The sequence below is a fragment of the Podarcis bocagei genome (genome assembly GCF_964188305.1).
Source record: "Podarcis bocagei genome assembly, chromosome: 12".
In the NCBI taxonomy this organism is placed as follows: Eukaryota; Metazoa; Chordata; class Lepidosauria; order Squamata; family Lacertidae; genus Podarcis; species Podarcis bocagei.
In genome coordinates, this window is record NC_138137.1 from 49,023,282 (window position 1) to 49,167,460 (window position 144,179).

The window sequence follows — 144,179 nt, forward strand, 5'->3', positions numbered from 1 at the left end:
CCTCTTTCTTTCTCTCTCTCAAAACCATACACAGCACTTCTAACTCCAAACACACCTCACATCAAACTGTGCTAGCAATCCCTAGATAACAGAGTTGAGTGCTGCTCGTTAACCAATCAGAGTGAGTAGTTTCTAGGTCAAGCAGACCTGGGCTTTCTGCCAAGAGTAAATTGACACCAGCTTGAGTTAATTGGTGAAGCTAGAATCTGCAAGTTTCCCACGAGAACCAATTAACAGAAACTGAAACCGAAACTGAACAAAACAGGCACTCGGTAAGCGTTGGCATTTGCTAGCACATTTGTAGAGTAGTGGAACTACAAAAAATAATTCTGTAGTCGCTTCCCCTTTCATTCATTCATTCACCTTTAAAATACAGTGGTGCCTCGCAAGATGAAAATAATCCGTTCCGCGAGTCTCTTCGTCTAGCGGTTTTTTCGTCTTGCGAAGCAACCCGCTTAGCGGATTAGCGCTATTAGCAGTTTAGCGGCTATTAAAGGCTTAGCAGCTTAGCAGCTAAAAGGCTATTAGCGGTTTAGCAGCTTAGAAAAAGGGGGGGAAGTGAAAAAAATTGCAAGACTCGCAAGACGTTTTCGTCTTGCGAAGCAAGCCCATAAGGAAATTCGTCTTGCGAAGCGCATTGAAAAACAGAAAACCCTTTCGTCTAGCGGGTTTTTCGTCTTGCAAGGCATTCGTCTTGCAGGGCACCACTGTAGACAGTCACTGGCAAGCAAGTGTAGCCTGCTTTCTACATATCATGTTAACAAGGCTGCACATGCTCAGTGGTAGAATTGAGGCAGGGAGCAGCCACCATTATGGGCAACTGGCTTATTTTACCTCAGAACAGGTGATTCCTGTTGCCACCTTTCTGGACGGCCCCAAACCCTCAAGAACAGGTTAGTAGTAAAGTTTCCCTGGAGTATTAAAAAGCAATTCGAATTTCCTCAGTGCTGTTAAGTTCCTTGTTAGGAATTAAAAAAGGAACAAGCTCCTTATTCATGTACTGCTGTGTGGGGGTTTTTTTGGGGGTTTTTTGAGAGTGAGTTTTATGTTCTTCACCTCATAGAAGTCCTTTGCTGTTGGTCTCTGCAGGGACCCATAATGAAGAGTGTTGATAAACAAAGAAACATTAAGAACAATACAAAACAACAATACTCCCAAGTCAATGGGGTTATACATGCTATACATTTGTGTTCATGCCTTGACACCATATCTGTGTGTAACGCTCTCTGTGTGGAGCTTTCTTTGAGAAGGCGTCAGATTACTTTTTGTAACAGACCGTCCAATGAAAAATGGAGTCCGCGTGTTGTCTTTGTTTTTATGTTGCATTTATGGCATTACAGTGGTGCCTCGGGTTACATACGCTTCAGGTTACATACGTTTCAGGTTACAGAATCCGCTAACCCAGAAATAGTGCTTCAGGTTAAGAACTTTGCTTCAGGATGAGAACAGAAATTGCGTGGTGGCGGCGCGGTGGCAGGAGGAGGCCCCATTAACTAAAGTGGTGCTTCAGGTTAAGAACAGTTTCAGGTTAAGAACGGACCTCCAGAACGAATTAAGTACTTAACCCGAGGTACCACTGTACTATTTAAAGGTCTGGGCCCAGGTTATGATGGTTCAGTGCATGTGGGGCAAGGGCCCATTAGTGAGATGGGGAGAACCTTTAATATTGTGGCATGTGAGCGGCTAGCTGACGAGGATAATGTGTGAGGTACTAAATGCCGGCCATGAAATGGATGGTGAGAGTGAAGTTGGGTGAGCAGTTCTATGAATAGGTGGCTCTACGTTACGCTGCCTTGTAATGCTTTGTCTTTATTTTCATGGATATGGATACTGTTTATGGATTTGTAGCTGCTGCTGTTTAAATGTACATCATTTAACATTGCTTTTAATGTTGTGCTCCTGTGCTCAGATCCTGCTCATGGGCTTCCCATGGGCCACTGCGAGAACAGGATTCTCGACTAGATGGGCCACTGGCCTGATCCATCAGGCTCTTCTTAGGTTCTTGTTGTATTTTGGGCTTCTCTACACCTACCCTTTGCCCTTCTCTTTCCAGGCAGAGGCCTGCACTATCATGCTCCGTGTCTTAGCGGTGGCCTTTGCTGTTTTGCCTCAAGCTTCCCCCATGAAAACCCATCCTTTAAAACTGTTTATCTCATTTAATTTTCTTTTTTTAAAAAAGATTTTATTGGGTTTTACAATTTTATGTTCATTGCAATACATATTATCTCATAAGGAAGTTAGAGTATTAAGAAAAAGTAAGAAAAAAGAAAAAGAGAAACAATTCCCCAGCTCCCACCCCCCAACTTCCCTCATCTTCCCCTTCTAGTTTGTTACATTGATTGTTGTATTCTGTGTGTATGCATACTATTCCTTGTTGTTACATTGTCATTCTCCATTTTTTAAATCAATAAAATTGTGAAAGTGAATAAACCTTCTCTTGTTTAATTTTCATGATATTTGGTTTGTATTGGTATTGTAAATTTGATATAAGGTGACCTGCCTTAGCAATTATTATAGAAAGGCAGGCCAGACACATGTAAAAACCCTGATACCTTTTTCACATTGCTGGGCACCTTCCCCTCCAGATCAGGTTCATTCAAGTCTTGCTCAGTGGGCTCTCGGGCTAACTGAAATAGGACCATGGGCATAGCCAGAATTTTTGTTGGGGGGGTCAGGCCTTTGTTGAGGGGGGGGCAGAACCTCAGTTAGCTATGTATTTTTATTGTTTTTTATTGATTTAGGGGGGCAGCTGCCCCTCCCTGGCTATGCCCATGAATAGGACATAAAGTTTCAAGACCTTAGCAACCCAACATTATTATATCCTGCCCAGCAATGGAACGTAAGGAAAGTGTGTAGTACATCCCACAACAGGTTTCAGGTGCATAACAGAATAAAGGTATGATTTTGCTTCATATAATCTAACGCTCTGTCTTGTATTGGTTGTCCATGAAGAAAACTGAATTGCTGCCTTCTTTGGCTTTAACTTTCCTGTCAGTTCATTCTTGGGTCTCTGTGTGCATAACGTGCATTTGTCCACTCGCCTTTTCTCTCTTTGCTGGTATGACCTTTTCCAGTTGAAAAAGGATTTTGACTCAGGAGGCTCTGTTTCATTTACGTGACATACAGCACTCCAGTGCAGCAGGGACAAGTTGACATTCGTAAAATATCTAGTTGTTCCGGTGCCCACTGGAAATGTCACCCATTGCTAAAGCAGCCACATTTAGGCGGTCATCTTCCTTTACATTCCCCATCTACACACTGTACCCACTTTGTTTTTCAGTGGTTCACTGGGATTCTGTCTCCCCCTCTCTTTTCTTTTTTCTTTCTTCCTTTCTGAAAAGAGAACTTACCTAAGGATTTTTTTTGGGGGGGGGGCTGTGTGTGTGTTTTGCAAGTGTTGCATGCGCGCAGATATTTTTTTTTAAGCGAACTGCTGTCTCAGTTTATTGAGTATAAAACTGAAAGTCTCTCTAAATTAAATGAGTTTTTGTTAAGCAGTTGGCCACTTCCCAGCATCATGTTCCAAAGGAAACTGGCAGCTGGCTTGGGAAAAAAAGAACCAGGATTCTGGCATCAACCAACTGACGAAGGAGTTCCCCTGGCATTTGTGACTCATTGCCGTTCATATTTCTTTAGCTGGAGTAAGCCCCCCCCCCCCCAGCCCAGGCTCATTTTAGGGGATGATGAAAGCAGCAACACCTCTGGCATCAAAATGACATTTGATGTAAGCAACAGAGAATGTGCTATGAAATTTTAATAAAGTGATCTGTCTTTAGCATACGTAGGGTTGGGTTCACCATTCTGCTATCTTATGCATATTTATCCCTGAAGCTGCCTTATACTGAACCAGACCATTGGTTCACCTAGCGCAATACTGCCTCCTCTGACTTTCAGCAGCTCTCCACCATTTTGGGCAGGGAGGTGTCTCCCATTGCCAGCTGCCTGGAGATGCTCAGGACTGAGCTTGTTCATTCAAAACTTATGTGCTTAGTCACTGAGCTATGGTTCTTCCCCACGTTGCATGTTGCTCCACTAGCTCAAATAGCAGAAGTCAACCTTCTTACAGCCCATTGCAGTTCTTGTTACACTGAGGATGGGACGGGACAGGGCAGGGCAAGACAAGGTCAGAGGATGAACAAGTTTATGGAGATTCATAGCCAGCAGGAGCAGACACCTGTTTGCTCAGAGTCAGGCTAGTGAGCAAGCCTCACCTAGAAGCTTTTATTGGGCCTGTGGCATGTCTCCTGATCTTCTCTGCTCTATTGGGGAAATAGATTTCCTTGCTGAATGTGACTGGTCTCCCATTGGCCATTACTGGGGATGGAGCAGTGCGAAAGGCGAATACTTGCCTAATGTGACAAATACGCTGTTGTTCTTGCAGGGATAGGGAACCTTTATCTTTGAAGGGCTGTATTTCCTTGATTTATACTGGACAGTCCACCCATCATACATTTTTATTAGTTATTCTGTGATGGTTCCCCAACATTATTGCCAGTGCCTTTTGGAGGGGCACTCTTGCACTATAGTGTAAGGAACGCAGGACAACCCCCCCCCCCCGAACATTTGTAGTATAAAATAACTACTAATGGGGAGATGATTGAACTACCAAAATGGGGGCTCTTGAAGGGAAACTAAGTGACCAGAACCTCATTATCCTTGTCTAGTTGGAACTTCTGCTTTCCTAGATCTGACCAAATCCCAAATCTAGATCTTAAATCCAGATCTGGTACACAGCCTATTCCTGTTCCCCACCTCTAATCTGAAGTGGCATGGCATATCAGAGCATGCAGTTTCTGTCCACGTGTAGATCAGCCTACACTTATGCTCACAGCTCTGAAAGAAAGGTTTTCCCATTATACTTTGCTATATGCATGAAATCTCCCATGAACATTGGCAATGTTTCTAGCTACCAAAGGGTCCAAATTTAAAGGCTAGGTTTTAATTAATAGTGATGCAAGTGGGCTAACAAAGACTGCCATTATAGCAGTTTCTTTTATGGTGCCATTAAGTTGACAATACCAGTATTTTAATGTAATTTTTATGATTACAATTACATATTAACTTCATTTTATGGGATTGTACGCAATGTGGTTTTATGGAAGCCTAATGGTAAAGTTCAGCCATTTCTCTTGTGTTTTAAAGGGTGTATTTATGCTCGCATGAGATTAAGTGCTAAGTTTCTTCATTTGTGGAACTGTCCTTGGATCTTACCAGCAACAGAACAAACCTTTACTGGGAAGTGGACACCTAGAACCACATACTGATGGATGCAAGACCCACAGAAATGTAGTGGCAAATTTCCCATTATATCACTACAGCTGTATGAGTGAGCAGTGCTTTTAGATCAGCCTTCCCAAACCTAGTGCCCTCCAGTTGTTTTGGACTACAAGTCAGTTCAGCCCCAGAAACCGTTTTAGATGACGGATAAATCAATTAACTATTTGTTGTCACACTTATCCTTGTGAGCATGTTGTGTTCATTCAAATTCTTTCAGCCAGCTGGTTTCATTAAGCCATGGAGCTAATTTCAGCAGTGAGAGGTGTTTAATTGAAAGAGGCTATTAAGTGTCTCCTGTGCTAAATAGCACTTCTGTAGGTGCTTTGCTCAATGCTTTTTGAGCTTTGAGGTGTGTTCTTTCACCTGCACCTCTCCTACCTCCCAGCATGTTAATAACTGATAAACTGTGTTGTTTCTACTATCAACAAGTTGACTTTAGTTATTTTTAGATACTTTGTATTTTACTGTGTGTTTCTTCCTGCTGGGCTATCCTTAACTAGAATTCCAGCACAAGTTAACTTCATTTAAAGTGCTGCCAGTATTTTGTGAGAGTAATTTAAGTGCCTACTGGAAATGCACATTTGTGCAATGAAAGTAGTTTTAAATGATCTGTCACCCTAGCGCAACAAATCTACTTTAAAAAAGAATTAGACTGTTTGCAGTTAAGAAAGTGATGGGGAAATTCATTGAAAAGGCTGGAATGAACAAATGATTGCTGGGAAGATGTGTAAATATCCCACAAGCTAATCAGGATGAATGCTCATTGCTTGCAAACAAATTGGAATAAATGTTCAATAATGACCAGTTCTTTGCATAAACTTTGTGCAAGCAAATCAGGATGAATGCTCAATAAACAGGTTGTTCGGAGAAGCAGGTAGTTGTTAACTGGCCAACATCGTTATCTCTCAGCCCCTGTCAACAAGTGCAGGACAATATCAGAAGAATCCTGGGGTGGTATAATGAACTGTTCCACTTCAGACTGCAAGTGGCTAATCTCATTTTCCAGGGCTGGAACCTTTCTCCCTGAGGTGCTAGTTTTCTGTCTGAAAGGCCACAGCATGCCAGAAAATCCATTATGTTTTTAGACAGATCACTGGGTAAGCGAAAGCTTCCCTTGCTACAATTTGCTTGTAAAACACAGCACAGTGGCACTAATATCAAGTTACTCACCAACTCCAACTTTGCACCTTGAAGAGGAACATGTGAAAATCCAAAGGGTTTTTTTTAACAGGATGTTGGAATGTTACACAGTATTTGCACGAAAGCAATTAAGCTGTTTGTAAACATGCCTTCCCCAGCTTTTAATTTAAGGAGGACAAAGAAAGTGCTTTGTTGTTCTTAGCAGGAATTTGAGTTAATTCAAATGAGACAAACAAGCAAAACAGTGTTTCCTCTTTACCTAATGGGTGTTCAGATTAAATCTGAAAAGGTCAGGGTTTTTTGTTGTTGTTTTAAATCAAATTGCTTAAATTCTTCCACTCATTTTCTTTGGCTCAAGTACTTCTCCGTCTTTCTCCTCTCTATTTCTTTCCTCCCTCCTCCTCCTTCACGTCCTCATCCGGCTTTGAGGGAACTATTGTGTTCAAAGCACCTTTAGCCATAGAGACAACTCTTGGAACAAGAATTTCACTTTGCTGCCGGCTTGTCACTTGTGATGAATAAGCCTTTGCTGGTTAAGTGGCAGTGACACATCATTGTGGCAGCTTTTGCATCGCAACAGAAAGATAATTAATCTTGCTATCAACATTGCTAAACTGAGGAAAGCTCACTCATTACTTGATTCTGTAAAGTGGCTTTGTGTAAGGTGGGAGATCTCTTATTTAAAATGTGTGAGGCGTCTACTTCCTGTGACTTTAAAATAGAACAACTTGCTTTGTAAATCAGCGAAGGTAGGGAAATACATAACCTAGGATCCTGACAAGAGCCCTGCTATATCAGGCCAAAGGCCTATGTTGTCCAGCATACTGTTCTCAGATGTCTTTGGGAAGCTTGCATGCAACATCTTCCCTCCTTGTGATTTCCGGCAACTGGCATAAAGAGGCATGCTTTCTCTGACAGAGGAAGGCGAATATAACTATGATGACTTGTAGCAATTGATAGCCACAGCCTCCATGAATTTGTCTAATCCTCTTTTTAAACTGGCCAAGTGTACAGCCATCACTGCATCTTGTGGCCGCTAATACAGTGGTACCTCGGGTTACATACGCTTCAGGTTACATATGCTTCAGGTTACACACTCTGCTAACCTAGAAATAGTGCTTCAGGTTAAGAACTTTGCTTCAGGATAAGAACAGAAATCGGGCTCCGGCGGTGCGGTGGCAGCAGGAGGCCCCATTAGCTAAAGTGGTGCTTCAGGTTAAGAACAGTTTCAGGTTAAGTACGGACCTCCGGAACGAATTAAGTACTTAACCCGAGGTACCACTGTACCTTATTTGGTATGTGAAGAATACCGTATTTTTCGCTCTATAACACGCACCCGACCATAACACGCACGTAGTTTTTAGAGGAGGAAAATCCGTAGGCATGCCACCCATAGGCATTTCCTCAATAACACACACAGACATTTCCCCTTACTTTCTAGGAGGAAAAAAGTGAGTGTTATGGTGCAAAAAATACGGTACTTTCTTTTGCCTTGAATATTCTAATGTTGAGATTCATTGGATGGCTCTGGGTTCCAGTATTTTGTGAGGCAGAAAAACCTCTCTTCATCCACATCATGCAGAATCTCATACATCAGGAACTGTATTTTTTTCTTTGCACTGTAGGTTAGTTTCTACACATACTAACCCAATCTGTCCTCAATCCAGGCAAGCAAGAAATGTTATAGGAGTTGACAGACACATTTCAGCCAAGCAAAAATACTCAAGGAGAGGGTAAAGCGAGGATGGTGAGGGATGTGGTCCAGGGAGAGTCCTGAGGGCCATGTATTTACTTGCTTGCCCATCCCTGCCTAGAAGCAAGTCCCATTGAATTCAGTGGAGCTTACTTCTGAGTAAACATATAGATGATTGCTGTGTAAGACACATACGTCTTCTAGGCCTGCTGAACAAGGTGCACATTTATTTGGTCATTGTATTGCCAAAAATGTTATATCTATCTATCTATCTATCTATCTATCTATCTATCTATCTATCTATCATCTTTAAAGCCCTAAACGGCCTCGGTCCAGTATATCTGAAGGAGCGTCTCCACCCCCATCGTTTTACCCGGACACTGAGGTCCAGCACCGAGGGCCTTCTGGCGGTTCCCTCACTGCGAGAAGCCAAGTTACAGGGAACCAGGCAGAGGGCCTTCTTGGTAGTGGCACCCTCCCTGTGGAATGCCCTCCCACCAGATGTCAAAGAGAACAACAACTACCAGACTTTTAGAAGACATCTGAAGGCAGCCCTGTTTAGGGAAGCTTTTAATGTTTGATGTATTACAGTATTTTAATATTTTTTTGGAAGCCGCCCAGAGTGGCTGGGGAAGGTATAAATAAATAAATAAATAAATAAATAAATAATCATCATCATCATCATCATCATCATCATCTATCTCTTGGGGTTTTTCTTTTTTTTAGACTGTGAGCCACCATGAACCTTTGGCAGAGGGACAGATTTTTAAAATAAAAAAATCTAAATAAGAAAAATCTAATTTTATCCAATACTTGGAAACTTTACAACCATTTAAGTTCACTGTGTGCTGAGGAGATCCATTTGTTAGCATTTGAGCTTATTTTAGCTCCTCACAATTATCAGGAGCTGCCATAAAGGAATATTGTGTTTGCCAGGCTATGATGTTACAATTTATTACATTTTTTTAACTTCAAAGATTGCAAGTTAATCGATATTTCAGAATTTCTACATCCATATATAGTGATAAAGCAATGAAGAAAGAAGATAGAATCTTACCACCACCACTCCTCCTCAGCTGTCTTTTCATTCATTCCACAGATAGATTTTTTTTTTTTTTTAGAAAAAGAATCCTGTCCTTATATGAAAGGCCTGCTGATTGAAGATTAAAGGTGTTAACACTTGGTGACCTGGCTCTGTGCCAGCTGGATAATTACACTCTGCCACTCTCCATCGCACTGTAGTTTTCATTATTTAGATGAATTGTTCTTCACGTTTTGTCCCAAATGATGAGAATGGGCTTCCTGTCGGAAACCTTTTATTACCTTAGATATGTCTCTGACACCTGCTTTTGACTTGTTTCTAAAGGCATTAGAGCTGATTCAGACATTTGAGGCATGGGGGCAAAATATGTGGTATAGTCAACCACTTTCAGAAGGCAGATTCAAAATGTATCCAATGAAAAAGCACAGAAATACAAGTAATCCGTGACCAATAAAATCAAAATGGAAGGCTGGCATTGCTATTTTGAGGAAGTTTCCCTGAATAAAAATGACTTCAGCATGAGCCAAAAGCAAACAACAGTCAGTGCTTGTTTACTATTATATAGGAGCCCTAGCCACATAACGGGCACCACCATACTACATGCCCAGCTCTCAGTAACCCCTTAGTCGACGTAAAGGGTGGCCTCACCACGAGGGCCTCTTTAGCTGACCAGGAAGGTGTGTAAAGGAAGAGGCAGTCTTTCAAAGAGCCAGGTCCTCAAGCTGTTGAATGCTTTGTAAACTAAAAAAAAGCACCTCAGACTTGGCCTAGTAGCAGATTGGCAGACAGTGCAGATCCTTTAACAGGGCTGCTGAAGAGAAAAGCAGGCTATAAGACTTATTTATGGCATGCTCACTTTTAATGTAGAGGGCGTTATTAAGGAGCAATAGCACTTAGCATGACCCCTTCCCCAATGCTTACAAATAGTCTCTGAGTTTGAGCCTGTATATGCTTTCTAGAGAATGAATGAATGAATCACAGAATCATACAGTTGTGGAGTTGGAAGGAACTCTAATGGTCATCTCGTTCAACCTCCTGTGATGCAGAAATCACAGCTAAAGAATCCCTGACTGATGGCCATTCAACCTCTTTTTAAAAACATCCAACGAAGGAGAGTCATCCCCCACCTTCTGAGCTAGTACGTTCCACTGTCAAACAGCTCTAACTGTCAGAAAGTTCTTCCTAATGTTTAATCAATACTGCTAAAACAAGGTGCCAACCCGGTACCTACTCTAAGCATGTACAGCCTATTTGTGTGCATAGCTTTCCACAACTATGACAAATTGGTGGTAGGGGAGTACAGTATTCAGAACTGTGCACATGGTTGGAGGAGAGGAGAGTATGGTAGATTGTCCCATAAATCAATATGGCAAAAAATATATATGCATGGCAACAATGTTAAACAGAAAGACGTATTTTATGGCATGACCTGTGGTGTAGTTGTTAAGAGCAGTAGTCTCGTAATCTGGGGAACCAGGTTCGCGTCTCCGCTCCTCCACATGCAGCTGCTGGGTGACCTTGGGCCAGTCACACTTCTCTGAAGTCTCTCAGCCCCACTCACCTCACAGAGTGTTTGTTGTGGGGGAGGAAGGGAAAGGAGAATGTTAGCCGCTTTGAGACTCCTGAAGGGGAGTGAAAGGCAGGATATCAAATCCAAACTACTATTCTTCTTCTTCTTTCTTCTTCTTCTTCTCTTAATTTCGTTTGGAGTCATTGGGACTGAGCCCCTCTGTGAGGGAGGCCAGGGGCTAGCATGACCTGGGCCTGAGTCTCTGCATGGTCCCCCAGAATGTCTTCAACCCCACACTAGCAAAAGGATAACCAGCCCACCAGCTCTGTTCCATTTCCACAGAGGGCGACTCAGTTGCTCCTGGAACGCTCACAGATTCCTTTTTCTTCAGTGACGTGGTGCCATCAAGGAATAGCTTTTCAACTTGCTTATGCTTTGTAAATCTTATTTAGGAATTTTCTTCATAAGACTGCTTTGCATAGGCTGGCACTTACCGGTAGTTGCAGAGCTTAGCTAGCAGAAGGCCAATCTGAGTTTGTTTTTCTTTTATGTCTCAGCACCTCATTTTTTATTTATCTAATATTTTTAAAAACATGTTGACAAGAGTCTTTGTAACACGGGAGAATATAAATTGAAATAATTTAATAAATGAATAACTCTTTGCTGAAGGCAAATGCTAGCCTAATATTTATTAAGTGGCAGGCTCTTTCTTTCCATTTTCTAATTTGCTTCCTTCCCATTTATTTTGATGTCCTTTTTGTAACCTTGGCTTCACTGTGCATTGCAGTGAAACATGTCCCAAGAGTTGGAGTATGTGGCTACCTGCTTTCTATCCTCATTTTAAGGGGCAGGAGAATGTCCCAAAATATACTGCACTGCCATAGATACCCAAAATTAACAAAATAGATTTTAAGTAATTGCATCCTGTATACTGTAAGCCCCATACAGATGTGTCTGTGCAATTAAATAAATAATAGTTTGCTAACATAGTGCTGTTCCACACTTCTGTTTGTACTGTGCCTAGAAAGCATGGGTCTGTGCGATTTATTGTTTGCCCCATGACTTTCCCTGGAAAAAAACCCACTCTTTAGCACTGAATCTGAATAAACGGCAATTTGCAGAAAACCCGAGCCAAAGTGGCCACATTCAGATGCAATGGAAAACTGTTATTGCCTGCTATGTGAATGAGCTTGCATAGAATCATAGAATCATAGAATCATAGAGTTGGAAGAGACCACAAGGGCCATCGAGTCCAACCCCCTGCCAAGCAGGAAACACCATCAGAGCACTCCTGACATATGGTTGTCAAGCCTCTGCTTAAAGACCTCCAAAGGAGGAGACTCCACCACACTCCTTGGCAGCAAATTCCACTGTCAAACAGCTCTTACTGTCAGGAAGTTCTTCCTAATGTTTAGGTGGAATCTTCTTTCTTGTAGTTTGGATCCATTGCTCCGTGTCCGCTTCTCTGGAGCAGCAGAAAACAACCTTTCTCCCTCCTCTATGTGACATCCTTTTATATATTTGAACATGGCTATCATATCACCCCTTAACCTCCTCTTCTCCAGGCTAAACATGCCCAGCTCCCTTAGCCGTTCCTCATAAGGCATCGTTTCCAGGCCTTTGACCATTTTGGTTGCCCTCTTCTGGACACGTTCCAGTTTGTCAGTGTCCTTCTTGAATTGTGGTGCCCAGAACTGGACACAGTACTCCAGGTGAGGTCTGACCAGAGCAGAATACAGTGGCACTATTACTTCCCTTGATCTAGATGCTATACTCCTATTGATGAGGCCCAGAATTGCATTGGCTTTTTTAGCTGCCGCGTCACACTGTTGGCTCATGTCAAGTTTGTGGTCAACCAAGACTCCTAGATCCTTTTCATATGTACTGCTCTCAAGCCAGGTGTCACCCATATTGTATTTGTGCCTCTCATTTTTTTTGCCCAAGTGCAATACTTTACATTTCTCCCTGTTAAAATTCATCTTGTTTGTTTTGGCCCAGTTTTCTAATCTGTCAAGGTCGTTTTGAAGTGTGTTCCTGTCCTCTGGGGTGTTACCCACCCCTCCCAGTTTAGTGTCATCTGCAAATTTGATCAGGATGCCCTTGAGTCCATCATCCAAGTCGTTGATAAAGATGTTGAATAAGACCGGGCCCAAGACAGAACCCTGTGGCACCCCACTAGTCACTCTTCTCCAGGATGAAGAGGAACCATTGATGAGCACCCTTTGGGTTCGGTCAGTCAGCCAGTTACAAATCCACTGAGTGGTAGCATAGTCAAGAGGTGCATAAACTTCAAGTTTGCACCTCTCCCTTTCCTGCTCTTTGCATGCTAGAGGAGGAGATCAAAAACTTCTGATTTTAAACAAACCACAGTTTCCCATGATGTCCAAACCTGGAGAACTGCGGTTTCTTTAAACTGGTTTGTTAGGATGAGCTAGGCTCTGTTTGATCTTGTATTGTACTCATTAATTAGTATTTAAGCAAACCATAGACACCCCCCAACTCAGATGTCAGATGGGACTGTGATTAGTTTAAAGTCAGAAGTGGAAGTTTTCCATCTATATTGCTATACCACGGAAGACAATCGTTATCTTGAGGAGATTAGGGTGGTGCCAAGCAATTCTCCCTCTCATGCCCAGGTAATGCCTAGAAATCCTGTGAACCTGGGCTTTTAAGTTGTTAATTCTTTTTATTCTATAAAATAGTTGCTGAAGCAACTCTATATGGGAATTGTGATGACCTAGATTGACTTCCACAGGGATCTCACACTGACACCTGCTATAGGGAGTATCAGCTAGCTTTAGGAGCTATTTGTGATGACTTCCTGCCAAATATTAGTCAGTCTTTCGCTTTGGTGGGAGCAGACCAGCAGGGAAAAGGTATATAAGTCCCAATGGCACCCCTGCTTAGAGAGAAGCGGACACAGATGTTAGGCTGGCACAAGGGCTGCAACTTGGCTCTTAAGATTCTGTACCTATTCCCACACAGATGGACAATGGAAATTTCAGAACGCAAAATTTTCCTACAAAGGCAACACAAAGGGGTGTAAGATTATTTGCCTTTGCTTTTGTTCTTTGTATCTTCATCCTATGAATAAAAGCTGTTAAAGAGCAAATTTGGTGTTCTTTGTTGCCTACCTGAATCCAAAGGAACCACTGCCCATTTGGCAACACACCATGTCCTTCTCTAGTGCACAATAGCACCAGAATGTGCAACAATAGCAGGAAACCTCGATTTTCTTTTATTTCTGAACCTAGATATGATCTGTGCAATTTCCCACCTTGATTTTTCTTTGAAATAGCTGCATATTAAAACAGATATGGGGTTGCTATTGAAAATGGCAACCCTCCACTTTATTTTGTACAGCAGAGGCAGAAACCTCTGATCTAGGATCCAAATGCCTTTCTATCTGGCCCCCAGGACTCTCTGCAGGTCACAGCCCTCACCAGCCCTTCTTTACACCCTTCTTGGGCATTTTTGCCTGGTTGGAATATGCCCTTGAACTCTGATAACGCCTCTGCCTTGCCTGGGTGGAGGATTTTCCCTCCCCTGTTGTATAGTAAAGCATACTCCTCATCTATGTGATATTACATCATCATGAATTCCTTCCCCATTGGCAGCAGTCCGTGATGTGTAGCAAGGATGGGAAAATGCATGGTTTCATGACAGCACAACTTTGGGTGTTTTATCAAGGTGGGCAACATGGTATGGAAATGCTCTTTTTGGAGGCAGACCACAGGGAAAGTAATGGTTTTAGTTCAAGGACCACAACAGCGGGGGGCGGCGGCGGGGGGGGGGGAGTCCTGCTCATACCTTTTGTGCTCTGTGTTTGATCAGTAAGGGCACATGGGTGGGGAGGCGGGAGAGAGAGAGATTTTATTGATGGCTGCCCCAATGGGAGGTCTCATTGGGAATACCTTTGCAGGTATTCAGTGGTTTTTAATTGGCTTCTTTGTTTTTATTCTATGTATTTTGTTTTACTTTAACTGTTTTTTTTGGGGGGGGAGAATGGATGGGATAGAAATAAATGAATGAATACATATTGCTCTGAATGGCTGGAAAGTGAGACTTAATCTTGACAGTGAAGAAATGGCTCCCCTTGCAATTTAACGTTATAGAGATTAGTGAATGTTCCTATGCTGATTAAAATTTGTTCCTCCCTGCCCTCAAAAAATTTTCTGTAGGCCAATCGTTTGGTGAAACTATACAGAGACAGGTAAATGATGCAAGGCTGGGCAAAATTGGATCAAAGAGGCACTGTTCTTAAATTGGCATGCTTTAAGTGTTTCATGTCTGGATTGCAATCAAAGCCCAGTGATTTCAGCTAACATGGATGTCTCTATCAAACCCTTAGGATAATACTTTTGTTGTCACATATTATATTGTATGGGGTGGGGGGAAGCTGCAGATATTTAGTGCCTATTATATGCTTTTGGGATTGGCATATCAAGTACATTTTTAACATTGCTTTTTAATTGAAATAAGAATGAGCCAAAAATAGATTTTTTCAAGGTGCTGCATGTGGAATGAATTTCAAGTTGATGCTAAGAACTTCAGAAGTGTCTTGCTTCAGAATACCAAGGAGCCATCTAGTCTAGAATACCATTTCCAAGAGTGACCAGAAAGATATCTCTAGGAAACACCTAAGAATAGTTAAACAACAGCCCTCACTTGTTTGTCTCTAGCAGCTGGCATTTTGAGATTGGCTGGTTCTGAATATGGAGGTTCCATTTGCTTTCATTTCCTCTTTTTTTAATTCAAATCTTCACATGCTCACAAAATGTAGCCAAAACTGCATCTCTCACACACAAGCGCAGCAGCAGGGGAAGGGTAATTTTGTGGTTTACCCAGGTACAAACAAAATGTAGACAAAACTCCTCTGGGGGTACTCCCTCACTCCAGCAATAGCCCAGTGAGTGGGAAAATGACAACTGGATGGGAGGGGAATAAAATAGAGTACTGGGAAAAGCGGGCATAGGAAAAGACACATAGACATTAAAAGGATAGAGAGAACCATAATGTGTTCTGGACAGGTCATTTCTCAGTTCAGTGGGCCTCTTTCAGATGTTTCCTCCAGCCCTTTTGTCTATCCTCCTTGAAGTCCTACCAGAAATCACAGATGTGGACCATTGTGCATAAAAGCACATGCAGAAAACTCAGTTCAGAAACCCTTCTGTGTGCTTTAAAGGGGCAATGTGTACACAGCACAAGTCTCTTGCCTTCAGCCTGCTTTAGGGAGCAGAGCTCTGAATGTTCTGAATGGGTGTGCTCTGCTTCTGAATACCAGTTGCTGAAAACCCCAGGAGGCCAGAGTGCTGCTGTGCTCATCAGTCCTGCTTGTATTCTTTCCATAGGCATCTGTTTAGCCACTGTGAGTACAGAATGCTGGACTAGATGGACCATTGGATTGGCCCTTCTTATGTTTTTATGTTCTTAGTAAATGAGGGAAGAGGTCAAACCAAAGGATTAAAGAGAATTGATAAGAGAATCTTTGGCTGTTCCAACTCAAATTTCAGCAGCAGAAGTAAAGGTTGTGGGGCAGTCTCTGCATTGTAACCTGGCAACCTTAGACCCCAAACTTCCTTAGCTTAAGCTACCTAAAATACTGGTACCTGACAATAAATGCCATTGCTAATTTTTGAATTAAAGGTCAACTGTTGCTGCAACAGCATTCTACTAATTTATTTGAGTATGGTTGATTGGGCTTTCAGGTGGGTTAAGTTTGTCTAATCTAATTTAGCCTTTGGGGGATTTACAAGATCCCAGCCCTCACCCCTGGAAGGGAACAGAACCATTGACTTGCCCCCAGCCTTGGTGGATCATTGTCTGGTAAACTGCAATAAAAAGCAAATCTATTGTGCCTTTCTCTTGCAGTGTGAAAGCTGGGTGGCTCCGCTTTTAATAGGGCTTCTTCCTGAAACCTTGACTCATATGAATAGCTGGTTAAATGCAACAGGCTCAATGAAGTCGCTGAGTCTACTTGCATGAATAAAGATTCCAGAGCATCTTTCCTTGGGTGAAAAGTGTGTGAATGAAGTACCATTTCAGCTGTACTTCCAACCAGGGCACGTCCACAAACTTTCTGCTGAAATCCTAACCTTTTATACAAAAAGTTTTTTTGTCCCACTTTCATTGCGCCATAGTGCAAAAATGCCCCTCCAGATAGTAATAATGCAATGATTTGCTGTTGTTTAGTCGTTTAGTCGTGTCCGACTCTTCGTGACCCCATGGACCAGAGCACGCCAGGCACTCCTGTCTTCCACTGCCTCCTGCAGTTTGGTTAGACTCATGTCTGTGGTTTCGAGAACACTGTCCAACCATCTTGTCCTTTGTCGTCCCCTTCTCCTTGTGCCCTCCATCTTTCCCAACATCAGGGTCTTTTCCAGGGAGTCTTCTCTTCTCATGAGGTGGCCAAAGTATTGGAGTCTCAGCTTCAGGATCTGTCCTTCCAGTGAGCACTCAGGGCTGATTTTCTTAAGAATGGAGAGGTTTGATCTTCTTGCAGTCCATGGGACTCTCAAGAGTCTCCTCCAGCACCATAATTCAAAAGCATCAATTCTTTGGCGATCAGCCTTCTTTATGGTCCAGCTCTCACTTCCATACATCACTACTGGGAAAACCACGGCTTTAACTATACGGACCTTTGTTGGCAAGGTGATGTCTCTGCTTTTTAAGATGCTGTCTAGGTTTGCCATCGCATTTCTCCCAAGGAGCAGGCGTCTTTTAATTTTGTGGCTGCTGTCACCATCTGCAGTGATCACGGAGCCCAAGAAAGTAAAATCTCTCACTGCCTCCATTTCTTCCCCTTCTATTTGCCAGGAGGTGGTGGGCCCAGTGGCCATGATCTTCGTTTTTTTGATGTTGAGCTTCAGACCATATTTTGCGCTCTCCTCTTTCACCCTCATTAAAAGGTTCTTTAATTCCTCTTCACATTCTGCCTTCAAGGTTGTGTCATCTGCATATCTGAGGTTGTTGATGTTAATACAATGATATTGGCTGGTTAAGCATCTCAGAGCAATTTATAAAGCAGAATGATTTCCCCTGGGATAGCTCAGTTGCTAGAGCACGAGACTCTTAATCTCAGGGTTGTGGGTTTGGGCAAAAGATTCTTGCATTGAGGGAGCTAGGTGAGATTACTCTTGTGGTTCCTTCCAGCTCTACAGTTCTATGATTCTGTGTGTGGATGGTCCAATATAAATGAAGCACTAATGCACTATTACTGTGTCATTAACATGCTGCAGATTATACCTGCAGGAAACACCAGTTTGGAGGACCCTTGACAGGTTTATCTCTCGCCAGAAGGCCAGGCATGCTTAAGTGCTGGTGTGGTCTTTTGCTTCTCTAGTTGAAAGTAAGGTCAACTAAAGGACTCTGAAAGGTGAGGGTGAGGTGGTCCCCCCTTGTATTTTGGCTTCAAGAATAACAGGGCAAACATTTCTGAGTGCAGGTGGAGATCTTTCCTGGAATGCTGGAGAGATATGACTTAAGCAGGCCTGGTTTCGAGGACCTTTCTGCTGCTGAAATATGTGTCAAGACTTTCTAATTATTCTGATTGCTGCACACTGCCATGACCCTTTCTGGTGAAAGGGAAAGTGCTATATTATTTGTACACTTGCACAAACAAATAAATAAAAACCCCTCTACCAACACACCAGAATAAATCAAATTCACACATGGATCTACTGAAACCTTGCAAGTGGGTCTGCTTCTGCAATGACATTGGACCATAAGAACGCCTGAGGATTTAATCAATCAGCATTCTAAACATGCTGTATTAAAGCAGAATGTGGTTGTTCTGCTTTTCAAACATGAAAAGGATCGATACACTTTGGTTAAACGTAATGTATACATTTGTGAAATTGATTAATATTTAATTATAAAGAGGTAAATGAAAGTGCCTGGGACATTTAATGTAGTGTATGTTAAATCTGTCGTTATAAATCCTAGACTATGTATCCTATGCCCTGGAGAATCTAAGAAATGATGGCTTTTGTATATGTGGCAGCATTGCTTTAGAAAGCAGTATGTCTTGAATGACTTATTAGTGCTAGGGGATATTGGCGTGTGCTTTTGTGTGTGAATTCTCATGATTACGATTTCTGAAAAATTAACTCATGAATTTTCGTTCAGAAAAATTGAAATAAACAACACATGGATGAGTTGTGTCACAAAGTGTAAGGTGGGGGTGCTAACCAACCTGTCTGGGGAGCCTGATGTGGCCCTCCAAGCATTTTTTTCTGGCCCCCCAAACCTGACTTTTAGTGGTGGCAAACATATTTTTTTTTAAGTTAGACACCATGCCCAGCACTTTGATGGGGATGCAAATCACCCCCTCCCTTGTCACCAGATTGATTACTTAATAAGCAAAGAAAGGCTACATGCCTCCTCTTCAGCAGATTTACATGTGTGTTGTTGTAGTGGTGGTGTTGATGTGTTTGCTTGTGAGAGTTTGGGTGACTACACACACTGCTGGCATGTGGCCCCAGGAGAACTGATGAAAGGTGAATGTGGCCCTCAAACCAAAAATTGTTAGCCACTCCTTAAGTTGTAGAGGTTATATCAGCCTCACTTATTCAGGATCCTAGAGAGAAGGTGCTCAGAAAGGGTCATTAAGGGTATTGGTGGATACCTAGTGCCTGTGATTTCCCCCTTCCTGACAACCATCCTCCATTGTAATTATTTCAAAACCAAGGCCTTCAAGTAGGCACAGAATGTGGGAGCAAATTTGATTCAGTTCACAAATCTACCTAATTCATATTTTCTGAAACAAAACAGAAACACTGCAATCCTTTGAAATTCACAGGACACCAAATTTTGCAGCGCAGATCTCCAGTCAAGTAATGCGTACAAAAGTGCATATGTTAATGAAAATGGCAATGAAAAATGCATCATGTTAGGGAAAATTTCCTTTGCAAAAATGTATATATTAAGCAAATTCATAGTAGAATAAATTTTTATAAGGACTTTTAAAAAAAATGTGAATTGATGTGAATGATTTAATATAACATTTGAAAAACAAGAAACTGAAATAGACAGATACTTACCCCAGATGTGATTCATTGTACCACCTCCTTTGACAAGCAAGTTCTAATTTACAATGTTGATATTTTAGAAATATTGGTCATGATTCAAGAAGCCCAGTTAATTCATGGAAGAAACCTTCATTTTGGATCAGGTTATGCATGAATGGATTGCCCATGTTGGATCATGACAAATACTTATAGAAAATTAATACCAGTAAGTGTTACAGTATTACCCATAATTTATGTTTAAAGCCATCACAAGTATCCCAGGGTGTCCAATAGTGGCCCCACAGCATCCAAGTAAATGCTCTTGGAGAGCTGAGTCATTATACAGTGGTGCCTCGCAAGACGAAAAGAATCCGTTCTGTGATTCTCTTCGTCTAGCGGTTTTTTCGTCTTGCAAAGCAAGCCCATTGACGGATTAGCGGATTAGCGCTATTAGCGGCTTTTATCGGCTTATCGGATCAGCTGATAAGCGACTTAGAAAAAAGGGGGGGGAGGAAAAAACCCCGCAGGAACTCGCAAGACATTTTCGTCTTGCGAAGCAAGCCCATAGGAGATTCGTTTTGCGAAGCACCTCCAAAACGGAAAACTCTTTCGTCTAGCGAGTTTTCCGTCTTGCGAGGCATTCGTCTTGCGGGGCACCACTGTACACTCCTACAAGTAATGAAATGTGCTTGTGTGTGTTGGGCTATCCTTTCTTCTGGTATTTATGGAGCCACATTTTCTTTGCAGGACCAGGCTCCTGATGGCTCCTGAGGGAGAGGTCCAAGAGTGATTCAGGCTTCTGCCAGGCAGTCTGGGTTGAATAGTGGGGGGCTACACAGAAGACTATTTTGATAGGCCTGCATAGAGGTTGCAGCCTTCCCTCAGGTATGCCTTCTTGAAAGGTCTTGCTGCTTCAAAACTTCCCATGTGCATGGGATCATGGGCTGACTGCTCTTCAAGCAAACACAAGCTCCAGGCTTCCTTTGGTGTACAGATATAATTGTACAGTTGTTTGGATCCTGGCCAGAGAATGTTGTCAACTCCTGCCGCATAACACTTGATGGATTAAAATTGATTAAGGCCGCTGATGAATCAATTAAAACATGGAGCTGTAAAATAAATACATGTCCTAGACTTACTGTCATGCAGAAATACTTATTGCTGGCTGTCAGAACAAATACATGGGATCCATTCATGTAATTCTAGCAGCTTTCTTAAACACATGATTTGGTAGGTTTAGTTAATAATATGCAGTAGGATGTAGGGCCCCATAGGGTCCCTGTCAATGACCCTTTGGGTTGAGGCCTTTGTTTTATGGGCTATTAATAAGCCATTAAGCCCTTCATTGGACCGGCCTACAAATCTTTTAGAATGATGTGTAATAATAGGAACCTTTTTAATCCTAATAGATTTTATATTTTATCTTTCAGATTTGTTGAGTAAAAGTCAAACAACTGAATAACATTATAATAGGTTTTTGGCGTGTTTCTGTTTTGAGAAGGAGAAAAGCACAGTATTTCAGGGTTACTTTCCTTGAGAGATGGGTACCATTGACTTCTCGGCTGTTCTCACACAACTGCATGTCAAGACGTGGGACCACAGTACCTCAGTTTCCTCTCTTTAAAAAGGAAGAAATCAAAATGATTTTTGCAGATCTCTGGAATGTACAATATCAAGCATAAATTGTAATTGCACTTCATTTACTAAGTGGTCCATTACCTCATCCTTTAGTTTTAACAATGGATTTTCCATAAATCTTCATATGGTTAAACATGATAAAGTGCTCAACATATCATAGAACATGGCAGTGCTTATTAGCACTTGAGAAGTTATTGATTGCTTACCTTGATTAATCTTTTATAGGTCTCCGTAGTATTAATTCCACAGGAGAGGGGTGGGAGCGGTAGAGGTTTTGTAACATTAGTTTCCTCATTCATTCATAGTTTCAGCTTCAGTTACATGAAATTCTTTGACTGATGTCATTAGGATAATTATATTACTGTATCTTTTTTTCTGCAGCAGCAGTAGCCTGCTTTTAGTTTATCAGCTTGGGGATTTTCTACACACACACACACACACACACACACACACGCATTGTGACAGGAAGAAAAAATAGTGCCTGAGAGTTTGAGAAGGAAAATGGGTTTTTTGTTTTTGTTTTTGCATTTCTGGCACTAGAACGCAAGTAGAATTTTCTGTATATTTTCTGTGTAAGCCTCTCTCCTCTGAGTTTGCTTCCCCGCTACCATTAGTGCAACCCCTTTCTTCTCCAGAAGTAATTTCTGTGGGAAATGATTTTAAACCATAAAGACATTCTAATTTATTTATTTATTTAAGTCGTAGTATTTATTATTTCAATTTGTTAAATATATATTATGTTGTGACAATATATAGCAAAAAAACCCCAAACATATTATACACCAATCATGCTTGCTTCTCATGCAAAAAAAAGGAAAACAAGTGAAAAAAGGGGGGGGGGGGGTGAGCCAACCCCCTGAGGAAATAACATGTGAAGAGGGGAGAGGGACAACATAACAAAAACTCTCTAACACCATGAATAAACGTAAAACAAAACTATCGTCATTTACTTTGTCATTCCAGAAATGTAAAAACAAGGCCCACTTCTCAGTAAATTTGTTTTCTTGATTATTAAGTATTATGCTTCTCTCATATGTAAGTTTTATCATTAAGATAGTATGCAAAGTTTTCCCTACCCAATGGTAGGAAGGTTTTAATTTTCTCATTTTTGTTCAGTATATTGTATAGTGTTTTGCAGTTGTTAGTGCTGTAATCAGTTGTAAATCAATATTAATGACATCAGGATGAAGTATGAAAAGGAGAGTTATTTTAGAGTTTCTTGGAAGATTGTAGCTTGTTATTATTCATATAATATTCAATACTTCTGTCTAAAAAGGCATTTTTATTTTTTTACAATAACAAAAGATATCTATTAATACATCTTAATTCTGTTGTACCTAGAGCAATGCATGTTTTGGCCGAAATTTTTATTAATTCTGTGTGCAGTTAAATACCATTAGAATATTGTTTTAAGAGTTCTCTTTCAGATTCACACTAATAGGCATTTTTAGAATTTTTTTAGTGCCCATGTCCATTCTGCTTTGAGGCTCTACTCAAAAGTAGAGGCAGTGTGGTGTAATGGTTAGCGTGTCAGACTAGGACCTGGGAGACCAGGGTTCAAATCCCCACTTGGCCATGAAGCTCACAGCGTGACCTTGGGCCAGTCACTGGGTTAACTAGGGTTGCCAATGTACGGAATTTCCCAGACACAGCCAGAATACAACAGTAGGAAGTATTTCACAACCCCATAGTCGCCTTTGACTGGACTTAACCGTCCAGCGGTCCTTTACCTTTTACCTCTGCTTTGAAGATTGCTAACCCAATATTTGGGACGCGAGTGGCACTGTGGGTTAAACCACAGAGCCTAGGACTTGCCGATCAGAAGGTCGGCGGTTCAAATCCCCGCAACAGGGTGAGCTCCCGTTGCTCGGTCCCTGCTCCTGCCCACCTAGCAGTTCGAAAGCACATCAAAGTGCAAGTAGATAAATAGGTACAACTCTGGCGGGAAGGTAAATGGCATTTCTGTGCACTGCTCTGGTTCGCCAGAAGCGGCTTAGTCATGCTGGCCACATGACCCGGAAGCTGTATGCCGGCTCCCTCAGCCAATAAAGCGAGATGAGCGCCGCAACCCCAGAGTTGGTCGCGACTGGACCTAATGGTCAGGGGTCCCTTTACCTTTACCTTTAACCAAATATTTGCCTTCAGGAACTTTTCCATTTACCTCCACAGAGGAACATATTCATGCCTTGGACAAGATAAACATCTGGCTTTTAATCTATGACTGCCCTAAGTGCCCCTTGTCTCTTCCGTATCATGCCCAATCTTCTTCTTCTTCTTGGTCAAAGAACAACTCTAGCTTAATCTCTTCTGCCTCACCCCCTTTTAAAATATCCAGGTCAGAAATGAACATGTTAAATTAATTTTCACTTACAATCTCCTACTTAAAGACTAACCCATAATTCTCACAATACTCTGTTGATTTTAATGTTTTCCTGTCTTCTAATGGACAGTAATTGAGAAGGATCCATCATTTAAATTAGACCCTGGTGAAGAACATCACTTAGAGAAATGGCACTATAAACTGGAATTGTGAAGGTAAAAAATCAATTGGCTAGCTGGTTAGATTTAAAGAAAAAAATTCATTATGTGTGCTAATTCCAGCCTCTACATATAATTTACCTGTGTGATCTTCAGTTTAATCAATTTATGAATGGAATGTAACCACTCATTTTGTCATATTATGTTACAAAGCCCGGAGACATTTTTTCAAAAAAGAAAGGATAAGAGACAGCCCATTAGTGTTCTTTAGCTTACTAATGATATACTTGAATCATAAGTTGCATTGGTCCCTTTAAGGCATACCTATACACATGGGCTGATTTACATGTGTTTTCAGGTATTTCTAAAAGGCATAGGGTCATATGCTGTACTCAGCATAGATCTACTGAAGTTAATGAACATGATGAAGTTGGGTGCATTCATTTTCATAGGTCTACACTGAGTAGAATCAAGCCTATTGTTTTATCCAGAAGATCAGCTTATGAAGAGGTTTGAGCTGATTGCTTCAGCTGAACCTCATGGCTTTCACAAGCCCCTCTTGAGTACCTATACCAATAATCTAGGAGTTTTTACAACTTGCTTACTAAACTAAGTTTTACTGCCTGTGCAACTTTTCTGAAGCACATTAACATGATCTTTGTAAGTAAACCAGTTTTCAACTTACCAAATGCCTGGGTCTTTTTCCTATACTGGGAGAAGATGGAAACTTTGGAAAGAGAATTTTTAAGGGGACATTCTGGAACTGACTTGGAAGGGCATATTTCAAAGGTCCAGCAGCCTTTCTATGCTTTACTTTGCTGCATATTTTGTGACTTTAAATCTCTCCTGGGGTTCTCTCTCCAAAGAGGACTTGCCCCAAACTTGGATCTTGGCATCCAGGAATTATCCTTTCTATATATATATATTTGCACCAACATATTGTGCTGGTACATTTCTAAGAGAGCTATATCTCTTGACCTGAATGTGTAGTTCAGATCTTTGTTTACAGCAGTTGTGAATAGAATTACAACCGTGAAGTAAAAATACTGAGTTTGGATAAAACAACAACCGAGGACCAAGGTGTTGGATGAAACAAAATGTATTTATATGTAAGTTGTTTGTGAAGTTACAAATTTCAACTTTTAAAGAAGAAAGAAGGTGTGACACTGTCTAGTGCTTACTTGTTTCGCTGCCACTTTAGTATGTGTCCTCACAGACTATGATATCACAACTCATTAATCAGCAGCAGGCTGGCTTTGGATGAGATCAGAATGTGGGCTTCTGCCAATGTTTCTCTTATCTGATTCATCAGGTGATATTTATCAGCATGACAAAAAGAAAAAAAAGTGTAGTAGTTTATAAATAGAAACAGCACTTGATATTTCATCCTTCAAACCTAATGTAAACCTCTTGGGTTTAGGCATGATTTCAAAGCAGCTGGGGTTTAACTCTGCTAATCTGTAGAGAATTCAGGATGGGTGGGTTTGGGTTGGTGCTGCAACTCCAGTTTTGCAACTGGACTAAACAGAACAGGGATGAGGTGCTTGTGGTCATTCAGTAGTTGGGGGACTACAACTCCCATCATCCCTGGCCATTGGGCACACTGGCTGGCATTGACGGAAGTTGGAATCCAACTCCAAGAGCATCTTTAAAACCATTGGGTCCCTGCTTCTGGAGAGAATGAGATACAAGTCAGATGAATGAAAAGTTAAACTTTTACCACTCATTTCATCATCCTGATCTAGGTTGCTCCTCCCTTGCATTAACACTTTTTGTGTGGAACACACACATGCATACACATAGGATGCAGGTGGTGCTGTGGTCTAAACCACTGAGCCTCTTGGGCTTGCCGATCAGAAGATTGGTGGTTCGAATCCCTATGACGGGGTGAGCTCCTGTTGCCCTGTCCCAGCTACTGCCAACCTAGCAGTTCGAAAGCATGCCAGTGCAAGTAAATAGTGCTGTGGCGGGAAGGTAAACAGTGTTTCCGTGTGCTCTGCTTTCCGTCACGGTGTTCTGTTGCGCCAGAAGCGGTTTAGTCATGCTGGCCACATGACCCGGAAAGCCGTCTGTGGACAAACGCCGGCTCCCTCAGCCTCAAAGTGAGATGAGTGCCACAACCCCATAGTTGCCTTTGACTGGACTTATCCATCCAGGGGTCCTTTACCTTTACCTTTTACACATATACACACAGGACGCAAAGTATACATTTAGCTTGGGTATCACAGGTGCACTGCATTATACGTAGTACCCAGCGTACAGTGTAAATGTGAGCGAATTAAGAGTGAGGATTTAATCCTTAAAAATGTTGCTCTACTGGAAATGTCTATTGGTTTTTTTTATTTAAAGACTCCCCCCCCCCCTTTAGCCAAAATAGCCTTTCAGAATGGTTGATAAAGATCAATAGTAAGACAGCCAGTGGCCTCAAGCTTGCAGTATAAATACATGACACACAAGGAAGAAAGGATGGGGATGGAAGAGGGAATAAAGCGAGCTCACGTACAAGTTCTTAAAGCTACAGTTCTTATCCTGAGCAGCTGAGTTGGGAGTAGTTCAGGTAGTTTGATGGTATGGCTACTGCTAGGTGACAGTTGAGGTAGGACCAAAGAGAGCTGGTCTCTTAGCAGAGGCAATATAATATGCCTTCTAATTGGAGATGTGAAAGGGGAGAAAAAAATCAAAACAAACACTCAGTAGTTGAGAGACACTTTTTAAAAGTCAAAAGAAAAAAATACCAGACTCTGGAAAGCTATATGTGTAGAAGTGCGAGAAATATGCATGAAATGGGAGATGATTTTGAAGGTTTTTACTGATCATCTGGTTGAACAGGCAAGCTGATTTAAGATTTTTTTTGGGGGGGGGAGGAGGGAAAAGGAAGCAGGTTTCCTATTCTGCTGGTTGAGCTGCCAAAGGAAAGAAGCGTTCCCAACACCTCCAGCTGTGCGTTTAGGCACTTCTTCCCAAACTGCACATATGGCTGCCTAGGATTGCAGCCAAAAAGTTCACTGGGGGGGAAATTCCCACATGAAGAGGAGGACATCAGTGTATAGTTGTTTATATGCTAATGCTGCTGGAAGGCAGGAAGATGAGTGAGAAAGATTTGAGTTAGAAGAGGCATATCAGAAACCCAGGGAAAGAATGACAATCATTTATTTACATATTCAGCATGGTTGATATACCACTTAATTATATATTTAATGTAAAATTCCTGAAAAAAATCAGATGTTAAAAACAAGTTAACTTGAAAAAAAATTAAAAATATAAATGAAATAAATAAAAATATACATTATAAAATAAAATAACTTTAAGATACGTGTCAAATTTCTATATCTGGTGCTGAAAACAGCACAGTTAAGGCAACTGACAACAGTCAGTGGGCAGGAAATCCCAAAATATAGGTGCTGCCACACTGAAAGATCAGTTCCTTGCAAGTGTGGAATGAAGTTAACCCCTCACAAAGTGAAAATTCTCAGCCACCCTTAAGAAACTACAATGCCCAGAATTTTTGGGTGGAAAGAATGTGCTTTAACACTGTAGTGCAACCCCACAAAAAGTAAAACTAGCCTTGCTTGCACATGAGAAAATTCCACAATGTGCATTATGGCAGTTTCTAAAGTGGACTTTGGTGCTGGGAAGATACAGGTGGCATTTCCTACCCTCACCCTCAGACTTCTCTAGTGCTGCCCTTTGACATCCACCTACCAGGGAGCGTAACCCACTGTTGCTCTATGAGACTAGGGAGTGAGGCTGAAAAGATGGCTCTAACTTAGCCCACGATGAAGGCATGTCTTCCCTTCAATGGCCACAACAACTTCCCTTCGATCATGGCCAAAGTCTATGAAACATATCCAAGTCTGCTCTGATGAAAAAACAAGATTGCCACTCGTTCCTTGTATGTAGGCCTTTCCTAAAATATTGCAATTAAGTCAATACTCTCCATTGCTTCCTGCTGTGTCTCTATTTGCATGCTAATTGCAGATTAGGGCTCTCTGCATCCCATGAGAGTCCATGTGTGTTTTTATTGATTAGTTTGCCTTCATTTAAAATTTAAATGACTATTATTAAATTGGTACAAGATGATAACGTGTATGCTCAAGGCATTTAACTAACATATTCACAAGTTTTTCCAAGTCTCCCAGTTTGAGATGCTTGTGTGTAGAAGTAACAGAGTTGCAATTAGGTATAATTTATTTTAAAACAAAACAAAATAAAATCCTGGATTCAGTACAGAAATTTTAAAAAATCATCACAGGCATCTTACCCGTGACAGGGTGGTACAAGACCTACGTTAAAATATATTAAATAATTAGTCATGTATAAAAAGGGTTTATTTTTCCTTTACTATAAAATTTTAGGGCAGTGAACCAGTGGATGGATTTTTAGTTGACTAATTATCTTTTTTTATTGATACATTAATAAAACTTTAATACAGTTTTGAAGGATATTGATAGGTTTGGCAGAAACATAGCTTCCTTCCTTCCTTTTTACATTTGAGATGATCTACAATTTAATAAACAGCAGCTTCCATTTATTTTTATTTTTAAAATGTATGGTTAATATATTTAAAATCTGAGGAATCTGGATTGCAGTTACATACTACAGTCACAATGGTTTCAAAAAAATTCTAAATAAGTTCAAATTCCATCAGTAATGAAAAGAATTGTATTCCAGATTCAGAGATACTGTACATTGCCATATGGGAGCCTGAACATTTGCATGGTTCAAAAAATGTCTCAGAAAAACTATTGAGAAAACTTTACTTTTTAGACTTTTGAGATGTCTTCTGTTGAAACCTTTGTACAGTGGTACCTCTGGTTAAGTACTTAATTCGTTCCGGAGGTCAGTTCTTAACCTGAAACTGTTCTTAACCTGAAGCACTAATTTACCTAATGGGGCCTCCTGCTGCTGCTGCGCCGCCGGAGTATGATTTCTGTTCTCATCCTGAAGCAAAGTTCTTAACCTGAAGCACTATTTTTGGGTTAGCGGAGTCTGTAACCTGAAGTGTATGTAACCTGAAGCGTATGTAACCTGAGGAACCACTGTATAACAATTATGAGACTGACCTTTGACACCTATCTTGAACCCGTGGCTTGATGTTCTGTGCTAGTAGTCTGTTACATTGTATATATGAACTCTAATAGATTTATTTATGCTTTTTGAACGATATCATTATTCTATTATATATGCTCTAACAGTTATTAGCCTACGTGTTGTGTCTATATTTCTGTGATTCATTCTCATTGTAACACAGGGGTTTGTTTTTGTGATTAGCTGAAGTGGCAGATACTTTTGGGGTTTTCTTTGAAAGATAGGGGTCATTCACACTTAACTTGTACTGCTCCCTAAAAGCAGAGGTCCAAGCAGTTTATCCATCTGCTATGCTACTTTCCTCTAGAAGACCTGCTCTTTACTGCTGAATCAGAGCAAATGCCAATCCATGGAAAACTTGGTTGATGTTTTGCTTCGATTCAGCAGTAAATACTGGGTTTCCCCAGGGGAAAGTAGTGGGGGAAGCAGAGGTGTGGATGAGTACATACGGTAGTTTACTGGCCAAAGCAAAATTCATTTGCATGAATGACAACAGGCCCATCTTATTCATGAATTATTTTATGATTGCTACAATGCTGGGCTACAATGCCACTAGATCTGAGCAACTAATCAGCTCTGATTAGCTGATTACTTTGTGGAAGACACACGTGTAGAAAAGTTCATTAATATGCGTTTCTAATAATACTCTAATTGCATGCCTACCTGCATTCATTGCTCTTAGGACGCATGATTAAAATTAGAAATATGTGCAGATGGAATCCAATGGTTATTTATCCAATGGTTATTTCTCGGTTATCCCAGATTTACAAATGTGGAGCTGAGCAAGGATCTCAACCCATTGCACGGGGTTGGACTAGATCACCCTTGGGGTTCCTTCCAACGCTACAATTCTGTGATTCTATTCTATAATGCCTGGAACTTGAAAGGAGAAACTGCCCCATGCTGACGCAATTAGAGAAATGCTCACTATCTTCGGTTCTCAAAGTGTCTTAGGAGTCCTAGGAATGTACAAATTTGAAAAATCTGGTTTCTCTTGGTTTCTCATTTCTCCAATATTAAATTCAATTCTTCACATTTCCACATTGGTTAGTAATTCTTTTTTAAAAAAGTTTTAATGAAAAATCATCAGTCTTTCCTGGTAATTTCTCCTAATATGCATATATTTACATGAGATTCTGTCCACTGCACACATTTTTGCAAAACAGGTTTCCCCCTAATATAATGCTTTTTCGTATGCTGTTTTCACTAATATATACATTTGGATGCACACTTTAACCCAGTTTATGTATTTTTGTGTGCAATGTGGTTGGAGCACTGCATTTATTTTTATTTATTTATTTAACGAAATTTATAAATCACATGAACTTGAAGAGGTTTGCAAGAAATAACAACAAAACAATTAAAATTAATAGCAAAACAGATGAAAACGCATCAGCATCTACATGCCAGTAATAAGCGTGTCTAAACAAAACTGCTTTACTGAAAAATTTGGAGGGGGGGGGGAGGACTGTTTAAACGGGAATCATAATGCTTTAAATGTATGGTAGGAATGTGGCCATACTCAAAACGAGGTATGAACTTAAAATGTTGATGCAATGTTCAGGCAGATGCAAGGACTAACACCACCCAGTTTTTGTGAACACCTTTTGCAGTGCTAAACACCTTTTTTGGCAGTCTTTGGGGAAATGTTCAGTTAGCCAACTAAACTGTCCTCACTTTCAACAGTGCTCAGTGACATGGTCACAAAGCTGACTTGGATTTCTTGTGTCGGCTCCACCTGTTTTTATTTACTGGCTTTCGGAGAATATCATGGCAGATGCATTTATTGATTTTTAGAGCATTTCCCCCAGTTCTGCAAGAAGCTTCCAGACCATAGCTGTCAACTTTTCCCTTTTCTTGCGAGGAATCCTATTCGGAATAAGGGAATTTCCCTTAAAAAAAGGGAAACGTTGACAGCTATGTTCCAGACCGCCTTACTAAACCATAGATGACTCAAGACTTCTGGTTAGAATGTGTACTGATAGGCACAAGGTGTCACTATTACTACTTATGACAGGACTAATGTTCGTGTTGAAATGTTAAATGCTCTGGATTATTAGGGTACCATGTTGCAATTCAAGCAACTTGTTGTGGAGAATAAATCACTGCCAAAATTCTAACAACTCTCCGGTGAATAAATCACAGGTTTTAGTCATTCTACTCCTGGGTTCTGCAATGCTGAAAATGTTCTTGCGTGCGGCATGTGCCGTTTGAAAGTTAGAAAATGTTTTAACATGAAGGGGAGAGATTAGCAATGATGTTATGCTGTGGAGAACAGGAAAGGATGTTTTGCCTGAAGTATTAATATTTAAACTGCAATACAACTCATGAGTCATAAATCTGTAGTAAAAGTGGCAAGGCAGTTCAAGGTGGCTGGGGGGTTCAGCTTCAGATTATGGTGATTTGGTGCATGCAGATGAATTAATTAACCCGCCAGAAATATGATCTGAGTCTAGTGGTGGAAGACCTTTGCCAGGGGTATGGATTGTGTTTACAGAAAGTGTTAAAGTAGAAGAGAATAAGTTGTGATAGCCACCAGGGTTTAAAAACTCATTTGTTTGAGAATAAATTAGAAGAGTGTATTTTATTATTTGTCTATTTCATTCCCCCCCCCACCATTGAGTCTGTACCAGACTGCAGTGGTTAGCACCTGGGAGACCAGGGTTCAAATCTCCACTCAACCATGAAACTCACTGGGTAACCTTCTGCCAGACACTGCCCCACAGCCTAATCTACCTCACAGGGTTTTTATAAGGATAACATTGGGAGCAAAAGAATAATGAAATTTCCTTGATCTCCTTGGAGGAACAGTGAGATATAAATGTAAAAATAATCCTAATAATTGTAAATTCTTATACACACAATCTTATACAGGCTACTTCCCTTTTTTTGTGGGAGTTGCATTTTGGGTCATTGTTAGTGGGGCATATATAAGCTTGCCCTGTGCCCCATGCCCTGTTCTGTCCCCTTCTGGGGTTGAAAAAAGTGTATGCACCAGTGGTTTTGCATGCCTTGAACGTGCATAAAATGAGAGTTTCCTTTACAATTATACAATTATATAATTGTAAAGTCTAGGGCTAGGGTGTTGTTTGGAGGGTTGTTGACAGGGGTTTGTTGCTGTTGGTTTTTTGTATATTTTACATCTTCTTGTGATTTATGTGGAAATTGTTCTACTTGGTTGTGTATTTTTAAATATTTTATTGTTAATATCACTACTTTTGTTACATTGTAGTTATGTATTTTTTTCAAGTTGCAAGTCACTTTGAGCATGGTTTGAACGGCGCAAAGGTGGTATACAAAGAAAATTATATTATGTATGTAATAACAATGGTAATAGTAGCAGCAGTAAAGGGAAAGGTAAAGGGACCCCTAACCATTAGGTCCAGTCTCTGGGGTTGCGGCGCTCATCTCGCTTTATTGGCCAAGGGAGCCGGCATACAGCTGCCGGGTCATGAGGCCAGCATGACTAAGCCGCTTCTGGCGAACCAGAGCAGCGCACGGAAATGCCGTTTACCTTTCCGCTGGAGTGGTACCTATTTATCTACTTGCACTTTAATGTGTTTTCGAACTGCTAGGTTGGCAGGAGCAGGGACCGAGCAACGGGAGCTCACCCCGTCGCAGGGATTCGAACCACTGACCTTCTGATTGGCAAGTCCTAGGCTCTGTGGTTTAACCCACAGCACCACCCGCGTCCCTTAGTAGCAGCAGTAGTACGTAGTAATAATAAAAACAATAACAGTAATTATAACAATAATAAATAATACCTGAACCGGCAATCAAGAGGGACTTACACCATAAATACAACCAAGTATATAATTTGATGGCATTAAATACTTTCGTCTTGGACTTTGTGCAGGAGACCATTGGCGCAGTTGTGGGCTGAGGGTGCTTTATCAGGTACAGAAGTAAAGGAAGTCACCTGGAGAAGTAACTTGGAGAAGATAGTGAATCCCTTCCTATTTAATTCCTTCAATCCTTTGTGCTCCCCCTCCCCTGTTGCTGCTTACGTTTGTGCTGGGTGGGATTTTGTGAGTGATACCTTGGCCCCAAGCCCAGGGTTAGCTGGCTTCCAGGTTAGGTGGCACTGGACAAGAGTTCTAAGGCATAAGTGACAGGTTCGTTTGGCTGAGCTTTGAAGTCATGGATCAAGTGTGTCCTCCAGGGGAGGACATGAAGGTGTGCAGGCACTTCTGACAGTGAACTTTGGCCAGCTAAGAAAACTTTTCAGCTCGCAAGGGGAATTCCAGCCATGTACAGGAAGCATTTTTCAATAACCCACAATTATGTTGGGTCTCGTGTGGTGCTATTTGTTTGACTGCCAACGTGTTTTTATGGTGCTGTGCCAACTGTAATGTAGTTACTGCGCAGTCTGAAGAAAGGAAGAAGGGGGAGGTAAAAAACTTAGATGCTTTATGAGCTTATAGGGTGAGAACCCAAATACAAAGAGCTTTGAAGAACTGAACATTGATGGTTTAAGGTAAACAGACACACCGTTCAGTAATGTGATTAAAACATCAGTGTCTTGTTGGGCACAACAACAGAGTTACCTAAGAGTCCCCAGTAATCATATCCTTAAAGTTATGGCATGTTACAAGCTGCCCTTGTAAAAGGAACCCATGGAAAATGAAATACTTGATTCGTGTTTCAGAAGAAGGCACATCAGGGTCATCTCTCTATCTGTCTATCAAATCATGTTCCTGACATTTCATCAGACTGCAGTATGACAAAAACAGCAGCAGAGCCCTGGAAGGAGCTATGCAACTAGGCAGGTGCTTGATTCCTTGTGGGTGGGGCTCCCCAAGTGCAGGAAATACTTCCATTTATTTATTTACTATTTTATTTATTAGACTTCTTAGTTGCCTGTTACCCAAAGGTCTCCAAGTGACTTACATTTAAAAACTTAAAACACCATTATACCATTAAGAAAGGTTGCAGAGTTTGGAGAAAAGGAGATTATAAAGTGGTATAAAAATAACAGCCCGAGGGTTTCCACAGCTTCCCTTCAGTATCTGCCACCTGCAGCGGTTGCCTCATTCTGCCTAACAGTAGGACTAGCCTTGCCACTGAGTTCTATTTAGAATGAACCTTCCTCAGTTCTTATTACATTTGTGTGTGCGCGTGTGTGCGTGCGCGTGTGCATGCGTGCTTTTATGTGTGACTGTGGTAACTGTTTTAATAAAGCATGTTTACAAATGCTGGCATCCTCCTGATTCTGCAGATGAGAAGGAAATTTTAATCCAAGAGGGGGTTGCCACTATGTTGCAATCATTGTTCTTTTCTGTGCGCCGCTGGAGCCCTGTCAATCAAGCCATTCAATGTCTTCATTATTCTGTAGCTGCATGTCATGCTCCAGGGGAGCACCAACACGCAAAGTGTTACAACATGCCCCAGCGCTGCAGCAAGGGGGTAGTTTTCACTTGGTTCCAGCACAGGGTTGATCTGTTCTAGAGGCCTCTTCTTTTCTTGGAATGTTGAAATACATTGCCTTCAGAAACACTCAATAACAACTCTCTCTCCCTCTCCCTCTCCCCCCCTCTCTCTGTGTGTATGTATGTACTGTACAGTCATTCTCATACACTGGATCAAGTTCTGCTTTTGAATATTCATAACTGTCTCTTTGTGAAGTCGATGGTGTTTATTGACTTGCACCCAAGAGCAGAATTTGACTTGCAGCAAGATTTAAGGAGGTATTTGCTCTGCATTTTAAAGCACACTCTTTCTTGTTACAGATGTTTCTCATCCACTCCTTTTCATAAAACAACAACAACCTTCCATTGACTACCTCCTATCAACCAAACTCCAGTGTTTTACACCTGCATCTTTTAAAAGGGTATTTTAATTTCAGTATTTTTGACCCAGCGGTTTCCTGCACTAAAGAGAGGTTGGCGCATCTGTATTCATTTCTCAGGAACAGCTTCTCTGGTGGATGACACATATTATTATCCATAATGTTGTTGCTGGAAGCATTTCTTTCCCCGTTCTTTTTGGTCTTTCTTCTTCTTTTTCGAGATTCCAGCTTTTACATCAGGAATACTAGTTGTTTTCTGAGAGTTGGCTGTGTTTCTTCATTTTCATTTCTAGTGGTCAGTGTGGTTTGGGGGACCTGTACTTCAGAAACTCATTTTTCTTTGCTGACACCATCCAGCAAACTAAGAAAACAGTTGTATAAACACAAATGTGAATAGATGAAAAGCACTGACAGTGCAGATCACCATTTGGGGGGGGGGGAGTTCTTAAAGTACAGGTAAGCCAAGGCTCCTGAGGCCTTTTTGTGCTGAGCCCCTTAGCTTCTGCTTTTTATAGGGCTACAGGTGAACCAATATTTAGCTAAAATGCAGGGTGTGTGTGCGTGTGTGTCTGGCAGGGATCAGGGTTTGATGATTTCATTCACTGATTAAAGGACTCCCTGACCTCCCCATTGTCAACCCCTCCAGGAGCTTCTGATTTTCCTCCCTGTCCCCAGCTTCCCCCTGGTAGCTCATTTCCCCACTGCTGAGGCCCCCAACACTGATACGCTAGCTTGGCAGAGCTTATATTGTTTATCTGCTCTTCCTCTCCTTACCAATCTAAATGCCTGCTAGTGGAATCAGAAGGGTAAGAGGGCATGGGCACAGCCAGTGAAGGCCAAGCAAAGAGGAACTGAGCCGCAGAATGACTGGCGAGCAGCTTTGGTGGAGAGGAGTTGATCACACAGCAAGTGCCATTGCATGCTTCTGGGGGAACTCTAGCACACTCATTCTTCTAGTGGTGATACTGCCAGAATAGTACCATCTTCACAGAAGAGGATCAGTAGGCTTGAGGAAACCCCAAGGTCTGTAGAGATGATGGGGAAAAAGCTTTGTGGGGGACGATGATGACAAAATGAAGACTGAGCATGTCCACTGACCTTGGGAAGGAATTGGCACATCCTGGAGGCATCCTAAACAGGAGCACTCCCCACTTGTTCTTTTCTGTTTCCAAAAACATTAGAACGAAGCCACCCTGAGAACTCCAAGGTTCAGAATATATAAGCCCATATCAAGGATCTTTTTTCAAAAGAGGTTTTTTGATTTTCATTGTGTAAACACAATTACAAATATATCAAGGGCTTATTCACACAATGCATAGGTAACTTAACAAGCGTCACTGCCAGCAGATGAGTGTGGTGGCGGCCATGAACAGGGACCAGAGAAGGCCCTCTGACCATGGTATGTGAAATCCAGCATCGCCTGAGCTCTGCGAGTGCAGCTTTCTCCGGATTGAAGTGCAGAGTGTTTGAGGACCAGGACATTTGCAGGGAAACCAAAATGCTTGTTTACAAAGCTATTGTACTACCAACCTTACTATATGCTTGTAAACATGGACCACTTATAAACACCATCTCCAACTCCTCGAAAGGAGTGTCTCCAAAAAATTCTACACATCACTTGGGAAGACAGGCGAACTAATATCAGTGTACTGGAAGAAGCAAAGATCACCAGTGTCGAAGCAATGATTCTTCAACATCAACTTCGTTGGACTTCGTTGTATGGATGCCTGATTATCATCTTCCAAAGCAACTACTCTATTCCGAACTTAAAAATGGAAAGCGTAATACTGGTGGTCAACAAAAGAGGTTTAAAGACTGTCTCAAGGCAAATCTATAAACACTGACAACTGGGAAACACTGGCCTGTGAGCACTCCAGTTGGAGAATAGCCTTTACCAAAGGTGTCATGGGCTTTGAAGGCACTTGAACTCAGGACGCAAGGGAGAAACGTGCTAAGAGGAAGGCACGCTTGGCAAATCCACACCGTGATCAACTCCCGCTCTGAAACCTATGTCCCCACTGTGGAAGGACGTGTGGATCCAGAATTGGCCTCCACAGTCACTTATGGACTCATTGTTAAAACCGTGTTTATGGAAGACAATCTTACTCGGCTATGAGTGATCGCCAAAGAAGAAGAAGAAGAAGAAGAAGAAGAAGAAGAAGAAGAAGAAGAAGAAGAGAAAAGACAGGTACTTCAGGTCCTCATATAAAGCTGCTTGAAAAGTAAGGGCTTTGACTTGTGCTCAGGAGCACACCAGCAGCCAGTGAATCTGCATCAGAGGGTGTCTCCCCTCAGACCAGTTCCAGTTAGTAGCCTAGCAGCCATTTATCCTGGGCCAGCAGACGTTTGCTGGCACCTTTCTAGTGCACCTTTTTAATTGATTAAGAGGTTTTTAATGGATTGACTCTAATGGACAAAAGCTGCAACCCTATACCCACTTAGCCGGGAGTAAGCCCTATTGAACTCAATGGGGCTGACTTCTATGTAGACATCAGGTGATTGTTCTTTTCCTGCAGCCAGGCCCAAAATGATTGGCATAATATGGAGCTGAGTACCACTGAAATTATTATTATTTTTAAACAGTCCTTTTTCCCTATTGGCTTCCATGGAGTGGACATTGTGGTATTTGCACCGAGGCAAACTTTGGCCTAACGAGTTAATGCTGTTAATGTTTTAAATACCACAAGTGCAAGTTCTTGCAAAGACCTGGAGAATGAAAGTAACTACCTTTACCTGCTCAGCAGGTTTAGTATTCCAAAGCCTTGGATGAGTGCCATGGGAACATATGAGTGAAACTGAGGAAAGAATAATTGTTACTAACCAAAATTGGGACAAAATAATTATTGTTGTTGTTTTATTAATCACCTTCTACACAAGCATTTCAAGGCAATGTGCAACAAAAACATCAAAAAGGAGTCAAAACACAAAAGCAAATATATTTAAAATATGAAAACAAAATAGACACCCAGTGAGGAAACTTGTACATCCAGCTGGAAAAAAGCATCAGAACAAAAATGTCTTCAATTGTTTCTGGAATGTGGGTGTCTGGAAAGTGGGTGTCTGTTTTATCTTGACAGGAATGCTATCCCACAAAACAGAGGTAGCAGCACTGCTCTGCTCTGAGTTACTGTGAAACAAGTTTCTGATATCTTTGGATATATAAGGGATCAGGTGGCCTCTCAGATAACCTGAGCTGTGTAGGGCTTTATATGTTTGCACCAAATAGAGCCTTTTCGTTGGTGGCTCCCTGCTTGTGGAATGCCCTCCCTAGAAAACACCAGAGAAGAAAAAAATGGGAGAAGAGGCAAATAAGGGGGAGGAAAGGAGAAAAGAAAGGTGGAAAGAAGAGAGAAAGGAAAAAGAGAAGGAAAGAAGAACAAGGGGAAGGGAGGGATGGGAAAAGTGTTTGTGTGTGTGTGTGTGTGTATAATGCAGAGTTGGGTAGCATCTCCCTTTGTAACTTATTTTCAGGTATGTTCAACCCTTGTGAAAAGGGCTCATTGTTTTAATAACTTGTTCTCTTGTTGGTTATTCTCTTCTTAAGTATGTCAATTTAATAGAAGTAGCTACATGCCATACTTTCTCTAGCCGGTCTTTCAATTGAGGGGTCTCTTCAATCATCCAGTATTTAGCGAATATTGCAATTTCTGGTTGTCTCTAGAAGAGTTGCCATCGCTTCTGAGTCTGTCAGACTCACCTCAGATAGCAAAGAGAACCTGTTTCTGGAGTATGTGGCAAGTTGTAGTTTTCTTGTACTTTCAAATACACTATTCCAGAATTACTTTAATTTTTTCACACTGCCAGAAGATATGCAAACAATCTGCTCTTGGCGATATACATCTCCAGCAGGATGTACGTATTTTCGATATTCTGGTTAGTCTATGTGAAGTAATCTACCTCTGATAGATGGTCCTAAAGAAATTCTCTTTGCAACTAGAACTCATCAGAGATCTAGGAATGCTATTAAACAGCCAAGTCTTCCCCCATTGAGTCTTATATGTGGGCTGTGTATATATATTTCCATTTTTTCCCCTTGCCTCTCCTCCTCCCTTCTCCTCCCATGCTCTGCCCTCATCAGCCTTCGTCACCACTGACCTGTTGCCTCCGTGCAGCAAATCCTCATGACTGCACATCATTTGGTGAAAGAATGACAGCAGACACCACAGCCATCCTCGGCAAGCATCCACCTGCTCTGCTGGTGTCTTTTAAAAGAGAGTTCAGCTTACCTCTCCTCCTCTAAGTTTCCCTTTGTTTAATTGCAGGTGATGATTCAAAAGGAGCCTTCACCTGTTTTAGGGAGCTTTCATCTTTCCTCAGACAAAAGCAGGTTTGGGCTTGGTGCACGATCGGCGGCATAGTTAGGCCCTTTGGTATTAAAGGGGCTGGGATGACCCTCGGGCTTTTAAGGCTTTAGGGCGAAATTGATGTGCATGTATAAAATCTCAGCTTTGTTGTTTGGCAGAGTTTTCAAGCATTTGTTATTTTTCTTTCCTAAGTTGGGAAACGATAGGGACTGCAGCATACATTACATTCTCGTACTGCCTATTATCCACGCAGTAGTGTTGTTACACAAAGACATCACATTGATTTATTTAGAATTTATGATTTGCTGTGTTGCTGTAGGCCTTGGACGTCTCTCTGCTCTAGCTAACCCCTCCCTCCATATTAAGCTTACTTCCTGTCTGGATCAATACCATTTACTCTGGATCAATTCAGGGGAGGGACCATCTCTCAATGGTAGAGCACATGCTTTGCAATACAGATGGGCCCACAATTTCAACACCCCCCCCCATTAAAAAGTTATCAGATAGTGGGCTGAGGATAGGGTGGCCGTGTGTCCTATTTTACAGAAAGTGGCCCTCTTTTTTTGTTTGAAGGGGTCTTCCTTTTGAGGGCTGTTCAGTCCCATAAAGAGAAAAAAGTGGGGGGAGTGGGAGCCTTGAAGTTGCCCATCAACAGTTGCATCTGGTTAGGCACACAAGCTGTCTTGTATCTTCCTCACTATGGCATAGGCGCCGACTCCATGGGGCTTGAGGGGGCCCGAGCCCCCTCAAAAATTTGTTTGGGGGGGCTCCGCCCCCCCAATAATCTCGGGCGCCCCTCCAGCAGAGCGCCACCGCCGCCCCTCCCCCAGCCCAAAATGCACAGGGTCGGGCTGCATGCCTCCTGCCCTCCCTCCCGAGCAAAAGCTCCACCCAATTTCCTTCGGAGCTGATTAATAGGCGCAGCACACTCTCCCCTATTCGCTCACGAGGAGGCGACGCCACTTTATTTGCATATTCATGAGCTTATTTATTATTCATGAGCTTCCCCGCCCCCCCAATATTTTTTATAAGTCCGCGTCCCTGCACTATGGTGACGTATGATTCCTTAAGCTCCACCTCCAACAATGAGATCTTTTGATGCAGCACTTTTGGTGGTCTCCCATGCCTCTATGATTCAGTCGGCCTGCTCTGAGCAACTCATCTGTCCCCCACTTCCCTCTATAGCACATGCAGAAACTGCCTTCTTGACCACTGGACCCGCCATCGGTCTTGCCACACAATCTGTTGGAGCTGTCTTTGCATGCAGGGGAAGTCCCTAACTCATTGAGGGTTTGAGACCCATCAACTACCCTCACCTGGTTTAGCTAGCCGGTCAAAGCCATTTCTCAGGGTGTGCCTGCTGTTGGCATGCTGACAGCTTCTAAGAGCCACAGGTGAGAGCTGAGCACATGGTGGGGACCAAAGGTGGACAAACTACCCCAGAAGGAGTGTGATGTGTTCCCCCACCAGAAGTAATACCCCTCCTTTAACACACCCCATACACATTATTTCCCAATATATGAAGCATGTCTGGAAAGGGCAGAATATGCCTTAAAAATGTGCAATTGATATGTTAAAACTGTGATCAGTGTTGTTCCAGTTAAAGGGGACACCAGGTCTTTGCTGTTGACGTTACCATTCTGGACATCTTGATCCCGTAAAGCAGAGATGGGAAGCCTGTGCCACTCTAGACTATAGTACCCTTCATTCCTGACCATTGGCTATGCTGGCTGAAGCTGGTGGGAGTTGGAGTCCAATTAACATCTGGAGGGCCAGAGATTCACCACCTCTGCTGTAAAGGTTCACTGCAGCTCAAGTGTGCAAGTGGTGTTGAGGTTTGCAATTTGAAACTGGGAAGGTTCTTATTGACATTTATATTTCTGCTGGCAAATGAGACGAATTGGAAACTTAATGGGGAATGTGACACGTTTTTAACTCAATTAGACGACACCAGTTTGGAAGCCTTCCAAGTGGGAAGCATTAATTTCACTGAAAGCAGTATGTTCTATTTTATCATTGTACTGTTATGCTGTACATTTACTCTGCAGTTTATCCTTTTGGTAGTTGAAACGGAAGCAGTAATTTTAACTGTGAGCCAGTTGAAAGGTCCTGCTTAAAAATGCAAGCAGTAAAACATACCTAGGAGTTGTGTTGATTTCCAAAGATGACCCTGGTTCACCCTCTTTCCTTTACTGGTTGGAAAGGAATAGTGGGAAGCAGCCCTAATTTCTAAGAAGGATGAGAATCTGGTCAACCTGTTTCTGTAAACTGCATTTTTGTATCTGTACAAAACCTGAAAATTCTCCATGTCCCTAGAAGGGAAAAAAAAGTCCGCACAAAATTAAGGGTCTTTGAAATGATGACTTATTTTATGTTATTTATAAAACTTCTTATGCCTCTGTTTACTTCAGGGAGTACCAAGACAATTTAAAACCAAGCAAGTTTAATCAAACAGCCAATGAATCAATCAACTTGAATGCACCAATTGATTACCAATTCAATCATCTTTAGCGAAAGCTCCAAGCCATTCACTCAGCCATTTTTATTCCTGTCCATCAGCTCCTACATACCTAAAATCTAAGAAGTCCTAAGAACCTCAGGTGGTCTCTTTAGAGAACAATCTGGTGGGACCTAACTGCAAGAGTTTGGTTACCCCTTTTCATCACTGGACACCATCTTTCCCCACACATTTCTGACCTATTCAGTCTCTTACTTCCCTAGATTCCTTTTCTCCCCTTTCCAGTATGTTTATTGCTACTTCCTTTTTGTAGTTTTTCCTGTCCCCCACTACTGTCTACTTCATCTCCCTCCTTTCTTTGCTATTGCTTTCACCTTCTCTCCTCTGTCTTCCTTCGCCTTTGCTCTTGTTTCCCCCCTCCTCCTGCTGCCTTCCTCTGGGACCTGAAGGGAACACTCTTTGATGCTGCCCTTTAATCTGCTAAATCCTCATGCACCCCCACATCTGGTTTCAGTGGTGTGTTGGCTCAGCTACGAAGCCATGTGGGGGGCAACAGCCCCCTTCAGGATCTCTTCATACTACCCATGAATTCTAACCATAGCCATTCTCTTAGCATTGTTACTGAGTGAATTGTGGCCATTTTGAGCTGTATTATAGTGGGATAAGTACTGTATATAGTTATTAGGCATAGTACCAAAATCCACAATTTGAAGAAGTTGGAGTGATTTCCAGACCATATTTGGACTTGCCTAGATTGGATGTGGTCAAAAAAAATATGGAAGGTGTGGCCTAAGATAGATTAGGAGACTTCTTCAAGCTACCCTGATTATACTTATTATGTTGGTCGCACAGGTAGTCTTGATGTGGAAACAGCTCATTCCCATAGGGTCACCATGTAGTGTGATTGAACTCAAAGAGTTCCCAAACTTTAAATTCCTCCAGGTGAAAATGCCAACTGGAGGAAACAACACTGGTGTGACTTGTCTATAGTTATGGGTTCCACTTTCTGAGTATGGCAGACTTGATTTTGATTTGCTTACATACATAGCTGTCAACTTTTCCCTTTTCTTCTGAGGAATCCTATTCGGAATAAGGGAATTTCCCTTAAAAAAGGGAAACATTGACAGCTATGCTTACATAACCAGTGGCCCTCCAGATGTTGTTGGACTGCAACTCCCATCACTCCAGCCACCCTGGCTCGTGGTCAGGGTGATGGGAGTTGCAGTCCTGCAAATCTCTGGAGTGCCACAGGTTAATTATTTATTAAATTTGTATACCAACCTTCATCCATGGACCACAGGGCAGTTCCCAGCATACCCCTGGCTTAAATAATCAGTAGATCATTGTCCTTTATCAGGTTCAGGGCTGGTCAAAGATATTTTGTTGCCTGAGGCAGATATCAAGATGCTGCCTCCTATATTCTCTGCACAGAAACTGATTGGACTGTACTTCAACATAGGCATTATCCACAGCACCTGAAGGTAGCAGGCTGGTTTAGTGGACATATGACATGTCTGCGGTACACAAAGCTCTGAACTCCCAACAGAGGGGAATGACCAAAGGGCTCGGAATAAATTGCTGGGGGTTGTGCCACCGCTACCTAAGGCTGTTGCCTCACTCTCCCTAACGGTAGGACTCCCTAATGGCCCTGGCCATGTCCATGCAAATGATGAGCAAATTGGGTCAGTGACTTGCCAGAAAATATTTAAAATTGCTCTAGCCTACTGACTTAGGAAACATTTCTATATGGCATGACAGTCCTGAACCAGTGCAGAAGAACTAAGGACCTAGTGTGATTCATCTCTAAATGTATTGAGGATTTGTAGAAAATTCAACCACATAACTTCAGAGCCTGCAGAAGTAGCCCTGGTTTCTAGGAAGTTGCTAATATGGTTGTCCAGTTCTTTTGAAGTTTTCGTTGCTAGTCTGGCTACAATCTTTTGCAGTTTATAGCATGGTAATAATAATGGCATTCTGGTAAACAGCCCTATAAACATCTTTGCATAGCATCCTGTTTGTCATTGCCGCTCATCTGAAAGCATTTCCACATTAAGGATGAAACATTCTTGTGCCTTTCAAAACTACATTGTTCCACACTATTAGATAAACTTGTTCAGGGTCATAAAGCTGAGATGGAAATCAGAGGAAGTGTGTTGCTTAAACGTCATTTTGGTTGCCAGGCTGAAACCACTCTAGACAAGAGCCCCTGATGAAAACAAGAAACAAACAGGAGTCTCTCTCTCTCTCTCTCTCTCTCTCTCTCTCTCTCTCTCCCCTAAGAAAAATAAAAAGAATTAGAAAACAATATGGGTTGTGAATCCAGAGACACAATGCAGATTATGATTAAGATTAAATTTCTATACTGTATCATCCTTCATCTGAGGATCACAGGATGGTTTACAGTATAAAAACAGAGAAATACGTATCATAGTAACAAACAAACAATACCCCCACAATTTAAAAGGCCATAGATTGTTTAATTAGCCAAAGGCTTGGAAGAAGAGGAATATTTTGACTGCCACCTAAAGATACGTAACAAAGGCACCAGGCGAGTCTCCCTGGGTGGCGGAAATTGATCCTTTAGCTCCAGTACTTGCCAATGGGGAGGTATGGAAAAATGGAAGCAAAGACAGGATCCCAGTTTATAGGTAGCTAGCCAAATGACTTCCAGAAGCTCACAAAAGCAAGAGAGGCTGGGGAGGAGACATTCCACCTGTGATTGTTTCCAGCATCTGATGATGCCTGTGAACTTGGAGGATGCATTCTTAAGCTATTATGATGAATAGCCACTGATAGACCAGTGCTCCATGAACCTGTCAGTGAATTCTCCCTAAGTTGATTGTGGTTTACATGGATTTTATTGCTCCAGAGCTACCGACAACTGGCACTTTCCTTGAAGTACTCTCCATAGTAATTTTGATAGAAGCAACAGCAGCAAGGTGCTGTTTCAACTCAACAGAGGCTTGCATCTTCAGCAGTATGAGCTGATGAATCAGGAGTGGGTTATGCATGAAATCTGTACAACTGATTCATGTGTCTTGCAGTTCATTGGCTCCTCCTTTATGACATAGACAGGAGAAAAGGAAAAATATGATCTGTGGCTGAAACCCAGCCTTGTGTCAACCCAGGAATCCCGTTTTCTGGAGCGCATAATTTCCCATATTCTTTCCCATGCTGATGCCATTAAATGCAGTCAAGGGGGAGTTAGGTAGGGGAACACTTAATGAAATCCACAAGCCTTAATCCATAGATACCTTCTCCAATTTTGGCCAAATCATATCCCCCATAGCTTTCTAGAAACAGTAGGTACAGGGACTGTTGCAAAATGTAAGCCCCTGACCCCGTAATTCAAGCACTTCAGTGGCTGTTGACACCAAAATGGACAGCATGACATTGAGCTGTAACAAACCTGACTAGGCCTGAGCTGTAGGGACCAGTTTCTTCTTTATCCAACTGGTAATTAAACTGGAATTTAAGTGTTATTTTGGAAATATTATACTGTCCATTTTTTATTTCCAAAAATTTGAGCAAGTGTCTCACACACTTTTTTAAGCATACATCCGCAACCACGAGAGCTAAAAGTTAGGGTTTATTTATTTGCTTTCCATGTTTATGTATTCCTCTACAAACAGTGTCTAATGCAATCAGTAAAACCAGTCAGTTAAAATAATATTTAAACAGTGAAACAAAGCATAAAAACAACATGGCAACAGCACTACAATTTCAGTACCACAGCACACATGAGCCAGAGTAGATTTATTCTAATCCACCATAAGGTTGTTTTTTTTAAATGAAATATGAGATTTATAGGAAACTGAATTCTGCACCAAACATCCCACCTTTTGGTTTTCCTGCTCTCCAGCAAAATACACTTTTTCCCAATTCCATGTTCTAGAAAAAATAAAATCAGCATACTAGATCTGAAATTTCAGTTTAAATGCAAAGTTTGAACTGAAAATTTATTGAGAATTTAATAAGTTAGATTAAGAATGCCAACAAAAATACAAATTGAACTTGGCTGGTGTTATGATCAAGCCATTATACAAAGTTAGGCCATCAGTCTATATAGATGCATTCAGTATGTGTACACTGACTAGTAGCAGCACTCCAGGGTTTTAGACAGTGCTCTCTTCCAGACCTACCTGGAAATCCTGGGGATTGAGCGTGGGACCTTTTGTATCCACAGCATATTCTCTACCACTGAGCTACAGCCCTCCCTACACTTCACACTCAAACACAAAATGTAGGAGGATAGGAGTCAAGATAACCAAGAGGGGTCTTAGGTTTGAGTTCAGTTCTGGCTCATGGAGAATCTCTCTGAACCCACTTTTGGGTGCGAGTTGAGTTTCATTTAGACTCCTTGACCTCTGACAACTTAGTTCTATCCCAAGCAGAATTGGTAGGGAGTCTGGAGTCAGTAGCAGCAGGGCCAATCCAGTGCTCCTAATGCTGCGCCTGTACCAAGCTGAGCTCTTTGTGGCCCTTTCCTGTCCCCCTCTCAGTAAGTTACAGGACATGCGGGGTTGGGAAGTCGGGAGAGCAAGGCAGCCCCAATTGCACCACCATGCCAGCTGCTTTTGCTTTGGGTATCTCATGCCGTGGACATATGTGAGAATGGAAAGCAGGCCTCTCAAAGTGACCTTTTAGTACCTTGCTCTCTTAGTTCAATCCACCTGGACCTGGTGTGAATATGAGGAGATAATCCTGCTGCCTTCTTCATTCCTGCCTACCAAATAAGTCCATGTAGCAAAGGTAAAAGTTAAAGGACCCCTGGACGGTTAAGTCCAGTCAAAGGCGACTCTGGGGTTGTAGCGCTCACCTTGCTTTCAGGCCGAGGGAGCCGGCGTTTGTCCACAGACAGCTTTCTGGGACATGTGGCCAGTATGACTAAACAGCTTCTGGCGCAGTGGAACACTGTGATGGAAACCAGAGCGCACGGAAACACCATTTACCTTCCTGCCACAGTGGTACCTATTTACTTGCAGTGGCACGCTTTTGAACAGATAGGTTGGCAGAAGCTGGGACAGAGCAACGGAAGCTCACCCCGTCAGGGGGATTCAAACCGCCAACCTGATCGGCAAGCCCAAGAGGCCTAGTAGACTAAGGGCAGGTTCTACCATTAGAGAGAATGAGGCGGTATAATGTTTGGGGTATAATGAAGGGGCAACAAAATCTTAGTTATTTAATTTATTATTGTAGCATTTTTACTCCCAGGAAGGGGCAGTTGTAGGATTTTTCTGCCTCAGGTAACAAAATGTCTTAGACCATCCTTGAGCAAAATTGACACCAGAAGCTTAATCCTAATCGTGTTTACTCAAAAAGTAAGTCCTATTCAATTCAGTAGGGCTTCCTCCCAGTTAAGCGGGGTTAGAATTTCAGCCTTTGCCTTAAAATGTTCTACACTGCCTTACATAACTGCCTATGTTGAGGGCTGTTATTATCTGTTACATCTGTCTTTGTATTTTATTTTACTGATTTGTTTTAATGGTGATTAGTAATTTTAATTTACATTTTTTTTAAAAAACAACAACCTTAAGCTACTCTGAGCAGGGCATAAGCCTCAGAAAATTGGGGTAAATGAATGCATAAATGAAATGAAAATAAATAGGGATCCTGGTCCAAAATTAGAACAGTTGGGGTAACAGTTGGACTTTCTGTTAAGGAAAGAAGGTGATTAAAACCTGCCAAAATGAAGCATTTCTAACCCCTTGTAAAGACTGTGTGAAGGGCCAGTGATGATTCTAATCTGTATCAGCAATGATGAGAACACTCTAAATTAATCAAGAATAAAAGACATGGAATAACATGAGATTTTGAGGAGGTCCTCATGAATATGGATTTCAAGAAGGAATCACTCCCTTACCAAGCTTTAATCACTTCAATTGTGAGACAAGGATGCTTAAATCAGACCCAGTGTATAAAAAATATTATAGACTTCCTGTCTCAGTTCACATATTACTTTTCCTTCTACTTACATTAGGATAATGTATTACACTCCCCATTTATGTTTTCACTAACTCCTGGTTAAACTAGGAGTAAATTAGTTTCAACAATGAAGAAAATCTCTCTCAGTCTCATGTGTAAGTGCAAGGAAGTATTACGTCTTGCTTGTATATTATATAGCGAAGTGAGGAACCTTTTACAGCCAGTGCATTGGATCCTTAGTTCCCTTATGTTTGTAGGCTTGGATTAGGCTATGAGGAAGAGAGCCTTTGCCTTGCTAGCTTGCATTCAGGCAAGCAGTTGAAAGGATCATCTGTGCTAACAGTAAGCACTGCTTTGGCTGATTAGCGTTTGACAGCAAGTCTTACTTGCTATGAAACCACCAGGGTAGCATTTTTAGGCTCCCAATTGTTCACTGGCGGTTGCATCCCTCCCTGTCCCACACCTGACATCACATATGATACCAGGCTTAATTTGGTCTGTGAGCCAGAGGTTCCCCCCTTAAACCATAGTTATAATTAACCACAGTTCCAGGTTCTGAAATAACAACAAACCTTCGTTAGTTGAAAAACAGAAATGAAAGCTTCCAAACAACGATGAAACATCGTTTAATGTCATGTATGCATGTCACAGTCATCAACTGAGCATTTTGAGTGCGTGCAAAATACATGAAGTCGAATACCCTATATCCGCAATCCAATCCCATCGCATTTTAAAATTGGAATAGTAAAGCACCAATAGTTTGTCATTGTTTGGACCAAGCCCATCAGGAAGAGCAACAGGTTCAGCCTCTGGCATTTGCAGTTAAAAAGGACCAGGTAGTTTTTGATGGGAAAGACCATGAAGATGCACCTTCAGAGTGGACAATATTGGACTGCATGGACAAAGCAGTATGACTTGGTGTAAGGCAGCTGTCCCCAACCTGGTACCATCCAGGTGTTCTTTTTTCCCTTTTCTTTTTACTACAATTCCCACCAGTCCTAGCCAGCACAGGTATATGACACCAGGGCTGATGGGAATGGTCATCAAAAACATCTGGAGGGCATCAGGTTGGGAAAGACTGATGACTTTATGCATCCCTATGTCAGTCCTTGCTCCTTTTGCCTCCCTTAAAGCTGCTCACAGTGCCTTTTGTCTTCACTGTTCCTACAATCTTCTCAACCTGGTGATCTTCAAGATGTTTTTGACTAGAGCTCCCATCAGCCCCAGCTAGCACAGCCACTGGTCAGAGATAGCAGAAACTAGAATCCAAAAGCATCTGGGTGGCACCAGATTAGGAAGGGTGATCTGGATAATCAGTTCTGGCAACTCAGATGCTTTCTGTGGGAGTGAGGAGCAAGGGGTGGAGAAAATGAGCTCCATTTGCTTTTCACTCCTTTCCCCCAGTGTTTTTATTTGGCCAATTATTATTTGGTGTTTTGCAGAACACTTTTCACAGAAATGTTCTGCATTAGAAGTCTGATAACTGTGGCATATATTGAACAAAAACCAGGTGATTTTGAAAATTGCCATAATTTTTGCTGCTTTTGCCGCAAGCCATGTGGTGGCCCCTCCTAAAACTGCACACTTTGCTATTCCTTCTCTTCTTGTTTATTACAAAATTGTATTTGCATTTTTTCCCATATTGTATCTTCACTCTTCACACACCAGATGGTGCTATATTGCTGGTTCAGTTATACAATGGGACTTGTCTATTTTCTGATTATAAATGATTAGTGTGGCAATTGCGTAGGCTCTTTCATTATACATAGAAGCATTGGAACATTAAAAAAAAAAGAATTAGGAAAAGAATTAGATCACACCAGGAGTCTTATTCCACTCTTCCTCTGCTTCTCAAACAGATGTTTCATTCAGCACATCCTGGCTGCCCCAAATAATAAACTGATTTTCCATAGAGAATGTGATGTTATTCCTCTCTCTGACTGTGAACTTAATAAATGTATCCAAAGAGACTGCAGTTTCATTTGTATCTGTGTTCCAGCCCCACAAAACTATATAAGGGGTGGGAATTCATGGTTCTCCAAATGATGTTTTCTCCAGCTCCCAGCAACCCCAGCCACTATTGTCAATGGTGAGGGATAGTGGGAGCTGTAGCTCAGAAATTTCTGGAGGGCCACAGGTTCTTCATTCCTGAACTACACACATTTCAAATTCCTGTAGTCAGTAACAAACCCAGAAATTTTATACCTTGGCATACCATAACATTCTTTACAGAAAAGAGATTCTCTCTAGGAAGGAAGATCCCATTTCTTCTCCACTGGTGTTGCAAAAGGGAGGTATGGAATTAGATTCTCAGACAGAATAACTCCCCTCGTCGTGTGTGTGTGGGGGGGGGGGAAAGAGAGGACCTCAAAGCTCTACTGTGCACCCAGACTTGATGCACAGATATGTAGTTCATTATTATGTATTTATGCCCCACTGGGAAGAAGGCTCACCATTTGGATTTTTTGGCTCAAAGCGCCAACATATCTTTGACCATCTCTGGTCACAGCCTTGGTGCAATAGGACCAGAGGTTTTGCAGAACATGAAAATCTCATAGAGATGTCATCATGGTTTATTCCTGGCTACCAATCATGGTTAAAGAGGAGAGAGTTTAACCACAATCTTGTATTTGGAAGACACACTAAGCGGAACGTTGGCTTAGCTGTTCTGCCACCCTGAGATGTGCTAAAAGGATGGTGGAGGAGCAAAGTAGCTTTGATTTTCTCCCTGGGAGAGAATATGATTGCATTGCCATTGTCATGCAAGCATGGGCTTTGTGTGCAGATCTGAAAGCCATTCTTGGTTCTTATGCATTTGATAAATCACAACAAGATGCCTTTCCCCCACTAAATATCTTACGGTGCCTCATCACATACTTTTTCATGCAAAGATGTGTATGAAAACTGGAATAGACAGTGAAAATGGGAATTTGTCTTATTGAGATAAATATAGATTTTACTATCTGAGGGTGCTTTCAAATACATTATTTATCACAATATTGATATGCTACATAAAAAAGTGTGAGGGCTGTTTGAAGCATATTCCTGTTTTGCTATTAATTATGTCTCTTGCTATAAAATACATATTGTGTGACATTCAGACCATAGTACTACACTGTAAAGAAAAGCATATTAGCTAGTGTATTTGAAACCCTCCCCCTCTGTTTTTTGTTAACTGATTTTTGTGTGTTTGCTGCTTAGAGGAGTCTGTAGGTAAAACTGGAGACTGTGGCATTTGTTATAAAGTAGCACTTTTAATAAAAAGATCCACAATGACTGTTAGATTGGTCTTCAAAGGATTACTGGAGCAATAAAGTATAGTCACAACTAAATTATATTCTGGGTAGACGTAGGTGTATATCATTAATTGGATGTAAGCACTTTGACCTAGTAGCCGGAAGCAAACTTGAGGCATAATAATTTTTGGAAAGATGAGTTTCCAGTAATATTTCTGGCCCTCAAAAGAGTGCTGGCTTCCTGTCCAGATGATTTTGACTGTGTTGGCTCTTGTTAACCATTCTTGACTACAACTCACTGGAGTTTTATGATGGGCATTAAAGAAAAACAAACCTGTCTCCATTCTGGTGACGGTGGATCTGAAAGAATTCTATGGTTTATATCCAGTGATTGATATATTGAAAATAATGAACATTACCAACTAACATCCATTTATTTCAGTGGGTGTACTCATAAGTAAAAGTTAACTTGCTAGACCACTTCAGATGGTACTCAGCTTTTACTCAGAGTAAACTCACTGAAATTAATGAACATGACTTAGTTAGGTCTATTAATTCAGTGAGTCTGATCTGAGTAACTTAGCTAAATACCACCCTTTAGTGGCATGGCTATATTCATATACCATTGAACGCTATGGGATTTATTTCTGAGTAGACATGTATAAAATAAATCCTGACTGTATTACTTTGGGCTGCTGGGACTCATGAATTATTTATTTTTACATTTGCTTCCCACCATTCTTTGAAGGAGATCAGGACAGCTTTCGTGTTTCCCAATCTCCTGTGTTCTCCCTGCAGCATTGTGAGGTAGGCTAGGCTGAGTAAGAGAAACTTATTGGTCCCAGATCACCCAGCGAAGTTTATTTGAAAATGTGTCTTCCTGGTCCTTCAGCAGGCATTCTACATGTGCATCCAAAATCCTGAAGCAGGTCTGTGAGCTGGTTAATTTATAATTTTCCTATCCAGCTTTTCCATAGTTGCTTACAACATCAATTTAAATCAATTTCATACAGTAGAACAGACTAAAAGTAAACCCTAGAACTATAAACCTGAAAATCTAAAACAGTAATACTGTCAAAACCAAAGTGGGACTTTGTAGTTTAGAGAAAAGGCAAGTAAGAGGCAACATGATAGACATTTATAAAATTATGCATAGCTTGGTGAAAGTAAATAGAGTTTCTTCTATCTTTGATAGCACTAGAAGCCATGGGCACCCAATGAAGTTGGAAGATTCAGGACAGTTAAAAGAAAATACTTCTTCACACAGCGCACTGTGAAACTCACTCCCACTGGAGGCAGTGATGGCCACAGATTGGACAAATTCATGGAGCATAAGGCTGTCAATGGCTACTAGGCATGATGGCTATGCTCTTCTTCCACATTCAGAGACAGTCATGCTTCTAAATACCAGTTGCTGGAAACCATAGAAGATGAGAGTGCTCTTGTTCTCAGCTTGAGAATTTTCCACAGGCATCTGGGTGACTATTGTGAGAATAGTATGGTAGACTCGATGGCCCATTGGTTTGACCAAGCAGGCTCTTCCATTCTTAAAGTACATCTGTCCCTCCATCTGACTGGTCTAAATTAATACCCTCCAGAGGTTTTGGACTACAACTCCTGTTGTCCCTGAGGCTTATTGGAGTTGTAGTCCAAAATATCTTGAAGGCATCATGTTGAGGAAGACCTTCCAGAACAGATGGACCTTGCAAATACATCTGAAGCACAGAGGAAAGAATGCTGATGAACCTTTTGGGAGATGGGATTCTTCAAAGCTAGGACAATGGTCAAGAAAGTCCTGTTCAACACTTATTTATAATGTAAAATCCTGAAAGGGAGAGCAGTTGGAGCATGACTCTCAATGCAAATCTTAAAAGGAGAGTGTGTTCATGCAGGAGGAGGGAGCTTTGGAAGATAATGCAGGTTGCAAGCCATGAAAGTATTTAAATGTAAAAATCTTTTGAGCCTGGAATGTCCCTGGCAGCCAGCGTGGAACTAGTTCAATATGTAACCACTTGGGAACTGAAATGGGCTACTCTATCTACCCCCACTGAATAGTCTTTAAGGGCAGCCCCATATAGGGGCTTCCACTTGCATTAGTATGGATCTGCACTGCTCTGAACATCTAGATTCCACTGAACGGTCTGATTAGATTTTCTTATTTGCTTTGGGGTCTGCATCCTCACCTGAGACCACCAGTTGTTAACACTCATCTAGTTGCCCATGACTAGAACTGGATGGGAGCCAAGATTTCTTCAGCCTCTATTTCTATATTTTAAAAAAAGGATGTTCTCTGCTTAAATGTGCATTTCTGTTTGAAAACAAACAAACAAAACTGAATTAAGTAGGAAAGCTAATGCATTTGTGAAAATCATTGGTAAATTTAGGAGGTTACTGATTGCAATGTGATAATTCAAAGCAAAGATATAAAAGCAAGCATGCAAGAATTCTCGGAGAGGGCAGGTGGAACGCCATTACTCACCCTTCTGCCAGCTGTCAAAGGTTGTTTGTAAGTGAGGTCATATGATGTTGACTGTATGGTTGAATGGCTTATTTGAAGTAAAGATGTGTGATCTTTGAATGAAGATATTAATGATGTGACAAAAAAAATTAGGGGGGGGAATGTTCATTTCAGTAAGGGACTATAGTTGTAGTCATGTAGTAACAAGTTAAATGCCTAAAGTAGCTGTAAGGAACGAGATACTTCGCTTGTGAAAATCTATTTGTTCCAAACACACACACAACAAGAAGAGCAATTCATCTCTTCATCAACTCTGTTGCATCTTTAAACCAGATTTAGATTATTAAAGCTGCAATTCTTACCCCACTTACCTGGAAACAAGCACCATTGAAATCAGTATAATTTACTTCTGAGGAGACAAGTTTAGGATTACACTGTTAATTGAGTTTTCTTACGTAAATAATTGAGGCTGAAATCCTACATACACTGCCCAGGAATACGTCTGAACTTAGTAAGACTTATCTCTGAGAAGACATCCGTAGGATTGCAGCATTAACTCCAAGTTCTCTTAACAACACCCAGTTTTAAGAAACAAAATTTAATTAATTTGGAAACAAAACACAGGCTGCTTTTTTAAAGGCGATAGCAACACTAATGTGCAAAAGATGAAAACAGACTATGTTATAACGTTGGTTATGGTTTTTAAGTGTTACAGTTTGAAAGAAATGTATTAAATGAAACTGATGGCAGACTAAACTTGACTGGTGCAGAGCTTCAGATTGTGAGAGACATAAAGGAAGTACTTAATGAGACACAGCTAGGAATGGGCAAATCTATTCATTTTGGTTTATCTTAGTTTCTCATTTCCCCAGTCTTTAAGTTTGGTTTGAACATTTCTGCATATGAGTGTGTTTTTTTTAAAATAAAAAGTCTGCATGAAAATTCATATACATTTTCACACAATTTTTTTTTGAATACAATTTTGCTTAGTATATGCACTTTCCCAATTCCCCCCTGACAGAATGCATTTTTGTATGCTATTTTTATTAATGGATATATATTTAAATACAATTTGAATGAACTCAGGCTCAACTGCAGCTGGAGTCATTTACTGCCAATCAGCATGCAACAGTCAACAGACAAGATCCTCATAGCAGGGCGAAGTGAAGTGGTGCAGGACCTAGGAGAGCTCCTAGATGAAGGAGACATTGATTCAGTTCTGGGGTAGGGTGCTCAGCTGATCACATAAATTGCAAAACAGGCATGCTGAGCTTCCAAGCTCTACTTGGGGTCTGAGCCCTGGCCCTTCCTTTATTTGCAGTATTGCCCTTTGGTGTGGCTGGATGGTTTTCAGGTACAGTCTCTGTCTTCTCTTATAGGAGCTTACAGCAGAGTTAGCTTGGTGAGGCTCGTTTGAGGTTTCTGAAGCCATTTTACTGTATTGCCTACAAAGGGCTCTTGCCTGGACTCTGCAGAGGGCTATTCCTTGAACTTGACCACTGGCCAATCCACAAGGCAGACCACTCCTGAGCCACCGCTGTGCAAGCTATGTTCTCTTTTGCTTGCTGTGTATAATGGCTGACCCTTGCTATTTGAATCCTTGGTTTCTTCCATTAATGCTGTTCTTCCACGATACTTGGTTGATGTGTGACTGATGAATATCCATTTTTATCTTGCATGATGTAAGCTGCCTTGAGTTCCTTTCAAAATAAGTTGTATTATACCAGGGAGAGGAGTCGGTGGAGGAAGATTGGAAGAAATTTAAAATTTATTTGCAGAAATATTGTAAAATTTTTGAATGTTGAGGACATTGAAATGAATCGCAGGGGCTTTAGCAACAAAGTAAAATGTAAGATTGGATTAATAACAGATAAATTAATAGGATATGAATTTGCTGAATTAATTTTTAAAAAGGGATACAAGAACGGGAGACGTGAGGAAGTCGGGAAAATAAGTTAATTGAAGATGGGAAATTAAGAAAGAGGGAATTTTTGTTTTTTGTTATTATATGTGCTTTTATCTTTTTTCTCTTGTTTTTTTGATGTGTTCAATGTTTGTATTTTTGTATTGTATTGTTTTTTGTGATTTTGTATTTTCTTTGTCTCTGCATTTCCCCCCCTCTCTTGAATGCTTTTTTTTGGTGTGAAAACTTAATAAAATATTTATTAAAAAAAACACAAAATAAGTTGTATTATAAAGCTTTTAGAATAATAAATAAATTGCACTTGAGTCCTGTGTGAGGGCTTCCCATAGGCATTCTGTGAGAACAGGATGGGCGAAATGGGCTTTGGGCCTGATCCAGCATGGCTCTTCTGCTTTTAAATAATATTGAAATTATTTGAATGTACAGCCTCTGAGTTAAGTGGATTACTCCCACTTAACTGTATGCATTGTAACTTTGCACACACACCCCTATTTCAATGGGATTTAGCTAAGGTTGAACTGGGTCCTGCATTGGGTCCTGTTTTCTTCTTCTACATGTCTACTGTTAAAAGAACAACCTCAGTCCTGGTACCTGGATTGCTTATAATGTAGGGAATCTATTTCGGGTTATGCCTGTTTCGTTGCTGAATATATGAAAACAGCTTTGTTCCAAACTGGTCCATGTAGCTCAGTACTGTCTGCTGTCACTGGCTGCAGTTCTTTCTCAGCACGGCTACCTGGGATCCTTTTTAATGTTTGGTGGTGGTGAACAGTTAGCCCTGTTGTTTCTGGAGGCCCATGGAATGATGTGGAAGATACTAAAATTCCACCGACATCCAGGCCATGAAATACCTTCTAAGGCCTTTGAGCCAGCTTCAAAGCACCTCATTTTCTGCTGTGGAGGAGCTCTGGTAATGCAACAGGGGCTCCATCCTTGGTGATCCGAGCCCCAGTAGAAGTGCAGCTACCCTCGAGATATACTGAAACAATTGAAGAGGTTGGATTGTTTGTCATGCTCTGTTTCAGACTGTTAACATTCTAAAAACAACAGACTTCATTTGAAGACAGCCACTATCTGATCTTCTACCAATTAGACAGAAAGCAAAAGCATTTTAAGTAGACGGAGGGCGATGGGAAATTTGGGGCATCCATGACATCTGATAGGGTGGGGATATTACCCAGCGATGACAGCTGAGATTTAAGAGAAAAGTCTATGGAGTATAAAGAATGTTATTCTCCACTAAAACATCCAGCTGTGTGTTTCAAGAGGTTCTCTCTCCCCTCCCTTTGAAACATACGCAGGCTTTCAATTATATAGCCTCCAATAGTCAGTCCAGCTCTCAAAGCCAAGGAAAGCTTATTGTGGTAATCAGCTATTTATTTACTGAATAAATTACTTGAAAGGTAAGATAAATTGAAATGCCAGGTGTTGGCTTTTCTCCCTCCTTCCAACTTGGCTGCCTTCATCAGAAGCTAATCTCAATGTCACGCTGCCTTTGGATGAAAATTTCCTCTAGGCATTAAGAGATGAATTCAAGATCTTTGTTATAAGTGTGTTTGGAGATTATTAAGGTTATGCAGAGAACATCCCATCTTCTTCACGGCTGTCTGCAAGTTGCTTTTGTCTTGCTATCTGCTCAGGTTTCTTCCCACTCGTACTTGTATCACTATGGTTTCTCCCAAATGTATGAAGTAACTTTGCCTCTCTCAGTTTGACCCACAAGTTTTTGTTTATTTACCAAATTTCTATACCACCCTTCATCTGAGGATCACTGGGCAGTTTACAGTATGAAAACAGAGAAATACATAACAGGAACAAGCAAAACAATACCCCCCCCCCCAGTTTCAAAGGCCACAGATTGTTTAATTAGCCAAAGGCCTAAGAGAAGAGGAATGTTTTTTGCTTGTAACAAAGGCACAGAGCAAGCTACTGTAGACAAGGCCCATTCTTGTGTTGCAACCCTCCATAACTCTTGTGGAGGGGCACATGAAGAAGGGCCTCAGGTGATGCTCTCAGGGTCTGGTTCGGTTCAGGGTAAGCTCACACATGCACACTGATCTCTTGGGCATCACAGCATCAAGTGTTAATTGCAGAGTGTGCAACTGAAGATCAAGCATTGTAAATAGAACTCTCATACACTGGTGCAATGGCCTGGGGTTGTGGGATGGGGGTCCTATTACTATTTTTGCAGCAGATTCCCTGTCTCCAGCATCCTAGAGCTGCCCAATCAGTAAAAAAGGGGGAACCTCTTATGCTCCAAAACTAAGCATTTGGGAACACTGAAAACACAAGATGCTTCAGTTTCAAGGGAATGGTGTGCAAGTTTTGTTATGTACCATGGACCTTCATGAAAAACACAGCTTGTCATTTTGAAAGAGGTTATTGCAGCACCACAAATCATTTGCCCATGTATGTGTAGAAAAAACAGTAGATCTAGCTGAAAGGCAGAACAGAGAGTTCTGCATTGATCATTGCCATGCATCCCTAATTATTATTATTGTATAATTATAAGATTATTGTATAATCTTAGAAGGTTGTATAATCATGGCTGTGAGGAAGGCACCCTGCACATCTGAATTTGCTACTTCACTACTGCTCTCATATCCCCATGAGCACAATGCTTTTGGCTTATGCGTTCATCAGGGAATCGTCAAGTGTTGAGCAATAAAGTGAAGTGCATGTCTGTGCAAACCAACCCATAGAATTCCTGAAGAGCACCAGGTGAGACCATACACTTCCTCAGCACTGTAGCAAATTTACTTCAATGAACCAGAGTTAAGCCTAGTTATTTCTAGATTAGAAGAGGGTACCCGTTCTTGCAGTGATCTGTAGCAGGGCAAATGAGAGTTTTACTTAAGATGCAACAAAAAGCACCTCTTGAGTTAAACTAAATTAGTTCGCTTAAAGTCATTGGAAATTCAAATACTCTTGAGTTCTAAATTGGCTTGTCTGTAGAAATTGTAGCTCTATGGTGGGAATAGAAGTTTCCCAACAACTCTCAGCACACTTAACAAACTACAGTTCCTATAATTCTTTGGGGGGGAGCTATGACTGTTTAAAGTGGTATCATAGTGCTATATATGGATTGTATGAATATGGCCTTAGTCTTAAAGATATTACAGTGGTACCTTGGGTTACATACGCTTCAGGTTACAGACTCCGCTAACCCAGAAATAGTGCTTCAGGTTAAGAACTTTGCTTCAGGATGAGAACAGAAATCGTGCTCTGGCAACGCGGCGGCAGCAGGAGGCCCCATTAGCTAAAGTGGTGCTTCAGGTTAAGAACAGTTTCAGGTTGACTTCCGGGTTGGCGCCATCGCTGAATGGCGGACTCCCTCCGAGCTCCGGAGGGAGTCTGCTCGGCAGGGGCTGGGTCCTACCGCGCCGGCGACGCGGGGACCCTCAAAAACCACGGGCACGGAGCCCGTGGACATGGGGACCCGGCTGGCACCGCTAGCGCCCTCCCGACTCGTGAAAGAGGCTTTTTAAAGGCTTCGGATGGGTGCCGGGGAGTGGCGTGGTGCTTTGGGTCTATCGCTTCCCCTGCCGAGCGCAGCCGCATGCCATTCGATGGAGAGCACTGGCTTCTTCCATTTGAAATTCGGACTATCAACAACAACCTGTGAGTAATTGGGAAACCGGGCACAAAAGGAGAAAAAAAGAATTTTTTTTCGGATTCGGCACGAGCGGGGGCGATCTTAAAAGGAAGTCAATCCCCCCCTGACTGTAAACATTCTAAAACAAGGACTGGGTAACCAAGATCGATTCAGAAGTTTACCGTGGATAAAAATCATTAATTCCACGATGCGAAATTACAAGAATTGTGCTGGAGGAGAAAAGTGGAGGGTGAGAGGGAAAAGGCAACCCCCCCGGGAACCAGGGCGATTCGCAAAGCCTGGCGAAGAGAGACGGAGACTTTGACAGCTGTCAAAGTAGCTGTCAAAGCTTGAGAATATAAAGAGGACTTTGTTACAAGTATTTTGTTGGCTAACTCTGTTACAAATTGACATTATTTGGACATAAATTGTCGGGAAGAAAAGAAACAACAACTTGACTTTTGGATTAGAGGATACAAAGTTACTGCAATCCCCCCTAGAGGGGGTTCGGGACATTACAAGTGGTCGTATGTGGAAAATTACTCTGGTCTGAGCACAGGACTTATTCTCTGGGAAAGCGGCAAAACGGAAACAGTATTTTGTCTACAGAGGTGTTTACATTAAAAGGAGACAATAGAATTTTCTATTGAAGAAAGGAAGGGACTGGATGTAAGTTTTTGTTCCTGAATAACAAACCTCTGTAGAGATACCAGATCTCGGAATAAGAACGTTTTAGCAGCTGAACAAGACAAGAAACCTGAGAAAGTAAGGGAAAAAAAGAACAAAGGACCAACTACGACACGGAAAGAACAATGGGAGGAGCAACAAACACCAAGGAAACTAAAGGCCTCTATTAGACTGGATTTTTGAAGTTAAACATTATTAAAACAAACAAATTAAAAGAAAACCGGCAAGGTGGAATGGGAAAAATTTGGCTATGGACTTGAGACCTCCAGGCTGACAACATACAGACTGATGGACATGGGGAATTCAAACCGGGGAAGGGAGGGGGAATCTTGGAATCCAAAGGCTATGTAACCAACTTTTTGATTTCTTATATCTTTTGTCTTCTATTTGTTCATATAACTTTGGTATTTTAATTTAATATGTTTTAAAAAAAAGGGGGAGCTCGTGGAAGGAAATTGGGACAGATCTTGGGGGAAAAATCTTTTTATTCTTTCTGTTAAAGATGAGGAGTGATGGTAAGATTGTATAAACTTTGGCTAATGGGTTAAACATATTGGTTTTAAATTGGGAATGAGAGCTTGTGGAACCAACTTAAGGAAAGAGGAATACAGTCGGGAGGGGAAGGAGGGAGTCCCAGAAAGAAGGTTATGAAAGTAAGGATTTAAGCTTCTCTCTCTTTTTCTTTCTTTCTCTATCTTTTCTATCTTTCTTATTCTGTTATTATTGGAAAATTTTAATAAATATGATTTAAAAAATAAATAAACTTTTGAAATTAATGTGCATGGCTAAGTCTATTAATTTCAGTGGGTCTGCTCAGAGTAAATATTAGCTGAATGCCACTCTAGTTTTTAATAGTAAAGAGAGGAAAGGGGTTCACATTTCATATTACTGAATACTGTTATATAGAACATTAGTAGGCTAGCACAATTCCCACATTGAAGTCCAAGAACTGAAGCCACAATCCCCACAGTAGTTCTTCTCTCATACTATCCTCACATGAATCATCACACAAACTCCCTTCTCTCTACATGTTTATGGATTATATGCAGAATAAAGTCAACCATGACCTCATCCCTGTTCAGGCCATGGGAAAGTACCCAAAGTTGCAATTAAAAGAAAATTGTCTCCTGATTGTATTAGAATGCAGCATCGTGAATTAAATTGCAAATAATAAAAGGGTTTGTGAGGGCAAGAATAATTCGCCCGCTTATTGATGGGAGCTGACATGCCTCCGCTGGGTAGCCTAACACCGAACAACTTCAACAAACCTAGGATGATTGCAAGAGGGCTCTTTGCAATTCAATGCAGCTCATTTCAGGCATCTATCTGTTTGAATCTCTTGAGCACGAGGATGACGGGTGGCTGCTTTTGCCTCTTTAATTTAAATAAACTCTGCATGAATTAATTTTTCATTCTGAACTGCAAATCCAATTTCAGCTAAACAGCTTTAGCAAGGATACTTAACAATCAGCTGCTACAATGCAATTAAATTGGGCAATTAGGGTGACATTAGATGAGAGGCTTTTTTTCTGCTGAGGAAAGGACACAAGACACTAAACAATCTGGCCTTCATGTTTGTGAACATGAAATGCTCTTCCTTGCTCACTCTTCCCCTCAGTCCTAAAAGAAGACTGAGATGGAAATGTGGAGGCAATATTTTGTTGTTGTTTAGTCGTTTAGTCTTCGTGACCCCATGGACCAGAGCACGCCAGGCACTTCTGTCTTCCACTGCCTCCCGCAGTTTGGTCAAACTCATGCTGGTAGCTTTGAGAACACTATCCAACCATCTCGTCCTCTGTTGTCCCCTTCTCCTTGTGCCCTCAATCTTTCCCAACATCAGGGTCTTTTCCAGGGAGTCTTCTCTTCTCATGAGGTGGCCAAAGTATTGGAGCCTCGGCTTCACGATCTGTCCTTCCAGTGAGCACTCAGGGCTGATTTCCTTAAGAATGGAGAGGTTTGCAGTCCATGGGACTCTCAAGAATCTCCTCCAGCACCATAATTCAAAAGCATCAATTCTTCAGCGATCAGCCTTCTTTATGGTCCAGCTCTCACTTCCATACATCACTACTGGGAAAACCATAGCTTTAACTATATGGACCTTTGCTGGCAAGGTGATGTCTCTGCTTTTTAAGATGCTGTCTAGGTTTGTCATTGCTTTTCTCCCAAGAAGCAGGCGTCTTTTAATTTCGTGACTGCTGTCGAGGCGATCTTTATGTGGATACAAATCTGGTAGCATATCAACTCCTCTTGCTATGAACATCCGGGGACCTGGAAATTTGCTTACCACAGCAGGAGAAATCCAGAAGCCCCTTGCCAGAGGTTCTTACAAGCCTCCCTGAAACAAACACAGATTGTGCAGTAGTGGAAGCCACAATGCGGCACTGTCCACTTGCCTGTGACCATGTACATGCAGAGTTACACATTTCAGCTTCTTCTTATTGCAGTATGGATTTATAACATACCGACGTTACTGTCATATTATCTCTATATTTTGGTTGAGATACTAAGAATGTGATAATTCCTTGGGACTAGTGGATTCATAGAGTGGAAGACTGAATAGAAGTAAAACTTAAAGTACATGCCTCGCACTGATTTCCTTTGGAGTAATATTTAGCCATAGAATCATAGAGTTGGAAGGGATCCTGAGGATCATCTAGTCCAACCCCCCCTGCAATGGCGGAATCATGTCTAAAGAAGCCCTGGCAGATGGCCATCCAACCTCTTTTTAAAAACATCCAATGAAGGAGAGTCCACCACCTTCTGAGGTAGTCCATTCTGCTGTCAAACAGCTATTGCCATCAGAAAGTTCTTCTAATGGTGTCTAAACTTAACCACTAACATCAGTTTGTTAGGGTGTGGTGCTGATAATGCCAAGGTTGCAGGTTTGATCCCCATTTTAGCCACAAAGGCTGCTATTTGCAATGGAAGGCCAGTAAAGAGGGAGAGTTTCCTCTGGTAATTTCCCCACTAAAAATGGCACCAGGTGCTTTTTTTCCTCTCCATAGAGATAAGGTATTGGTATCTTTTCCCTATTGAGGAAAAGCTGCTGGGGGAGTTCTTAGAGAAAAGGATGAAAGAAGCATTTTCCCTGTACCAATGTTCTCCTGAAGATTTCAGCGTTTGCACCTGCATATTTTTTTAAACAGGAGGAAGAAAATATCAAAGGAAAGCTACATGTGCTGGTCCCCAAAAGGACATGGCAAACAATCAAATTACACTCTATTTTGGGTGGAGTTGGTTCTCATAGCAAAGCTATAGCAACTAATTCCCAGCTTAAGAGGCTTACTATGGGCCCCTAGGGGTGCTGCGGTAAAAGAAATAAGAAAGAGCTCTCTAGCCACGTAACTCCAGTTGAACATTAATTATTGCTCTACTCACTTGCAACCTGTACTCTTAAAGGAAAAGAGAATTGGCATGAAACCTAATAAAGAGTGGGGAGAGATGTACCCAGGCTTTCCGGCTTTCCAGACAGATACTGTAGCTGTATTTGGGGAGACCTAACAGGCATATCTCCCTGCTGATTTTGAAAGATCAAGGGTATCATCTGAAGGCAGATGATGCCAGTGGTGTAGCGTGGGTTGTCAGCACCCGGGGCAAGGCAAGTAATTTGCGCCTCCTAACCCGTGGATTTTAGCAGGGGGCAGAGAGCTGCGAGTGCGAGCGCCCCCCCCGATGTTGCGCCCGGTGCAGCCGGCCCCCCCTGCACCCCCACGCTACGCCACTGGATGATGCAGCCACCTTACCAAAGCTGAACAGGTCTGGGTTTGGTGTGTGGAGAGGAGACTCTTTTGGAAAATATTGTGTACTGCCTTGACTTCCCTGGACACAAGGACATTTTCAATTTTCTTATTAATTGATGGAGAAAGGTAATGGGGCGGGACTTGTGATCCCCAGCAACTGGTATTCAGAGGCTTACTGCCTCCAGCAGTGGCTAGTAGCCACTGATAGCCCTCGTCTTCCATGAATTTGTCTGATCCTCTTTTAAAGACACCCAACTTGGTGGCCATCACTGCTTCCTGAGGGAGTGAATTCCATACTTTTAAATAATGCACTATGTGAATTAACTTTCTTTTAATGGAGAAAAGTGAGGTTTAAATGTAAAAATGTAAAAATAAAGGCACATTTGTTGTTGTTTAGTCGTTTAGTCACTATATGCAATATTTTTCTTTACAGCATTGGACTTTCCTTTCGCTTCCAGGCATATCCTCAACTGAGTGTCCTTTCGGATTTGGCCCAGCCGCTTCATCAGCTCTGGATCTACTTGTACTTGTCCTCCGCTCTTCCTCAGTAGCATGTTGGACGCCTTCCGACCTGAGGGGCTCATCTTCCAGTGTCATAACTTTTATATGCCTGTTGTCTTTGTCCATGGAGTTTTCTTGGCAGGGATACTGGAGTGGCTTGCTGGTTCCTCCTCCAGGTGGATCATGTTTGGTCAAAACTCTCCACTATGACCTGTTCATCTTGGGTGCCCTGCTCGGCATAGTTCATAGCATCTTTGAGTTATTCAAGCCCCTTCACCACGGCAAGGCAGTAATCCATGAAGGGCAAATAAAGGCACAAGAGTGGTCAATTATCCCCCACCCCTCCCAGAAAACTGGCAACTTTGTATGCATCTACCTCTCCAGTTCCAGAATCTCGTCTTCTCCTTGCCCCCCGGCCTCATTGAAATCAGGATCCAGGATTCCTTTGATTGCAGGTTCAGTGCCATTTTGGTGGCCAGGTGGGATGATGGAAATCCCCAGAGATGAGCAATCATAACTGGCCACAGCCCGAGAGCCCTATGGCATCTCCCTCATCATTTTCTTTTAAACCCTCAAAACCTGGAAGGAGGCAATTTGCCGGAATGCAAGTGGCTTGGGATCTGTGGGATTCTTTAAAACTGGTTAACACCTCAGGCATTCTGGAAAGGCTTTGTTACATTAGGTGCATTTCAGAGATTTGTACATGCGCGAAAATGAGTCCTGCCCCGTTGCCTTCTAGCTTTGGGAATGCGAGGCAGGTAATTAAGAAATCATAAGGCACAGGTGTGCCAGGTGAAGTATGGTAGCTTGCTTTTGATCTAAATTGAGATGCTCTGGGGATTTAACTTCTTAAACACAACAGGCATAAATAAATAATAAGGATTTCCCCCCCTCCCTCCTCAAGGCTGGAACATGCAGGCAGAGTTATAAATTTTTGTCTTGGTGTGTAGCGTAAGAAGGTAGTTTAGGGCTTGGTCTCCCGTGGAAAATTTTCCCTGAGTTTGGATCAGACAGAAGCAAATTTATTTGTTTCTGTTTTTTAAAAAATCCGGTCTTGTGCTCAGATACAAAAATTCATTTCTACACCAAACATTTTGACAGAGAAGGAAGTGACGGTTTATGGGGCCAAACTTTTGAGCATCCATATGTAGCAATTACAGCGGGTGCCCATTATAGCTCATGGTGTAGCTCCTCTTGCACTTCCCATTCTTAGTCTCCATCAATTAATAAGAAAAGAAAATTGAAAATTATGAAAGAGTAGATAAGATGTTGATAAAATTCTCATGGGTGGGGTGCAAAGTTTTGTTGTGCTTACCTTTGTTTTAAGGTAACCATGGTGCGTTGTGAGTGTCCTTTCTATCATGTGACACATCATCTCTCCTGCTTCTTAGGTGGTCACCTTTCTGGAAAACCCCACAATATCACCATCTAGGCTTTCATCTAAGCACAGAGATGGGGAATTTGCCACCCTCCGGATGTGGTTAGACCACAGCTCCCATCACTCCTGACCATTGGCCATGTTGGCTGAGGATAATGGGGATTGGAGTTAAACACCTGGAAGACAACAGGTTCCCCCTCACTGCTCTAAATACAGGAAAGTAAGAGGCTTGCCTAATATGCACCATACAGCTCTCAATTGTTATTATTTTTAAGTGCATTCGTCTTGCTTTTAAAGAGATCAGTGTGGAATTTTTTTTAAACAAAGTGTAAAATGAAGGACTTATCTGAAAGAACAAAAACCGCAAGAGTAACACTCTTAGGTATTCAGCAGCCAGCCTTCCTGCACTTCAGTTAAAGCTCAGAGGAAGATGTGACTTAACTCTTTCTCCATATAACACATACAGTAGACGGCAAAGTTGCCTTATTAGCTGGGTAACTTCCCCATTTAGCCATCTAAATGTCCCCCCATAACCTTGGATTCCATTGACCATATTGGAAAGCCCTGCTGGATCCGGCCAAAGATCCATTGTTCAGCATTCTGCTTCCTACAATGGCCAACCAGATGTTTCTGGGAAGCCAACAAGCCAAGCTAGAAGAAAACAGCCCTCTCCTGCTGTTGTTCCCCATCAATAGGTTTACTGCCTCCAAACATGGAAGCTCTGTATCAGTATTCTGACGAGTTGCTCCATGAATTTGTCTAATCCACTTTTAATAACATAGGACTGAAGTGCCAGCCCCTCTTTGTGATGCAGCTTTAAAATGGATAAAGCAGTTCTGCTGTAATGATTACCATACTACTGCATATCATGTTCTTCCAAAATCAATTAAGATCCTTATCTGCAAGGGAGGAATTGTTATTATATTACATTCCAAGCATAAACACTTGCACCAATAAAGTATGCCAGAGGTGAAAAGAGTTGAATTCTGCCAAGTCATTTATGGTACCTGTACTTCATTCTGACCTAGGTTCAGTTAACACAGGAACACAAGGAGCTGCCTTATACGAAGTCAACCCATTGGTCCATCTATCTGAGTGTCATCTATGCTGACTGGTAGTAGCTCTCCAGGGTTTCAGACAGGGGACATTTCAAGCCCTACCTGCAGATGCTTGTGGATTGTACCTGGGACCTTCTGCACACAAAACAGATGCTCTAACTCTGCGCTATGACCCTTCCTCAAGTTCACTCATGCTCATACTTTCTCAGCACGGGTGTATGATAAGTGGTGACTACATGTGTGACCTAGCTCCATTGAAAGAAAGGCACTGAATCTGAAATGCTAAAGGAGAGACAACACCACTGACAACACTTTCCTATCTGTGACAACCCATTCACACATGACACAAGCAATCACCCGGTTACACAGCTCCATGCAGCATCCTTTTCCAGGGTGAATGTATGACTTTTGGGAGCACTCTGAATTTGCGGCATCGAATTGACCCTATCAGGAATAGGAGTTGAGATGCAGTGTTGTGATCTCCTGGTTTAGGGAGGTCTCCAGGACATTTAACAGCATCTCGTCAAGGTGAAGTTCATTTGCTGCAAGTTCCTTTCCCATCACCACATTGTCAAAGAAGCAGTCATTCCTTCTGGAGTTCAGACCGCTGCATAGCTATTAAACATTCAGGAGTTCCAGTTGCATTTCTAGCTGTAAGGTAGGAGCTACAAGTTTACAACTGCCTCTTGCTGAATCACTAGCTGTTCCTGGATGCAAATACTTCCCAATCCCTACTTCCAGTTTTGTGCAATTCCATTTTGTTTCTCATTCGGTGATTGTTGTTCGAAGGTCATCGTTTGTGACCTTTAAGTATTGTACTGTGCTTATGGTGTGTATATATATATATATATATATATATATATATATATATATATATATGGTAACCAGATATTCTGGGGCAAAGAATTTGACAAAGTGGGTGCCACCACCAAAAGTACCTTATGTTGTGTAGCTGCTCACTGTATCTCTGTTAGGCCCACATACATGAATAGTTTGAGCTCTGAATAATTTTGAGCATTTGTGGTCTCCAACAAATTGGAAAATTAACTCAGGAACTACCATTTGTAGTCAACGCTTACAGTTTTCTTGATACAGTTTGAGTACTTCAAGTGGGGTTACCAATTTGCAGTCTCTGAAATTTGGACAGCCCAATATTCATATTATGCAACTATTGCTAATTATAACAATTTAATATACTATTATTTATCCAGGCCAGAGGTGTTTTAGGACCAGTGAGTCAATCCATTTCCTCCAACTTGTAAACCACTTACGGTAGATTTCTTGTAAACTGCTTAGAGGTTTTATTACAATAATATTACAATGTGTATGGTATACACATTTTGTTATATAAAATAAATAAATCTTGCTTCGATCACCCAAGTAAATAGGTGTTCCTCAGGTCTCTGAGGGATCAGGTGAACTTTGCCTCAAATGATAAAATCTGGTTCTGTTTAGATTACAGTGTACTGTACTTAGTATGGTGTATGTTTAAATCAGGCGTACTATCACACTTCTTTTTTTCTTTTTTAAAAAATTGCTCACTAAAGGTTCAGCTTCAGTCCATAATGTGGGTGAGGCTTTTTGCTATTTTAAGAGTAAAGTGGCAAAGCAATTAACATCTGAAAATTGGCTGGAGCGTTTGTATAGCACTGCAGGTATTGTCAGCAAGGCTTGTTAATATGCATACCAGTTCCTTGAAGTGGCTCTTGACTGAGAAGTCAGCTTTCTGTCTTTCCTCCTTTAGACAGATTTTCCTGAAGCATATGGAGGTTGACTTCTGGGCACAAATAAGGGTTATTTGTTGAGATAAGTACCAGAAAGTTCTGTTGCTTGTCCACGTCCTAGTGTCCCTGTGGACTGTGGTCCAACTTCTGAAGCACATCAGGAGCCACAGTGGAGTCTCCCTGCCTTTAAATACTTGCAAGAAAGACCTCGAATCCTCCCACTTCCTGCCTTGCTTCCTCCTTGCCTTAATGTTGGGGCAGGGCCAGGAGGAATGCCTCCCTCACCATGGCATGGCCGTTGCCATAGCCATGGCTGTCTCACCAGTGGCCCAGCAGCTGCGCTGGTTGTTGCGGTTGGGGCCTCAGGTTTGGATTCTGGACATTAATATGAAAACCAGATACCAACCTTACTGTGCTGTCCCTAAGACACTTCTGTTTCGAACAAAGGTTCTGGTACTGCACGCAGACACAAAATGTGTTTTCCCCAAAATTTAATGATGGGAGAAGTTTAGCTGGTTGATTTCTGCTCTTTGTTATGTGACCCTGAAAGAAAATTGATTCTTTGTCCAATAAAAACACAATTATGCAGTAACTCCCCCACCCTGCAAGTTGAAATGACACGATCCAGAAACAGTTCTACCATCTTATTTGCTATTTTTTTTAAAAAAAATTGCGTTAGGTCTTACAGATGTGACCTTTGAACCTCAGATCCCCCTTTTTCTGATTGTGCTGCCACACCTTAGCAGAATACAAAGGAGGGCAGAATTGCTTTTGCACAAATCTACCAAGATGTGGGGTGGGTTAAATCTCTAAGCCCTTCAAAATGAAAGGAACAGCCCAGTTATGAAGAAGAAGACAGTTAGCTCCATCCATACCTGGTCACAATTCTGGTTCTTCATTCCAACTTACTTTTGGCCTGGCTGTAATTGGTTATTTATTTGGTCTTCTTACTGAGATTTGTTTCTGATTTTATTGCCCCCTTTCTGAATCTGGATGGTTTTTGCCAAATACACAGAATTTTTCAAATTCCCCCCTCTAATATAATGCATCTTTGTATGTTACTTTTACTACCAACACATGCTTTTTCATGCACACTTTACCCTAGTATGTGCATTTTTGAACACATGACATGGCTTGAGAACTGCCATGCAAAATTCAGAGCAGTATTCCAAGCAATCCAATATCCCAATTAGAGTGAACAAGAGGCAATGGGTAACTGGTTCTCATATTTGGTTTTGAGTGATTCTGTATGCATATTTCAGAAACTGTACTTCAAACTTTAGACATCTACACACCACTTGGCATCAGCTGTACTCTGTTTCCATTCAGATGCTAATAAGAATACAGTAATATCCACAGGGATTATGTAAGCCTAATTAATATAATTGTATATTAATTTTGAATAAATACCTTGTTTTGTTTTTTAAAGAGCAGCACTATCTCACAAGTACCAAATTGTTCAATTCACACTTCAAAAATAAAAAAATAAAAGCACACCTTATTCAAATGTTAAGCCAAACTTTTGCATGACAAATGATTGGCTATTTGTCAACTTCTTTTTTGGTGTTATTGATTTAAACTTTATGCCAGCATTCACAGGTGTGCGGGCTGTATGTTTTTATGACACCATTGTTTGGCAGCACAATGTATTGTTGCATAATAATATGGCTACATTTTTCTCCCAGTCTCAACTTTCAAATGCTACAAATCACATGTCTCTAGGCATGTGTATGTGGTGAGAGAACAACACTGCAATCCTGGGCATGTCTACTCAGAAGTAAGTCCCACTGGGATAAATGGAACATACTAACAGGTAAGTGCACCTATTGCGTGACTGTAAAGTATGTTTCCATTTATTGGTTGACAAGATCAAGGAAACGGCAATGTGTAGATAAGATGCCTGCAAATACCGACGGGGGAACCCCCCCAACACTTTAAATAAAGTACTCTTATCTCAAAGGGAAGTCCAACAGAGGTTAAGGTGTGTACAAAGGTACACGGGTACCTTCAAAGGTACACAGGGGTTGAGCGATGCCCTTTGCTCTGTGGAATTTCTTCTTAAAGGTGTGTTTCTGTGTGCTTTTCACTGCATTGCTAACCAGCAGCACTAAATGCTACTGCTACTATGTAAGAACATTAGAACAGCCCTGAACATTTAGGCATGGTTTCCCAAACTTGGGTCTCCAGCTGGTTTTCGACTACAACTCCCATCAGCCCTAGCTATCAGGACCAGTGATCAGGGATGATGAGAATTGCAGTACAAAAACAGCTAGAGACCCAAGTTTGGAGAACCCTGGATTAGAGTGAAGGTCCATCTAGTTCAGGGATGGGAAGCTTGTGGTCTTCTAGATGTTGCTGGACTGTTAACACTTCACCTGTGACCCAGGTAGTGGACTTTGGGCTCTCAAATTTCAGTGGTGCCCTGTGCGACACTAAAATTTGGTGCCTCTGCCTCTTGCACTCCATTCTACAGTATTGTTGTAGCTCCCCCTGTAGCACAGTGCAGAGTGCGGCACACCAGTTGTACTACCCCAAAACTGCTTCTGATTGGTCATGCTGGCTGGGGCTGATGGGAGTTGGAGTCCAAAGACATCTGGAAGGCCACATATTTCCCAGCCCTGTATTCAGATCCCTCTGAGAAGCTACAAGCAAGGCATGAAGTCAATTGCCTCCTTTGCTGAATGCCCCACCGAGCAAGTGATGTTCAGGTATATTGTTTCATTTAATCATCATGGATCATAGCTGCTGAAAGACCCACCCTCCTCCATGAATTCATCCAGTTCCCTTTAAAAATGTCTTAGCTGGTAGGCATCTCCATGTCATTGGCTTTGTGTGAAGAAGTTACTTTCTTTGCTCTCCACTGAACTACTACCAATCAATTCCATTGGAATATCTGAAGTTATAGTTTTGTGAAAAAGGGAGATATATGCTACCTTTATATCCACTTTATCCACACCATGTGTAATTTGAGAAACCCTGATCATCTTCACTTTTAATCACCTTCTTTTCTGAATGTCAACTTTTAGTCTTTCCTCAAAGGAAAGGTGCTTCAGTGTCAATTTTTCATCCCTCCCTCTGCTGTTTGGCTGCCTCCTTTGTTTGCATTTAGCTGGTCCTAGATTTCTCCAAAGCAGCACTAAATGATGCAGTTTTTTTTACTATGACAGCATGTGGATCTCCTGTTCCTGGCCTGCATTATGTAGATAAAGAGATGCTGTAGCCATGACCAAATGGCCACTTTTGAACAGTACTTATAATGGCAAGGTCACAACATCTTCAAAGATTTCCTGAAATTTCTAACAACTATGGTGATCCAGGACATCAAGACTTTTACTGAAATCTCAGTTCTTCTTTAAGTGAAAAGGGGAAGGGAGAGAAATGCCACAATAACAGAGTTTACTGACAAATTTACAGAAGAGTTAGACAGTTGTGAGAGTTTGGTAGTAAGGCAGGGTGGGAGGAAAGTTACAGGAGGATGAAAGTTAGAATGAATATACCTTATATTTGTGCCCCGAACTAATGAAAGGTTTCTAAACAGAATTTCAATTAAATCTCATTTTAAAATAACCCACCAGGTGCTCCAAATCTTGAAGTGGGTAGCTCTTTCTGTCCTGAGGCCAAGCATCAGGTCCAGAGGAAAAAGTGGTCTGAGCAATAGATGCAATTCTTAGCTTTGTGTATCCACACAGCAAGCCTTTATGGAAAAACTATGGGGAGAAACTAGGGCTGACAATTGCAGAACCCCCCCAGTGGTGGTTTTCATACATTGCATCATGGCACATTACAACACTCTCCATCCAAGAAGGCAAAGAGGCATTAGCACAGTCCAGGAACACGCAAAAGCACTTGAGGAGGTGTGGAGCAGGTCTGAAGAACGGCGAGGCCTAGGATAAGAGGCAAAGCATGGGCAGAGTCACAAAGGACCAATGCTAGAGGAGCCTGGAAGATTGCATTTGGCCCCTAAGCCAGAGGTTTCTAACCCCACTCCAAAGATATAATTGGCAAGTCTGCTGTGGCTGGTCCAGGAATTCTGAGCTAGTTTTAAATAAGAGCAACCATCCTGTTTTCTTCTCCTTATGCCCTGGGAGGAACTGATACAGTTTTCTGGGAAGACTGGGCATTGCTGAAATAATTCTTAAGAGCCTTAGAGCTGTTTGGGGTGCATCATTTAGATTTCAAAGGTGTGGAAGAAATATGTGAGAAACATTTCTCTGTACCTCTGCATACTCCTGCCCAAATACAGTGTCCAACTCTAAAACAGGGAACTCCAGTACAACCCAGTCAATGGTTTAGAAATGAACTTGGATGCACAGCGAGTATGAGGGTGAAGACTGTGCATTTTTTTGCAGTATTCAGTTTCTGCTTGAAACTTGGCTTGGATGAAACAGCTGATTTCTTGCTGTTCTGTCTCAGGGGGAAAATTGTTTGCTTTGAAAATGTTTGGCATTCAGCTTTGGAGTCACTGGTCCTTCAGAGCTGCCCTCTGTTGCTACTGGCTGACTTCACGGCAGCACTGACTTCTGTAAATAAGATCAAGTGGTGGTTCTCTGTAGCCAATACTGGCCTGATGATGCTTATCTCGTGTATAGCACACTCATGTGCATGTTTATGCAGACATAATTTGCACTGAGTTCATGAGGCTTACTCCAAAGTAAGTGCGCACAAATTCAGATGTGTCACTATATGTATCCTATTATATCAGGACATAGTTAGGTGATAATATCACTGTGCTTCAGTGAATGGAGGAACATTTCAAGAGGGAAGCTGAACACAGGCCAAAAAAGAAAAAAAAAAAAAACAGTGAGGAATTTTAGATCTGTTCTGTTGTTATTATTCCATTTCCCTGAAAATGTTTTAAGTATTCCATGCTACATAATTTAGTGATGTCGGGTGCTCCTGTTGCCCCTGTCGTTCTGTATCATTACCATTTTCTCCTATATCAATACCTTATATGCTGATTGTTAGGTAGCCAAAATGACACCGCACACACATAAATGGGGGGGGGGGGCGGGGAGGAATCAGCAGGCCCAAAGTTTGCAGAAATGTAAATGAGAAATGTAAATGAGAAATCCTGGAAAATGTAGCTTGTTCAGGGTGCTGAGAGTTGTTAGGAGCACAGGCAGGCGCCATCTCTGCAGGGCCCTAGGTGCCTGGGCACCAACAAAATTTTGACTGTGGGTGCCTGGCCTCCACCTGCTGCCGTCAGCTGCCTTACCGCTCTCTGATGCCGTGGTGGTCCACTGCAGGGCCTCTGTTGGGGCTGAGGCCGCGACGTGCCCAGTTGGGCCTCCTCCTGTGTGTGTGATGGGCCTTGTTGCACCTCCTCCTACCATGTGATGCCACAGGCTCACACCGGGCACTCACAATGTGGGGCAGAACCCAGCACACCTGGTTAAAGGTAAAGGTAAAGGGACCCCTGACCATTAGGTCCAGTCACAGACGACTCTGGGGTTGTGGCGCTCATCTCGCTTTACTGGCCGAGGGAGCTGGCGTACAGCTTCAGGGTCATGCGGCCAGCATGTCTAAGCTGCTTCTGGCGAACCAGAGCAGCACACGGAAACGCTGTTTACCTTCCCACCAGAGTGGTACCTATTTATCTACTTGCACTGACGTGCTTTTGAACTGCTAGGTTGGCAGGAGCAGGGACCGAGTAACGGGAGCTCACCCTGTCGCGGGGATTCGAACCTAGGTGCTGTGGTTTAACCCACAGCGCCACCTGCGTCCCTGGCACACCTGGTTAGGAGACCCCTATTCCCTTCACAGAGTTACAAGTTTCAGAGTTTCCTGCAGAGGTGGATTGACTATTAAACCATTCTGATATTGTAGCTCTGGGAAGGGAACAGGGGTCTCAGCACCCTTAACAGGATTATTTTGGGGAAGCCATGGCTGTTTCAAATGGTATGATACTGCTTTAAATATATACCACAGATATTGCAGCTCTTACTTGCTGCCCTACCCTACCCTATTTAATATACACACCACCTCATCAAAACATTTAAAAGGCAGCTCAGCATCATAAAAACCAATGATCATAAAAGAAATAATTACCAACAATGACCCAACAAAAATAGCAACAGGGTAAAACTTTTTTTCAGAGCACTAAAAAAAGATTCCCAGCACAGCAGCTGAGAAATTCTAACAATTCACAGCTCTGAGAGCAGAAAGCAATAAAACAAGAACAGTCTGAACCTGAGTGCCTGGGAAAATACAACCTAATGTCTAATGCTCATAATTGTTGGTGCCAGGTGCGTGGACCTAGGCAAGAGATTCTACAAATGACATGGCATCTAGGGACATCCAATTTCCTCCCACCTATGCAGGTGTGGGGACCTGGAGAAAGGTCTATGCAGATGAACTCCGTGTGTTGGCAGGTTCATATAAGAACAAGCAGCCCTTGAGATACAAGCCATAGGTTATAGGCCATAAAGGGCAGGAGTGGGGAACCTTTCTGAGCCCATGGTCTGTAGTGCCTCTCTCAGGGTGAGAGGCACAAGTGAGCAGAGAAATGAATGTTATTGTTAGCTTTGGACAGTAGCTCACTTTTGCCCCACCCTCCCTGCCTGACATGTGGCCCCCGGGCTGAAAAATGTCCCCCCCCACTTTACAGGACTGACACGATGTAATGTCATTTCCAGGGACATTCTTTGAGATTGCCCCCATTAGCCCCCCATAACTGAATCCAACTTTCATAGGGCATTTTCACCCCATCTCCCCACCCCAATTTACAAAAATCATTAGGCCAAGAAAATAGTTCCATTGCATGCCAGTCGTCCAGTTGCCAATCTCCCCTTCTTGGGCAAGATTCTTGAGCGGGTGGTGGCAGACCAAATCCAGATCTTCTTGGAGTAAACTGATTTTTTAGATCAATTTCAATCAGGTTTTAGGTCCAGTTTGGGCACAAAAACTGCTTTCTCGCCATGTATGATGACCTCTGTTGGGAGAGAGACAGGGGAAATGTGTCTTTGTTAATTCTCTTTGACGTCCCATCAGTGTTTGATACCATCGACCATGGTATCCTTCTGGAGCGGCTGTCCTGGTTAGGGGTGGGTGACAATGCTTTGTTGTGGTTCCAGTCCTACATAGATGGTTATTTCCAGAGCATGATGCTTGGGAAGTGATCTTCAGCCCAGTAGAGCATTCTGTGTGTGGTTCCTCGGAGTTCAGTTTTATTCCCCATGCTGTTTAATATCTTTATGGGGTTATCCAAAGTTTTGGAGTACATTGTCAGCAATATGCTGATGACACACAACTCTACTTCTCCTTCACATCTGCAGGTGAGGCAGTGGATATGCTGGACCATTGTCTTGCCTTGGTAATGGACTGGATGAGAGCCAACCAACTGAAGCTCTGAGGCACTGTTAGTGGGCGGTTCCCTAGACTAGATGGATGAGAGGTTGCCTGCTCTTGATGGGGTTACACTTTCTCTGAAGGAGAGGGTGTGTGGCTTGTGGATGCTCATGGATCCTTTACTCTCACTTGAGACTTAGGTGGCCTTGGTAGCACAGAGTGATTTCCAGATGGTAGCCCAGCTACACCCCTATCTTGATAGGGAAAGCCTAGTTTCTGTTGTCTGTGCTGTGGTAACCTCTAGGTTAGATTACTGCAAAACATTACACGTGGGGCTGCCTCTGAAGATGGTTTGGAAGCTTCAACTGGGTACAGAATTCAGCTACCAGGTTGCTCATTGGGGCAAGACGGTTTGAGCATATAATGCCAATCCTGGTCCGACTCTACTGGCTGCCAATTAGTTTCGGGTCGCAATTCAAAGTGCTGGTTTTAACCTATAAAGCCCTAAACAGCTCAGGACCACAATACCTCAAGTACTGCCTCTCCCCATATGAATTGACCCAGACACTGCAATCATCATCTGAGTCCCTTCTTTGTGTGCCTCCTCCACGAGACGTCCAAGGGTGGTAACACAAGAACGGGCCTTTTCTGCGGTGGCTCCCCATTTGTGGAATGCTCTCCCCAGGGAGGCTCACCTGACGCCTTTGAAACATATGGCCTTTTAAACTGTGTGTGGTGAGGTTCTTTGTTTTTATTTTGTTATTACGGTGTGTGTGTGTGTGTGTACACACACACACACACACACACACACACACACACACACAGTGGTACCTCGGGTTAAGTACTTAATTTGTTCTGGAGGTCTGTTCTTAACCTGAAGCACCACTTTAGCTAATGGGGCCTCCTGTTGCCGCCGCGCCGCCGCTGCACGATTTCTGTTCTCATCCTGAAGCAAAGTTCTTAACCCAAGGTACTATTTCTGGGTTAGCAGAGTCTGTAACCTGAAGCGTCTGTAACCTGAAGCATATGTAACCCGAGGTACCATTGTATATTGCAGACTGCCCTGTGATCTTCTGATGTAGGGTGGTATAGAAACTTAATGCATAATAATAAAAATAAATAATGGGTGGTTAATGTACCTGTGTCCTATCACGGTGGTGTAGTAATGATGCTACAATCTGTCCCAATGTGATGGCACTGTAATGTACCACATGCATGCAGTGCTGTCTGAGACTAGTGGACAACACTTCAGCTTTGTCTATAAGCTCTTTCTTATGTACGCAAGAGGGCAAGGCTTGGGTCCTGCTGCTGTATGGATGAGAATACTTGCAAGGGCATCTATCTCCCAAATGGCATTCTAGAGCCATGCCAAGAAAAACACTTATTCCTGATGCTAATCTTGCTCTCCGGCTCCCCTCTGCTCTATATTCTTCCGGGATCGCTATCCGTCCACGCAGCTATAATACGAGAGAGATGGAAGTAAATGTGATGAAATCTCACACGCTACGGCCTGATAAGAGCTGGAATCCGAGGCAGTGACTCTGCCGGCAGCTTGCAGAGAAACAGGGAAGGGTGGCAGGGAGGGGGCAGGGGGAAATGTTTTAAGCCTTTCCTTCGATTGACCTTCTCTGTCTAGCTGAAAGAATGTAATTGGTAGTCTCCCAAGGGAACCGTGGAAAAGCCTCACATCCACAAGACGGGCTGCCGTTATAGACCCCACTGGAGGTAGCGGGAAAAGAGAATGAAGTCACTGAACTGTGGGCGAGGGGATGCTGGAAAAGAGAGGCACGCTTGTGCGGAGATGGAAAGATGGCTGTCGAGCATCAAGAAAATCTCAGTTGCTTTGGGAACACCTTGAAGTTCAGCAGCACGGCTCCCAAGGAGGCTGAATGGGGAATGGCCTCTAATGCTTGGCTAGCTTTTTCATTCTGTGACTTGCATGAGATAGTGAATGCCTGTAGGATACGTACAGTGGTACCTCGGGTTACATACGCTTCAGGTTACAGACTCATCTAATCCAGAAATAGTACCTTGGGTTAAGAACTTTGCTTCAGGATGAGAACAGAAATCGTGCTCCGGCGGCAGCGGGAGGCCCCATTAGCTAAAGTGGTGCTTCAGGTTAAGAACAGTTTCAGGTTAAGAACGGACCTCCGGAACAAATTAAGTACTTAACCCCAGGTACCACTGTATGTGCATCTGCCGTGTCCAAACCCCATTTAAATGATTTATTTATTTAAAACATTCACAAACAGCTTAATCTCTAAGCAGTGTAAGACATAAAAACAGCAAAACAATATCAGTAAAACATAAAAACTAGTAACACAGCAGAAAACTCTACAACTTTTTTAAAGGAATTCAGGAAATCTATACATACAGACGCAAACAGGGTCCAGGCTTATGGGTCATGGAAAGCATGACAATGAAATGAATGGGACTTTGGCCAAAGTAGATGCTATGCAGAAATGTGCATCTACCTCCAAACATGGTAACTGCACAAATACCTCCCCCCTCCCTCTGGGCCCTCCAGTAGAATTGTCAGGGTTCGTACTTGCCCAGACCTTGAACCTGACCTGAGGTGTCCTCAGAGGAGGAGCAAAGGGAGCAGGACCCTTCAGCAGATCTCCATAGTGCCATTGACCCTGCAGAGCCGATCTATCCAGATATCCCTGTCCCAGGATTGGTGTATAGGCAGGTAGGAAGTGACTTGTTACTGAGTCACACCACAGTTAGGTGATATGGTTATTTGTTCAGCTATATTTTGAAGACCCCAATTTTAAAAATTAAAGAACAGGGGTCTTGAAGTTGCCCATCAACAGTTGGCACCCGGGCAACAGACTGTGCAGACACACAGGTCATTGGGCCAATGTTTGGCAAAATGCATGCTATCTAAATTATAGTAATTATGTCTAAATTTGCACCTATACATTAGCATTTGCCAATTTTATGCAAATGCGCCACTGGGAAATAAATAAATAATTCAATTCTAACATGAATTGGCAGGAGAGCGTTGGAAAGTCCTCATGGCTCGCGAGGAGACCCTCCTGAGAGTCCGAAGAGGACGTCAATGAGCCAAAAGTCCAGACAAAAAAAGACTCCAAGGGCTCCAAAATGGCGCATGGGAGCTCTTGCTGCCGCCACGCTACGCTGCTCAGCAGCTGTTGGCTAGGGAGCTGTACTTACCAGTACTTCAGAGGGCCCCCACTTGCGCACATTTCACTTTTGAGTGGGGTAGGGGCCTGGAACGTAACCCTCACGTAAGTGAGGAGTCGCTTGCAATTAATTAGGCAGGGAGGAGAAGATCCTCAAAAAATTCTGAAGCGTAAGCACTAAGAGCGATCTGCACTGGAGGCGATTGTGCTGCAGTTTCATGCTTTCGAAAATAAAAATAAAATCTGGCTTTTTGGTGGTTTGAGAAAACATGGAAGAAATATGAGGAAATACTTATATGCAATGGGTTGGTAAAGGTAAAGGGACCCCTGACCATTAGGTCTAGTTGTGGCCGACTCTGGGGTTGCGGCGCTCATCTCGCTTTATTGGCCGAGGGAGCCGGCGTACAGCTTCCGGGTCATGTGGCCATCATGACTAAGCCGCTTCTGGCGAACCAGAGCAGCGCACGGAAATGCCGTTTACCTTCCCGCCGGAGCGGTATCTAGTTATCTACTTGCACTTTGACGTGCTTTTGAACTGCTAGGTTGGCAGGAGCAGGGACTGAGCAACGGGAGCTCACCCCGTCGCGGGGATTCGAACCGCCGACCTTCTGATCGGCAAGTCCTAGGCTCTGTGGTTTAGACCACAGCGCCACCCGCGTTGGTAATGACATCTAATTTCTGTGTAAGTAGGAAAGGAATGCTGAGTCGGAAGCTGCCTTATGCTGAGGCGGACCCTTGGTCCACCTGGCTAAATATTGTCTACCCTAACTGGCAGCAGCTCTCTCAGTCAGCTGCCTTTCCCAACTCTACCTGGAGATGCCATAGATTGAACCTGGTTCCTTCTGTGTGCAAAGCAAATGTTCTGCCACTACAGAAGAACTACAGCCCTTCTCTAATAGCTCAGCATGGTCTACATTCACTGGTAGTAGCTCTCCAGGATTTCAGAACTAAGCAGCTCATGTGGATATAGCTCATGTTTGATTTGTGGTTAGATCTATCGGTTTGGAGTTTGTTTTCATCCATCAGCAGCTTTGGCCTTTTTGCTGAAATATAAAATTCAACGTGTATCCAATTTTGGAACGGTAGCTGTGCTAATTTGCTACAGCGAAAATAACATAGTCACCTGGCACCTGAGTCACATATAGCATTCATAGGCACGGATCCACTCCATTAGATGCATTTAAGAAAGATGCAGTTTTGGAAGCGGCGCCACCTTCTCTCAGTCCATGATCGGTTAATCCACAATAAGCAACAGCGTGACAGCTTTTTCTGTTTCCAAAGCCAACGCAATTTGTATGGGGGACTTTTCTTATTTCAGTAATTAAGAAATCAAATAAGCCTGAGTGAAACTGTTTAAAAGGTTCTTGATATAATTAGAGACGACTCATTCACTCATAACTAATTCTTAATTAAAGTCATTTGTCTTTTTGCCCTCCTCCTTCTCAAGGGTGAAGAACAAGCAGCAATGAATATTTGAAGTTTGGGATGGGGGGGGGAGAGACAAAGTGAAAATTTCAATGAGTTTGAATCAAGGCACATTCCACAAGCTTCTGACAGTCACTTTCAAGGCCAACTGCGACTGGTAAAAAGATCCTGGGTTCATGTTTACACTGTATACACCTCATCTCAGATCTTGACAAAAGGTGGAAATAGTCGTTTATGAAATGACGCGGATTCATTGAGCCTCAATTGTCAAGTAGAAGCTGCTGCTTCTTTTTGAAAAGAGAGAAAGAGATGAAAAGTTTGAAATTTGTTACATGGGATGAAACCCGTCCTCTCAAAAGGCTTGTCGCAGCTGTGCCTAGATGGTGATAGATTCATCATATAAAATGAGGGATTAGTAAACAATGTGTACCTTTTTAAAGGGCAAAACAAGTCCTTGCTCATCGCCCAGGCTTAATTGCAGTGGTTATATCAAAGCTATATAAAAATTTAATCATCAACCGCAAGTAAGGCTTTGTTTTCACGTGGGTGCCCCTGCTTCCCTGTTTTTCCACCTGTTCAAATGAAAGATTCTTGGAGTATCACAATATGCAAATCTCATTTATGATGCACAAATATGGCCTTTCATCTCTTGGCTGCTTTGATGTCGTGACATAGAAAGCTTTTAGTGCCACCGCCTACCAGACATACAAATCTTATCTGATTCATAAACATGTGTGCCCACGTTAAATAGGTTTTACCTGGCGGATGCCTCTTTTTTCTTTTTTTCCTCTTTCCCCCCCCTCCTTCATAAAATTCATTTATGGGGTAAAATCAATACAGGAGGAAAGGGAGAGAACTGGAGTCTGAAGCAAATAACGCACAAAGGATTTCTTAAGACCAATATTGTGGCACCTGTGTTCTTTTGGCTTTTGCTGGACAACAGCTCTCATCATCCTTATCCATTGGACAGGCTGGGTGATGGGAGCTGGGAGTTCAGCAACATCTAGAGGGCCACAGGTTCTACATCCTTGCCTTAAGGTTTTACGACAGGGCTAGGCAACCTAAGGCTGGGGGGCCAGATGAGGCCCAATCGCCTTCTCAATCTGGCCCCTGGACGGTCCAGGAATCAGCGTGTTTTTGCATGAGTAGAATGTGTCCTTTTATTTAAAATGCATCTCTGGGTTATTTGTGGGGCCTGCCTGGTGTTTTTACGTGAATAGAATGTGTGCTTTTATTTAAAATGCATCTCTGGGTTATTTATGGGGCATATGAATTTGTTCATTTATTTTTTTTTCAAAATATAGTCCGGCCCACCACATGGTCTGAGGGACAGTGAACCGGCCCACGGCTGAAAAAGGTTGCTGACCCCTCTTTTAGGAGAACATTTCCCTGATGCCAATACAGGAGCTTCCATTGGTTCCAAAGGGAGCTTTCATTCTGAGACTAATACCAGCTTACTGGGGGTGTGGGTTTTCTTCAGGATCACACAGGGCAGAAACAATCTGTGTGAAATGGTCCAGTTGAAAACCAGACATCTGATGCTGTCTTGTTGCACAGATGTGGTTGTTAATAATTTGTTGACTGGAGTTTGGCCATATGGATTGCTAAGCACGAATTCACAGCATGCATATTTCATGTTTTTGTACAGGAACCTATGGTTAATTTTCATAACTTCTTATAACGTGCTTAGACTCAATAGGTGGGGTGCCGCAAATGCTATTTAGATAAGGAAAGATATGGCTATCGGCTTAGTACACAGCTGATCCTAGAAAGTTCTTATAGTTCTAAGCAAATGGGCATAGGCTGTGCATGTTATTGTATCTAACCTACAAAGGAGACAAACATATAGCACTTCAGCACCTGCAGGGGTGTGGCAGTGGTAGACTAACCATGAAACAGCTGTACCTGATAACCTCAGTGCTTTAATATAGAACCAAGCACAGCCGCGCCCCATTTGGCTACATTGCTTCAATACCAAGCACTCCAGAGCAGATTTAGGGGAGGCACAGGGGACATGTGGGGGCCGTGGCACTAGCAGAACTCCTTGCACTAACTTCTGCTAGTGCAATGGATTAGTTGAATCCGACCCTTCAAAAATATCTCTCTCTACCACACAATGAAGCTAGACATGGGAAAGGCCATGTGTGAAAACAAAATATTAAAAATACAGAGCGTATACCAATTCCAGGCTCTCTGCCACAGCAGGAGTCCACATCTGTCTTGGCCTTACTCTATAACATAGAGGCCTGGTTCACACATAACACTAAACCGTAGATAATCTTAACCATAGTTAACATTAACCATAGTTAAAGCTGAGGTGTCTGGCAGATGATCACTTAAACATTGGTTTGTTATGACACAGAACAATTAAAAACCCCAGCGAGAGCACCCGAGGCTTGAGAGTAGTTTGAATATTTTGCTGCTCAAGCTTTTGAGATGGTGATGGCTCTTGAAGCATAGTTAAGGAGGAAGTTTAGGTTCACATGTAACACTAAGCTATGGCTAACATTAATTAAGGTTTATAAACCAGTTACAAGCCTTGGTTAATGAGTGACCTTCAACCCTAGTTAATAAACTACAATTAGGCTGCTGGGCTGGGTTCACACATAACATGGGTAAGTCATAAACCATAGTTTAAAAACCTATTAGTGTCATGTGTGAACCAGGCCTTAGCACATTTAGTTCTATGGAGACAGAGAAGATGGTGCTACAATATTTGCAAGGGATTTCAGTGGCCAAATAGCAGCAGGCCCAGCTCGATCTGAAATTCCCTCTGCTTGCTGAGGAGCAGGCTGTGTCAAGCATAAGACGTCTGGCCCCAGAAAGTCAATACAAATAAAAATCTTAGACTGCCAGGTAGCTGCTGAAGAATGCTGTCACCCTTTCCTGCCGACTAATTATTTTTGTTCACTTGAAAGCTGCCTGCAAGGCTGTTCCCCGTCCATTCTATCTGCCCAGGTCAAATACCTGTCATAGCAGACACCCTAGTTAATATTCAACTAAAAATTAATAGATTAGATAACTATTACATGCTTTTAGTGCCAATTAATTTAGTGGTTTAGGTTTGTTGAACTTCTCTCTTAGCTTTTATCAAGGCAGGAATAAATACAGGCTTTGCTCTGCCGTGGCTGTGTTAGCTCAGTCTCTTGGATCGCTCCTTTGTGCTACAATTACCAACCACTGGATTGGGTTGACACAAGTAATCCCCTCTGGATCTCCCCAGCAATGTGATGTCAGTAAGAAGTCCTTCAAACAAGGCTATTAAAAAACACATTAAACATGCTCCTCATTGTACGGTTTATGTGAGCTTAAGTTAGAATAACAACGGTGCTGTGGCATTTGTTTGAAAATGAAAGGATTATACGGCCTTTTGTAAAATAAGGAATTTAGTTTTTGGGAGGGGCAGCAGAATGGTGACTTATTTTTCGTTTATGTACCTAAGAAACCTTTGATAAGTCAGCTTCTGTCACTAGCTCTTAGTCCACTTGTAATTTCTTGTATCAACCAAGATGAAATATATACTGCCTCCAAATCGTTTATGTCAAACATTGAACAACATAGACAGCGGTACTTATTGAGAGATTATAGCAAGAAGGGGATGAGGGCCTTTAGGAATCCATAAGTAATTCATCTTTAAAGAGCATTCAGGAATCAGTCTATATCCTTTAATTGTCATATAGATGATCTCAGCTTTCAGTTTGTGTCAGAAACAAATTGAGAAAAAGAGAGAGAGAGAGAGAGAGAGAGAGAGAGAGAGAGAGAGAGAGAGAGAGAGAGAGACATATCCTTGTGAGGCTATTTCTGAGGCTCTCCATTCTTCTTACTAAATGAATGAGCCAACAGTCCAATCCTGTATTAGAAATACCCATTTTCTGATATTATTGGGGGTTTTCACCAACCAGTTCTGGAATTAAGCTTGTTAGCTGGGCAAAAATCTGCAGCTTAGTGTTTGAGAAAAAGTGGAGCATGTGTAGTTTTGCTAGTAAGAATATAAGAGCCCTGTGGAATCAGGCCAGAGCCTAGACCATCATCCTCTCCTCACAGTGGCCAACAATATGCCCATAGGAAGCCCCAAAACAGGACCTGAATGCAAGAGTCCTTTCCATACATGTGATTCTCAGCAACTGGGATTCAGCGACATTCAGAGACAACCACCCTGTGAGGAAAGGTTGCAGTACTTGTGACTTCTTAGTTTAGAGAAAAGGTGATTAAGAGATGCAGTGACAGAAGTTTAAAAAATTATGCAACTTGGGAAAAAGTGGAGAAAAGTTTTTCTTCATCTCTCATGACGCTGGGACTTGGGGACCTCCAATGAAGCTGCTTTACATGGCACATAGTTAAAACGATGTCCTTAATCCCACTGGAGGCCATGGCGGCCACTGACTTAGAATGTCTCCACCCCCATCATTCAGCCTGGACACTGAGGTCCAGTTCTGAGGGCCTTCTGGCGGTTCCCTTACTGCAAGAAGTGAAGTTACAGGGAACCAGGCAGAGGGCCTTCTCCGTAATGGCATATAGCTGCCAACGTTTCCCTTTTTTAAAGGGAAATTCCCTTATTCCGAATAGGATTCCTCGCAAGAAAAGGGAAAAGTTGACAGCTATGACTGGCACCCGCCCTGTGGAACACTTTCCCATCAGATGTCAAAGAGATAAACAATTACACAACTTTCTGAAGACAGCCCTGCATCAGGAAGTTTTTAATGTATGATGTTTTGCTTTGTTTTTATATTACCTTGGAAGCTCTAGATCCAGAGCAGCTGGGGCAACTCAGTCACATGGGTAATAACATTATTATTATTATTGGGGTTAGACAAATTCATGGAGATTAAGGCTGAGGAAGGTGTGCAGCCTGAGTCTTGAGGGCCAAACAGAAAGGCCTTGAAGGCCACATTTGGTCCTATGCCGTTGGGTTACTTTTGTATTCAATGGTCTGAGTTCAGGTGTAATAGGAAACAAAAAACCAGGTTCAATTCAGGTTTGGGATCCTGGTTTGTTCACAAAGTAGAGCAGGGCTGGGAAACCTTTGGCCCTGCAGATGTTCTGGATTGCAGTGCTCATCATTCCTCACTACTGGCCAGGCTGGCTGGGGTTGATGGAGTGTAAATTCAGCATCTGGAAGCTCACATGTTCCCCAGCCCTGAACTAGAGTTTAAATCAGCCATAGTGCTCTGAATTTGAACATCACAGGGAACTGTGGCATGCAGAAGAGGAGGAGAATAACAGAGAAACTCAAGGCTCTTACAGCTTTATTCACATATTGTGAAAAAAAATTGTTTTCCATCATGTCTAAATTGGGCTAATATAATTTCCCAACTTGCTTCAAGGTGCATTTATGGTCTACTGGTTCAGATGCATTTCCTTACATATGAGTATGTGCCGAAGGCTAGCCCAAATGTAGAAAAAAAGGAAGTTTTTTTTCAGAAGAGGGAAAAATCGTGGGATCTGCAGAAACAGAGCATTATGCAAACTACTCCCAGGTATCCTTGTATCTTAGGAAAGACTATATAACACCGACAGAAACTCATGCTGAAATACACAGTGACCTATAATGGATGAGCCCACGAGTTCTGCTCAAAAATGGATTTTATACGAACCGCAAAGATGCCTGTAATGCACATTGATTGTCACACAAATAACTTCTAATGGCTTAGTTTGCATTTCCTCCCTTTTGTGGGTTTGAATATTTGGACTGGGGATAATGCAAATAGCCTTAACACAAGTTGGGGGCTTGTGTTGGCCTATTAACCTCTATTTCCCCACTTTAAAAATAAATAAATTATTGTCAGTTATTAAAAGGGCATATCGATGATATTAGGAAGGTCTCTTCAACAGCAGAATTTGGGCTGTAAGTATGCCATGAACACCAGGATCACATCTCTTGCCAGCATGATAAACCTACACACACACACACACACACACACCTTCGAGAGTTTCATGTTTGTTAATGTTTCATGTATTTGCTGTTTGTATTTCTGTTACCTTCATTGTTACCCACCTGGAACTTGCAGGATCAGGTGTGTTAAAATCTAAACAAATAGATAAGTGGGAAGTCTCCTTAACTACCACAAGGTTTGTGCCCTCAATGCTTTATGACTTTGCTCTGTAAAACTCTTTATCTCCTGGCACTGCACCCAACCTACGTAAGTTGCTGTTATTCCAAGAGTTGACACATTTGCAAAATGAGCCAACAGCTGCGTGACGCTGATGAACTACAAGGAGACAAAAAAATAAGCACCTGCGGTTACCCTCCTGTGTAAATCTTGGCATGTCAGCTTGCTGAGATTCTTTTGCTGGCACCTGACAAGGTTGCAAAATCTTCCCGAGGCCACAATAGTCCAATGGGTCCAATCCACAGTGCTTTTTGGTTCATCTTAAACCTTTGCAAGCATGAATCAGGCTTGATCATCTTCAGTGGTAGCAAGCAGAGGTTTGGGGCACAATCTGCAAAAATCAGACATGGAAAAGGCCACACGGAAAACTGGAAGCGTGATTAAGGCAGCAGTCCTGACTCCCCTCCACCCTCCACCCTCCAGTTCTGCTGTGTTTGATGGCCAGGGTGGAAGGTGAATGGCAGGTGGTCATGTGATGGTGGCTGGGTTGCTTGGGATTTGGTTCAACCCAACCCCTTCCCCCTGAAAGGCCATTTCAGGGGATTTGGCTGCCTGCTGCTGGTGAGAATGCTACTAGCAGCAGTTCCATCTGCCCGTACAAAGGGCAGCCAGAAGGGGCAGTTCCATGGCACATAGTGGGAGACAACAGAACCCAGCAGAGCTGGATAGAGGGGGCTCAGTGCTCTTCCAGTCATGACTACTTAAGCCCAGTTTATTTCAGTGAGAATCAATTACTTACTAACTTTTGTTGGATTGCACTGATCTTTCGAAGCAGCCATGAGAACAAGGATTGTAGAAAGCTACCACACAGAAGCAGCAAGAATGGTGCTTTGCTAACTTAAGAACTTGTCCAGGGCAAGAGAAAAATCTGTAGAGCCATCAGGGATCAAGTCACCACAGTGTGGTGTAGTGGTTAAGAGCGGTAGTCATGTAATCTGGGTAACCGGGTTCGCATCTCCGCTCCTCCACATGCAGCTGCTGGGTGACCTTGGGCCAGTCACACTTCTCTGAAGTCTCTCAGCCCCACTCACCTCACAGAGTGTTTGTTGTGGGGGAGGAAGGGAAAGGAGAATGTTAGCCGCTTTGAGACTCCTGAAGGGGAATGAAAGGCGGGATATCAAATCCAAACTCTTCTTCTTCTTGTTTCTATATCCATCTGAACATGCTTTTCAGTGGACCGTGATGCATTCTAGATGCCAAATGAAATTTCAGAAAGACTGAACATTTAACAAGTTTTCAAACTTGACACTGGACCTTTTTTTGACTTTGAAATGTACCCTTGAAATTTGACGTTTGAATTTCAGAATGCAAAATTTGACAGCTTCGTTTCTGCCGCCTATCGTAGGGGACGTTTCTTGACAAGTTAAGTGAAAAAAGTGACTGCAAAATGCCCCAATGCCATTTCATGTCTGACGTCCTGCTGCAGCCAGATTTTACTTATTTTTAAAATGTATATCACACCCTTCATCCCACAGGATCCCAGGGTGGTGTCAGGAGTGCTGCATGCCAGCTGCCTGATGTGTGAACTGTTGTTTGTGACTTTTCAGATATTGGCGGGACTTGATTGGTTCAGAAAAATCACTGGGTGCTGATGTCAATGTGGGATATAAAGTATGCGCCCAGCTGGAGAATATCTTGAGAACATTTGCTAATTCACAGAAGAGAACTTTGAGAAGTATGCGTGTGTAATCATTTCACCTACAATATATTCACAATATATTGTCAATTCAGGTTCCCATTCAATGTTACTCTAGGAGTGAGGGACAAATTAAAATGTATTAAGTTTAATGTGAACAACCTACGTCATTTTCTGAAAAAAATACATGGACCAAAATACAGCTGTCCTTCAAAATTTGTACTTTTGCAAATTTCCAGCGTGTTTCTCCAAGCAAAAATATGTACCAAAATTTAAAATAATTGCCGTTCACAGGAATGCTTACAATGTGGTTTGCAAAACCAAGAGCAATACAATAAAACCACACAGTGGCAGCATATTAAAATATATATTAAAAAGACACTGAAATGTTAATTAAACTGAAGAATTAGCTACCTGAGAATGCCTAAACTAAGAGATTTGTTTCTAATAAGCGATGAAACAGGAACACTGCAAGTGCCTGCCACACCTCCAAAAAGAGATAATTCCATAAGGCAAGTACCATGGTGGAGAAGGGCCTCTTTCAAGCCCCATTAAGATGAATTTCTGCTGGATGTGTACATCTAACAAGGTGTCTTGATTATTTTGATCAACAGGCAGTTCTATACAAGAGGAGCCATTATCTCAGGTAGCTTGGGCCCAAGTTATTCAGAACCTTATAAGTCCATAATTAAGCCTTAAATTGGCAGCCAACGCAATTCTTTTAGCACAGGTGTTATACTTTTGTGGTAGGATTCTGCATGGAGGAACCTAACTGCCCTCTTTTGCACCAGTTGTAGTTTCCAAATCGTCCTTAGGGGAAGCACCATATAAATTACCTGTTCTGATTTCTGGAAATATTCCCAGAGCATTCAAAAATTGCTCAGATTCCATATATTTATGCATGTGGGCCAACTCAATAGATCTAGGCCCCCACTTCTGCAGGAGGGAACTGATGCTTTGGGACTAAACCTTACCAGGACATGGTCTTACCTTGACAATGGAGCTACCATTTCCCTTACTTCCAGACCATCTCTCCCACGTTCTGGAACAAAATTTGAGCATGCATCCTGTTGTGTATGTCAGCCCAATGATATGTGGAAACAGCCCTGCGGTTTTCCTGGGGTCTCCAACACCATACCTGAGGCCACCTTGATCAGAGAGGCTCCATGCTGAGCTATAAGACCTATAGATGCTACAAAAGCAGAATCCAAATGGAATGGGTTCCTTGTTAAAGATATCGCCCCCTCTGCAATACAAAGCTGTGCTCTTCCAATAATAGGCAGCAAAGACTTGAGAAATGTAGAAGGATGTCATGGATAGAAGGCTCCTACTGTTCATTCATACACCTTTCCACTACTAAGATCTAATCACAGGTTTTTCCAAGTTCAAAGAGTAGTTGCTTGGTGCTCAACACAGCTGTTCCAACTGAGTTCTGGGCTCTGAGCCAGAAGATTGTATAAAACACCTTTAGAACATGCCTATCCCCTCTTAGAACATTTCTTGGTGTTCACAGTGTTTTAAATTCTCACCAAACCTGTTCTGTTCTTTTGAAACCATAAATAGTTATGGCACATCTGTCCCTAGGCTGTTGTATTTTTTTCCCCTTTGAAAACCAATGCAAAGGACATATAGGGGCTGTGTTTCAGAGTGTAGGAGTTCATATCAGGAATGTTGCCAAAATACTTCCTTCATATACTCATCATTGAGCCCAACCTGCTCTGTTCTCCCAAGTGGTGACTGTGTGTTTACAATGTGGAGTTGAAGTTAGTTCTGATGGAAGTTAGCTCTGATGGAACAAGAGACTGTCTTGCAAAAAAAAAATTATCCATAAATATAATTTTCCAGAGGGGTGATGGCAGAAAAATCCTGGCACTTGTAAGCTAGTTAACAAATGCAGCATGATTAAAAACCCATTTTCCTAATTCAAGCCACGGGTGACAAAATTGAACTTCTTGTGGAACAGTGTGGCCCATCAACACACACACGGGTCTGGAACACAACCCCTGTGCAAATTAGTTGCTGCCTATACAGGGCCCTCGTATTTGCGGGACCGCCTCTCCTGGTATGCCCCGCAGAGGACCTTAAGGTCCATGAATAATCATAGTTTAGAGGTCCCGGGCCCTCCACCAGGGCCAGGGCCTTCTCAGTGATGGCTCCGACCTGGTAGAATGCTCTGTCCCATGAGACCAGGGGCCTGCAGGATTTAACTTCCTTCTGCAGGGCCTGTAAGACAGAACTATTCCGCCTGGTTTTCAATTTGAACTTAGCCTGATCTTTTATTCCCCTTCCTTCCTTCTCCCTCCCCTTTTTATGAAGATTACCCGCTCTGGGATCCCACAGCTAATTCTCCCCTGGCCTCCTTGCTGGCCCAAATAGGACTAATTTAGCCAGCTAGCCCTGGTGATCATCTAATGTTTATTGGATGGATTTTCCCCTAAACTGATTCTAGAACTTTGAATTTATTGTTATTCATGCTTTTACACTATATTTTATACTGTTTTTGTTGTATCACAATTAAGAGTTTTAAATTTGTTGTTAGCCGCCCTGAGCCCGGTTTTCTGAACCGGGAAGGGTGGGGCATAAAAAATAAATAAATAACAGGTTTTAAAAATTGCTTTAATTACTTTTGCTAATTTGCACCACTACTTATTTGGCTGAGCATGGAAGCTTGAAAGTGAGTCCATGCAGCAAAGTTCTCAGTACAATAAAGAACCAAACATGGTTCAGTGAGCAAGCTACTGAGCAAAACACAGAGTATAGAGGAGGGAAAATTATAGTCTATCAGTATTGCTGGCCTAGGGTAAATCTAGTGAGTCTGGACTTTGAAGAAGCAGAAACTCAGGGCGGAAGGGAGAAATGAGCTAAGAGGAAGGGACGTTTGGCAAACTCTCACCATGATCAACTCCCACTCGGAAACCTATGTCCCCACTGTGGAAGGACTTGTGGATCCAGAATTGGCCTCCACTTACGGACTCACAGTTAAGACGGTTTTCTTGGAAGACAATCTTACTTGGCTACGAGTGATCGCCAAAGAAGTAGTAGTGAGTCTAACCTGGGTGGGTGTGTGAGAATATAGGGGATGGTGTGTCTCCCCTATGAGGAAAGGGGTTTGTTCACACTTCTGCTCGTCCTGTGCATAAAAAACAAGGTTCCAAACATTTTCCCATTTGTCCTGTTGCTTTCTAGGCACAGGTCCAAGTAGTTTTGTCTTTGCCCTGCCATTTTCCCCTGGAAAACCTGCTCTTTAGCGCTAAATTGGAACAAACACCAATCTGGAGAAAAACAGATGGACAATTGCTCTGATTCAGTGGATTTCCCCCAAGGGGAAAGTGGCAGGAAGTGTGGACAAGCCCAAGGTTGCAGTGCTTGGGACATTTTAGTTTAGAGAAAGGGCAAGTACTGTATTTTTCGCTCTATAAGACGCACCAGACCACAAGACGCACCTAGTTTTTGGAGGAGGAAAACAAGAAAAAAAATATTCTGAATCTCAGAAGCCAGAACAGCAAGAGGGATCGCTGCGCAGTGAAAGCAGCAATCCCTCTTGCTGTTCTGGCTTCTGGGATAGCTGCGCAGCCTGCATTCGCTCCATAAGACGCACACACATTTCCCCTTACTTTTTAGGAGGGGAAAAGTGAGTCTTATATAGCAAAAAATACGGTAAGTGGTGACATGCTAGAAGTTTATAAAATTATGTGTGACATGGGGAAAAGTGGCTAGAGAAAGGTTTTTCTCCCTTACTAGAATTTGGGGGTATCCAAGAAAGTCCTTCTTTATGCAGTGCCTAGTTAGACTGTGGAGCTTATTCCCACTGGAGAGAGTGATGGCCACCAACTTGGATGGCTTTCAAAGAGGATTGGATAAGGTCATGGAGGATAAAGCTATCAATGGCGACTAGACATGATGCCCATGCTTCATAGTCGGAGGCAGTAAGTAATGGTATGGAGAGCCAGTGTGGTGTAGTGGTTAAGAGTGGTAGACTCGTAATCTGGTGAACCGGGTTCGCTTCCCCGCTCCTCCACATGCAGCTGCTGGGTGACCTTGGACCAGTCACACTTCTCTGAAGTCTCTCAGCCCCACTCACCTCACAGAGTGTTTGTTGTGGGGGAGGAAGGGAAAGGAGAATGTTAGCCGCTTTGAGACTCCTGAAGGGGGAGTGAAAGGCGGGATATCAAATCCAAACTCTTCTTCTTCTTCTTGCTGGAAACCACAGGAGAGCAGAGTGCTCTTCTGCTTGAGTCCTGCTTGTGGTTTTCCCACTGTGAACAGGCTGCTGGAATAGTAGAGCCACTGGCCTGATCTAGCAGGTTCTTCTTAGGTAAAGGGACCCCTGACCATTAGGTCCAGTCGTGGCCGACTCTGAGGTTGCGGTGCTCATCTGGCTTTATTGGCCGAAGGAGCCGGCATACAGCTTCCGGGTCATGTGGCCAGCATGACTAAGCCGCTTCTGGCGAACCAGAGCAGCGCACGGAAACGCCGTTTACCTTTCTGCCGGAGCGGTACCTATTTATCTACTTGCACTTTGACGTGTTTTCGAACTGCTAGGTTGGCAGGAGCAGGGACCGAGCAACGGGAGCTCACCCCGTCGTGGGGATTCGAACCGCCGACCTTCTGATCGGCAAGTCCTAGGCTCTGTGGTTTAACCCACAGCGCCACCTGCGTCCCACAGGTTCTTCTTACCTTCTTATGAAATCCTTCCCTTGTCTCAGATTTGATGAGTGGCTGGCCCCTTGGGCATTCAGAGCCAATTCAGAGCCTGGCTATAAATGCTCTCAAGTTGACCTGATGGAGGCATGATCTCAAGAAGCTTGAAGCACTAAATCCATTGCCATAGCTGTCCTCCCTGGAAGGATGCAGACATTTGGCAGCAGATTGCCTCATCCAAGGGAAGAAACTGTACATTGTCTGGACTTCCCCTTTCCTGTCACCCTTTCCAGCTAATATTTTCGAACAGTTGGGAGGGGAAAGAGAAGTGAAGACCAGTAGCCTGAGAGAGAACCCTAAATTAAGTAAGAGAAAGTCTGGCTAGTTGATGACATGATGTTTTGGCCAGGAGCCCACACTGCTCAGAGGAGGGATGGGAGACAAATTTGTTTGGTATGCATTTTAATGGAAATCTGCCTAATTAGCACTTCAGCAACCAAGTAATTATTAATTGATTATTACATTTACATATTCCCAACTTTCCACCAACAAGTTCAATGTAGTATACGTGGTTCCCTACTTCCTTCCAGAGACTGGTCCAAGGTCACCCAGGGAACTTTATGGCAGAGTGGGGATTTGAACCCTGGAAGCCTGGGTCTGCCTGATGCCTCTTTCCAGCCAAAATATGCGTACAAAAACAGGATACCTGTGCAATACAGTGGCAACCATTTATTGCATATTACAGAATAAATTCATTTCGTCCACAAGCAAAGAATGGCCCTTTTAGTGTTGTAATCAAAGGTATCAATAATAACTGATTATAAAGGCAGATGTGTATGAAAAACATATGTTGGGGAGAGCTGAATTAATATACATTGCATATATTACGGGAAATTGCTTGCAAAAATGTGTGTATTAGGAGAAATGCATGTGAAAATGTGCATGGATTTTCATGCTGCCTTTTTTTTTTTTAAAAAAAAATGCAAACTGATGTTGAAATGTGGAGAACTGAACTGCAGACTAGAGAAATGACAAACTGAGAAAGTAAAATTAAATGGGTAGCTTTGTACGACAAAAGCTAGCTCCTTCCCTCCCAGAAACGCAGAGGTGACAAATGTTGCTTTAGTGGTTTACGGTCCTTCCATCTGCCCTGCCTGCAGAGAGAGTTTGTAGCGCAGAGATGGAAACCTGTGACTTTCCAGGTGTCCTTAGACTCCAACTCTTCTCAGCCCCAGCCACCATGGCCAGTGGTTGGCGATGATGGGTATTGTAGTCCAGGAACATCTGGAGAACCACAGGCTCCCCATCCCTAATGCAGAATGAACCTTTCACATGTTATCTAAGCAGACCTGCTGGCAGATGAGCAGCATCATATGGAACTAGGCACCAGTGTCTGCTCAGTGTCTGTCTACTTCCAAAACTGCCACAATGCACAGGAGCCAACTCCTAGGGGCCAAGGTCCCTTCAGCCCCCCACAAAAGGTTGATGGACATTGCCATTCAAATGGTGTGTGCTGCATCATGTGATTGACTATGCAGGGTGGGCTTATGTGCCCCTCTCCCCAATATGTTTTTCAAGTTGGCACACCTGCCACAATGAATGATCTGGCATTTCTAGACCACGTGGAGGGAATGGAATGCACAAAAGGACTCTCCTATTTTCTTGAGCTCAGAGAATGTGCAATGCAGACCCGTCTCAAATAGGTGGACATAAACATTCGAAATAAAGAAATCCATGTGCCCATATAATATCTTAAGGTGCTGAAGATAAGGGCACAATTCCTGCTTGGGATACACTTCATACACACTGCAGGATTCGGATCTTAGCCCGTGTCAAGCAGGTGTGATTAATGAGATTCTTATGTCAAAGACTCGAGGTCTCGTGTTGTTTAGTCATCAGTAAGAATGTCTGCTGGCTTTGAGCAGGTGGAGGAGAGCCACCGCCCATGCAGTCAGCTGCGGGATCTGGCCCTTCCAAAGCAAATGCTATTGTCCATTGTGTGGATTCAAGTAAATATGTGTGCATGCTATATCTGTGAATCAAAATAAAAGGTTAAGTGAAGTACATGGACATGTACTGACATGGCCAGCCCAGTTCATGTGCAAGCATATTCCCAAGGCTTAAGGAAATGCTATCATGAGAAAATGATGGATTAGAATGATACAGCAATGGTTTTTCACACTCTGACCTGTTGGTTTACAGCTGGTGGGTTGGGACCTGCTTCTGGGTCACGGCCTGATCTAAGGTGGGTTGCAGCAGTACCACTATTACCATATGGTGTAAAATTAAGAAATGGGTCTCCAAATGCATATTTGGGTACAAGTTTAGCAGTGGTTGCAAGCTTTTTTGGATCAGGGGCCACATTTTGGATTTTGAGAGCACCAAGGGTGCCAGTTACAAAATGGCTGCCATGGGGGCATGGCATAACATGGGGGCATGGCATAACACGAAATTAGAGGGAGTATAGGCCTGCTGTCCCCCACCACCACCGCAACCCCATTTTTTGCCATGGGAAGTCAGGTAAGTCCTGTGAACTGCTCTGAGACCTGTGGGTATAGGGTAGTGTATACATACATGCTAGGGACACGGGTGGCACTGTGGGTTAAACCACAGAGTCTAGGACTTGCTGATCAGAAGGTTGGCGGTTCGAATCCCCGCGATGGGGTGAGCTCCCGTTGCTCGGTCCCTGCTCCTGCCAACCTAGCAGTTCGAAAGCACGTCAAAGTGCAAGTAGATAAATAGGTACCGCTCCGGCAGGAAGGTAAACAGCATTTCCGTGCACTGCTCTGGTTCGCCAGAAGCGGCTTAGTCATGCTGGCCACATGACCCGGAAGCTGGATGCCGGCTCCCTCGGCCAATAAAGCGAGATGAGCGCCACAACCCCAGAGTCGTCCGTGACTGGACCTAATGGTCAGGGGTCCCCTTTACCTTTATACATTCAATAGATAATAATAAATAATAGTTCTTATTGTGGAGATACAGTTGTTAAAGGCACATGAATATTGCTTTCCCAATGCTAATCCTAAACCAAAGCCTAGGCTGCCTTCCCATACCCCCCTTTTTTCATTTGTTTCATTTATAACTTTACAAAAATATATATGTTGTATTTTTAAAAGGAAATCTCTAAGCAGTTTACAAAAACATAAAATAAAACAATTAAAATGATTGATTGAAAACAGGTAGAGAGTTCTGGCGTGTGGGTGCTGCCACTCTAAAAGATCAATTTCTTACATGTGTGGAATGAGAGTTATGTGGCCCCTATAACAGTGCCAGTTCTGCAGGCTGAGGTGGCATATATGAGGTATGGACATCACCCAAGTAAACTGGCTTTACAGGCTTTATATACTAATAGTAACATCTTGAACTATCTGCCCAACATACTTAAAATGACATTATTCTCTGAACGTAGATGAGAGTTTATAACATTTCTCATCTGCCCGGGATAATTTTGACAGATTAAGGACAGTTTGTAAGATGCCTAAAGTAATACCGAAGGCCTGAAGAACTTGAGCTCAGATGCCCTGTTTTCCAGTGTGATCCTAACCGTGTGTATTCAGGAGCAGGTTAGAATTCTAGAATTCACTGGGGCTTCTTCCCTGGTAAGTGGGGTTTGGATCGCAGCCTACCGATTCGGCCCTTTTAGAATAATGCTTACAAATTCAGCAGAGGAATCTTTGGCCAGTCAAAACACAGACATGTATAGTTTTCTTTCAGCTGTGGCATGTTTAAACCCCCTGCATATTTCATCAGACACTCCACTTATTCCAGTATTTTAAATAAGATTTAATAAAAAGTGGCAAGTTCAGACTTGTCCAGCCCTACTTTTGTTTGCAGTTGGCACTGCACAGCTCTATGGGTTTGACTATAGTTAATAATTTTAATTACCTACCTTGTTTTATGCAGGCACACTCGCTTTTAACTACTTATTGGGGGGAAGATACCCATTGTGGGGAAATATCTCGCCTCCCTACACTATAGCCATCTGTAAAAAAACGTAGCATTGCTGTGCCAACTCAGCTCGAGAGTTTAACTTCTTAGGAACATAGAAAGCTGCCATATCATGAGCCAGACCCTTGGCCCATCTAGCTCAGAACTGCCTACACTGACTGGCAGCAGCTTTCCCGGGTTTCAGGTAGGAGTCCTTCCCTACCTAGAGCTGCTGGGGATTGAATTTGGGACTATCTGCATGAAAAACCAGTGGTGTGGTGTGTGGCTGCAGCAGTGTCCCTGCAGGGCCTCTTTCTCCATTGTCCTAGGGCTTACCAATCACCATGAAATAGGAGTTACCATATGCTCTAGAATTAAGCATATGGAAACACAAGGTACTTCAGTTTCAGGAGCATGTTGTGCAAGTTCTCTTACATGCAGTGGAACATCATAGAAAGCACTCCGAAAGAAGACATTGGAGCAAGATCATTTTCCCATGTATCTGCACAGAAAATAGTAGATCTAGCTGAAAGACAACACGAGGAGATCTGCATTGAACATTGCAATGTGTCCCTAATTATTATCGTAGAATGATAAGATTACTGTATAATTTTAGAAAGTTCTATAATCTTAGAAGAGGTGACCATCATGACATTTCTGAATTTGCCACTGAACTACTGTGCAAAAGCAGGTGGTACACCAATGGGCAGACTCCCTCAATTTCCTTTGTTGTCTAAGGTACTTTTGCACATTGCTTCAAGGTGCAACAGTAGTGGAAAAGAGATGCTTCCTATATTTCAAGGGTTAAGGGGGATGCTTACTGTTTTGGCATAACAATAGCCGTGCCTCTCAGGTCAATCTAGCAGAAACTGATGCAGGGATGCCCCATGTTCCACTCAAATCTCTAGCGCATAATGTGAGTAACTGGCACTCTTATACAGAGCATTGGTCACCTATACCAGGGTGGGAAACCTTTAGCCTGTAGGCCAAACCTGGCCTGCCAGGGTTCAGATTTGGTGTGTGAGTCAAACCATACCTACCTGTCATACACTTGAGGAGAGATGTGGCTGCCAATGTATGACTGGTAGCCTTAAAATGCACTCCTGAATGTGCGTTGGCCAAGGGAGGCACGCTTTGGCTGTATGCGACAGCATCCCTTGACAAACTCACTCATGCAGCCAATACCTGCAAAAAGCAGGCTGCACCTTAGGCAGGAGGGTCCAAACCTGCTCAATCAGCTGCACAGGGCTTGCACAGGGGTCCCCAATAATAATAAATTTTATTTATACCCCGCCCTCCCTGGCCAGAGCCGGGCTCAGGGCGGCTAACAGCAGTAAAATTACAGTAAAAACATAATAGGAAAAAACCCCCAATTTAAAATGCATCCTCATTTTAAAAGGAGCCCATAGATCCAAACCATAAGGGGAGGGAAACATAAGGGTCCGACTGAGTCCAAACCAAAGGCCAGGCGGAACAGCTCTGTCTTGCAGGCCCTGCGGAAAGATGTCAAGTCCCGCAGGGCCCTGGTCTCTTGTGACAGAGCATTCCACCAAGTTGGGGCCAGTATTGAAAAGGCCCTAGCCCTAGCTGAGACCAATCTAACCACCTTGCGATTTGGGACCTCCAAAATGTTGTCATTTGTGGACCTTAAGGTCTTCCGCGGGGCATACCAGGAGAGGCGGTCCCGTAGGTACGAGGGTCCTAGGCTGCATAGCACCCGGGAGCCAGCTTTGTGCAGGGTTCTCAAAGTGCTGAGATTAGCCCTTTGTGCTGCGTTAATTAAGCATCTGGTTAATCTCAGCTATCTTTCCGTTCACTTCGGTTGAACTCCCAGTCCTTTGTACAGGAGTCAGATGTCTCTCAGGCACTTGGGAACCCCTGTGCAAGGGATTTGAGCAGGTGGGCTGGACATGGTAAAGTTGATCCAGGGAGGTGGAGCCAGATAAAGATCAGGCCTATGGAGTGCAAAAAGTTCCACGTGCCTGGCCTATACACAGTGTATATAACATGTGGAAGGTCCTAGCCTGATGCAGAGCATCCTATGGCATCCAGAACAAATGCTGCCAAATGTAGCAGGCAAGGCAGGATGTGAACAATGTGGGCAGACAAAAGTCAGTAGCGGAGAAAGGTGGGGGTGGGTGGCCCACCCTGGGTGTCATCCCTGAGGGGGGTGACATTGGCGTATGCGGTGCCCCCCCGGGATGTGTGCCGCTGCTGGTGCACCCCTCTGGGACGTGGGCTGACGCACCCCCGCAGGCGGCTAGCTCCGCTCCCGCAAGCGGCTAGCTCCACCCCTGCAGGCCACTCCGGGGGCTGGAGCAGCTAGCTCCGCCTCTGACAAAAGTACACTGAATTCAGTAGAAATAACAGTCTTGGATAAGGAGATGATGCCATGCCTAATAATAATATTATTATTATTAATAATAATATTAATAAAAAATTTTATTTATACCCCACCCTCCCCTGCCAGAGCTGGGCTCAGGGCAGCTAACACCAATAAAATTACAGTAAAAACATAATAGGAAAAAAACCAATTTAAAATGCAGGTTAAAATGCAATTTAAAATGCAGCCTCATTTTAAAAGTAGTCCATAGATCAAAACCATAAAGGGAGGGAAACATAAGGGTCATACTGAGTCCAAACGAAAGGCTGGGCGGAACAGCTCTGTCTTGCAGGCCCTGTGGAAAGATGTCAATTCCTGCAGAGCCCTAGTCTCTTGTGACAGAGAGTTCCACCAAGTCGGGGCCAGTACTGAAAAGGCCCTGGCCCTAGTTGAGACCAGTCTAACCACCTTGCGACCTGGGGCCTCTAGAATGTTGTCATTTGTGGACCTTAAGGTCCTCCACGGGGCATACCAGGAGAAGCGGTCCCGTAGGTATGTGGCTCATGAAGTGCTGAGGACAGCCTCTCTGGCTGGCTGGTAGCAACATCTTAATTCCACCAGGCTTTTGCCTGCTAATTATTATATGTGAAGCTCAGTCGTATCTGTCATCTCTGTCCATTGTGGCTTTTAAAAAAAAATTAAGTTCATGCATTGGTGTGTGTGTGTGTAGATGGTTATTGTGTTTTGATTTTTAATTTTTGCAAGTCATTCTGACAAATGAACAGTAGAAAGGTGGGTAGATTTTTTAAAAAATATATATGTAAATAATAATAATAATTATATAAAATGAATTAAAGGGACACCCCAAGGCCCAGTTCAGACACCATCAAGGAGTGTCAAAAAATCAAAACAAACACGCTGCTGACTTGCTTCCCAGCAGCTTCTCTCTGCCTCCGTTTACCGGAGAGGTTGGGAGGCTGTAGGCAAAGGAAGGGGGAAGCTCAATGGGCTTCAGATGATTTTTGCATTCCAAGGCTGGGCTGGGCAAGGCTGGGCTGAGGAACAATTCATGACAGCCCAACCTTTTTCTGAAAACTTGCACCAAAGGGAGATTTCCATAAACACCCTTGACATCTTCTTGTTCCATTGGCAAATGAACTGCTCTTGCAGTCAGGGAAAGACTTTCCTGTGATGGGCTTGCTCAGTGTGGAATGGGGTCGGGTAAAGATTTATTTATTTATTTTCCATATATTTGTTTGCTGCCTGGGTTCCTTTAGGAGGAAAAGCAAATTATCAGTCAATCGTCATAAGAGTTCCGAAGTTTGATCCCATCACATCATAAGGAGCATAAGAAGTCATGAGAACTTCTTAGCTCCCCACATCTCTCAGTAACAAAGAGAGAGGGAGGGAGGGAGGGAGGGAGGGTCTAAATTCCCATCTGGCATCCCTTTCTTTCCTCCCAAACTTACCTAGTGATAGAGATAAATCGGTTTCCAATCCATGCTGGTTTCTGTCCTGTTTTCACACCATTCTGCAATTAAAACAAAACAGACACATGAAAATCACATTCTTTTTAGTATGCATTATATATATATTATTAACTTCGTATGCATTTTATCCTAAAATATATTTTGTCTCAAGATATGCACATTTATATGCATTTTGGTACATATCATGAACTGAGAACTCTATTGCAGAATTCAGAGAAGTGTGAACTGTGTTCCAGCCCAGGAAATGTGAATCGGGTTAAAAGTAAGGTAAAGGGAACCCTGACCATTAGGTCCAGTCGTGACCGACTCTGGGGTTGCGCGCTCATCTCGCTCTATAGGCCGAGGGAGCCGGCATTTCTCCGCAGACAGCTTCCGGGTCATGTCGCCAGCATGACTAAGCCGCTTCTGGCAAACCAGAGCAGCACACAGAAACGCCGTTTACCTTCCCGCCGGAGTGGTACCTATTTATCTACTTGCACATGACGTGCTTTCGAACTGCTAGGTTGGCAGGAGCAGGGACCGAGCAACGGGAGATCACCCCGTCACAGGGATTCAAACCGCCGACCTTCTGATCGGCAAGTCCTAGGCTCTGTGGTTTAACCCACAGCGCCACCCGCGTCCCTGTGAATCGGGTTAGGCTATGTAAATATGTGGACTGAACAAAATTCTAGGGCATTTCTGCCTGTTGGCAACAGACATGAGGGTCATGCAACAGAGAAGCTCTGAAATGCAGCTTCCATTAGTCTTTACATTGCTATAGAAGCCCCCTGAGCACTAGGTACTCTGGTAAATGTGGCTTGGGAACTCCTGTCTCTCCACCCTGGTAAGGACTCAGGTACCCTGGGAACCACAATCGGCAGAGTTTCAAGGAAGCAGCTTTAACTGTGTTGTAAGATGTTACGGAGGCCCCATCACCAGCCCTCCCTACCACTACTGGTGCCAGGGCCAAGTACAGAAAAGTGAAGAGTGTGGCAGCACTGGAAGAGAACACAGGTGACTGGGTGAACCTGTTCTGGGTTCCAGTGTGGTGTAGTGGTTAAGAGCGGTAGTCTCGTAATCTGGGGAACCAGGTTCGCGTCTCCGCTCCTCCACATGCAGCTGCTGGGTGACCTTGGGCTAGTCACACTTCTCTGAAGTCTCTCAGCCTCACTCACCTCACAGAGTGTTTGTTGTGGGGGAGGAAGGGAAAGGAGAATGTTAGCCGCTTTGAGACTCCTTAAAGGGAGTGAAAGGTGGGATATCAAATCCAAACTACTACTACTACTACTACTACTACTACTACTATTCTTCTTCTTCTTCTTCTTCTTCTTCTTCTTCTTCTTCTTCTTCTTCTTCTCCTCAGTGGCGTAGCGTGGGGGATGCAGGGGGGGCCGGCCGCACCGGGCGCAACATCTGGGGGTTAGGGTTAGGGGCGCAAATCCACGGGTTAGGGGGCGCAAATCCACGGGTTAGGGGGCGCAAATCCACGGGTTTGGGGGCACAAATCCACGGGTTAGGGGGCACAAATTACTTGCCTTGCCCCAGGTGCTGACAACCCACGCTACGCCACTGCTTCTTCTTCTTCTTCTTCTTGGACTGAGTCTTAATTTCAGAAGCATTTGGAGAGACATCAGTTTTTGTTCTGAGCCCCCTAGTCTGGTTTTGCTATATCTTACAACCTGATAATAGTAATTTTTAAAGTGCCACTAAGTTCAGTGGGACTTATTCCCAAGTAAGCGTTAGGCTCAGATCCAGTCTAAGGTCTTTTTGAAATCAATGTGAAAAGTTCATTTTGAAGTCTCATTGGTTTCAATGGGACTTAGGTGCAGTTGCCTTTAATGATCTTCCGATAAATCTGTCATCCTGTCATCTGATCAAAGCTCTTGCTTTGTTGCCCTGTCCATGGGTGGGTGATGATTCTCCCTCTTCTTCTACAGGAAAGATCTTTATTTTTAGCCATCTCTAGTGGAGTTGACGCCACTGAAGCTATTTCAAAATGAGAGAGATACTATGGAAGGAGCAAGGATTGCCAGCACTTTGAAAATTTCGCAACAGAGGGTAACATTCGCTACCAGTTACGTCAATGAATCTCTAATATGCCTATTGCAAAGGCATCTAAACAACAGGAACAAAACCACAATGCGATCACCAGAGTCAGTCCAAAAGAAAAGCCGTCCACCCTAAATGCAAAAGCCAGACCACATCAAAGTCATATGACAAGTCAAATGCCAGGAACCATCAGGAAAATATTGGGCTTCGACAATAGGCAAATATTCCCTGTGATACAATGAATGGGGAAGGTTAGACTAGATTAAAAACAACAAGGGGTGGGGGGAGGGAAAAAATCCAACTAAAACAAATATGACTTACAGATTTTTCCAGGCCAGAAGATCTGCTTCCCTCGACTCCACCTTGTTCCTTCTGAGTAAACATTACAGTATTCTGCAGATAAAATCCTTGCAGTTGAAGACCAAGGGCACATTCACACCATACATTTAAAGCACTATATCACTGTAAGCAATCATGGCTTCCCCCAAAGAATTCTGGGAGCTGTAATTTGTTAAGTGGGCACCTATTCTCTTTCCAGAGCTTCAACACCCAGGCATTTTAACCATCAATCCTGCTTCACGGGGAACTGTGAGAATTGTAGCTCTGGGAAGGGAATAACAACTCTCAGCAAATTTTTTGAAAATGGGCATTTTTGAACTCTGGCAGACCTCATGAAGAAGTGACCTTTGGAGCTTGGCATCATTGATCAACAACTTATGTTCTTTTGCTTTTGTTGTTTGATGCAAGCCTACCCAGTGGCGTAGCGTGGGGGTGCAGGGGGGGCCGGCCGCACCGGGCGCAACATCGGGGGGGGCGCTCCATGGGTTAGGGGGCGCAAATTACTTGCCTTGCCCCGGGTGCTGACAACCCACGCTACGCTACTGAGCCTACCACCTTCAAGCAGGTGCCCTAACTTGCCCTGCCACTTTCCCCTAGGAAAACCCAAATTCTCCAGTAGTTCTCATGTGATTGGCTAACGTTGGTTACATGGGAGGTATCTAGCGAAGGAGAGATTCCATTTTTATGTGAAGCAAGATAACTGTGTTTTAGAATCCATTGTGAGCACTGCTAAGTTGAATAGAGTGTTGGAGTGTTTCTTCTCTGCTTAAAAGAGAGAGAGCAGATCTGAGCTGTGGAAAGAGAGGAAAATACGGTTGTTTGGAAGCTGGAAGAAGAGACGGTAGGCTCATGCTTGAAGAAGCATGTGACTGTAAATATTGTGTTTTAACTCATCTTTAACTATAAGTTTCTGCAAGTACAGTCATCCTTCATGTTGCGTCTACTTCATGTTGCGTTTTTTCAGGTTGCGGACTGCCGAAACCCGGAAGTACCGGAATGGGTTACTTCCAGGTTTCGGCAGTTGCGCATGCACAGAAGTGCAAAATCGCACTTTGCGCATGCGCAGAAGCGCCAAATTGCAACCTGCGCATGCGCACATGCGGGTTGCGAATGCTGCTGTGCTGGTCCCGGGGGTAAGGTACCGTGAGTGTAGCAGAGTCCACACGAAGCAGGGCGAGGTCCGATGCAGAGAGACAGGCGGGGAACAGGAACGCTGGAACCGAAGGCTGAGCAGGTAACAGGAACACCGGATGGTCGGGAACAGGAGGCCGAGCAGGGAACAGGAGTACTGGATAGTCAGGAACAGGAAGCCGAGCAGGGGACAGGAGTACTGGATAGTCAGGAACAGGAAGCCGAGCAGGGAACAGGATCACAGGAAGGTCCGAAGCCAACAACGACGTTGCTCCTGCAACCTGGGGCCGGGTTGACTGGGCTTTTATCCTCTTCTAAGGTCAGGGGCGGTCCCGACCCCCAGGAGCCCCGCCTACTCTGGCCTTAAGGCGAGCACTCCTCCTGGGGGCAACTAGTTCCCTTCGCCTCTCTGCCCTAAGCCTCTGCAGATCAGGAGAGGCCGAAGGGTTACTGGGCCCTGGAGGAGGCTCACCTGTGGCCACTGAGTCATCAGGCCCCTCTGGGGCCAGGAGGACTTCACCTGGGTCCAGCTCCTGCTGCACTGCCACAGGTGCAGGCTCTTCAGCCTCTAGGCCTTGCCCCAGTTCAGCCGGCCCTGGAGGCGGGGACTCCTGTGCAGGCTGGGATTCCTCTGTTTCATCCTCCGAGTCGGAATCCCAGGCCATCACACCATCCCCCCTCCCAGGCCCCCCCCTCAACCGAGGGTCCGGACCCGGCTTGCCGGGGTACGTCGCATGGAACTCTCGGAGGCAGGCAGGTGCGTGGACGTTGGCCGCTGGTTCCCAGGAACGGTCCTCCGGTCCGTACCCCTTCCAGTCAATGAGATACTGTAGCTTTCCCCTGCGGTATCGGGAATCCAGGATGCGTTCCACCTCGTACTCAGGCTCTCCCCGAACCAACACTGGCTGCGGTTGGGGATGGTTCGGGTGGAACTCGTCGGGTGGGGCCACAGGACTCAAAAGGGACCTGTGGAAGACCGGGTGAACCTTCAGGGTTGCGGGTAACCGGAGACGGACTGCCACAGGAGAGACTTGGTCCACGATAGGGAACGGGCCGGTGAAGCGGGCGTCCAACTTCCGCGAAGGTCGAGAGGGGTGGAGATGGCGAGTGGAGAGCCAAACCAGGTCACCGACGCGAAGTTCCGGCCCCACCTGGCGGTGGCGGTCGGCCTGGGCTTTGTACGCTTCCTTGGCCTGGTGCAGTTGCTCCACCAAAAGCTGTTGCTGGGACTGGAGCTCTTGAAGCCACTCCGTCACTGCCGGGACTGCGGATGCCGGCAGCACCTCTGGAAACAGCCGTGGATGGTAACCATAGCTGGCCTGGAACGGGGTCTGCTGGGTGGACGCATTCACCGCGTTGTTATAGGCGAACTCCGCCAATGCCAGGTGGTCGACCCAGTCATCCTGCTGGTAGCTGCAGTAACACCGGAGGTACTGCTCTAGCACCGCGTTCGCCCGTTCCGTCTGGCCATCGGTCTGTGGGTGGTAGGCTGACGAGAGGCAGACCTCTGTCCCGAGGGTCTGGTGTAAAGCTCGCCAGAACCGGGATGTGAACTGAACGCCCCGGTCGGACACCACGCGCTCAGGTAGTCCATGCAGGCGGAAGACATGCTGAAGGTACAGCTGCGCAGTTTCCTTGGCTGTGGGTACAGATGGACAAGGAGCGCAGTGTACCATCTTGGTGAAATGGTCGGAGAAAACCAGAAGGCAGGTACAGCCACGAGACGAGGGTAAGTCCACTACAAAGTCCAACGAAACCGTGTGCCAAGGGCGCGGTGGAACTGGCAATGGCTGAAGTAGGCCGGGGGGTCGCCCGGTAGGACCCTTGGCGCGACGGCAGACATCACAACCAGCAACGTAGCGAGCCACGTCAGCCTTCAGGCGGGGCCACCAAAACTCCCGACTGACCAAATGGGTGGTCCGATACCGTCCAAAGTGCCCCGCTGCTGGGGCATCATGGGCCATCCGGAGAACCTCCAGCCGTAGTGGCCCTGGCGGGACGTACAGACGACCGTGGTGCAGCAGCAGGCCCTGATGCAGGACCAGCCCCGGATATTGTGGACTGGACCCTTCAGCCAGCTCCCGGAGACGATCCTGGGCCCAAGCGTCGACCCGCTGCTGTTCCCGCACCCGAACCTGCAGTGGCTGCGCCTCCTGGGTGGCCAGGAATGCAGCCGGAGGTAGAATCGTGGTGGGTTCTGCTTGCTGTACCGTGTCTGCGTTGTCTTCAGGTTTCCGGGACAGGGCATCCGCCTTCTGATTCTGAGAGCTAGGGATGTAGCGGATCCGAAACTGGAACCGGGAAAAGAACAACGCCCACCGGATCTGTCTTTGGTTCAGCTTGCGGGTGGTCTGGAGGTACTCCAGGTTCCGGTGGTCGGTTCTCACCTCCACCGGATGTCGTGCCCCCTCAAGATGGTGGCGCCAGACCTCAAAGGCTACCTTGATGGCCAGTAGTTCCCGCTCCCACACAGTATAGTTACGCTCCGCTGGGAGGAGCTGGCGGGAATAGAAGGCGCAGGGTAAAAGTGGCGCTTCCGGTCCGTGCTGCTGAGACAAGACGGCACCGAGAGCCGTGCTGGAGGCGTCAGTCTCTACCACAAAGGGTCGAGAAGGATCCGGATGTTGCAAGATTGGCGCTCTCTGGAAACAGGCCTTCAACCCTTGAAACGCCTCCTCCGCCTCCTTGTCCCAGGAAAACGGCGTCTTGGGGCGCAGTAGTCGGGTCAACGGGGTGGTGCGGTGAGCATAGTCCGCAATGAAGGTTCGGTAATAGTTGGCGAACCCCAGGAAACGCTGTAGGTCCTTGCGGTTCCGAGGTGCCGCCCATTCTCGAACCGCTGCCACCTTCCCAGGATCCATCTGCACCCCACCTGGTGAGAGTCGGTGACCCAGGAAGTCCACTGACCGCTGATGAAACTCGCACTTGCTGAGCTTTGCATACAGACGATGCTCGCGCAAGCGCTGCAGCACGGTCCGGACATGGCCTTCGTGGCACGCCGGGTCACGGGAGTAAACCAGAATGTCATCCAAGTACACCACCACGTACTTGTCTAGCAAGTCCTGGAACACGTGGTTGATGTACCGTTGGAACACAGCAGGCGCGTTGCACAAACCAAAGGGCATAACCAGGTATTCGAACTGTCCGTACCGGGTCCCAAATGCGGTCTTCCACTCATCCCCGGCGCGGATCCGAATCAAATTGTAGGCACCCCGGAGGTCTAGCTTGGTGAACACCTGCGCCCCTTGCACCCGCTCCAGTAACTCCGAAATAAGGGGCAAAGGGTACCGGTCCGGGATGGTGATTTTGTTCAGGGCCCGGTAATCATGGCAAAGGCGAAGCTCCCCACATTTCTTTTTAACAAAGAGCACTGGCGCAGCAGTGGGCGAGGTAGAAGGCCTAATGAATCCACGCTCCAGGTTCTTGCGCAAGAAGTCCTGTAAAGCCTCGCGCTCTGGCTCTGTTAACGAGTATAAGCGACTCACCGGTAGAGGCGCTCCGGGCTGGAGGTCTATGCCACAGTCAAAGGACCGATGCGGCGGCAGCTGGTCTGCCCCCCGTTCCTCAAACACGTCGTGATAGTCCCGGTATTCAGCGGGGAGCGTTGCAGCAACCTCCTCAGTGGGCGCAGCTGCTAGCATCTCAGTCTCAGCAGGAGAACTGGGGTCTGGGAAGTGTACAGTCCGTTTGACCCAGTCAATCCGCACATTGTGAGCCTCCAGCCAGTCCATCCCAAGCACCAGGGGGAACCGGGGCATGGAGGCAATATCCAGAGTTCGCATCTCACGGTGCTGCTGGAGGCACAGGACCAGGGGCTGGGTCTCCTGAGTGACGGCACCCGAACGCAGGGGCCGTCCGTCGATTGCCTCCACCTGCACCGGTTCTGGCTTGTTCCGAAGTGGCACCCGATGCTGGGCAGCAAAAGCAGCGTCCATATAAGAGCGGGTTGCGCCCGAATCCACCAGCGCATGGGTAAGAATCCATGGCCCTCCTGGAGGGTATAGCTGTACCGGAACCATAAGGTGTTGTAATTCAATTGGTGCGGCCCCATTCTGTGCTGTTTGGGACCCCAGGTAGCCAGGGCCATCAGCTACTGGGGTTTGGTGGTTTCCCTGCGGCTGGCGTTTCTCAGGACAGGACCTTGCATAGTGTCCGCTTCCGCCACAATAGAGACAAAGATTCCCCTCCCGACGCCGTGACTTCTCTGCGGGGGAGAGGCGTGGCCGCACTGCCCCAAGCTGCATAGGTTCCTCCAATGACTTAGCTGGGCCCGTGGGGCTGCTGGTAGACACTGGGGCCAAGAACTGGAGGTGCCGGCGGTCCCGAGCCTGACGCCGGTCCTCTAGCCGATCGTCAATCTGTAGACTCCATTGGATAAGGGTGTCTAGCGTGGTGGGGCGTTCCATCGTGGCCAGCTGGTCCAGTATCTCATCTGAAAGCCCCTCGAGATACTGGTCCCGGAGAGCCGAGTCGTTCCAGGTCAAGTCCTGTGCCAGCAGCCGGAATTCTGTGGTGTATGCGGCCACCGTGGACTTGCCCTGTCTCAACCGCCGAATCGCCCGGTTGGCTTGACTCCCTTTCTGGGGGTTGCCGAACGCGGCCTCCAAACGATTGCAAAACCCCGTATAGTCTGCCAGCAAGGGGGAGTCTTGCCTGAGTAGCGGCAACGCCCACTTGGCCGCCTGGTCCTTTAACAAACTAATCAAAAAGTGCACCTTGGTGCGGTCGTCAGGAAAGTTCCGGGCTCGCCCCTGAATATATAGCTTGGCCTGGGCCAGGAACATAGGAAAGCTGGCCGGGGCTCCATCAAATTTCTCAGGCAAAGCCACTGGGTACTTGCCAGGAGTCGGGGCGTCGGCCCCAGGAGCCGGTAGGGCTTCTAAGCGTTGCTGAAGTGCCACGACCGCGTCACTGAGCTGCTGCACGGTGTGAGTCAAGGCCTGGTTCTCCTGGGCCAAAGTCACCAGTACAGCCGCCTGGTCCTCCATGGCCTCTGGCTCTTCCCGAACGCACCCCTACGAAGGGGGAGTGCGGGTGGGGCGGGAGCAAACTGTGCTGGTCCCGGGGGTAAGGTACCGTGAGTGTAGCAGAGTCCACACGAAGCGGGGCGAGGTCCGATGCAGAGAGACGGGCGGGGAACCGGAACGCTGGAACCGAAGGCTGAGCAGGTAACAGGAACACCGGATGGTCGGGAACAGGAGGCCGAGCAGGGAACAGGAGTACTGGATAGTCAGGAACAGGAAGCCGAGCAGGGGACAGGAGTACTGGATAGTCAGGAACAGGAAGCCGAGCAGGGAACAGGATCACAGGAAGGTCCGAAGCCAACAACGACGTTGCTCCCGCAACCTGGGGCCGGGTTGACTGGGCTTTTATCCTCTTCTAAGGTCAGGGGCGGTCCCGACCCCCAGGAGCCCCGCCTACTCTGGCCTTAAGGCGAGCACTCCTCCTGGGGGCAACTAGTTCCCTTCGCCTGTCTGCCCTAAGCCTCTGCAGATCAGGAGAGGCCGAAGGGTTACTGGGCCCTGGAGGAGGCTCACCTGTGGCCACTGAGTCATCAGGCCCCTCTGGGGCCAGGAGGACTACACCTGGGGCCAGCTCCTGCTGCACTGCCACAGGTGCAGGCTCTTCAGCCTCTAGGCCTTGCCCCAGTTCAGCCGGCCCTGGAGGCGGGGACTCCTGTGCAGGCTGGGATTCCTCTGTTTCATCCTCCGAGTCGGAATCCCAGGCCATCACAGCTGCGGGTTGTGAAGGTGCATCCACATGGATCATGTTTGCAACCCGAATGTCCACTGTAAAGTTTTTGAATGTTAAAGTCTGAACATTGATTTAATTCCCAAAGAAGGGTTTCAGTCACATATATGATTTGAGCTTCTTAGCTGTGATTTTGCTACTCATAACTTCAACATAAATGGACCCACACATCCCCGATTGCACATCAGCTGGACATGCCTAAAATGGTTGCCGCCTGTATTAGTCAAAATATCAGATAGATGTGTAAATGTTCTGAGGGATTAACATTGAAATGCTGGTGAATTTTCATGAGGAATAATAAAAAAGAGGTGTAAATGTGGATAACTGAACTGAAGACTGGAAAAAACCCTGAGACTCTGAGATAAACTGAAATTGACAGATACAGACATCCCTACCCAATGCTTAGGAAAAAATAGGCCCAAATGACTGTAAAGGTTGGTGTAATCTGAAGACATGGGAGGCCACCATCTTGCTGAAGCTAAGCAGGTCTGAGTCTGGTTAGTACCTGGTTGAGAGACCTCCTGGGAGCCAAATATATGCCACCTTGGTTCTGAGATGGAAGAAAGATGGGATATAAAGGGAGAGCCAATAACTTTTCTGGAATCTCATCTGGAGCAAGAATGTCATGTTACTTCATAATAAGGCTGGTCCTGAAGTGAGTAGAACAAATGCATTTATATAAGAACAGCACAGCTGGTTCTTTTTTTATTGAACTGTGCAAGTTTCTAAAACTCATTACTAAAGACAATATCATGACTTGTATCAACTCCTAGAAAACAGCAGGCTCCTTGGCGTAGTTTCCACTGGCTGCAGTAGAATTGTTTGCAGGATTTTGTGTCTTTTCTTGCCTTTAAAAATGTTTTTTAAAAAATGTCCCTATGCATTATTATAATATACTTTCAATGTATACTACTCTTTTCATTGAGGTCACTTTCTTGAAATAAGCGGATGATCTAAACTTTTAGGAGACAAACAAATTACTCATTATTCCTGAGCTCCATTTGTCCTTTTGGATCCTTGAGAACCAGAGTATTTTGCCAGCTTGCTTTTCCTTTGAGACATTAAAGAGCACCTTTGAGTCAAACCTTTAACAGGACAGTGTGAAAAGGAGAAGTTATGGAGGCCAGTTGACCAAAGGGATTGTGCATCTCCCAGCTTGTCTTTTAGTTCTTTGAAAAGAGCAGGAGGCAAACCTTCTAAGAAGAGCAGAGCAAGGTCTGGTACCCAAGTGGCCTTTTGTCAGATGTACAACCCCCATGTTTGTGTTTGCTCCAGTGATGCAGGCGGGGAGCCGAATTTTCCTTTAGCCTTTGTTTGCTTGTGTGAGGCTTAAGGCTTATGCAAAAATTGGCACCTAAGTATAAAATAGTTTCCTATGCTGCAAGAGCAAGGAGTTTGGAACCGGGGATTGCTTTTTAGGCTTTACTTTGATTGTTGTGCTTGTAATCCCACAATGCCAAATGCTTTCCTTATTGCAGACATGGGTTTGCTAGGCAAAACTCCTTTAGGAAAATAAAGGAGTGCAGAATTAAGCTTTGGAATGGCTTCTGCAATATATTTTGTGTGATGAGGGTGGAAAAAATGCTGGCAATCGTGTCCAGCTTTTGACGATTCGGACCTTTTCAGTTGCTTGATAATAAATACAATGGAGCAAAGATGATACTAGCCATCCACTTGCAGCAACGTTTATATAATATCATAATAATGATAATTATATTTTATACCATACTGTGTTATTTTATAGTCTGAGCCAGTGTTTTGCAGGGTGCTGATGTCCATGGATCCACACAAATGATTGCCAGAATATGTACAAACACACTCTTTCAGGTTGGGATGAGGGTTCCCAAGTGCTATTTTGGGGGTGCATATCTCTACTTCCTTCATTTTACATATTTTAGCTGCTTTCGACATAGTTTTGTGTACTTTACAGTGTCTTGCATCCAAGTAAAGTGTTGAACCGGATAAAATTGGCTGCCACTTCATACAGGGCACTATCCTGGATGTGAATTTATGAATAGTGGTGTCCTGAAGCATATTTTGAGGCTCCCACTCTCCTTGTCTCTTCTACATATTTTGGCTGTTATTGGCATACGTGTGCCATGTTTGACAGTGTCATGCTCCTGCCAATTTAATACCATCTCATAGAGAATATTCTCCTGGAGTGTGGATGTATCATTTGTGCTGTCCGAAAGCTTATATTGGATTTCACACTGCTAGAGAGAAACCCTATGCACAAGAACAAGCTACAGCCCAAGTCAGTCCTCTCCAGTCCCACCCATGGAGTGCCAAGATGTACTTTTGGCTGAGCTGGGGTTGGAGACTTAACACTGGTGGTTGAGCCCAGCTGATCCAGGAATCAGCTGAGCTGAAGATTTGCTGCATCCTAAACTGCTCATCCCAGCAGATCTCATCGTAGGATTACCACCCTGCCTTCTTATTCTCTTCTAAATAGTTTAGTTATTACTATTTGAAGAAGAAGAAGAAGAAGAAGAGTTTGGATTTGATATCCTGCTTTATCACTACCCGAAGGAGTCTCAAAGCGGCTAACAATCTCCTTTCCCTTCCTCCCCCACAACAAACACTCTTTGAGGTGAGTGGGGCTGAGAGACTTCAGAGAAGTGTGACTAGCCCAAGGTCACCCAGCAGCTGCATGTGGAGGAGTGGGGAAGCGAACCTGGTTCACCAGATTACGATTCTACCACTCTTAACCACTACACCACACTATTTGCAGTATTATCATTATATTATGTTATCTATTATTGAAATACCCTATTCTCTTGACTGTAATGTTTTAAACTTATTTTAATATTATTTTAAATGGCTGTAATGTGCCCTGGGACCTCACGGTGCAGGGTGAGTAAGAAATCAAATAAACGCTACTAGAAAATAATACTGTGTGGCCTAAACAGAAATCAAAGATGCCCCAGGGCAGACAGTGAGCCTGTGGCTGAGCGCAGGTTAAAAGTCATTGGTTTGCCATCCAGCATCTTTCTGCAACTCGGTGGGCTTTTTCGGCTGTTGTCTTAGATCCACAGTGGACCTGCGCGTCAGTGGAGCCAGGATTCCATTTGTGTGGTCAGCGTTCCCTTTGCAAACGTATGCATTTCCTTGCATTGCCCCATATAAGCTCTTTTTTTTTAAAGCTCCTATGAAGCTGCATGATATTAATCTAGAGTAAATGATCTATTTCAGATTTATGCTGGGGAGCGAATTCACCAGGGTACAGGGAAGTATCTCATCACAGACCTCCATGAATAATGTATTACACTTAGCAGTGGCAGGCTTGAGTTAGCTGAATTCATGTCATTTCATTTCGGCCCATAAGCGACCGCGCTTTCCCTTCGCTTGTCATTCGGAGGCCTGTGTTCCTTAGAAAGTAGCCGGTATACAAGCTGAAGCTATTTTTCTTCCTGTCTGCTTTAGAAAGAATACTTTCTCTTTTGACTTAGACACACACATTCATTCTCCCTAATGCTTTTTTAAGAAAGCGAGCCTTAAAGATCAAAGATATTCAGCCAACACCTGTGCTAACAGTATTTTCAATTGCTATTGAGCATTCTTTGTAAAGCTGTTTTTTAAATGCAGGTGTTTTCTTAGTCTAATATGTGGAATTTAAATGAATCCATAAAGGATGAGTACTGAGCATCTTCCACATATCTTTCTATTATGCTTAACATAAAAGTGGAGCTTATTTAATCATAAATTCAGTACAAAGGGAGGAGAAAAAATATCAAAGATTTTCTCCCCATCGCTCTTTGTTAGGTGATGTTACCGTATATTCTTTTCTCAAATATTTAAACCAGGAATGGCCAGCTGGTGTCCTGCGGTTCGGATACAACCTATGAATCATATCCCACCCCCCACTTTCTGAACCCAGGTGGGTCTACCAAATTTTAATTGAAGGGTATTAAAACGTTTGCTACTGTTTCACTTGTACATATATATATATTTAGTTATGATGGGAGAGAGAGGGGGGTGGTCTACACAGTGGGTAGGGAACCTCAGGTCTGGGGGGGGGCAAATGTGGGCCTCAAGTAATCTCTCTCTACTCATTGTGATTCTCCTAAAGTTTTAAACTATCCCCCCCCCCCTCTTCCCAGGCTACATCCTTTACTGATCCTCCTTTGCAGCTCACCAGTGCTTTCACTTAGCTGGAATATGTCCTTGAAGTCTGATAATGGCTCTTGTTTGCCTGGCTGGTGGCTAGAGAGGGGTCTGTATATTGTTGTTATTGTTCATGTCATTTCTATACCGCTTTAAGAAAAACACCGCAAAGCGGTTTAAAGCCTACATTAAAACCCCCAGCAAAACCATTTGGAAGAAAACATTACAGATGAAAGTAAAATACAAAGTATACATTTGCAACATAATTAACAGGAAATGTTATCTTAAAGGTTCCAAAATAAAACATTAGGAAGGAGGTCAAGTGCAGAATGCGTATTTAAACCAGCATTTTAAGATCCCTCACCAGACATCTCACCCCTTATGTCTTCTGTGCTGAGATCATCTCCCCATGTCAGATGTGGACATACTAGAAGGGGGAGGTCCCTTAATCTCCTAGAAAACACTTCCTCCAACCCAGGATACAGGGAAGGACATTGACATGTCAGAAAGGGCAGGGCTACACACCTCTCCCTCCTGATGATGGGCTGAGTTGTATAGGCACTAGTCTAATGTTCAAAGATTATCTTCACATTTGGTGCTCACCCACATTCACCTCTGATCATGCCTGCCACTGGCCCACCCTGAAGGCTTCCCAGAAGGAAAGGTGACCCTCAGGGTGAAGAAGGTTCACCACCCCAGCCTACATTCTCATTCTCCCTCTCTCTCTCGGTTGGTTTTAGATGACCATGTCCATGCTTGTGTGCTCCACAACAATATCAGGACTGAATATATGATCTTGAAGGCGTGCAATATTCTCTGGCCTCATTGTGATGTCTCAGAAAGTGGATCTCCTGCTCCACAGTGCTCAATATATGGGTAGGAAGACTTCCTAAAGTAGGAAGGCTGGTGATTAAATCCACAGCCCCCAGCTGTGGCTCTCACCCAGTTTAACCTTAGGCCTGGGCCTGATTGTAGCCTTCAGAAAGACAGCAAGTAAGGGGGAAGTCACAAAAGAGCCTCCTGTAATTTGAGCATTGAGAGCTTGGAAAGGCTGTAAGATCTCATGTGTGCACAGTCTGTGGGCAGTGTGTGTGCATGTGGGGGTGCAGGATTGTGCCTGCTTGTTCGCCTTCACAGCCCCTACTTGTATTCTGCACAACTTGTCCAGGAGCCCATGTCTGGACAAGCTGTATTTGTGCTGGTTCTGACTGTGTTATTATGAGAGGGTGTGTCTGAGTGGAACAGAGTAGAAGGGACCTTTAGGTGCAGTGGGAGCCTTTTTTTCTGCAGCTAGATTAGGTTGTGTTTATTCTTATATGGGTGGCTGAGAGTTTGATTGGCTTGGCTTGTTTAATTGTTTGTTGGGCATATGGTGGGTTGGAAAGAATGGGTTCACTTTTCCTTTTCTTAATTGTCGATCACATTATTTTAAAACCTGGAATTTGTAGTGGATTTTTTTTGGGGGTTGTTGCTTTTCATTGTTTTCATTGTCCCAGCACCTGCCAACCTAGCAGTTTGAAAGCACGCCAAAAGTGCAAGTAGATAAATAGGTACCGCTCCGGTGGGAAGGTAAAAGTTGTTTCCGTGCTTCTTTGGTTTCAGTGTTCCTTTGCTCCAGAAGCAGCTTACTCATGCTGACCACATGACCCGAAAAAACCGTCTGCGGACAAACGCCGGCTCCCTCGGCCTGTAAAGTGTGATGAGCACCGTGACCCCAGAGTCGTCTGCGACTGGACTTAACTATCAAGGGTCCTTTACCTTTTTACCTTTTATTGTTTTATTCTGACATTTTTAGGGGAATTTATTTAGCTCTTAATTACACTGTTTTAAGATCTGTAGTTCTTATTGCATTTTTTGGTACTTGCCACTCTATTCTGATGTTTAAGAAGATGCCTTATTTAGCAGTTAATTGGGGTGTTCTGTCATGTGTACTTTTTCTAAGGGCTTTTTTGGTATTTGATATATATTTATGACATATTAAGATACATTGTAAACTACTCAGAGGCTACCTCCACCCCAAAATATATGCAGCACATGAACTGCCTAAGGCTGCATTCATACCATACATTTAAAGTGCTCGGATGCCCAGAATTCTTTGGGGAAGCTGTGACTATCTAAAGTGATGTCATAATGTTTTAAATGTATGGTGTGAAAATGGCCTTGATAAACAAACAGACGCTGCCCAAAGCAGGGCTCTTGGAAGCATAAGTAGTGCCTACATGTGCAGGCATGCTCACCATTCTGGGAAATGCATATTGGGAGGCCAGAGCCTGTGGGCATGATCCTGTTTCCTCATCAGCATGCATCGACTAGACACATGTGTGTGTATATAGTATTATGATAAGCTGAGGAGTCAGAACTGGCCAGTATGGCAAAGTGATGCAGCTGCTTCCAGCAGTCCATTTGTGGTGCCATTAAGGGCAACAGAGCAGAAGACAATTCACTGTGACCAGTGGGGACAGTTCATGAAGACCCCTCCCTAGAACTGGAAAACTTCCCATCAGGTTGTGTGCAGGGATGGGAGAGAAATTTGATTCAATTCTTATTTACAGGTGAACCCACCTGAATTGAACTTTCTGAAACAATGTGTTTCACTTCTCCAGATTTTACACTGAAGTTCTCCAGCTAAGTAATATATACAAGAATTCATACACATGGGGAAAGCGTGCATATAAATGGATACACTGCTGAAAAATAACATACCAACATGCATTAAATTAGGGGAAATTGCTTTACTCAAATGTAAGGCACACCTTTTTGGCCAAATTACATCGCAAAAATTAGGGTGCGCATTAGATTTGACGGCATCAGCAAACACTTTTTTGGTTTCGAGGTTTTGCAAATTGAGGTGCGCTTTCGATTTGATGGTGCATTAGATTTGCATAAATACGGTAGAATTTTGCACTCAGATGCTGATAAATTTTCACGAGGGTTTCTTACAAAAATAAAAAGCTCAGACTTGTGTGGAGAACTGGAATAGACAGATTTGCCCATCTCTAGTTGTGTGTGCCATTTTAAATGTGTTAGGTTGGGGTGTGGCTTCTGGATTTTTGTTATCAAGAACCAAGTTGTCTTTGCCATCCTTGCAAGTGCAATAGTGACTAGCAGTGTGATGGGGCAGAGCCATGGTGCCACCTTTCTGAAACTGGCATTGCTGCAACTTACATGGTTAGAGGCAGGATGGTGTGAATGTTGTCTACAATGATTCATCAGGCCCAAAATCACCACTCTCCTTCCTCATCCTCATCTCAGTAAACAGCAATGCCAGTGCCAAGAGGGCATCTCTATGGCTCTCCCATTACACTGCCACCATCCTGGCTGCAATGGGCCATTAAATATTGAAGTTTAAAAAATGGGTAAAACCTATTGCACATGACTTTTCATAGTAGTATACAACCTAGCTCTGTCTTGAACCTTAGTGAGGTTCTTATACAGTTTTATGCACCATGCAAACAATGTGCCAATGTAGCCCTTATTATGAACACAGGTTTGCATGGACCGTGTTGTTGTACAAGGAATAGTTTTCAGGCACCATTTGTCTGCATTGAGGGGACCTCTTTCCCAGCTTGTAGCAAACCTTGTTTTCCCTGTTGCATGTTCTTTTCTGGACAGCAGCCCATGACTGAGATTATTTCGAACTGCTCTTAGAAAGACTGCAAACAAGGATGTTTCAAGGGACAGATCCTTGCTGCTGCTTGAAATCATGTTTCTGACTCGGCCCGTGGCTGTATTTGTTTGTTTGAAACATTTTAATACTGCCTTTCACACAAAAAAATAACAAAATTAAAATAGCCAAAATAGTTTTTTTAAAAAATAAAACGTTAAAAATAAACCAGCAGATTAGATGTCCTTAGCAAGTTAAAGGCCAGGCTGGGTGAACAAAAAGGTTTCACCAAATGTGGGTGCCAGGTGAGTTTTTGGGGAGGGGCACCCCACAGTATGAGAGCCAGTGTGGTGTAGTGGTTAAGAGCGGTAGATTCGTAATCTGGTGAACTGGGTTCGCTTCCCCGCTCCTCCACATGCAGCTGCTGGGTGACCTTGGGCTAGTCTCTCAGCCCCACTCACCTCAAAGAGTGTTTGTTGTGGGGGAGGAAGGGAAAGGAGATTGTTTGAGACTCCTTCGGGTAGTGATAAAGTGGGATATCAAATCCAAACTCTTCTTCAAATTTCGTTGTCCCCGAGAGGGGGCAATGACAATAAAGATATTATTATTATTATTATATAAAAAAAAATCCAAACTCTTCTTCTTGCCACAGCCCCCCAAAGGCCTTCATCAGTCATTGTCATCTGCTTCACACCACACAAGGGCCTCAGCAGGTGACATAAGGAGAAGATAGGCTGGGATTGGAAGAAGGTGCTCTTTAAGTTACCTGTGCACCCAAGCTATTTAGGGTCTTGAAAGTAAGTACAGTGGTATCTCTGGTTACATACTTAATTCGTTCTGGAGGTCCGTTCTTAACCTGAAACTGTTCTTAACCTGAAGCACCACTTCAGCTAATGGGGCCTCCTGCTGCAGCCCCTGCGCGGCCGCCGCACGATTTCTGTTCTCATCCTGAACCCAAGGTACTATTTCTGGGTTAGCAGAGTCTGTAACCTGAAGCGTATGTAACCTGAAGCGTATGTAACCCGAGGTACCACTGTGCCATCACTGAACGGGGGTCAGAAATGAGATGTGGGCAGAACTAACAGATTTGTTTCTTTCTGTATTCTTACGTTTATACCCCTCCTTCCTTTTGTCATGGAAACTAAGACTGTGTACATGTGGTTCCCAGGTGAAGATCCCACCCAGGCCTAGACTGGCTTAGCCAACAGTAAGCTGGTGCCCTCACAAGCCTTCAGGCTAAACCACAGGACATAGCACAGCAATAATAAGCATTATGTGCTTACTTTCCATTGTAAGAACGTAAGAACAGCCTGCTGGATGAGGCCAATGGCCCACCTCGTCCAGCATCCCGTTCTCACAGTGACCAACCGGAAGGCTGTGGGAAACTCGCAAACAGGACCCGAACACAAGGCCAGTCTTCTTTCCTGCGTTTCCCCAGCAACTGGTATTCAGAAGCATTTCTGCCTCTGACCATCAGGAGGAAATGACACAATCAGCCTTGGGCTCAGTGGTACAGGCCACATTGGCCACATCGCACCATACATTCAAAATGCTATGGTACCAGTTTAAACAGAAATGGTTTCCCCCAAAGAATGCTGGGAACTGTAATTTGTTAAGGGTGCTGAAACTTGTTAGGAGACCCTTCTTCCCCACACAGAGCTACATTTCCAGGATTCCCTGTGAAGAGGGATTGATGGTTAAGCCGCTCTGTGGCCATTGTTATGTTTTAAAAACCAACCCATCAACCAACGATGGCTTGATTCAGGGATATAGTATGACATCACTAGTTCCAGTCCATACACAAATGTAAAAATTAATTAGGGCTATGGCAAACATTGATCTGTTGTTAATTTTGTATCTATTGTGGTTTTGAAAAAAGCAATCTAAAGTTGTAGAACATTTACCAATAGGGGGCAGAAGCAGCATTTGACAACAAAAAGATTACCTTCCCCCACCCTGGCAATTAAACTTCTCTCTTTCTCTCATAATACAAGCCCATGATGTAAAATAGAAGTGAGCAAGAAACCAGAGTTGAAACTTCACAAACAGGGAGCGCTTCAACTTGTTTGTAGATTGCAAATGCTTTTACCCAACTCAGTCTCAAATTTAATAAGCTGTTGAGAAGAAGGCTCACTGTTTATGATTTACAATATTCAACATGCCATTTCCAAACATCCCAGGTTGTGTGGCACTCTCTGAGGGTTTTTATGCACTACTTCCTAGTTTTTTCAGGAGATTGTCCATGTGGCATACATTAGAAAACATCCACCAAGCAAACAATACATTGAAACTACTAAAACAAGAATTAAAACTGTAGCGTGCCATAAAATGAGTAAAGAGACAAAACCATTGTTAGCTGAAAAGCTTAGGATAATAGGATAACCGTGGCTTGACACCTGCACAACAATCAGGTATTTGCTATATGAACTTCCCTAAGGAGGGTGTTGCAAAACTGGAATGCCACCTCTCTACCTGTCTCCAGAAACCACCCGTCTTAACTCTGAAAGTGGGACAGACCAGAGTCGGGTCTCCAATGATGATCTGAAGTAGCAGGCAGGTTGAGGGAGAAGGCAGTCTTTTAGACCAGGGGTGGCTACCTTGTGACCTTCCAGGTAGGACGGCCTGCATTACCAAAAAGAGGATTTCCATCACTGAAATTTTCATTTAGCAATTGACTGGTGTAAATGCAAATGTAGAAAAAAAATCTTATAATTTAAACGAAGCTTCATATATCTCACCGGTGGGGAGTTCACTACGTGACTTTTGTGCCTGGCCAAGTGCTGTTGATGGGCTGCTTCAGGACTTCTGCTTTCCCTTTTTATGGCTCCTCATCTTTGAACCAGACTTGGATTGGAGAGCCCTCAAAGAGAGGACACTTTCAAACAAAGGACTGCCAAACCTTCAAAATAGAGGACTATCCCTTGTAAAGTAAGACACACAACCACCCTGCCTTGAGGTGAACTTGAATGGCAACTCCCAGCATCCCTGGCCATTGGCTATCTAGATTGAGATAGATGTGGCTTGGAGTCCAACAACTTCTGGAGGACTAGAGGATGAGTCAAATGCCCCTGCTTTAAGCAGACTAAAAAAAACATTCAGGCTTTAAACCTGAAAGTTCTTTTCTCTGTATACAGTGTTTGAAGTGGGAGGGATAGAGTGCATTGTGACCCCAGTTCTTTTCCCATGGCCATTACAGTGGTGCCCCGCAAGACGAATGCCTCGCAAGACGGAAAACTCGCTAGACGAAAGAGTTTTCCGTTTTGGAGGTGCTTCGCAAAACGAATTTCCTATGGGCTTGCTTCGCAAGACGACAATGTCTTGCGAGTTCCTGCTGGTTTTTTCCCTCCCCCCCTTTTTCTAAGCCGCTAAGCTGCTTATCAGCTGATCTGATCAGCAGATAAGCGGCTAAAAGCCGCTAATAGCGCTAATCCGCTAATCCGTTAATGGGCTTGCTTCGCAAGACGAAAAAACCGCTAGACGAAGAGAATCACAGAACGAATTCTTTTCGTCTTGTGAGGCACCACTGTATTTTATCTGCTATAGCTATCACTTTCATGCAGTCTTATTCATACAGGTTAGAAATAAAAGAACACATCTCTATTACCTTTTATTTCTTCTTATTTTAAAAAACATTTTATAGCCAGGTTGCAGCCAACCAGGCCTGTCCGTGCTTACAGGTGCTCATTTTATTTATTTAAAAATATATTACCCCTTTCTACTACAAAGTGGTACTTATTCCCCAGTAAATATATTTAACAGCAGAAGCCAACCCCTATTTTATTCCTGTAGTCATGGTGGTAAGATTTAAGCGAGTTTTTAAAATGCAAAACTACGCATACTCGATGTGTATTCCCTTCTCTTTTAGAGGAATGATGGAGCGGAAGGAGAAGAGAAATGTGAATTGCATGCTTCACAACCGAAGAAATTCACATGGTTATGAAAAACAGGTGGGTGGGTTGTAAGACTGTTACGTCTAGGACCTAAAATTTCTTAGGTGTGCCATTGTATGTGGAGCCTTTTATGTACCTATGGCCTTCAGCAAGCCAATACTGGTCATAGCAACTCTGGGATGCCATAAACACAGCGAAGTCATTGTGGGCCAGGGCAATTTCTTGTGAGTGCTTGGTCTTGCCTGTGCAAGAAGGTTCTCAGTCACTCCTCCTGGCACGTGATGTGTGAACACAGTGGTCTCTCCACTGAACTGAATGAAGGAGTCGTATTCATGAGTTTTGTGTGTGTTTTGAAGCATACCTTGAACTGTGCATAAACCTGTATTGATTGTGCCCCGCCATTTGTAAACAATGTTTATTTCCTTTCCCATTTTTGTTTTTCTTTTGTCATCTTTTGGACTCGTTATTACCATCGCTTTTCTGGATTTATGTATCAAACATTGCAGCATCTTCTTTCTGTCAATGGAGGGTGAGGCTCTTGGCTTTCGCCGTTGTTAATCCTGATGTCGCTCCAAGGAACTTTTGTCATTGCGAGGATTGTTTCTTAAGTTGGTCCAAAACCATCCCCTGGAATTTCACAATCTCTTGTTCTGTTGAGGTAATATTGGTATACACCTAAATTTGCCCAGACAATGGCAGTGCCCGACAAGGTAGTTCTTGTTATATCATGATGTCATTGTTGCATGCTGATTTGTTATGGACAAAATACTTTGTACTCCTTAAGTGTTTGATCACACACCTATGCCATCCTTATCATTGGTTGGCGTATGCTCTTGTTTTGCAACTAAAACAACAAGTATATTTCACACTTGTAGCTGATTGATAGTTCTAGCTGAGGCAGTAAACAGAAAAGCTAAGAGTTTGTGAGCTGGTCATTAGATAATGTTCCTACTGCATCTGCAAGGAACTGGTCCTTCAGAGTGGCAGCAGCTACTCTCAAGAACTAAAAAAAGGTGAAGGTAAAGGACCCCTGGACGGTTAAGTCCTGTCAAAGGCGACTATGGGGTTGCGGCGCTCATCTCGCTTTCAGGCCAAGGGAGCTGGCATTTGTCCACAGACAGCTTTCTGGGTCATGTGGCCAGCATGACTAAACTGCTTCTGGAGCAATTGGACACTGTGATGGAAACCAGAGCACACAGAAACACTGTTTACCTTCCCGCCACAGCAGTACCTATTTATCTACTTGTACTGGTGTGCTTTTGAACTGCTAGGTTGGCCGGAGCTGGGACAGAGCAATGGGAGCTCACCCTGTCGCGGGCATTTGAACCGCTGACCTTCTGATCGGCAAGCCCAAGAGGCTCAGTGGTTTAGAATGCAGCGCAACCTGCGTCCCTGTCAGGTCTTTGATTTTAGGTAGATCACTGTAATTTGTTGCCTGCTAAAAACTTTGTTTAGGCAAGTCTACACCAATATGTATTTTTATTATATATATTTGTTTTGAAACGGTTCATTTTATTTATATATTGTTAAATTTTATGTCAATTTGATTTTAATGTTTGATTTTATCAGTACTTTAAGGAGTATTTTTTACTGTTTTATATGAATTGCTTAGAGGTTTATTGTCAATAAAGTGGTCTATAAATATTGGTTAAAAAAATGTTTTAATTATTCCAGTGGTCCAGCTAGCAAGACACAGAGCACTGCCTAATAGTTTTCAATGATGCCCCACACTTGTGATGCCTAACAAGACAACTCAGTTCTTTGTCACCAGTGACAATACAGATTGGCTCTGGTAATATTAACCTGGATAGGACTGCCTCTCACAATGGAGACAGGCAACTATCTGAAAGTACCAGGAGGTAGGAAGTCTGCACTGCTGTGTACAAATGATCCACACATCCCCCTTTCCAGATTTGTGCAGTTTGTGAGGATTGGATACCTTCTGGAACGATCTGGAGAAAGGAAAAACAAAGAAGGAGATTGTTACCCCATAGGGCGTCCAGAGAAAGAAGTTCATTCCCCCCCCAAAGTAGGAATTGTGGCAAAACTGGCCCTGGGCTGCCATTTACACTTCAGGTAGGGACTTGCATGTTTCCCACTTAATGACACACACACACCTACATGCAACAGTAGGCAAAAACTGCCCTGTCCTACCCCCATAATCCTAGTTTTCTCAGTGCATGTTGTTATGCAATCCGCCACTTGGCAGTCTGAAGTAGCACAGTTCAGAAACAGTTTTACCACTTATCCACTAAACTAAACTAAACTAGGCCTGTCAATTAGGTCATTTAATTATTCTGCAAATGAAGAAAAACTGAATGTCCTACCTTCTTCAAGGTCCAAAGTTTTATGCTTTTTTCATACATAGCTAACAGAAATCTTAAGACTCTAGGCTCTCCCACCAATGAAATATTATCATTATTTCACTTTCCCTCCCTCCAAAGGAACCTGGGGTGGAGGGAGAGGGCTGTTTTGGATGTATCACCCTGGCTATAGAGTCTATGTCCAGAGAGGCTCACCTGGCACATTCTCTTTTCAGTGCTAGGTGAAGCCCCTTTTATTCACCCAAGGTTTTCATGGTTTTTTGGCTTACAGCACAATCCTAACTATATCTATTCAGAATGAAGTCTTACTGAATTAAATGGGGATTACTCCCAGGTCAGTGGGACTATGACTGCAGTCTCATTGTGATTTGAAGACAAACGGTAAACTGTTGATGATGTCTCAGTTTTTGTGGTTGTCTATAATTGCTTATTGTTGATATGAATGACTATATATTTTATTTTTAACATTGTTTTGTTTCTATGGTGGCCAGGAAATATTTATTGATAGGCAGGCATGTTGTTGTTGTTGGCAGTAGTAGTAGTATTTTATTTAACATATGCCAAAACCTACGGGACTGCCTCTCCTGGTATGTCCCATGGAGGACCTTACGGTCTTCAAATAAAAACAGCTTGGAGATCCTGGGCCACAGGGAGGTTAGGCTGGCCTCAACCAGAGCCAGGGCTTTTTTGGCCATGGCCCCAATCTGGTGGAACGCTCTGTCACAAGAGACTAGGGCCCTGCGGGACTTGACATCTTTCCGCAGGGCCTGCAAGTCAGAGCTGTTCCTCCAGGCCTTTGGCCAAGGCACAGTCTGACCTTCTGACCTCTCTCCTTCTGTAATCTTCATAGAACTCTAGCCCAATGGTTGCCATTAATTTGATTCTGAACTGATTTTAGAATGTATTTCAATTAATTGACTGTGATTTTATGTAAACTGTGCTATTTTTACTGTCGTTAGCTGCTCTGAGCCCGGCTTTGGCTGGGGAGGGCGGGATATAAATAAAAAATTATTATCATTATCATTATCATTAATAGTAAAAGACGGTCCTCTTGCATTTCTATTGACCCAGCCTACCCATTCCTCTCATGGCAGCACATTCCCCTCCCCTCACTGCCAATAGTGGATGTCAGCTGCTTCCTTCCATACTTCAGAGCTGGGAAACTTGTGGACCTCCAGATGTTGCTGAACTCCAACTCCCATTTCCCCTGATCATTGGCCATGGTGGCAGGGGCTGATGGGAGTTGGATTCTAACAACCTCTGGAGCACCACAGGTCCCCCAGTCCTACCTTACTAGTTATACTGGCCAATTTAAAAGCAAAAATATTCTCCATTAAGGTAAGTAATACTTTAATCAATGTTAACATAAACTCCTGATGCCTACTGAGTGATGAGAACATAATGCCTTTGCTAATTCCCCTTTAAAGCATCAGAGGCGTTAAATGACTCTTGTTATAAAAACTGCCTGGAGGACACAAATTATCTGTTTTATATTCCCGAGGAAGGTATAAAATCCAGAAAGACTGTGATAAGGACATCTAGTGCTTTTGCTATTCAGCCTGCTTATTACAGGCATACTTTGGGCATGTACCTGGAACTATCCTCAGTTGTGTTCAGATTCATTCCTTGTCAGCTGATGGGTCCAATAAAATGGAAGGCGTTTCTCCCATTTTTATGCTTAATAGACTTTTCATTAAAAACAACATGCATTTGTCTTTGCCTTTTTGGGGTAGGGGAATTCTGTAAATCTTAGGGTTTTCCCAACCATGCTGATACCTCCTTTTTGTTTTTTCAGTAGTCAAGTTTTTGCTCCAGTCCTGTTGACACAGGGGCACCGAGTTCAGTATTAGAAGGAATTATAGATAGGAAAAATTGCAGACATAGGTGGTGGTGGGGAACATAATACAAGTGACAAACCTGAGTTTTGCTTTTTTTAAAAACCCAAACAAAACCCCCCCCTGGTGATTCTGTTTTGAAGAAAGCTAGAAATGCAGAGAATCTCTTCACATGATGGTAGGATGGAATGAAAGCAACACATCCATTCATAATTTATTCAATAAAGTAGACCAGGGTATAAAAGATGGCTTTGCAATACGTGCAGAACATACTGAGTGCACCTCATCCGTGCGCAACTTGTCCACATCCCCTTCACTTTGTTCTTTGGTCTTTGAGGCTGCGACTTAGGTTTAAGGTAAGCTTAGAACTTCTCCCATTGATCTCTTTTATTCCGCCTCCATAAAAGAAATTGTGAGGACATTGCTATTGATTTTTTTTCCCCCATCCCCGATAGGTGGTCATTAGAAATAAGAGGGGGTGGGTGAGAGGGAAGTAAGACTCAACCACACTTCTACCTTTTAATTAGGCATTTAGCAGGACGATGTTTGAAAGCAATTAATGGAGAAAAAACATTTTTGTCCTGTTTTATCCACTGGGCCTCCCAAGAAAAATGGAGTGATTATGTGTATGCCAGGAAACTGTTGTCCTTTTCAGTTTTTTCCCATGTCTCCATTTTATTCATGTCATTCAGGGCTCCAAAATTACAGCCATGCCAATTATCTCCTTGTGTGTGGAGAAAGCCAGTTTGGGCTCCTTTAACGCCCGTGTCTCTCTCCCCCCCCCCTCCCCACCCAACCCTCTTCATTTTATGCCTGGATCTTGGCTATTCTTCAATGGCTGAGTAAGGGTGTTCTGTGGAGAAAGACAGAAAAAAAGGTAGGATCCTCAACAAATATGTGAAGAGGCCCGAGTGGTATTTGGCTACCTGTGAAGAGGATCCTTGAAGCAGCTTAAGGCACAATGGAATATTGCAGCTAGCAATGGTTTATTTTGTCCACATGGTTTATTTCACACGCACCCAGGCAACTGGTGAATGGAGGATTAGCACAAGTTTTCACCTTATTGAAAGGGGAGGATTCAAAGCAAACAAATAGGACATGCCGCTGTGGAATATGAAATTAAAGATTCCCTTGTGCCCTCTTGCATAGCCCTTCAGTCATGTTCAAACTTAATTAGGGATAATATGCTTGCTTTGGACATATAAATGGCATTTGCGGATTTGTCTGCATTATTCGCCGCAGTTTCAGTGTCTTAAACTCACAGCCCACTCATTTATTAAGATCACACAAGGAAGTGGGGGAATCGGTAAAATCAGCGAGACTAAATTCAATTTAAAGTGGTAGTTGCTGGTTTATGGGTGGATCTGCCCCACCTCTGTGCATTGGTTAGGAAGGATAAAGTTGGATAAAACAGCAATCCTACAGCTGCTGATGTTGTTGTTTAGTCGTTTAGTCGTGTCTGACTCTTTGTGACCCCATGGACCAGAGCACACCAGGCACTCCTGTCTTCCACTGCCTCCCGCAGTTTGGTCAGACTCATGTTTGTAGCTTTGAGAACACTGTCCAACCATCTCTTCCTCTGTCGTCCCCTTCTCCTTGTGCCCTCTATCTTTCCCAGCATCAGGGTCTTTTCCAGGGAGTCTTCTCTTCTCATGAGGTGGCCAAAGTATTGGAGTCTCAGCTTCAGGATCTGTCCTTCCAGTGAGCACTCAGGGCTGATTTCCTTAAGAATGGATAGGTTTGATCTTCTTGCAGTCCATGGGACTCTCAAGAGTCTCCTCCAGCACCATGATTCAAAAGCATCAATTCTTTGGCGATCAGCCTTCTTTATGGTCCAGCTCTCACTTCCACTGGACCATAAAGAAGGTGTAAGGCAGTAGGGAGCTTGGCAGATGTGGGCTGGTCAGGAGAGCTAATCCAATGCTCTTATTGCTAAACCTGCACCGTGCCCAGCTTCCTGCTGCCTTACCCCTTCCCTTCCTGATAGGCAGCAGTGGAGTGGCACATGGTGTTCAGTAGCTGGGAGAGTAATAAAATAACTGAATGAACACACCAGTACTTCTGGGAATATATGCATGGAATCTTAACTGCATGTACATTTCTCACCTTAATGGGTACATCAGATTTAAAAGTTCAGGTAAATTTTGGGGGGGATATTAAAAGATCAAAGAACAATGGACAAAGTTCACCTTACAATACTCCTGACAACTCCTTTGCCTCCCATCTTTTCCCTTGCTTCCTTCTTTCCTTGTATTCTTATACAGTGGTACCTCGGGTTAAGTACTTATTCGTTCCGTAGGTCCGTTCTTAACCTGAAACTGTTCTTAACCTGAAGCACCACTCTAGCTAATGGGCACCCCCGCTGCTGCTGTGCCGCCGGAGCCCGATTTCTGTTCTTATCCTGAAGCAAAGTTCTTAACCTGAAGCACTATTTCTGGGTTAGCGGAGGGTGTAACCTGAAGCGTATGTAAGCTGAAGCATATGTAACCCGAGGTACCACTGTACCTCAGACTTTGCCAAAGCATTGTAAATGTTCAGATACAATTAATGCAAGAATCTGGACATGTTATGGGAATTATAAACATTTGCACGTCTGTGTGATTTGCATCATTAAATCTGAGCACAGAAGCAGCATTTTTCCTTATTTTATCTTGGCATTAAAATAGAATTTCCATCTAAAGTTCCCCCAAAGTTGTATACTTTCTACTGTTCTGCCTAATATTTAGGAGGCTGATTGTTCAGCCACCCAAACACTTGGAGTCTTCATGAGAAAAGCTCCCCAATAGGCAGACATTAGTAAACTTTTGTGAATAGATGCCTAAGTGCTCATTAACTATTGCTCAATTACAGGGGGGAGATCTGCAGAAGTAAATATGGCACGCAGATGAATATCATTTATGCTCAGTATGATCCCTGCAATCGTGTGCCAGGAGAGAAATGTACCCAGACTTGGGGAACTATATAAAGCTATGCAAAAAATATTTTCTGAAAAAATAGAAACCCGTAGGCCTTCAGCATTTATTTTAAATATAGTCTCTTGAATTCACAGCTCAATATTGTCTCCACAGACTGGCTCTGCTGTTTCTGACAGGAGTCCTCCCCAGCCCTACCTGGAAATGCCAGGAATTGAACCTGGAATTTTCTACATGCAAAGTGTGTCTTCCACTGCTGGGATTAGATTTGAAAGAAATAAAAATTATAAATAGAAGGCCAAGTTTCCAAATGGAATTTTTACAGCTTGCTAGAATTTTATTTTTTTTAAAGTCAGGAGGAGAGATATAATAAATGTAGTCTGTTTATGGCAAATGCTTTTCGATTGTCATGAGAGAGGAGCGAGAGAGATGTGAAAATACCGTAACTGAAGGAGCTTCTGCAGGAATAGTAGCACCATAGATGAAGTATTTTTGGATTTTTTATTTTACAGGTTTTAATTTGTGTCAAAAGAAAAGATGTGATTTTGAAATATACTCGGAGTCGAGAGTGGATTTCATGCTCTTTATTCAGCTCATAGTGGTGAGGAGGAATGGAGGTTCCCCCAGAATGTCTGCTTTATATACATTATTTACAGAATGGGCCCCACGTGATTGGCTAATTCCGGGATTCTCCTGTAGGCCAATTAGGTTGCGGATTCACTTCCACCTGGAGCTGGATTGGGTGGCTCCTGTGGACCAATCAGACTGCTGCATTCTGAATCCTATTGCTCTAGGACCAATCAGACTGCTGCATTTTGGATCCTATTCAACTCAGTACATAACAGATTTGTTCATAACTCGAAGGAAGTAATTTCTGTGAAACATGACCCTAACCAGGCCAGATGTGACGCTGGATAACTCGACTGGATTTGCTGTAAAAGCAGCATCTAAGTCAGTTGAGGGGCTGCCTCTCAGGGTCCTGCTAACCGCTCATACTTGCCACTGTGAGTTCCAGAAGCCCAGAGTGCGGACCATCAGAACTGCTTGTCCACCCCTGCAGGCATGAATTGTTTCTGTAAAACCAGACTTCACCAGGAAGTGATCTGGCAATTATAATGGGGCAGTATCTACCCTCTCCTATTTCCACAAACAACAACCAACCTCTCAAGTTGGAGGAAATACCAAATCGAGGGTATGCCCTGCTCTGAGTTTCAGGCCAACAACCGTTTGAGATTTCCCCATGGTTTCCATGGAGGCCATGGAAACCCTAAATCGAACTCAAGGCATCCTTGGCATGGATCTTGGGCTCTTCCCAGCACCACTGTTTGCCATTTCTTCCCACTGGCAAAGTGATTTAAAGTTTTTCCTTTAACTGCTTTGTTCGATTCTCTGCTTAACATCTCTTGGTTTCTCTCGCTTGCCTTCTTTCTTTTTCACCTTGTGGTATACCATTAGAAGTCTCTGCATACAGGCAAAAACTCAGGTTGCTATGGCAATAGCCATGAAACTGTGACCTAAATCATGATGGAGAAAAGCAGTACCTTGCCTATACCACTGCACTGAGAGCTGGCTTGAATTTTGCTCCTGATTTATTAACTCAAAGACCTGTGCTCCAGAGTACCAGCAGGGATATAATACCTCACTGTACTCTCGAGCATCTCAGGTGTTTTTCCTGGGATATGTCCTGGAATACACATGGAGTAGCCTTCAATACAGGTGGTGTCATCAATTCAATTTCTGTTCCCAGTTTCATCCTATGAAACTCAGTATCTATAAACTTATACCAGACGCCAATGAATCCTGTGCAAAAAAATTATATAGTATAGGCTCCAAGGACTGTTAGCCTTTTCCTAGTAGGATAGTGTTAGTGCATGCAAATCCCTTTCCCTCCCTCCCTCCCTCCCTCCCTCCCTTCCTTCCTTCCTTCCTTCCTTCCTTCCTTCCTTCCTGTTCTCCCACCTGTATTCTGAAATAGTATACACCCCAGAAGACTACAACTTGTGATTTTTATGAATCTGTGTTGATCTGATCTCATATTGTCTCCCAGGTAAATATATTTGTTCATAGGAAAGGATGGATTGGTTTATTTCCAATCCGTGTCAGCTTTCCAGGTGTTCATTCATAAACTTGTTCCCTTCTATTTCTGCAACATTCTGCAATTTAAAGACACACACACATGAAAATCCTGCATTTTTAGTATGAATTTTGCCCTAAAATAACCATTTTAATGCACTTTAACCTAAAATGTACATATTGTGCACTTTTTAACCTAGAATATACATTTGGCATTTGTAACTTTTGCATGTGGAAGGTCCAAAGTTCAGTCCGCCACTGTCTCTCCTTAAAAGGATCAGGCGATGGGAAGACTCTGAAACCCTGCAGAGACACTGCTGAGTTTGTGTAGACAGAATGCAGCCAGAGAGACCAATGGTATAAGGCATATCCCTGTGTTTCTATTTAAATCAGCCCTTTATTCAGAACCGCGAGGGCTGGAATCTTATATTCATGTTAGGGAAAGGGCCACAGCTAAGGGCAGAGAACCTGCTTTGCACACAGGTGTCCCCAGGTGCTTCCTCTAGCATCTCCAGGGACAGCTGAGCAAAACCTACACTTGGAAAGTAGAAGCAAAACTGAGATACATCTGACTTTGGTACAAGGCAGATTCTCACATTCCTTGTGTTCTGGCCAATGACTGCAAAAGCATCAGAGTAATTGACAAGCAGTCTGCCCTTACTTTTAGATTTTTATAACACTAAATTTTATTATATTAATACTTGCAGACAATTAAATGTCTTTAAGCATGGTAGACTGTATCTATGTTTTGCAATGGTTCCGTGCCGCCCTCAGGCCCCTTCCCCACAAAATATCTGGCTATGGGCTTCTCAGCAGTCTTTATCATGATCTTTAACAAATTATTCTCTGCTTTCACTAAACACTTTGCCAATGTGAGATGTTCCTGTATGTTGTGGCGGATTTAACCTTTGGGAGACGTGAGTTCAAATCTCTACTGAGCCTTGAAGCTCCCGCGGTGGACTTGGGCTAGTCACTGTCTCTCAGCATAACTAACCATGCATGGATGTTGTATGAACAACATAGGTGGGTAGATATAGAGAAGGACCAGCTATTTCCCCCGATGCCTTTTTTGCAAATATCCAGGCAGGAGATCTAGAAGCAGAGCACAAGTCTTGCTGCTGAATTATTTGGAGAGCGCTAAAATTACCCTTCTCATGCGGCCAGCTGCGCTCTTGAAACATCTGCTGGATATTTTGGCTCAGATGCTTGCTTCTGTTTGAAACCACACTACCCATGACATCATCCAGCAGAAGCTGCACGGCACAATAATGACACCTTGAAAGGAAAAGGAAATATTTTATTTTGCAGATGGTGAAAATGTGTATAATCAGTCAGTCCCAAAGCAAGGACAATTGTATAGTCAGTGAAAGGCAAGTTTTTCCTTTGTTACATTTATTGCTTAGCAAAATGTGAGAGCGTGGGGCGGCATGCCACTGATTTCATTTTTAAAGGGAGGTGTTTCTGCAGCTCTGGATTTAGGGATGGGAGGGATCACAGGAGAAGACCAACCTGGGTCTAGATGAATGCAGCATGGAAATTGATAGAACAGGGCAGGGGCACACATGCCGTGAACTTCTGGGGAAAACTAGAAGCTGCATTCACTTTCTGAGGTTTTCTTCTAACTGAGATAGTAAACTGGTTTATGAGATGTACCACTTTAGACGGCAGCTGTCTCACCCTCTTCTAAAGTCATCCAAGCAAAAATAAAAGACCAGAGGCTGAGAACCTGGCAGAACTGATGCTGGGACCCCCTCCCCAGTACTTGCCACCAAACATGCACACTATGAAACGAGTGCCTTGGTTTTGTGAGATAATACATTCGGTTTGCAAAATGAGCAAATGGATCTAGAACCAATTCTGTCTTCCAAAATACACCTGAAATGGCCACCTGTGTTCACTGAATAGGTGGGAATCCTTCCTGGTAACAACACTATACATGGTCATGGAAGCAACCAAACATAGAGAAGGGTAGAAACAGAGTTGGCTAGGAGAGATAGCCTGCACTCTGAAACAGGAATCACATAGGACCCATCAGCTCCAGGTCATGATCACAATGATTAAAATAGCATTAAACCCCTGAATCCAAGTCCACAGATGGACTTGGCCAACCTGGTGTCCTGCAGACTATTTGGGCCATAACTCTCACCAGCCCCCAGCTGGGGCTAATGGAAGTTGTGGTCCAAAAATGTCTGGAGGACACCAGGTTGGCCAAGGCTTCCGAGAATGAACAGCCCAGGCTGCAGTCATTATTTATGACAAAAGTCAGGATGGTTCTGCCCAGAGAAAAGGGTTGGGGTGCTTGAGGCAGCTTCAGGGAGAGAAGGGATCTCTTAAAACAAGTTATCTTCTGGAAGGTCATGAGAACTGATAGGCTTTGGTGTGTGTACTTTCTTTAAGCTTGAACGTCTTGCTTCTGTACTTTTGTAGGAGATTCCCTTAATTATTTCTGCGTTGTGTATAGTATCTAAATAGCACAAGCTATACGTTGCACAAGTGATAGTCACCAGTTGTACAACTGGAACTGCTCATGTGCATATGTGTTCATGGATAATGAACAGCAAATAACCCAGGACATTTCTGTGGCATTTTTATGCTTTATAACAGTTGTACATCACATTGAGGGTCGTTGGGAGAGAGAAAGTCACCCATTATTTTTACTGTGAATAAACAGATAATCAAATATAGATTATGCCCCAGCACCGATGTGATCTGGTAAGTTATTTCCATCCTCTACCAAAACACTTAGAAACCTTAGCGTAAAATAAGGTTTTCTACAACCCCAGTGCCGTATGCAGTCATGGAGGATCAGACTGCCCATAAATAAGCAAACAAACCTTCAAATTAATATATACGTGACAGCTGGTTAGTTGTGGTGCTGGTTTTGCCTAATTCATCAGCTGTCTGTGAGCAAATGAAATTGAGTGCAAGGGCTGGTAGCTACACTTTTCCAGCTCCTAATGTGAGTGATCATCAATCAGACACTAGCACAACAAAGGTGGAAAAGCACTTGGGAAATTAAAGAGATTTGCGATTTCTTGAGATGGAAGTTACTTCTATTTGGACTTGTGAATGCAAATTATGTGGGCACAACTGTTTGCACTGTTGGTTAGCTACGGTCTACCTGTCAGGCTAAAGAGCAGGTAGCAGGTGACAGGAAAGACCTTTCACCACCTGTGAGATTATGTCAAGAAGAATGAATCAGATGAACAAAGTATAATCTGGTATCAGGAAGCCTCATGTTTTTCATAATTACCACACTTTCCCCAAGAATTGATGGATGCATTGCTTCAGACAACGTGGTTCCAATTCATTGCTGCCATTGGTGACTGCTTGGTAGAAAATCCCTTGTTGCTTGAATCCATCCACCAATAGAAGCCAAGGCTGATTCACACAAAGACTGAGTGAAAGAGACTATTCCCCCCAGATTTGTTTTCAGGGGAAAAAGGAGCCATAGTATTTTTGCCTGACAGTATCCTGAACGCATAGCATCATTTGCCATGCCAACATTCAATCTGCTTTAGAAAGATTTGTGGCTGTGAGCCAACCTGAGTGATCTGTACTTATGGGAAATGCTTTGGATGACTTCAAAGACTTTGGATCAAGATTGCACTTGTTGCCTTATCTTTGCCATTGCTCTAATCTGTTTTCTCTCCTCGTGTCAAAATTTAGATTGCAAGGCCTTTGGGGGCACAGATCCAACTTCTCCCCCCAAAAAACACATTAATCATGGTTTTATTCTCATTCATTTATTCCACTATTTATATTGACAAATGCTCTTAGACACATAATTAATAATGGCTAGTGATGTCCAGAACACATTTTTGTTTTTTCCCTGTGACCCATAGTCCTTGCTAATTGGGAAATAGGTGAATGATACTCTTTCTCTGGTTTAAAAGGGAGAGTCTCGTTTGCTTCCAAGAGTGGGATTTGGGAATGAAATTGCTTGGTTTTCTTGGTTCATATTGTGGCTGCAATATCCCCTTTCAGAAGGTGTCATCACTTTCATTTTCTTACGTTCCGATGTAGTCTGTAATCAGCAGCAGCTTCAGCTCCTCTCATTACTAGCTCTTGAAGTGATTGTTCAGACTCAGCAAGAACAGCCTTAGCACTGGGTGACAGCATCTGCTTCCTCCAATTTCAGTTTCGCCTCTGTAACCAACACAACAGCGGCAGCACACATTTGCATTTCAGAGTCTCAATAGAACTAGGGTACCTTGTGTGAGATAATATATTGAGGTTCTATATTTTTTTTAAAAAAGACCAACTTACAAGATGTCTTGTTTTGTTGGTGCTGATGCACACAGATAGGTTACACTCTCAGGGGCTCTTAAGACACCACAAGTACCCTCAGAACAAACCCTAAATATAAGCAGCAACACAAAAAATTTGTCTATATCAATTCATCTTGTATTTGATTTCTGATCTCCAGGGGAGTGTCATGTATCTAGTATGGGGCCATCCATGCACAAGGTACTGGCAGACTCATGGGAACCCCGAGTTTTGCAGAAGGAAGGAAACCCTGATTGTGGGGTGGGAGACAATCAGGAAGGGGATGGAACGTCTTGATAGAGCATTTGCTGGTTCCCCATCAAGCCTGGTGCAAGGGTCCCAGGGGCTTGGAAGGGCTCCTCATCACCCCAACCTAGCTGCAACACCACCCTCCCTATCAAACTCATGGCAGACAGCAGTAATGCTTGTAAATCGGAGCCAAGTTCAGCTCCCATCCATAGTGGCTGCCCACTGTTTTGAGTTACCCAGAATGTAAAGCCCTGGGTGAATGTATTGATTTCATTCATCTGTAGCTCAGGCAGCATATCGAAGGGCCTGGTGGAAGATGGGGAGCAGTGTCTCTGCCACCATCAAAGCAGCAGTGACAGAGAAAGCATATGGTGGCTACCACAAGTGAGACTAAGCCCTACCCTGGTGGAGGTGGGCATCATTGGCAAGATCCCTCCCCAAATTTTCAGCAGGCATTTAATTGTTGGAACAGGCACCTGCTCAATCTTTATTGGCAGAGTATTCCACAGGGCTAATGATAAGAAAGGCTTGGTTCCTTGTTGTCAAATGAGTCTTGCCAACTTGAGGGCGTGCAAGTTCAGCCTTATTGACAAGTATGCGCCTCATAGCATCATAACTTATACAGTGAAACAGAAGCAGCCTGCTTACCCAAACTGTCATGGAGTTCAATGGGGCTTATATGATTACAGCAGGGTCAACCCAAGACATGGCAGTCAAAGTGTAGAGTATCCCAAGCCAGTGATATTGGTATCCAAAGCCAGTCAGATAATGAGTGCCAGTTGGTCCTGAGGTAGAAAAATCCCACAAGTGCCTCTCCCTATTTGCTGCCTTTTCATGGCAGCCAAATACAGATGCCTGAGGCAGCTTCCTCCCTCTGTCTAACAGTAGAGCCGGTTCTGGATTACGGCTGCGCAACACAATCCCAGGCAAGCTCATGTCAAATCATATCTTGCACTGTTTACTGAGGCCTCTTCTGTAGTAAGTCTGTTTAGGATTGCAACCTTTGCTGGTCTGATCTCAAAGAAACTTTAAAAAAGCATCACAACATTATGCGCCCCTTGATCTCATTTGTTGGTCAGACAACATGATCTCCAGAGATGTTGTGCTGCATTTGTTGAGAAAATAAAGTAGCCTCTTTTCCCTCTGTCAGACATTCTGTTTCTGACAGCACATTTAATCAACAGTTGCTGAAAGTTTCTCTCATTCACAGCGCAAGTTAGTAAAAACACAAATTAAAGGTAAAGCGTTTATTACAGTACACATATCAACATGTAATCTCTTTGCAATTCCACTTAATAATAGCCTTCCAACCTTTCATTTTTATGATAAACTCTTTTGCCAACATTAAAGAGTGCTAAATTATCAATCCAGGTGCTTCCTTTAGTATTGCAATTTTATAGGAGTGATCCCAGTAATTCCAGGGTGTTTTCTAAACTCCTAAACCATGTATTTTATGTCAGACAAAATAGGTACAGTGATTGTCATGAACATCAGAAACTAAATAATACTTAGATGAATATAGCACTTCCCTCACCTCTCATTTTCTTTTCTTTTGAAAAAATTGCCTGTGCCATTTCTCAGTATGTTAAAAAAGGATTCTTTTTTAAAAAATGCCTTTCTAATATTAGTAGCTCCATAATTTTCAAGAAACAAATTTGAACAACACTGTTAAAGCCCAATGAGTGAACACTTAAATGGGTCTTCTGATATAAGTGATAGTGTTAGACATGACACACTCATTCCTATTGGATACCATTTCTGTATACAATAATTCATAGGGATAAGTATTTGTTGTGAACAACTTGAGAGATCTAAAGGAGGAGGACTGAATAAGAACTACCCAAATATGTATTTATTTTTGTATTTCCCATCTTTCCGAGAAGCTCATGTGTACAGTCATCCCTCGGGATAAATACGCTTCGGGTTGAGCGCTTTTGGGTTGCGCTCCGCAGTGACCCAGAAGTAACAGAGTGTGTTACTTCTGAGTTTCGCCGCTCGCGCATGTGCAGACACTCAAAATGACGTCATGCACATGTGCGCAAGTGGCGGAACGTGACCCGCACATGCGCTGTCGCGTCTTATGTTCTGTTCGGGATGTGATCAGGGCTCCGGAACGGATCCCGTTCGCATCCTGAGGTACCACTGTACGTGCCACCCAGTTTTATACTCACAACACCCCTGTTAGGTAGTAGACCCTCCATGTGTCCCTATTTTCCAGGGATGCCCCTGATTTCAAGAAACTGTCCTGGTTTCTGATTTGATCCCAGAATGTCCCACTTTTCCTTAGGATGTCCCTATTTTCACTAGAGAAATGTTGGAAGATATGGAGTTATATGACCCCACCAAACCGTCTGAAGGCAATCCTGTATAGAGGAGGTTTTTTTTTAATGTTTTAATGTTTAATGTTGTTTAATTTTTTTATATATATTTTGGAAGCTGCCCAGAGTGATTGGGGCAACCCAGTAAGATGTGTGGGGTATAAATAGTAAAATTATCATTATGGAATGGGAAGTCCCTATTTTCATTGGGAAAATGTTGGAGGGTATGTAGTAGGTTAGATTGAAAGATGGTGACTAGCCCTAGGGAGCTTGGAAGCTCAGTTGGGTATGAATCTGGCTCTCCTCAGTCCTGGCCAAATCCTCTGAGGGGTAGCAAACCTCAGGCCCTGTAGCTGTCACTGGACTTCAGCTACTGTCACCACCCAAACACAATTTTAAATACTCAATAGAGGCTCAGGCAGTGAAAAGTGAGTTATTTAACAAGGCCACCAAGATAGTGCCAGGAGACCATGTTTGGGAAGGTGATTCTCTAATCGTGGTGCCACTATTGAAAAGGGTCTCTCCCTATATTTCAATATGCCATTGTTCTTAATTGCAGAATGGATTTTATTAAAAAGGATTTCCTTTCTGCTTCATTATATGAGAGCATATATTAAAATTTGTAAGAATCAAGGATTCTTCAGCTTATGATAAAATGTCCCTGTTTAAAAACATTCACAGCCAGGAAATTTCCCTTTGTGCCGGAAGCCCATTAGGATCTGGCTGTGAAAAGCTGGATGAAATGGCTTTGGCTATTTGTGCCCCTCTTTGTGGCATTTTAGGGATGCGGGTGGTGCTGTGGTCTAAACCACCGAGCCTTGGGCTCGCCGATCGGAAGGTTGGCGGTCCGAATCCCCGCAACGGGGTGAGCTCCCGTTGCTCGGTCCCTGCTCCTACCAACCTAGCAGTTCGAAAGCACGTCAAGTGCAAGTAGATAAATAGGTACCGCTCCGGTGGGAAGGTAAACGGCGTTTCCATGCGCTGCTCTGGTTCATCAGAAGCAGCTTAGTCATGACCCAGAAGCTGTATGCTGGCTCCCTTGGCCAATAAAGTAAGATGCGTGTCGCAACCCTAGAGTCGGTCACAACTGGACCTAACGGTCAGGTGTCCCTTTACCTTTACCTTACCTTGTGGCATTTTGCAACCCTAGTGATGATAGCAAAGCAAGACTAAAAAATTAGCCAGGTTTCAGCCATCATTCTGTACCCATGACCTGAAGAAAATGCTGGCTTAGTGGGTTTATTCTTTAACACCATCAGTTTCATCACAAGTCATGATGTTGGTGTATTTTGTGTCTGTTGTGTTTAGGTGTAAATGCTTTTAAGAGCAAAAATAATGAGTGGAATAAAAATGTCAAATGTCAGCTGCTTAATTGCTATTTTTTTATACACTATTCCCCCCCTGCCTTGACAGTCCTTATCTGTTAGTGCTTACTGTATAAGGCAGTGACTTTCAGATGAACTCCTTTCAGGGATGAAATTATGCCTGCAAATTGCCACCTTTCTCCAGAGCCCCCAAGGTATCCTCCTTGATCCAGTAGGCGGTAGCCTCAGGACGACACCAGTCCCTAAAGGTTGCTGTAACCACTCCCTCTGTTTCAGGTGTTCAGAGGTGAGTGTGCTGCTTCTATAGCTCAATTAGCATTATCCATACCCAAGAGAGAGGTGCTAGCAGGCTCAGGGAAACCAAAGTTTGCAGATATATGTACACACACACACACACACACACACACACAATCTTTAGGGAAAACACCTAGGGAATTTGTTTCTGAAGGGAGTGACAAGTAGAATAAATTAATAATAAACAAATAAACAAATAAATAAATACACACACATATAAACACAGCCCTAATGTGAATGCTCAGTGGGCATAGAATGCCGACCAACTGTTGGAGGTGGAGGCGGAATGCAATGAATTATCCTAAACAGGAGTGTTGCAGTTCCTATTTGTGATTTATCACTCCTATTTGTCATTTTTATCACTCCCTTCCCCCAAAAGCTCAAAGGGGCATATATAGATGATCCTCAGGGTTCCTTCCAACTCTACAATTATATGATTAGATAGATAGCTAGATAAAGAGACACATACACCCCAAACAGTGTAAGGTGACTTAAACCTGAGAGATAATTCCAATACTCCAGCCATACAGGCACTCAAAAATGTTATCTTTCAAGAGAAAAAGACAGGCTTGGCATATGTTGTGGTGTCTATCCAAATAAGTTCTACTCGGAGTAGATTCAGTGAAGTGAATGGACTTAAATTAGTCATGCCCATTAATTTCTGTGGCTCCACTGAGTAAAGCATTCCTGAAAATTCCCACTTTCTGTAAATAAAAATAAATTTCTAGCCCTCAGGGCTGCAGATATCCTTGGAAGAATGTTGGCTAATGCCTGCCGAAATATCAAAGGCCAGGTGAGGTAGGTGTCCAAGTGGCCTGAATGGTTTCTTGCCCCATCCCCACGATTAGCAAAACAAATTTTTGCAAAACAAGAAAAGCCATGCAAATGGACTCTTTTTGTTCATTATTTACATTCAGGTGAAAGTTTAAAACATGCCTGTTCAACTGAAAGATACTGTTTCTGGCAATCTTGAAATTATTTACCTACAAGAAAGATTTGATTGCTTTTAAATATTTTTTAAGGTTTAAGGGTTGGATGGATATCTAATAAATACATTATTATTATTATTATTATTATTATTATTATTATTATTATTCCCCAGCTTTTCCCTTGATGGGGCTCAAGGTGGCTTAAATATGAAGACCAGAACCGCTAAAAACATAGAAAAACCAGTCATTAATATAGAATTAAACACACACATATGTTTAAAACAAACCATTAATTACAATAAAAACAGCATGGCACCAACCCTTTTTCTTAAAAGCAGTCAATTCCCAAAAACCTGTTGGAACAAGAAATCTTCACCTGCCGGCAGAAGGACAGCAAGGAGGGAGCCAGTCTGGCTTCTCTAGGGAGCAAGTGGGTTCCAAAGTCTGGGATCAGCCACTAAGAAAGCCCTCTTATGTCTCCACCAAGTGTGCCTGGGAGGGTGGTGGAACTGAGAGAAGATCTCAAAATGCAGGCAGGTTCATTTGAAGGAATATGGTCTTTTAGATAGCTTGGACCTAAGCCATGCAGGGCTTTATGGGTTATAACCAGCACTTTGAATTGTGCCTGGAAACAGACCAGTAGCCAGAGGAGTTGTTTTAGCAGGGGAGTTCTTTGCTCCCTATAACCAGCCCCGCTTATCAATCTGGCTCTTTGAGCCAGTTGAAGATTTTGAGCCCTTTCCAAAGGCAGCCCCATGTAGTGTGTGTTACAATAATCCAGGTGGGATGTAACTAAGGCATGATGTGCCACTGTGGCCAAATCAGACAGTGCAAATGCACTCCTGGCCTCAGGAGTCGCTGGCTCAGGGCTGAGTCTAGAAGCACACTCAAACTGCAAGCATGTGTCTTCAGGGAGGAGTGTTGCCCCATCCAGCACAGTCCATGTTCTGCCTTCTGACTGACCAAGAGCACCTCTGTCTTTTCTGGATTAAGTTGCAGTTTGTTCTTCCTCATCTGGCCCATTACTGATGACAGACAGCGGTTTGCAACAGAGACAGCTTCCTTGGATTTACAGTGGTACCTCGGGTTAAGAACATAATTTGTTCTGGAGGTCTGTTCTTAACCTGAAACTGTTCTTAAACTAAGGTACCACTTTAGCTAATGGGGCCTCCTGCTGTTGCCACGCCGCCGGAGCACGATTTCTGTTCTCATCCTGAAGCAAAGTTCTTAACCCGAGGTACTATTTCTGGGTTAGCAGAGTCTGTAACCTGAAGCATCTGTAACCTGAAGCGTCTGTAACCCGAGGTACCACTATAGGTGGAAAGGAGAAATAGAGCTGGGTGTCGTAAGCATACTGGTGATACCAAACCCCCAAAGCCAGTAGCCACCACTCTCCCAGTAGTTTCATGTAAATGTTAATGGGGGAGAGAACAGAACCCTCAGGGACAGGCAGTCCTCCTCTATTTTCTTGGGCAGGGCGACAAGCCCTTGCCCTCATGCCACCCCAAAGTGGTAGCCCCCAAAGTGGGCACTCCTTTTGATGTCTGTACCTTTGGTGGTGGGCCCACCTACAGCACACCAACCCAGCTAGATAACCAAGTTCAGCTGGGGATGGAGCAGCAGGTGTTACCAGGGACTGCCCAGTCATGGCTTCAATCCTGCAAGGAGGCAAGAAGTTCTGGAGTCCCATTAGGAAGTGGTCACTGTAGACACCTGGCTTCTCTTCTCAAGTTACTGGGTCCTGGAATCCAATATTTCTTGCTGCAGAATTTGGATTCGTTGTTTAGTCGTTCAGTCGTGTCCGACTCTTCGTGACCCCATGGACCAGAGCACGCCAGGCACTCCTGTCTTCCACTGCCTCCCGCAGTTTGGTCAGACTCATGCTGGTCGCTTCGAGAACACTGTCCAACCATCTCATCCTCTGTCATCCCCTTCTCCTTGTGCCCTCCATCTTTCCCAACATCAGGGTCTTTTCCAGGGAGTCTTCTCTTCTCATGAGGTGGGGCCAAAGTAGTGGAGCCTCAGCTTCACGATCTGTCCTTCTGGTGAGCACTCAGGACTGATTTCCTTAAGAATGGAGAGGTTTGATCTTCTTGCAGTCCATGGGACTCTCAAGAGTCTCCTCCAGTGCCAGAATTTGGATTACTGGGCTGCAAAATATTTTAAAAATATGCTGCATGGTTCTGGGTGTAGATGGTCCATGTTTGCTGATTTCATTCCACTCAATATACTGGTAAGATTTCAATAAAGCAAGGGAGGATGAATGGGGTACTGACCACCAGTGTTAATCTGTCCTTAGCTAGTCCCCACCTGCCTGCCTTCTTACTTACATCCTGCCCAACGGGCACTTCCTGCAAGCTTCCTCCTCCTTAGGATCAGTGCTGTGTTTTTAGTACCTTTGCTGAGCCAGTCGTTATATCAGTGCCCTTTATGGGCGCTCAAAAGGAACTCCTTGTTTCCAGAGGAGCCCTTTTGTTTTGTACAGCTTACAAACTTCTGCCCGGTGATCGTCCGCCCCCAGATCTTCTTGTGCCAAGTCGAGGAACGTCAACGTCAACACCCTCCATAAAAGCAGTAGAGTAGGCACCTTTGATCTTCAAAGCACATTGCAGACATTAGCTAATTAATTAATCCCCATAACACATGTATCTCTCCTCCCTCATATTTATACCCCCATTGAGCAGATGGGGAAATTGAGTCAGAGAGATTCAGAGGCTTGCCCAGAGCAACAGGAGAAGGTGGCACCAGTGCTTAGATTGGTGGTGGGAGGGGAATTCCTCATCTCTGTTTGCCAGCTGTTGAAGCAGCTGCAGAGTTTTGTCTCTGGTTGTTGCAGTTGTGTCTTTGTGGCAGCAGCAGCATACTATGCACATCTTTGGCTTCCCCTCCGTCTAAAAAGGGTCCATAGGAGTATCACATTTTATCCTCACACTAACCCAGCAGGGTAGGCTGGGCTGAGAAATGGAGCACACGAAAAAGGAAGTACAGTATGAAAAGACACAGCTGGGGGTGGAGGGAGGAGCTGAAATCCAACAGGTCCAGAAGACAAATTCTTTATTAAATTTATGAAAGCAAATGCACAAATGAATGCATCAATCTCAGTCCCTCGCACTCTCCACACTAGTAAAACCAGAGATTTCATTGGCATAAAATATATGATTGGCACAGAATATAAAAGGAGAAACTTCGCTACTTGCAATTCAGGTATATGCCATTAGATGCTAGTGGTAATGTAAGTTGAGAGGCCTAACAAGGAGAGGGAGTTGTGCAAATATGTCAGGTTGGCACGTTCTGTTTTGCCACCGGAGGCAAAATGAGAAGGTGCCACCTCTTTGCCAAAGTCTTAGCTAGGTTGTGTGTCGCTGCGTGTGAAGTGGCAATGGCGACAGGTTCTGGTGAGATCTCACGAGATCTCGTGCACTCTGTGAGATCTCGTGAGATTTCAGCAAGTTCTTATGACATTGTGGCAAGATCGTGCCAGAAGCTGTCACCACTTCTCCACCAGCAGCAGAGTTGGAAGGCGGGGCCCCAGTGAAGGTGCTGCCTCTTGGGATTCCATTGCCCGAGGCAGCTGCCTCAGCTTGCCTCATGGGTGGGCTAGCCCTGATATATGTATAGGGGTGTGTGGGTGTGTGTGGGTGTCTGCGCGCGAAAGAATATAAGGTGAACCTGCTAGATCAGGCCAGTGGCCTGTCTTGTTCAGCATCCTGTTCTCACAGTGCCTGAACAGATCCCTGAAGGAGCATCTCCACTCCCATCGTTCTACCCGGACACTGAGGTCCAGCGCCGAGGCCCTTCTGGCGGTTCCCTCACTGCGAGAAGACAAGTTATAGGGAACCAGGCAGAGGGCCTTCTCGGTAGTGGCGCCTGTGGAACGCCCTCCCATTAGATGTCAAAGAGAAGAACAACTACCAGACTTTTAGAAGACATCTAAAGGCAGCCCTGTTTAGGGAAGCTTTTAATGTTTAACAGGCCACTGTATTTTAATACTTTGTTGGAAGCCGTCCAGGGTGGCTGGGGAGACCCAGCCAGATGGGAGGGGTATAAATAATAAATTATTATTATTATTATTATTATTATTATTATTATTATTATTATTGAAACCTGCAAGCAGGACCCAAGTAAAACATGTATTGTGTACAGCTGCAAAGAATCTCAGAGAACTGGGGAACATCTTGGTAAATGCATATACATTTCTGCTCCTGAAATTGAGTAATGATAAACGTTGTGGCTAAGAGGGGCTCTTAACCCCAGTGCCCTCAGACGAAGGTTAGCTCTTGATCCACACCACCACACTAATGGGGTCTTTTAGAGGTGTGTGTGTGTGTGTGTGTGTGTGTGTGTGTGTGTGTATAGAGAGAGAGAGAGAGAGAAAGAAGTATTTAAAATGCTACAATTATTTTTTAACCATTAAGTGGGAAGGAAGTCTTCTGGTTGAGAGTGTTAAGAAGAATTCGAGGTGGGGGGGGGACAGATTACACAAAAGGCCCATCTAATCTATCCTTTTGCTTTCCATGTTGTTCAGTCAGACATGACCAGGAAGCTCTGGGTTAATCTAGGCAACATAAAGAAACAATGGATTGATTTTTAGAGCATCTTGTGGAATACAAGAACGGGTAGAAAATATCACAAAGATATCACAAACAGCATTAAAGTCCAGACTCTGGCGAAGGATAATAAGTTTTTTTTTTAAAAAAAACCCCACACAATAAACATAATTCCCTGAAAAGTTGGTTGGCTGTAGAAACCCGGCATTTGTTGGAAACTCTATTTTGCAGAGATGTCAAACAATATGAGGGTCAAAAAAATCAGCATCATGAAATAAGTTCCAAGAGGAGGCAAAACTGTTGATGGCTGCAGCCTCTTCAGTCGCTTTTGTAATGATGATAGCAGCTCAGCTAGTAGAGCATGAGAATCTTAGGGTTGTGGAATTGAGCCCCACATTGGGCGAAATATTCCTGCATTGCAGAGGGTTGGATTAGATGGCCTTTGTTGTCCCTTCCAAACTCTACAATTCTTTGATTCTAGGAAGTGCCACAGGAATAACACCTCTACTCCCTTTTTCTGCACAAATACTTGTTCCATTGGGGCCATTGGTAATCAGGAGAAAGGTGCTTCAGGGGAAAGGTGCATTCTTCAAATAAGTCACATTAACTTCAGTGCCAC

At 43.5% G+C, this 144,179-nt stretch overlaps 1 long non-coding RNA gene across 1 annotated transcript; it reads left to right on the top strand.

Moving 5' to 3' along the window:
• Positions 1-313: 313 nt before the first annotated feature.
• Positions 314-101,669, top strand: LOC308569800. The gene is made up of 3 exons (XR_014000866.1): positions 314-378; positions 718-893; positions 101,555-101,669. It is a non-coding gene; the product is annotated as an uncharacterized lncRNA (long non-coding RNA).
• Positions 101,670-144,179: the final 42,510 nt, after the last annotated feature.